The sequence below is a fragment of the Lissotriton vulgaris genome, chromosome 12, assembly GCF_964263255.1.
Source record: "Lissotriton vulgaris chromosome 12, aLisVul1.2, whole genome shotgun sequence".
NCBI lineage: Eukaryota > Metazoa > Chordata > Amphibia > Caudata > Salamandridae > Lissotriton > Lissotriton vulgaris.
Window position 1 is genome coordinate 182398751 of NC_141700.1, and position 144179 is coordinate 182542929.

Here is a 144179-nt window from a genome sequence, read left to right on the forward strand (position 1 = left end):
TCGGTTGCACATCATCTTGATTTATTTCACCTTTCTGTTTAAATACACATTAGTAGAGTTCGGTTCAGGAACATACATGACATGGATTTTGCAGATATTTTTGTAATGCAGGATATTTTCACGAACACATACTACATGAAATTCAATACCATAATCACAGCACTAGTTTTTATTAGTAGGCATTGATTTCCGCTATGAACGGCAGTCCTTTCTTTATGTTTGTTTCCTTTTCGTCTTAAACCCACGAGTTCCGCACCACGTGACATGTTGGGCGGACTCGCGTTTGATTACACAACCTCCATGGCGGCAATAGAGTAATGAGGTAAGGGAGAGGCTTTGTCTGTATGTTTTAGTTTATTCTCACATTTCTTAATTCTGTTAGTGAGGACTGTACCCCTGTTTTTCAGATACTTGGAACGGAGGCATCTTTAACCTTCGCGTTCCGTGCATTTATTTTTGGTAAGCCACACACACAGGAAACGGGTTCTCTTTACTACTCTTGCGATATTGAAGATATTTAACGGTCGGTAACAAATAAGGAAATTGGTGGTTGGGTTATAATTGCGCTGGGTAACAGTGATAAAAGTAAGGATGAGAAAATATATAAAAGCTCCAAGGACAAGGTTTAGACCACCAATCTAAACACAACAGGCATGAACCAGTCAATGCCCTGATACACAACACAACATTTATCCTGAGCTAGTACGAAAATTCACTTTGCTGAACGCCAGGAACCCGGTTTTAGAGAAGACGAGATATCGTCACAGGAGGAAAATACCCGATTAATACCGTATGGAGAGAGACTGATTTTAACCACTACCCACGGGCTAAAACAACGAAAATAGACTAAGAGGACAACTGAACCCCAATGACGTTGTGGCAGGGGTGTTGAACAAGAGATTAGAGGCCGAATTTACTCAATCTAAGCCTTGAAGAAGTCTGTGGATTAACGCCATATCAGACGAAACACGTGTCGGCTAGGAGGTTTTATGAACAATCAACGCATGAAATAAAAGAAAGAAGAGAAGAAAACAAACAGTGATTTGTGATTTGTCCATTGGCTGCAAAGTGAATTTTCGTACTAGCTCAGGATAAATGTTGTGTTATTTAACGGTCGGCATACTTTCAGGGTTTATGAATTTGAAGAACTTGGTTGCCAGAGCGTTTCACGGTGGTTAACAGACTCGTGCCCATTGTGGACGTTTGTCTGGTAAGAGAATTCCAACATGCTAGTTTCGCAACTAAGTCTTATTATCACTGGTCGCTTTAAGTTCTAATCTCCTGGCTTGCACTATTAAACACACGAGGGAAGTATGCTTTTAGGCTTTTTCACCTCTTGGTATTCAGAAGCATTCCACATGTTAGTTTCACCAAAACCCACAAGAGAACTGTTTTATTTTAAGCTTTTTGACCAATTATACACCACTTTGGGTTTGAATTAGCACTGGCACTTTTTCTGCATGCTAAGGCTCTTTCTCAGTAGCACTCCCCAGAAAATTGTTTTCTTTGTTAAACATGCAATCAGTTACAGAATGGTGTACAGATATACTTTTTGTCGCTGTCTTGTAGATCCATCACAGCCAACACCACTGGACGTTGTTACCTAAGATTGGACTTCTTCTTAAGTTTAACCACTGATGAAGGGTTCAGTTTGAACCCAAAATGCATTGGGATTTTGGGACATTGCATGTGAATCTTGTGAAGATATAACAGGATCATATAGTACAAATGTTGAAACTGTCAAATCATTTACATTTTTTTGATGTTTTGCATGAAATATAGAAACTTTTTACGTATCACAGAAAAACATTGAATGTATTGTTTGCTATCTCTCAAATGTTACCAACTAAGACATTAAATATCTAGTATATAAAACATATGTAATTTTGAGAACATTTTGATAAACATCTGACAGGCTTACAGCCCATAACAGTTGTGCCTCTAGTAGTTCAGGTTTTTCCCGAGCTCATATTTACTTACATTTTTAGATCACAGCAGGTTTATGGAATAACTATAATGCCCTATTTTAGGTATGTGCATCTGAAAGAATTTGTTGACCAGCTTAAGGTTGATAAAATCCCCCTCCTGGAAACTGTTAAGGGTGTGGATTGTAGGATAAGATGTATATATAGGATCCTACTAGATTTCATCCCAATTGATATAGAGAAAGTTGAAGCTAACTGGGCCAAGAAGCTAGGGAAAGAGGATGTAGACCTCTTTATGTCAATCACACTAGGAAGGAAGATCTTTCTCTCAGCCAACCTGAAGGCCCAGCATTATAAAACAGTGTTTAATTTATATTTTACACCAGCATAGCTATTTGGATAGGGAAAAAGGGGGTGTGATAAGTGCCCTAGGTTTGGACAAGGCTCTGCTCAAACGATACAAATGTTTTATGGTTGCGAAAAACTGCAACCTTTAAAGATAGGAATTGAGACTTTTTGGTGGGAGTGCTAGAGAAAATGGTATTCATCAGTCCACTCATGATGCTCTTGGGCTATAATAACAAGGATGAATTGAGTGTGACTCAGATACATTTTATTTTGATCTCGGTTGCAGTAGCTCATTCCCTGATAGCAACAAGCTGGAAAGACTCAGAGCCCCCTATGTATCAGGCATGGTTTGGCCATCTAATAAGTATATATAACCAAGAAAGTGCTTTGTATAATTGCAAGGGCAGATGCTCTAGGAGCTGGGGCCATAAGATCTGATCCCCTATGACCACATGGCTCACTGGAAGTGCAGGGAATAGGGACTGGTTTGCCTCAGATCTTTGAGGGGGTGAAGGGGGCGTCACCTTGTGACTGGTAAAATACTTCTCCATTAATTAGGTTTAACTATTTATATATGTATGGCGTGATGAATTATTCTCCTATTTTGTATTTGGCTTGGTATCAATGTCTCAAATGTAAGTTGAACTATTTAGTTGTCAGAAGTTTAATGCCCACGCCAAATTGCAAGCTGGTTGCTTCTAAATCCTCCCCTTTAGTCAAATCCTGTTGTATTATGGAATATGTATAAATGTAGCAGCTTAATTAATTTTCTCTTTTAGATAATTTGAGGAATTGACTACCCACTTCATACTCCATATTTTATGTCTATTTGGTGCCTATTTATCATTTGTATGTATGTTTTATTCTCTTAGCAATAAAACATAAATGTAAAAAAGAGAGAAATAAATGAAAACACAACAGGATGTAAAATGGAAAATACAACATTCAGTATGTCCCACAAATATTTACACTCCTGTAACTTTATAAGTCCTATAAAGTTATTTAACACTATAAATTATTCAAACAGTCCCAAATAACATTTTCACACACATAAATATGTTACTACAGAGTAAATGATAGCCACACGTAATCTTACTTGGAAAGATGGTTCCTCAACCAATGAAGAAGGAACAAAGATAACCCACAGTACCATGTGGATTATTCCTCTCCCAAATACAGGAGTAACATACAAGATGGAAACTTACATATCTTAGCCACTTAGGAAGGAGGTTGCAAGCTAAGATTGCAATGCGTCATAATCCTAACAATCCTGAAACACTGAGGAAGGACTCTTATAACTAAGGTACGACACAACATGACCCCACTATAATTTCCTGAACCCCTGAGGGAGGACAATACAGACCAGATACATCTCAACCATGCATCTCAACTATGACAATGCTTACCCCTGAGGAAGGACTCACAACTTAGGGTGCAACACAACATGACCACACTAACTTCTCCCCAACCCCTGATGGAGGTCGATACAAATCAGATGCATCACATCTGATGCATTTTAACTTTGATAATACTTAACCCCTTAGGTAAAACTTGGCAGGACCAGGGACTACTCACCCCCTCTACTGTACACACACACTTAATCATTAACCCTTTAAGAAGGACTCGGCAAGACCAGTCGACTTCACACACACCCTTCTGCCCACCTTTGGATACCTACTAATAAATGACAATATCAGTGAACTACTAAACCCCAGTACTGCACGCATACTTAATCCTTATCCCTTCAGGAAGGACTAAACAAATTACGGTGAACTCAACATGACCCTACAACAATTCCTCAACCCCTTGGAGAGAAGCATCACCAACCCTATACTGCATAACACATGCAGGCTAAAGGGTATACCCCCTTCTGTTTATTCTAAACAGGACCAGGGGTATGTACGCCTTCCACAAAATTTGAACAGCATGACAAGACAGTAAATTTAAGCATCCAGCATAGCATATTCAGTACAACATCAATACACCTGATAGCATATCAAAAGATCACAACATTAAAAATCCTCTCTCTTGGCAGCATAGTATCACAGACATCATGTGTAAACTTCCCACATACCATTGAAAATAAAACTATATCATAGCATATTCAGTATAGCATCAATACACTTGCCAGCATATATAAAAATCACTTTAGAAATTCTCTCTTTGAAAGGTAGCTCATTCTTCACCGCAGTGAGCGACTTCTCACCCGAAACCTAGTCAACTATGCCCTTATGTCCAACCTCCACAATTCAGAGGGATCAAAATATCTAAGCTCAGTGAGGTAGGCAACCGTAACTTCTGCTGTCAGTTTCACTGCAAACTCATCTGATTAGCCAAAGTTTTCCTCACCTCAGTTTGTACCTTACAATGTGGAATAATTCACTGGCGGTGGCTGCAGTGGTGTTTAAGTCTTTAATGCTCCTCATGTTTACATGGGTTCCAACGCATGTCATATTAAGCTTCCTGTCTCCCTTTAGTCACAGCAGTGCACATTCTAGTCTTTGAGCTGTTGCTTGCGTGAGTCACCTTCAACGCGTACATTACATGCACCTGGAATGATGAGAAGTCTTGGGGTCCTCGCTATTGCCGCACTGCTGCATACAGTCCTCGCTCACGGATTGTCAGGAGCGGAGCAATGCAGCCTCTCGGTCAATTCAAATATGGCATTGAATACATGCACTACAATGGTAAGGGGACACATGCTACACAACGGTATAGGAACAAGCTCTCTCCCACTCCTCTGAGGCACGCTAATGCCTTAGATGACAACGTGTCACATGGGCCCCATTAAAATAAATGATACCGTGGCTGATCAGTCACATGCTCACAGCGTCTTCCCCACTGTTACCACTGCAAAATTCAGGGTGACTCACTCCTCTCCCCTTGACGCACTCATCCACCACAGTTCATCACCTGAGCCGGTTTGTTCATGATTCTTAACTGGGACCAACATTTTGTTGCAAATTTTTTTCTGGATTTCCACTTTATCTAGTGCAACTATGTAACTGCATCTAGCCCTGAGGAAGTCTGTAAGGACAAAACACGTTGGTTGGGCTAAATTAAAATTGTGACAATGGATAAACTACAATAAAGTAGATTAAATATGATTTAGAAGTCTCCAGAACAAGTTGATTGAACATTAACAAATGAATGAAAGTGGATACAAAAATGTGCATGAAATATGGTTAATTGAATCAAAGTGATTCTAAAGATGTATGCTCCTTTTCATTGATGTTGTTTGGCATTGGATCATTTAGTGCCTGCTGGACTGTGGGATCACGAAAAGTTGAGCACAGGTAGAACACACTGCAATATAATTGTACACTAGTGCGACATCATATGGCCCACACTGTCATTTTTGTATATTCCTTGCTTCCTTAATGTGTTTATGGTAGGTGCTTAGAGCTGCTTTATAAGTATGTATGTCAGAGTTTTGGTGGTTCTCCATTTCCGTTCCAATTTTGTACAGGCAGCCTTTTCTACTTAAAGGAAGTCCAAAAAACCAAGGAGAAATAGCTTTCTTTGTTTTGGGTGGATAAGCTTTGCAGGAGCAACGATATCTAATGCCTGGGTAGAGACTCCCTCAAAATCTTCCCAAGCTAAATTAATATCTGAGTAGTCGGTGGAGTGTAGGGACGGAAATATGTTGTAAAAGATAGAATTGAAACCTTCCTCAATGGCCTCCTCATTTTGGGTGCTGCTGTCTTGATGCCCGAGGGCGCTCCCATATGGAGGCTGAAAATTAATGGAGAAATAGTATTTCCAGACCTGCGGAGTGGGGAAACCAAATTTAGTTTTTGCAAATTTGTAAATATAAGGTCCTTAGTGTGACCATCTATATATGTGAGTCCTAACACCTTTTGATACAGGCCTAAAGATTCCAGCTCTGAAAGCAGATGTGTGGTTTATGTATCTGAATCCAGCTCGGCATGGTAGTTGATGTCCCCAACCAATATGAAATTGTCTGATGCCGGGATGGGTCGTGCCAAACATGCAATCAATTTGTTAATGAAATCCTTTTTTGGACCTGGAGGGCGATAAACTAAAGCATCCTTCCAGATTACCTTTGAGAGTGTCTCTAGTTTTGAAGCACAGAGCTTCACCCAGTCAGTAAGAAGTGAGTCCAATAGAGTAATTTCCACCAAAGGCAATGGCAAATCCCCCGTCTATTTTGAACTCTATGTCTTGTCTAATTAGACTTCATTCAGAGGGGAATGCTTTTGGGATACAGTGAAGTGCCAAGGGATGAAGTAATTTTTTTGAGATAGTGCAGACATCCAGTTATCAGAAGCAAGAAGAGTCCAAAGTTCCAAGGCATGTTTAGGAACAGAGCGGGCATTACAGTAGTGGCCACATAACTGGGTTGGTCCAATGTTCTGTGGTGCTGGTTCCACGGCTACATTCAGAATAGAAATGTCTATTTTGCGCTCTGGCTGACTAGAGATATTGTTGCTAAGAGACTTGAGAATTGTCTGATGGGTGGGGAGAGAACACAGGAAGTTGTAGTGTCCACAAGTATGAGAAAAACTAAAGAACATCTACGGATGTCCCCAACTATAGTTAGAAATAGGGCAATATCTCCAAAATTATAAAAACATACACCCACAGAACAGCTAGATTGATAATTTATGTATTTTTCATTATTAGATATTTTATCATTTTTTTAGCAGAAAGTCACAAAAGCATATACAATGAATTCATCCAGAAAAATATGTCAGAAATATTACACAACACATAAAATTCACAAGCCCAACCCAAAAAGAACAATATCAGGGAAATCACATATAAAAGTACACACTATATCACCAACAACCATAAAAAACATACATTAAAGGCAAACAATTAATCAGAGAAAACATTAGATCGCAGAGAATTAATGAAAACTTCTGACATTGCACAAAACACCATATACAATAGAATCATACCAAACATTACCAAAGGTACAAAAAAGAAAAAGAAAAGTGCCAGCGCGCGTTTCGGAAACTACACAAAACACAGTAAAAATTCCTTCATCAGGTCACACATTTCTATATTTTAATCATAGTTTGTGACCCGGAATTGTTCATCAGAAGAATAGTAGTATAACACAGTGTGCACAGCTGGGCTGAAGACATTGTCTGTGGGGGCAAGTGTTAAGGAGAAAATACAAGGAATTAAAAGCAGAAATACTGCAGGTCAAAACTTTACAAGGCATTACAATTGTATCACAATCACAGCAACAGGCACTCCAAAAGGACACTTATATAAAAAAAGAGAGAAATATACATAACACTTAGAGAAAACCAAAAACCTAAGAAGCCTAGATGCAATGATTCAGTATTATATAGATACCAAGAGTAGAAGGCAATCTGAGATAACTTCCAAGTAGGCAGGAGTATCCTAGATAAAACCAAAAAAAAGGAGAGGAAAGGACATAATAAGAACTAATTTTAAACCCAGGTGTAAACCCTCTCACGATGGGGAGAGCAGGTAAAATCAGGCATGAATCTACTGGGTAGATACAGAAATTAACAGTGAGCCAGCTAACTCTGGACCCAGTACTAGGAATTATAAAGTGGATCGGGTAATAGAAAAAGTAGAAAAAAACTCTCACCTGAGATCCAAAGCATTGAATACCAAGAAGTGCTAAGAAAACAGAGTCTCAAAAGATGAAGACCGATCAGTAACAGGGGTGGACGATAGGGCACCTCGATCAGCTGAAATACAGCGGAACCTATACTTGTTGTTGTTGTAAAGCTTTATTTCGACATTTTTGTCTTGAAGCCATAAAACATTTATAAAAATACATTCGCTTACAGAAAAGGAAAAATCATAATCACTAGAAAGTACAATAACTACATCTATAGTACACCAAAGGCAGTATCATCAAGGGATATATACAATGTAAGTGGAAATACATTACTAATTCATTGTAAATATTTATTTACAAAATACAATTTAGTAGTCAATTACAGAACCAAATTTAAAAACGTATCTACATTATATAAATAATTAAAAAAGCCAGAAAATTAAAAACATATTTTTACTTATTTGTAAGTTTTTGTAAGTTTTTTTTTTTTTTTTTTTTTTAGAAAGTTCCTTATAGAAATCAGGACTGTGGGGTATCAATCCCTATGTTTTAACCCCAAGTTTCTTCCTAATCAAGCAGACACTAAAGAGGTACCTTCTGACTCCAAAAGCTACCATCTGAGAAGTTGTAGATTTAAGTATCCTCTCTGCCTCTTTGTAAGATCTTATACCCAAATTTATACAAAGTGGTTTGATCCATTTCATACGTGGGTATTTGTATACCGGACAGAAGAAGAGAATATGGGCCTCGTCTTCTTTATGTTTGAGGTCACACAATTTACAAATATACAACTCATTACCCGTACTTTGTCCCCATCTACAGGTATTTGCATTTATTTGTAAGACACCATATCTATATTTTAAATATACAGTTTTAGCCAATGGTGGCTCAATTTCGTCCATAAACTGCTCAAACATGGGTATATCCTTAAATTGCAAAAACTTCAAAGTTAAGGAACCGATACCACAATCGTGTAGATATTCATTATTGACATAAGACTAAAAAGCAGCTTTTGCATGTTCTTTACAATTAATTGTCAGTGCCAGTGGGTTATTCCAAAAGTGTGATAGCCCTATTTTGGTGAACCAAGTTGATATGTGTCTCAACCATTTGATTGAATTAAATGTATCCAGTTCCATAATTTCCAGTAATCCAAGTCTATAGTCAACGAGTTCCGGGGTAGACCATAATCTTACCCAATAAAGCAATGGCCTTAAGCAACATAATAGATCTGTACGTTTTACATTAATATTAAGATAAACAGGCGTTAAGGGCGTTCTTAAGGGTAATCTCAACAAGCGCCTAAAGAACGCGTTTTCATCAATATCAAAGGTCTTATTTGAGTGTGGTCCCCATATCTCTGCCCCGTATAGGGCTGCGGATTGAGCTTTAGCTTTAAATACTTCCATCGCCGGAGTTATGGCTTTGGAAACACTCCCTCCATGGATTTTTAAGATAGGTAGGGAACTATGTTTAAATGTCAGCCTGCTTTTTACCAATTGGTTCTTCCAGGATAATTTACTATCTAGCCTAATGCCCAGGTAGTCAAAGGACTCCACATACTCTAATTTTGTGTTTTTTAGGACTAGATTCTTCTTAAAAGTTTTTGGAGGATTAATGGCCATATACTTAGTTTTTGATGAATTAATTTCTAACCCCTTTGTTTCGCAATAACTATAGAATTGATTTACTAAATTTTGTAGTCCTTTAGGGGTTTGGGATATTAGGATGGTGTCATCGGCAAATAACAATGCTGTAATTGCCTCATTGCCCAATTTCGGGGAGTCGTGGTTACATTGTGCCAGGTAGGGTGGGATGTCATTTACAAATAAGGAAAAGAGGGTGGGGGCCAGCACGCACCCTTGTCGTACCCCCCTTTTTACTGGTATAGCCTTAGTCAGTTCGCCATTTCTTCCCCACCTTATTTTGGCAAAATTGTCTGTATGTAGCTGTATGTAGCTTTATGAGGATTGTTAACAATTCGCCCGGAACACCCATTTTCCTCAAAGTGTCCCAAAGAAGGGAGCGTGGGACAAGATCGAATGCCGCGCAGATGCACATGAACCTGTACACCTGGTCAACAGTACTTGTCTTGACTCTAAACCCCGCTTGATATTTGGAGAGGATTTTAGATTCCTCCATCCAATCTTTTTTGTAAAATGTCGATTAAACTAATCGGTCTGTAATTGGCTGGATTATAACGGTCCCCTTTTTTAAAAATAGTAACTATTTCCGCCCCCTTCCACGTCTCGGGGATTGGAGTCCCCGCCAGTATCGAATTACACAAAAAATGTATATATGGGCACCACACTTCAGTGTTGTGGGTAAATAGGTCCCCAGGCAATTTATCAGGGCCTGGTGCCTTACCCGCCTTAGTGGCGTTTATTGCACATAGGGTCTCCTCTTCACTGAATTGGGGTAAACTAGTACACAAGGACGGAAAAATTCCTTGTTCGTTAGGACCCAAACACACATCTTCCGAGTCATATAACTTAAGGAAATGGTCGCACCATATTGTCTCATCAAGATAAAAGTCCATATTGGAGCGACCTATTTTGTTATTTTTTGATATCAGACTCCAGAAGGTGCTTTGGTCATGCTTCCTAGCTGCATTTAGGAGATCTTCCCAGACCGAGTTGTCCCATTCTTTTTTTGCCCGGGAGAGAGATTTTTTGTACTCTTGTCTACACTCTCTTATCATCCTCTGATCCTTGGACTTAACAGCTTTGATTAAATTACCTTTCGCTAGGCGACACTGTTTATTATACCATGGGGTTTCTAATTCGAGTTGTCTACTTATATTGCTTTTATCATTACTACATGTTTTACTCAATAGGGGGATTAATGATTCTACCAGACGGTAGTGCATGTTGAGGACTTCCTGGGAGCCCAGACACAAATTATTATATAGGGAGATTGTGTCTGAAAAGGTATTATAAATACCAGCCAGTGTCTCTTTTTTCGCTAGAATGTGTGGCCACTTTACAGCTCTTCTAATATTGGAGACCTCAACCTCACTCGCCTCCCTTGTAGGCTCTATTTCGGCAAATGGTTCCAAAAATAAATTAGAATGTAACCCCAATTGTAATGGAAAGTGGTCGCTTTCGGGCCTATACTCAACTCGGAAGTCCAACAGCGAGTGCCACAAGTTAGTGGTAACCAGCATAAAATCAATGAGTGATTTAGAGATCCCTTTACTATATGTGTAATTTGCAGGTTTGTCGGAATCAAGTCGACCGTTACAGGCTCTTAAATCATTGGACACAACTAGTTCAAAGATCTGTATAGCTGCCACTGAACTTTTGACTGTTTTCACACTATCTAGTGTGGGAATACCATGGGCCCTGTCTTCGTTTTCTAGTAGGTTTTCAAGCCCCAGTACAGGTTCGAATTGACAGTTGAAATCCCCACCTATTATAACTTGAGGATTTCGTTCTAGTGTGTCCAAGTACGACCTCAGCTGTTCTACAACCATGGATTCCTTGTTATGCGGGTTGGGCCTGTTGTAAATATTTATAAGCGGAACCTATTCAAAAATAGGATCCAAAGGTATAACAGACAATTCTAACAGCAAATCCAGAGGACTGATGAAAAGTCATTTAAAAGAAATAAGGATCAGAGGTCAAGCGACCATGAATCCCAGAAAAAGCATACCTTGTAAAGTATTATTTAAGAAATACGAGCCATCGGTAACATTAAGACAGCGGCCACTTCCGATAAGAGTACACGATGATGGCATCCATAATTCTTAATTACAATGGAGCCTACAGATATGGGCAAGATAAGTAGATATTAATAGAAAAGATATACAAAATAATAAAACGGGACAGAGGGATGGACGAGAGGGGAGAGGGGGGAGCGTTGTGCCTGGGACAGGGAGTGAGTATTTCCAAAAGTGTTGAAAGCACGACTTTAAGGGAGCCTCCGAATAGAGCCCTTACCTTGTTGGAATGATAAAACCCACAAACTAGGGGGGAAAAGGAGTAGAGCCTCCGCATCGTTGTAGAAAAGACTGGTCAAAGAAAGCCTGTTGCAGCCCTCCTATAAATATTCAAAGCAATAAGGCTCAGTGATTCAAGACTGCAGACACCTGGGTTAAAAGATGCAGGACTAGACCGGCAGTTTTAAGCTAAGAAATTGGATGAATAGCTGTGGCCATATTGGAATCAAGACGTGTGTTAGAATGAACAGGCGTACGGTGTGTAAAGCAATAACCAGATCAAATAAGCTAAAGAGAAGGACGAAGAGCCGTGGCCATATTGCAATAACGACGTATTTCAGTATGAACGTGCGTCCGGAGCAAAGAACAATAAAACAATCAAAAACGGTTAAAAAAAGTTAATCCCCTTCACTGCTCATGACGAGCTCAGCTCGTCATGAGGCACAGTTCTCGTGTGCTCATGACGAGCTCAGCTTGTCATGACCACACCCGTTTCTATTGTGGTCCAGCACAGAGGAAGAATATCTCGAGCAGCCAAGGTGATAAAGAAAGCAAAAAATGGGCATAAAAAGCAGTACACAATACTCGGATAGAGTAAATACAAAATATGCAATGTATGTCTGATAATACAGCCATCAGATAGCACAAAGGTGAATACATCAAAGAGGAGAGTTCATCTTATCTTCTCCTACTATGGAATAAGAAGAGACGGAATGGATAGAGAATAAGCAATACAGTCAGTAACAAGAAATAAAAACTATTATATATACAAGCCCAAAGGGCTAAAAAATTGCAATGTGTCATAAGTAGCCGATCAAGGGGAGGCTAGCAGAAGAGCCAAGTGATATGTAAAAACCAAGAAACAAGCTTTAAAAAAGTCTTACACAAGTAAAAAAAATAATATGAGGGCCATTTTCTACCAGAGGTAGTCCTGGGGTGCACAGTATACTAGGGATATGCAAAAGGATGGACTTTTCCCTGATGTATGTATGTATGTATGTATGTATGTATAAACTATTTTGTAGCGCGCTCCGTTACTTGAGAGTATCCTGGCGCGAGGGGGAAAGGCGGGAAACAGAACCACAGAGAAAACAACTTATGTTGAACTCTTGAATAAGTGTGTTTTTAAGTTTTTCTTAAATAGCGCCACAGTTTGGGAGGAACGCAGATAAAGAGGTAGAGCGTTCCACGCCTTGGCCACAATCACAGAGATTGACTGGCCACCCAGTCTGGCACGTTTGAAACGGGGAAGGTACAGTTTCAGTTGCGTGGATGATCTAAGAGAACGAGTAGGCACATAACAAATAAATCTCTTTCTCAGATAGACAGGGCCTTGGTTGTGAATGGCTCTGAACGCCAGCACCAGAGATTTAAACAAGATGCGCTGCGCGACCGGGAGCCAATGAATGGTGCTCATCTCGGCACGTACGCTCTTCCATCTGGGGATGTTAAATATCAGACGGACGGCCGCGTACTGGATGATTTGCAGGCGCTTCACCAGGTAGGCCGGAATACCGCTGAACAAAGCATTTGCGTAGTCCAGCCTTGCCAGTATAAGAGCTCGGGCAACCGTCTCCTTAGCCTCTTTAGGGAGCAGAGGAAAAAACTTTTCAATGTGGCAAAGCAAGTGCCCGTCAGCTTTTTTATATGCTCCTCAAATCTGAGGTCCTCTGCAAACCAGATGCCCAGGTTTTTAGCCGGTCTTCCCATCTCTTTCGGGCTAGGGATGTTAGGGGGCCACAGAGTGTTCTTAAACAGAGGGGGGAAGGAACCGTAAAAAAGCACCTCCGACTTGTCCTCATTGCATTTCAGCTGGGCCTGAGTCAGCCAGCGAAATACAGAGGACAGACACCGATGAACTACTGATGAGTCCAATTTATCGTCAGGCCAGGTGAACAGCAGTTGGGTATCATCCGCATACCCAATTATCTTAGCCCCATACTGTTCCGCCAGATAAACCAGGGGGGTGATGTAGACATTGAACAGTAAGGGGCTAAGAGTGGAGCCCTGGGGAACCCCCGTGAGAAGAGGTTTAGGATTCGAAGCGTGGGGGGGCATCCAGACCTGCTGGGACCTGTCGGAGAGAAACGAGGACAGCCAGGACAGCACCGAACCCCCAATGCCAATAGAGGACAGCCTAGCGAGAAGGAGATCGTAGGGGACGGTATCGAACGCGGCAGAGAGGTCCAATAAAATTAGGACCGCTCTACCGCCTCCGTCCAAACAGTCCCGAATCGCCTCCGTCATCTCCACTAGCGCTGTCTCAGTGCTATAAGTAGCTCTGAAACCCGATTGGGCAGGGTGGAGGGCATTGGAAGATTCAACAAAATTCTCCAATTGTTGAAGCACCACCTTCTCACAAACTTTCGTAAGTGCTGGCAAAAGAGAAATTGGACGATAGTTCCCAGGAACCGTCGCGTCCAGTCCTGGCTTCTTCAAAAGCGGCAGAAGTTTGGCTTGTTTCCACCCAAGCGGCACCTCCCCTGAAGCCAAGGAGAGGTTCACTATCTGAGTGATCTCAGAACAAACCAAATCCGCAACCTCCGAGAGCACCCGAGCCGGGCACGGATCAGCGGGAGAACCCGATTTCAGAGATTGCAAGAGGGGCAAGATATCACCCTCAGTAACTTGGCCAAAGTTCAAAAGCTGTTGTCCTAAATAGGGACAAAGTATGGGACACATGTCAGTCACTACACAGTCAGCAGACATAGCCGCCATAAGGTCCTGCTGGATCCTCACTATTTTACTAATAAAAAAGGTGGACAGATCCTCGCACCATTGCGCAGAGGACGGAAGAGCAACTGCATCAGCTACAGGCGCAACAAAGCTCTTGACAATAGCAAAGATCTCTCTGCTATTGTTATCTGCTTTTGCAATGCGCCCTGCGTAGTAGTTCCCCTTGGCTCCCTTGATGGCTGCGTAATAACTTTTCTGTGCTAGACGTAGAGCAGCTTTAGCCTCTGGGCTATAGCTGCATCTCCACGCACGTTCTAGTTTTTTACAGCCAAGTTTCATCACCCTCAGTTCAGGAGAGAACCATGGTTGGGAGGGAGAGTGGCGTACCCTAGACACAGTTGTACGTTTGATGGAAGCAGAGGCCGCCTGCCGCACCCACTCGTTAAAATCGCCGAGCGCCTTGTCCAGAGGCATCGAAGTTTTCGGGCGAGCTCTGGACAGGGCCTGTCTAAACACGGGCAAGTTGATCTTTTGGGCGTGGCAGATGGTGGGCGTGGGACCAGGTTCCTCAGATAACCATTCAAACCTGACCAGGTCATGGTCAGACCAAGTTGTTTTTTCCACTGTCACAGATTGAATCGGGAAATTGGAGCAGACCAAATCAAGCAGATGACCTCCCTCATGAGTTGGGACAGTAACCCATTGATTGAGCTGCGCCAGGGTAAGAATGTCGCCGAGCCTGCGGGCATCCGGTGAGTCAGGAGTATCTACATGAATATTAAGGTCGCCGACCAAAAGGAACCTAGGGAAGCTTAAGGCCCGCGGCACTATATATTCTTCTAAGGAGTCAAGGAAATGATTGGCCTGGCCAGGGGGCCTATAGATCACGGAGCCACCTAAGGTGAAGTGCGGGGATAGTTTTAAAGCAAAGTGAAGAACCTCGCCATCAACACCCGCAATCGGAGGCTCAGCAGCAAAGGACCACCCCTCCCTGTAGATGACAGCCAGTCCGCCCCCTCTCCCCAAAGGTCTGTCTACCCTCGCAATCTTAAAGCCTCTGGGGACAGCAAGTTCCACACTCGGAGCGGAGGTGCTGGTCATCCACGTCTCCGTGACGAACAGCACATCCAGCAGGCCATCCACCAGAAGATCGAAAATATCCGCAGCATGCTTAACCATCGATCTGGCGTTGATCAGCCCCGCCCTAATGGTAGCAACACCGGCGTTCCTGACCGGGCGTGGGGGTAAGACAGGTTGGGGGAGGAAGCCACAGCTGGGGCACTCAGCCCAAGTTCCACCGAGATCTACACGTGGACATGGCACTCCTACACAGGGGGGGGTAAGCTTCACAAGATCGTGGCGAGAATACATACGTTTCTCTAGGCTTGCCATCCCTGCAGGAAGTCGGGCAGAATGGCTGGCCCTGGGCCCGACCGGGGCACGGATGGGCACAGACGGGCCCTCCTTTGGCGCTCCTTCGGCGCGGAGACGGCGCGCCCGCTGCGCGCGGCCGCTGCGCGCCCTATGAGGAACCATTATTTAACCCCCAAGCCCCTCCCCGAGCTGGACCGCTACCTCCCGACCAGCCAGGGACCGGACCTCACTCAAGATGGCGCCGCCCGACCTGGCCCTCCACAACAATCGGCACAGAGCAGCCGCGGTGGAACGGGGCGCAGGGGAACCGGGAAAACAGCACAAAGGTTAAAAACGGGTCCAAATTGTTAAAAATACATACATCAGAATTATCTAATCAATTAGATGTAAAAGTGAAAATTCAGTTTTAAAAGCGCTAAAAGATGAATGCAGGAGAGCGAGTAGGCAGAAGAGTAAACTCGCAGTCTGCCTTTCTTTCCCCAGCGGAATCTCACAGTGCTGCCACCACTATGATCAGCCACGAGGGTCAGAGAAGCTCAGAATCTATTTAACCCCCAAGCCCCTCCCCGAGCTGGACCGCTACCTCCCGACCAGCCAGGGACCGGACCTCACTCAAGATGGCGCCGCCCGACCTGGCCCTCCACAACAATCGGCACAGAGCAGCCGCGGTGGAACGGGGCGCAGGGGAACCGGGAAAACAGCACAAAGGTTAAAAACGGGTCCAAATTGTTAAAAATACATACATCAGAATTATCTAATCAATTAGATGTAAAAGTGAAAATTCGGTTTTAAAAGCGCTAAAAGATGAATGCAGGAGAGCGAGTAGGCAGAAGAGTAAACTCGCAGTCTGCCTTTCTTTCCCCAGCGGAATCTCACAGTGCTGCCACCACTATGATCAGCCACGAGGGTCAGAGAAGCTCAGAATCTATTTAACTATTTATTTGATACGTTTAAGATTTAAAATAGTATATGATATGAAAGGCAATGTCTTACATTTTCCTAAAAATGGAGCAGCATTTCTGGCGGCTGGCGGCTGGCGGGCATGGACGAGCGCAGACAGGCTTGCATTTCGCAAGCCTTCAGTGCACCAGCAGTGCACCCGCTGCACGCGTCAATGCCAGGTCACCTCATAAGTAGCCCTCTGGGAGCCAGGGAAATGAAGGAAGACTTAGGAAGACTGGATTGCCGACCACACTATAAAATAGCAGGCACAGTCACCTTTCAGAGGATCAAATGTGATTGCCTTGTTTCCTTCCACTGATGGGGAAGTGCTGTCACTCTTCTTCTGATAGAGAGAAAACAAGGAGGGGCCTGCTGCAGGCAATGGGGGAGTTCCATTGCACCCTCTCCTCCCCATGTTGGGGTGTCTGTCCCGATCCCTGTGCTTGAGTCTAGAGGGAGTGGGCACCCACCACCGGCACAAGCACCTTGGCAGAAGGAACCTGCGGAAGCACAAAGGAATGCTATGTGTGTGGGGAGTTTGGGGGTAGTCAGGGGATGGTCACTGGGCTGCCCCTCATCTTCAGCCTGCACAGGCTGCCCAGGTGAGACTGGGCACTTCCATGGAACAGTGAGACTGTGCTGAGAAGATCTAAAGGAAAAGAAAGTATTCACTGCTCATGAGAAGTGCCCCATAATATCCTGTGTGACGTGTCTATTTTTCACACTATTAACACTCATGGTGGCTTCAGGATGGTGGGGCCACCACCAGTTAAGTCCAAATGTGCGGAGGGAGCTACAGGAGTGATACAGTCTACCACAGAAAAGAATGTCAGCAGCCCCCACCTTAAGTTTGGCGGGACTGCAAAAAGATGACTATCTAAGGGTTTTCTCAAGAATTCAAACACTCTGGCTAGAGCAGGTGCTCATCAGTTGGGAATGCACCACCCTCTAGGGCTGAAAGCTATGGTTCTACCTACTGTGGCCTTTAGAGTATTTAAGAAAATGTACATATTGTGCAATGCCCTCTAGTGGCAAGTTTATGGTTACGTGTGATAGTGTGTGATCAAGATGTAATACCCTCTACAAGCTATTCTTATAATTGCGTTTTCAATGTGAACAGTGTATAAAATGCACACAAGACGCATATGAGGCTTTATTGAAAGAATAATGTTGACAGTGAATTGTGATCAACAGGTATATGCTTTATTATCATTAATGAGTGCATTTACACATCAGTATTTTTGATTAATGCATTTTCTCCTAAAATGATGAGATATTGAGAAGTGGTTTGTGATCAAAGTGTAATGCTCTCTATGGGCTATTTCTATAACTGCGTTTTTAATGTTAAAAGTAAATAAAAAGAAAGGCTTACCACACCTGTGAGGATCATTTTTAAATGTGTTATTGAAATAATAATATTGACAGTGATTACTGATCAAAAGGTATCTGCTTTATTATTATTAATAGGGGCATTTACAGATGATTCTTCCTTACTATTTAACTTTCTCCTAAAATGATGGGATGCTGACATGTAGTTTGTTGGTCTGGACCCCCTTAGGTGGCCAGAGGTATTATGCAACATCAGTCTTATGTATATTTGTAAATTACTGTGTAGTATTGAATGTTGTATGTATAATAAATGTACCTTTCATTTTCCTAAAGAAACAGCACAGACTGGACAAGAATTTATTGAGTATTACTATTGTGTTGTGTGCCAGCGAATGGTGGTTACTAGCCGACACTTTCCTTGAGTAGGCCTTTAACTGCTCTACTTTGCTACTCAGAGAGAGTCAAGTGCTACAATGGGCGTTTTGGTACCCAGTGGAGGACAAATGTGGACTCATTACTTGTGCAGGCCTCACAAACTATGGACCATTTTCTTACACTCAACATTTGTTAATGTTTATGTTTTGGAACATATTGTTGGCATAATGTTGAGTTTAGCAAAATAACGATGGCCTCTGGTATACATTTTGCTTCCTCAGAGTGATAGTGTCAGAACGTTCATGCTTTTGGTCTTTTTTTGGACAGGCAGAGTATCCTAGGAATTATAAAGTCCACACTATTCATTCTGATTTGCCTGGCATAATGGTGCGCTTTGCTGAATTTTGTGGACATCCTTAGTAATTAAGATGAACACCACTGGCATAATAGTATCCTTAATGCTACTCATCTTTGCTGCCATAACCATTCCACCAAAATAATATTTCCCATACTTACCCACGAAGAATGTTTGCATTATTGTGGCCACAGTGGCATAAAGGTGGAAATCTCTAGCAGTTACCGGGCACCCAAGACCCTTGATCACAAGGCATGGGGTTTTAAGGCAGAATATATCCATGTGTGGGTTACACATATGCAGTTACTTGATTAAAAGAAGATATGTTGCTGTCTGAGGATCATTGCATGCATTTACTAAAACAAACCCTGCTATCTTGGGACAAAAAAGTGATTTCATAATATTTGCAAGCTTTTTTGGGAAATTCAGTTTATTTATCCAAAACAAAAATATGGTATCAGATAGCTCTAGTGGCAAATTGTGTGTATTTCTGAAACTAACACATTTATCTTCAGAGAAAAAATTATAGCATTGGCAAACTATATTCCAGTCTGATATTTGAGTAATAGTGTATGCTGAGTTTGGGGGATATATATATATTTTGTTTTTTGTTTAAGAAATTTTTATTTAAGATTTTCCAAATACAAAACACAGGCCATAAGAAAACGTATTGTTAACCTGAATAAAATAAAGCAATCAGGCATAAAACACAAGATAAATTTGTAGTTAGAAGAGATAAAAAAGAAAGGATAGCAGGAATGAGAAAGGAGGAAGAAAAGGAAAGAGGAAGAAAGAGAAAAGAAAGGAAGAATCAAAAAGATATATGGAATAATATTACATAGAAAGAGTGAAAAAGACTTAACAAAAAGGAGGGTTAGAAGAAAGATAAGTAGTAAAAGGGAGCCAAAGGAGATCAGATTAGATTTTTTGAGAAACAGAAGAAGAGAAAAACAGTAGCAATCCTGTGTTCATCACAAATAAAATTCCTCCAAGTAAGTAACGATAACTTGGAATTATCTTTCCAGGATGATAAAATTACCTTAAAAGCTAAAGCAATAAAAAGATCAAACAGTCTAGAAACAGAGGGTACAATATCTATATCAGGTGATAAAGATCCTAAAAAAACATGCAGTAGTGATAAAGTTGCATTGAAGTTAAATATTGACTTGCAAATATTCCAAACTGAATCCCAAAAAGATAAAACAGTAGAAAATTCATACAGTAGATGTTTTAACGTGCCCGACCAACAAAGAGGAGAGAAGTTTGGTGAAAACTTACAAATGCTAACAGGAGTAATAATAGCTCTATGATAAATAAAATACAAAGATTGAGTTATACGCACAGCAGCAGAAACTTTAAACAACTTAGACCATAATTTCTCCCATGTTATAACAGAAAGAGAAACGGACAAATCATTTTCCCAAGCAATCTCAATATTGGATTTAGAATAATCAGTAACATTGGATAACAGTAATTTATATACAAGGGCGGCTTTAGGTCTGTGGGTTTAAAAATAAAGGATATAGAGGAGAAGAAGGGTTAAAGAAGGTGAGTCGATTGGGAGTGAGAAAGTAGCTAAATGAGATTGTATGGCAGTAACAATGATACTGTATTCATTAGACAAGGAATCAGGTAACTGATAACGTATTTGTAGTTCATGAAAGGGGATGATAGCAAAATTAGGGAGAAATTGATAAACAAAAGAGATATCCTTTTCCTTCCAATATTTGTAGTAAAAAGATTTGCCTTTGTATTTAAGAAATATATTATACCATACAATGGAGGATGAAAAACATTGCAGAGGAGTCAAATCCTTAGAAAATGTATTATAGAGTAAAGTTTGGGAGTATTTCAAAACAGGATTTTTGGACAAAAAGGAGCAATTTGACATAAAAATTATATGTTGAAAAGAAAAATCTTTTAATAGTGAACGCTCAAAAAGAATCCATCTGGGGACAGGAATATCCCAAAAATCATAAGCTAATGAAAAAGATTGTTTAATCAAAAAAGCTGAATGATAGGCTTTAAAGTTCGTAAAGTGAACACCACCTTCATTTTTAGGTCGAATAAGTTTGTGTAGAGCAATACGTGGATGTTTATTATTCCATAAGAATTTTATACAAATAGAGTTTATTCGAGAAAAATATACATTAGGGATTTTAATAGGAAGCATAGACACTGTGTACAACAAGTGGGGAGCAATCAACATTTTGATAGTATCCAATCTGCCCCACCATGAAAGATATAAGGGAGACCATATGAGGGGGAGGGATTGAAGTTTCTTCAGCAAGGCGTTAAATGTAAATTTGAGAGTATCAGTTAGGGTTGACGAAAACCAAATGCCTAGGTATTTAATTTTGGAGGGACACCAAGCAAAATCAGTATCACTGAACATAAATTGATAGCAAATGGAATTTAAAGGTAGAACTTCTGTTTTAGATGAATTGAGTATGTAACCAGAAATAGAGGAATAGAGACGGACTTCATTCATAAAATGTGGAAGGGAGTCAACAGGATTGGACATATAAATCAAAATATCATCTGCATAAGCAGATATTTTAGTTTCAACAGAGGAGAGCTTAAAGCCAGTAATCCGGGAGTTAGTCCGAATATGCTCTAAGAATGGTTCAAAGCATAAAATAAATAGTAAAGGAGAAAGAGGGCAACCCTGCCTCGTACGTCTAGACAAAGAAAAAAAACTTTAAAACTGGTTATTCACAAAAATACTGGCACGGGGGCAGGAATGCAAAAGTTTAATATGAGAAATAAAAGAGGGTCCAAAACCAAACCATTGGAGCGTTTGAAACATAAATTGCCAATTAATATGGTCAAATGCTTTTTCAGCATCTTAAGACAGGGCAGCAAGGGGATCTTTACATTTTTTGCCATGGAAAATAATGTTAGTAAACATTCGAGCATTATCAGAAGCTAGTCTACCTTCCACAAATCCAACTTGATCAGTTTTCTTCAAAAGAGGAATGATGCAATCAAAGCGGAAAGCAAGAATCTTGGCAAAAATCTTACAATCATATTTAATAATGATATAGGATGGTAATTTTTACAATAACAATGGTCTTTATCAGGTTTAGGATTTATAACAATTACGGTGTCCATGAAAGACCCAGAGGCTCTAGCTTCAGCAATGAAGGAATTAAAAAGTTGTAAGAGTTTGGGGGCAAAAATTGAATTAAAAGTGGAATAAAATTCTACAGGTAACCCGTCAGGACCAGGTGCCTTCGATTTTTCCAAAGTTTGGATGGCATTGATTACTTCGTGAAGGGTAATATCTTTCTCTAATTCGGAAAATTCATCAGGAAGAGATGGTGATGAAGGAAGTCCTGAAAAAAAAGTGTTTACATTTTGAGTGGAGGGAAATGTGTCATCAGAATAAAGAGATTGATAATATTCATGAAAGACCTCGGCAATATCTTGATCTGATGAGACTAGTTTGTTAGTAGATTCGTTAAGAATAGGGCCAATAGTTTTACATTCAGACTTAACTTTTAAGTAGTTTGCTGACATCTTTCCTGCTTTATTTTGACCTCCATGACATTTAAAATTAATCTTGAGCAAAATGTTACATGCTTCAATAGTTGCTAGGTTATTCAGTTCAGTTTTTGGCTGCAATTAAATCATGAAGGGCATCAGAAGCTTTGGAGGTAAAATATGTATGCTCTAATCCTTTAATTTTTTGTAGTTGATCCTTGTATTTATTTCTTGCAATCTTCTTCTTTTTTGATACATAGGAAATAGTAAAGGCACGAAGGGCAGTTTTAAAAGCATCCCAGTTATTAGGGATAGATGTATCTAAAGGGTTATTAAAAGTGAAGAATTCATGAATAAAAGTGGGGACATCTTTGACAAAAACTGTATCAGATAATAGCAAAGTATTAAGTTTCCAATGGCTAAACTTGGAGGAAGTAAGATAAAAATCAAAAACAGCATAAACAGGTGCATGTTCTGAAATAAAAATGGAACCAATTTCGGATTTTTGAATAGAGGTGAGTAGGGATTTACTAACCAAAATGTAATCAATCTTAGAACGGGTATGATGCATATTTGAGAAAAAAGTGTATTCAAGTAAATCAGGATTACAGGTTTTCCAAACATCATATAACGGACGACAGGCAATGGCCGATTGAAAATATTTATGAGATTTGTCAGGTTGAAATTTGCATTTGGACAGTCTGTCAGAATAAGGGTCTAACTATTGGTTAAAGTCACCAGCGACAATAATATTAGAGCAATCAGTGGAGGAGAGGAGAATTTTAACATCAGACCAAAATTTGGGAGCTGGACGAACAGGACCATAGATATTTAACAATACTAATGTTTTGTTTGGTACCACAATCTTAGCCATTACCCATCATTTTGAGTAGATAAAATTTGAACTGAGAGAGCTTTGTGAAACAATATAGCAACACCTCCTTTTTTGTTGGATGCAGGAAAAAAAAAACTTGAGTCACCCAATGTCTTTTCAACTTTAGCGATTCCACATCTGTACAATGAGTCTCTTGAAGAAAAGCAATTTGAGAATTAAGTTTAGATAAATGTGGCAGTACCCTTTGTCGTTTGACTGGATTCCCAATACCACAGACATTCCACGTGACAAAATTACACATAATGGAGGGTTGGGGGGATGGAAGACATATGGAGTAGGAACACTTCAAGGAGGAGACTACAAAAAAAACACACCATACAAAAAAGTTACAAGAAGACAAATCACCATAAAAACCCACAGTACCAAAATACATTAACCCTAACACACTGATCAATAACAATGAAGAATAAATATCCATAATGAGAGACCAAAAATATACGATCAAAGAGAAAGCAGAAGAAAAAAGAAAGAAGAGAAAGACAAACAAACAGATCAATGCGTATTTGTACCGCGTGCACTATTAAAATACAGCTAATGCTCGACGTGTAAAATACTCGTGCAACAATTGTCGTTTGGCTTGAAATCTATTGAATTATATCATCTACTGCGTACTACTCACATATGAGTTTGTTTCTAGGATAAGTGTGGAAGATTCAAGGAACTCTCCTGATCTCTAACACCTATTCCTATACAGATACGTTTGGACTAAAAAGCTAGATGGATTTGCGCAGTCCATTTTAAATGAATTTGTGATTCTTGCGGGACGAGAATCTCTTAAAGGGAGGTGTATACCCCTTGGACAGACGAGTTCTCTCTAAGCTGAAATAGAGAACTATTGGGGCGACATTGTATGTTTATCCTGATGAAGGTGGTTACATATATACATCCACGGAAACGCGTCGATGCCAAAGTAGAAACACATTTGCACATGAATCAGGGATAATTATGACCTAGTGGCCGAATTAATTTTCTGTTCTGTGTCTCCTTTTTACAAATAGGAATTTATGTGATTTATTGTGTAATATTTTCCTTCTCTTAAATGTCTGTTTCCCAATTTTTATTGAATTTTAGCTGTGTATGAATAAAAAGTGCAGAATTATATTTTTAACTGTTTTGTAAGTCTGTTGCATTGCTTTCATAGTTCTCTAGAATGTTGTTTATGTACATGTTTAAGTAGATGTTTGCGTTACGTTTCATGTGTATGTGAGGATTGTCATCTCAAGTGTAAGAAACCCAAAGGGAATCTTTCTTTGACTAAAGTCTCTTTCTTTATCTCCAGATGTAATACCAAGGTTTACTGCGCTCGTTTTTAGTTTGCGCAAGTAGTGGAAATTACGCTTAGGCTACACCTTATGAGGGAACCCATATTCCTATTATTTATTTTTCTACTACTCTAGAGCGGGGCCTCCACTTCCTGAGCAGTGGCCAGGAGAGGTGAGGTTTACTCCCAAGAATCTTTGGGTGAGTGACTTTTACTTACACCAAATATCCTATCTAATCTCTTGAAGGTTGACTTTTTGAGCAATTATTTTTGACAGAAAGTTTGTTCATTATGTGTCATGTATATATGTGCGTGTATTTTGGAATTTTTCAGGAAAGAATCCTTATGATTCAGGAGGTCCTCCGCGGACGGTAAGATATCCGGTATCACCTGGTTGGTGTTAATATTTGATCACCTTTTGATTTTTACACTTTATTGCAGTAGTGTATCTTAGGTCCTGATGAAAGCCTGGTAGGGGAGACAACCCTACAATGGCAGAAACATGTTAGACCATAGGACACTAGCCCTGTGCGACCCGTGTCATCCTCCCTTGTCATTCTGACATTGCATTTCTGGGTGCCTGATGACTGTGGTGTAGTTGCCAGCAGCAGCTACTCCCTGCCGGCTGGCTTACATTCACCCCACACACAGCCAGCACAGGCATCACAGGATGGGTGGACCTGCCATCACATTCTGCTGAACCCAGTATTGACTCTTCTCTCCCTGCACTGGCACAGGTGGGCAAGGATATGCACTCTGCCCTTGGATGATGACACCCCTCCGAGATCCAAATACACCGGCCCAGAGGCAGTACAATGCGGCCCACATACACACCATCATGTGCAAGCTGATCGTTGCATGTTGTGTGTTGCACAACATCTGTGTTCCCCCCAGGGCCCCATGGATCCCAGTCCCAGAGGTATCGGACGATGATGGTGGTGATGGGGCAGGTGGGGCACATCTCACTGCTGCAGCAGCAGGAATGGCCCATAGGAATACCATCATTGACACTTACTTCTCATGAGCACGTCACATTGTGACCGTCCATGGCAATCAAGCGACACTAGTAAATGTCCAAATGCACTGCGTATGTGAATAAAACATATTTGAAGGGTTCAGCTTCTACTTATACATTTTAATGTTACTTTTCTCTGTGATTTAAGATGTGATTTGCCAGGTCATGCTCATTTGCGGAATCAGTTGTGTCCTGTGTTCATATGTGGTGGGGGTACTGTTTGTACCAGGATTTGTCAATGTCAAGGTGCACTGCCTATGTGCGTATGCTGCACGGTGGGTGTGTCACTCGTGCAGCTCGGATTTGTCTGCCACTGGTTTCTTTCATGCGGTGTGCCCGTCGGTTCTGTTCTTCCATGGTGCTTGGTAGTTGTGGTGTACATGTAGTCCTCTGCAGTTGGCCAGGGTGCATCCGTGGTACTCCGCTGTTGTTGAATTTTGTTCTGTGGCATTTTCTGTATGCTGTTCTTGTGCTTTTTCCTGAATTGTGCATGTGTATTGCTGCCCTCGCACTGGTTGTCACTGTTTTCTTATTGCGCTTTTGCCCATCGCAGGTTTTTTCACATTGGGGTTTGTGTTTTTATCTCTGTCGAGGTGGTGGTGCCGCTAGCATTGGCCGCTGTGTCGGCAGACTATTGCATGCTACAGCTGTGTTGTGAATTCCACGTTGTCACTGAGTTGTTTTCCTGTGATGTGCAGCAATGTTGAAAGTTGCGTTACGCTACTCTTGCAGTAGTTATCACACATTCTTGTGAATATACTCCTATATGTGTCAAACAAACCTAAAATGAAAACAGAATGGAAATTCACAACAACTTTCAAGCACTTTCAAATGGCCTGAAAAATACAAATGACAAATCTCTAATTTGCTTTGGAACCCCACAGTGAGTATTGCATGCAGATATTCAGAGCAGATAAGATGTAGCACCAGGGCAAACTGAATCCAAGTGCCAATATTTACAACACAATAAAGTTACTGGCTAGAGGCTTTTCAATTTTGGGGCATATTTACAAGTGGCTAGCACTACCAGAACGTCACTTTTAGCAACATTCTGATGGTGAAATCTCCTTCTCCTTATTTTCAAAGCGGCGTTAAGCCACTTAACAAAGCTTAACGCCACCTTGTAAATAAAGCCCCTTTTCATGCTTCACTTAGCGTGAAAGGGGTGTGCAATGGGTGTTGCCGTGGGCGTTCTGCCGCAGCACCCATTGCTTTTTGTTGCTGCCCTATATTTACAAGGCTGGGGCAGTGCCAAAATAGGACTGAAATTATTAATTTCTCCCCATTTTTTCCTATGTTTTTGCTCTTTCCATGTGTGCTGCTTTCTGCAGCATACTTAGACAGAGCAAATCGTCTTTCAAGATTGTTTATGTGCAGGAAGGTGTCCCTTTCTGCACATAAGCAATCGCCCAGTAGCGCAGGCCCCATTGCATTATGGCACAAGGGTATTTGCGCTGGTGCTAGGCAGATTTATTAGCACCAGCGATAGGGGCATCATTGGGGTGCGACGTATTTTTGTAAATATTTTGCATCCAAAATCGTCGGAAGACCTAGGAAAATGGACAACAGAATATGCCTTGCTTCCCTGGTTCCAAACTTTACACAAGCCCTTTTAACTTACAAGCCAACAAGAAGTGGAAACAGCTTGTACATTTGCTTGCGAGACTTTAAAAAAGGGCTTGTCATAAATAGAGATATACCAAGGGCACAGCTCTTAAAGTGGGACATCCAGACAAAGTTATTAAAGCTAATAAAGATCTTATTATCAAATAATGGGATTCATATTAAACTGGGAGACAACAAAACTGTTACAAACAAAATCTAAATAAATTTGGCATTTTAGCCACTGTTCTTTTATTTGCATGTGCTGGGTATTGAAAACCATTATCCAACCTAAAAGCTTGTTACCCAAAGCTAAATGGATGCATGGCATATTCCATACAGTTAGCTCATGACATAGTCCTAGACCTTGCCAGTACTGGTCTTCAGTATACCTCAACCCGTTCGGTACATCAGATGGCTTGGAGCCATCTGCTCACATAGTGGATGTGTGCGTAGGACGGCTTCAAGCTATCCTCACACCCACACACAGGGGAAGCACTGACAATGATCCCGAGCACTGCCTCTCTAATGCCCTCACCAGGGATGGCAGCTGAAGTGCTTCCACTATCACCCCTGGCCATCTGATGACATCAATGGACACTGTGTACCGATGTCATTGGAAGCTGTGGGGGATGCGCTAAAAGCCATTTGCTTCCAGTGCATGTCAGAGAAGGAGGTAAACTCCTCCTCGGGGGGGGGTTTGGGAAGTTAACAATGTATCACGGGAAAGGAATGAGTATTTTGTTTCCCCTGATGTATCTTTGCAGGGAATTCCTGCTGCACAATAATGCATGGGGCTGTGATTTTTCAGCAGGAATGCCCACTAGGCCACCAGAGATTTTGGAGGAAGTTGTTTAATTGTTTTGGGGAGCTGCCCCTTGGGTCGGATGAGCTTCCCTTTAGGGGCATATATTTTGGCCATTTTTTCCCTCCTTTGGGAGCAGATCTGGCATATTTAAAAATTGCTCCCAAGGGCGACAGAAAGCCACTAGACACAAGGGATTTATTTATTTATATCTTGGGAGCAGCCCCTTTGGGAAGGGTCACAACTATGTATTTTGGCCATTTCTGCCCCCCTTGGGATCAGATCAGTCATATTTTAAGGCCCATCTGCAGAAAGCCACTAGACACCAGGGATTTTATTTATTTATATTTCAGGAGTGTCCGCTGGAGGCAGATCGATCATATTTTTAGGCCCGGACATAAAACCACTAGACACAAGGGAAAGTTTCTGTGTATGTGTGAAATGGAGTTAGGACAACGATTTGCTTGTACTGGCATTTTGCTGGCAGGGTGTGTGGACTTGCGCTTGGCTGGCAGTGTGTGTGGACTAGCTCTAGGCTTTCCCACAGGCAGAAATGTGAGGAATATTATCATTGGGGACCTTGGGGGAATGCTCGATGGTAGGAAATGTGTGACTGCCTGAAGATTCCAGAGCTTTTTGTCACAGAAATTCAAGAAAAACATTTTGTTTGCAAAGTTTGAGCTATGCAAGTGATTTTGGGTATGAAAACATGGAGAGAGCCACGCAGATCTCCGCACCCTGAACTCCCCCAGGAGTCTAGCTTTCAAAAATGTGTTATTTGGTAGGTTTCCCTAGGTCCAGCTGAGCTAGGGCCCAAAAATCCACAGCTACCCGCAATACAAAAAACAAATTGTTTTTCAGTGGAAAAATGGAATGTGCTTACTTTGCGTTTGGTGCCCGGTTGTGTCCCTGGTACTTGGCCAATCCACACAAGTGAGGTAATATTTTTATCGGGAGACCTAGGGTAATGGTAGGTGGTAGGATATTCAAGGCTGACAGCAGTCGTTAGGACTTTTCCTCATAAAGCTTCAAGGAAAATGTGCTTCTTTAGGCAAAGTTTGGTTTCGAACATGAAATTTAGTTTTTAAATCCTTTTAATCGCAGGTGGTCTTTACTCTTTGTGTCTCACTGTTATGCACACCAGTGCAAGGATAACTGGTGCATCTGTCACTACCTATATTAGAGAGTAAGACTAAACTAATCTATAAGACATGTATATTTAATGGAGAACGACAATTTCATGTTTAAACGTCTACTTTTTGTTTCATTTGTGTGCTAATATATTGTATGGTTTTAACCAAATAACAATAAAAATGTTTGAATTTGAATGTGACAATTTTCTTTAATTCATGTTAATAACATTTATAGTTATAATGTGTTCTCTTTCCATAATTGTTAATTCATATTAAATTGAGACTTTCATGTTTGATTGTGACATGATCATAACGCAATATATTGTGTCTCAATATGGTAATTGTGCTTTGTAACACAGTTCACCATTTATGGGTGACAAAACACTGTTTATCCATTGAAATGCAGCACCCAAACAGGAAGCAAAGCTGAAAAATTAAAGCAATATACCTTCAGAACCTGACCTTAGTTCTGTCAAACTTTAGGTTCCCTGGATGTGGCCGTATGTCACGGTTAGGTCTGCATGTTAGCCTATGGAAATGTTGGGCGCATGTAATAAGCTATAATTGTGCACACTCTTTGGGATAAATGGAGTAATCTCCTGTATAATCAAGACAACTTAAGTGCAACTTGAGGATACTGAAGGTGCTCTCAATGAATATGTGTACCCTATTGAACCTTTGTTGAGGCTGTGAATTTAGGTATCAGAAGGGGGTGAGATGTTAAGAAAGGGCATACCTGGCATTGCCTGTAACAAAGACGTGATATTCGTTTTTTATGTTATTTAAATGAAAATGCTGAAACGTTATACATGCCTGCATTAAATGTTTAACTCATGGATGTGCATTGTGATAGGGTGAAGCTCTAAGAGAGACTATATTTCTGGTACTCTTCCCTAGGTATACAAGCAGTGTCTGTGTGAGAAAGTTGAAAATTACCCAGCACGCACGTCACTGAAACCCCTAGCAACCATCTGAGAGGCAAGAGGTGACTGTTGAAATATGCAGCTGTTGCTTGTGCACCCAAGAAAGGTAAATGTATCTGTTGCTGAAATGGTGTGCCCCGTTGCAGGGTGGTTGAAGTGCCATGCATGTTTTATCAGTTGCACCTAATACCTGAAGAAATGGACAATGGAATACAATTCCCTTGTCACCGTTGCCCTTCTGGCAATGGCTGTGGCATGGTGATAAACTGAGGCACGAGGCTGCTGATGCGTCTTATTACCTGTCACAAACAGCAAGATCCAGTACTAAGAAATTAAGTGCAGCCAGTATTATTAGAAGTGCAGTCATGGCCTGGTGCCGACTATAAGTAAAATATGTTTCTGCTCCCAGTCTGAAACCATGTCAAGAACCACATCAGGTGAGAAGCGATATATTTCATGGACATGCCAAAGATATTGATTCCCTGCATACAAATCACCAAGCTCCTCCTCACATATTTGTTCTTCAAAATGAGGGGGAGACAATAAAGATATTCACTGACATTGTGAAACTTGTTTTAATGGTCTAAGGCAGGGGTCTCCAAACTGGTCCTGGCTCTTGCTTTCATATGTTGACAGGATATGTGTCATTGGCTGATATTGTAGTGAATTTCACCTGTGGATGGGTTTGATGGAGTCCTGACCATTCATTTTCTGCCCCCTTGCAGCAGCATGTCTGCTAAATGTGGTGGAAGTATTTTTTCAATATGTGTTCTCTGGTATGTATAGCCGAAGTCAATAGTATACATTTTAATATTAAAAGTATGTTGAAAACGATTGCATATAATTTCAAAATATTTTTCCTTTTATTTTCCTGTTTTCTCTACATGGGTCTAGTTTCATTCAGTGCAGTCATTCCTATCTGTAATTTTTTCTTTTAGCACCAGTGATTACCAATATGTTGTGTTCGAATTACTTCAAGCATTGGCAGGAGTAGATATGAGCCTGTTTGTGAGCAGAACTATTGAATAGATGTAGGTGTAACTTTTCTGACTAGAAATTATCATACCCCTATGTGACTGTGTTTTAGCACTTGCATGTGCCCCCCTGGATCCATCCTAACTCTTACTTAACTCCACCATTGTGTATTAGATGTTCCCTTTGTTCCTACCATTCCACCCTGCCCACATTTAAACATGAAAGGGAGACCTCAGCACATGGAATTCTCTGCACTTGTGATGGAGATGTCCATGCATAGGAAGTAGGGGAGGGATAGGAGGAAATCTCCAGCTGGAGGTCAGTGAATGGCATTTTTGTGTACTTGAAGTACTTCTACAGGAGTACTGCTTTATGTTTTTTTTTTTTTTAAAAATATAACAATTAAACTACGTTGTAAACATATTTCATATAAACATAAAATATTTTTGGATCCTATTCCAAATCAGATTCAGGCTCAAAAAGAAGTATCTGCATGAATTAGCGAGGAAACTTAGCGAAATGTGAATTGTGATAAGTGTTTGCAGAGGCGTTTCAAGACATGGGATAAGTAGGCTCTGGTCGCGGGTCCCAGCCTTTCAGGGGGCCTCCGATAGAACCAGCTCTGTTCTGAAGAGGCTCATGCCCGGTTGAACTTGGATAATCCATAAACATATTGTTTTAAATACAGTTTTCCTTTAACATATTTTTAATGTGGGTGATGTGTGAGAGTCTACTACAGTCATTTTGCAGAGAAATGTTGTGTTTATGTTTCAGATTCAGATTTAAATTCTTTATTCGAATTTTAGCAAATCCATAATAGCAAAACATATATACACAATCCCAATAAAATGATTATAGTTTCCAAATTACATTTAAAAACAAACACAAATTACATATTATTTAGCAGCCGCAATACAAAAATTATTTCATGGGTTTTCCATCGTTTTGCGTAATGACTCTCAAGAAAGTACTAGCACGAAATATCAATTCATTGTTATACAGGGAAAGCAACATCAGGTAGGACTGTTCCAAGGAAAGTAGTCTTTGTTTCTTAAAATATGGGACTAAAAACCATTTGATATATTTTAAATAAAATTTGCAGGAAAAGAAAAAATGTAGATCATTTTGTGTACTCACTCCATCGCATGGGCACAACTTGTCTATAGATTTTGTAAAAGAATAACCTAATGGAAAGCATATTAGGAATCTGACAGTACCTGCCCTTAGACGGAACAAAAGTGATCTTTCCCAATTTGTCATCGGTAACGTAAGGTACAGTGGAATTGGTTGCCTATGCAAATCTTTATTCACATAGGCCTGTACGGTTGATTTGGTTAGCTCCCCTTCCAGTCTCTCTTTATTATAAAGTGCATACAGTGCAAACTTTGTTTCATTTTTGTCTATAGACTCAATCTTGGAGGGGGTCGGTAAAAAGATGGCCTTTACCCACACTGCTCAGTTTATAAAAGACTCCAGAGAGCCAAGGGATTGTCATCCCTTTCTCACAGGTGGGACAATCTCTAATAATTTCGTGGGTTAGAGTGGCCAAATTATTTCTCCAGATAGCCAACCAAAACAGGACCGGTCTAGTTGCTATAAAATCTGATATATAGTGCAGATTTAATTCACAATGACAAATATACTCTGAGGTGGAGATGGGAACTCCAAGAATTTTCCTGCAAAAACGGTTCTCCTCGGTTTGAATGCTGGGTGTTTTACCCAGGCCCCATATCTCCGCCCCGTATGTTGCTACCGGGGCACACTGCAGTTTAAAACATTTTTAAATTGCTTTAGTTGCGCCTATTTTCTTAGGCCGTGGGAGACTAAGAATGGAATTAATGGCTTTTGAGAACTTTCTCGTGGCGTGGACCAAATGTCCACTCCACGAGCCGTTCGCAGCAAAAACCATTCCTAAGTAGGGAAATGTGTTTGTGGAATATGATTTATCCGGTCCTACCGAAATAGCACTAAGCTGTCTTTTCCCTGGCCCGCAGTACATAATAAAAGATTTTTTTAAATTCACTTTGAGATCTAAATTATCCATGTACTCTGTAAAAGTTTTGACCAAGGTGCGTAAAGCATTTGGTGTGAGGCCCATAAGCACTGCATCCTCTGCGTAAAGCAGTGTCGGTTACAATCCCCCTCTTATTTTAGGGACATCCGTAGTTACTAGTTTTAGGGAGTTACTTAACCCATTAATATAAATGATGAACAACAGGGGTGCTAAAATGCACCCCTGTCTAACTCATGTTTCCACCTTAATGGCCCTAGAGATTTCACCCGACATCCCGATCCTTACTTGAGCTTTTGTATCGGTGTGCAGATAGGCCAAAAAGTGTTCAAGGGGTTCATCTAGACCATAGTCCAGAAGAATAGACCACAATTTAGACCTGTTTACTAGGTCGAATGCGGGCGATAAGTCCATAAAGGCTAGATAGATTGGTGAGGACCTAGCAATATTGTACTTGCTGATTACTAAATTTAAATTCAAACATTGTTCTATCGTCCCCACCCTGCTTCTAAAGCCCATTTGACAAGGGTCTAGAACACCTGTTTCCTCTGCCCATTCATTAACCCTGTTATATAGGACTCGTCCCAGAATTTTCAAAGTATTATCTAACAATGAAATTGGTCTATATTTGACTGGGTCTGTTCTCTCACCCTTCTTATATATTGGCACTATTATGCTTGTAGACCACGTTTCTGGCATTGGCACTAAAAACATTTGTTAGTATAGGTGCCCAGAGTTCCGGTTTCCATTTAATGATGTCAATTGGAAAACCGTCTAGCCCAGGGGCCTTATTACCAAGGCTCTGCTTAATAGCCGCAATCACCTCACATAGGCTGATCTGCAATGAGCATAATTGCCCTGGTGTATAACTGTCATTAGCCTTTGGCGGTGTGGCATACACTTTGGAGAAATGGTCTTCGCACTGATTGCTTTGGATAGTACAGCTAATTGCGGATAGTTGATTTCCCATATTACGCATCTTTTTAACTGCTGGCCAAAAAGCAGTTCCGTTCTTTCCTGCTGCAGAATCAGTTAACAGCTCCCACTGCTCTATCAATATTGCTGCCTTACGTTCCCTTATTTGACATCTGGGTTTTGCGCTCAGTGCCTTACGTAAGCCCCTATTTGCAGCTGAGCAGTTACGGTCAAACCACCTGGGATCCCTATCTATACTTTGGTTTGGGACAGTTAGGAGTGACTTTATTACGGTACACAGAATAGTAAAATCTGTGATTACCCTTAAATGATTCCCATCTGAGAGTGTACATAAGTCGATTAGATGTTGATGCTTGTTTGTAACAAGCTCAACTATGCTTCCACTATCAACCCCTTCCATTTCAACCTCAAATTATTAGTGGCGGGGGTAATATCTCTGGCGCCTAGTGTGCAGGAGAAAACTGCTTTGGGTCCCAATCTAACATTTGCCACTAGTGCATTATGATCCCCAAAGGTGGTTTCTAAAACTTTAGCCATTGTGAGACAATAAACTAGCTCAGGTGACATAAAGATGTAATCAATAGTTGTAGCATAATCTCTACCTCTAAATGTCGAGCTCAATTAATTGTAGGGGTAGAGCTTACATCCATGACGTTAGTTAGAATATTCTCACGGATGAAGCAATCCAGTTCTATACCCCTTTGTGCTGCTCGATCAATTTGGATGTTTGCTTTGTTTGTTTCAGATTTTGGAATTTTTGCATTAAAATCCCCAGCTAGGATAATCCTATTACCCATATTTTTATCTTGTGATTCAATCACATCAGATAAGGTTTTTAAAAGTTCTATAAAAATTTTATTTGGGATTGAGTAGAAATCATTATTATAAAAGTTAATCACATAAAAAGGAACCTTTCTTTTATATTCAATAATCTGAATATTCGGGCTTGTGGTTGGTATTATCTTTATAGTACCACCTGCGGTTATCCTGATCCCGATTAGTAACCCACCCGCAGGTCAACCAAAAACAGGCTTTATTGCGGTTACACTGTTACAGTAGAAACCTTCTACGTGGAGATCAGTTGCAGCCCATGTCTCCTGGAACATTATTATGTCTTTATCGGTTAATAACTTTAACCAATCCAGGTCCGATAATCTGGCTTCCAACCCAGCAACATTCCAGCTAAGAATCCTAAGGTCAGCTTTAGTTGACTTATTTAAACAGGATTTTCCTATCATTTTTCCATTTATAGCCACCTCATTTAAGGGCCTGTATTTAACTGACGCACTATCTTCACCACCACCAAGGTTTTTAATTGCTACAGTCTCCATGCTGTTTGTCCCTGTAACTGGTAGGCACTGTGTGATGGGCACTATAACTACATCTACACCCCTAACCTCAGGAGAGAGCTTAAAGTTGCTGTCAGGCGTTTGATTAACTCTCCTGTTAAGCTTCCTAAACCCCTCCCAATCTCCATTAGAAGGCCTGCTAGGTGCTATCGGTCAATCGACCATCTCCAGGCAACTATACCTGTTGATAGTCGGAATTCCTCTCCAACCTTCCATAAATACTCCGTCTCTATTGGGGTCCCCCCCCCACTCTCCCCATTCTCCTCTCCAATCTCGATGACCTACTCTGCTCCAACTCCCATCATAACCTGGACCAAAACGACTCCTAGGGGGGTAGAAAAAAGAGAGTCGTTTTGTTTCAATTCCTTCATTACAACCTTGTGTTCTCCATGAACATATATAACCAGCCGTGCATGGATCCTCAAAATTAATTATAACACAGTCACCATGGGCCTTTTCCCTCTCTTGTCCCACCCAGGGCACTCTGCGCACCATTAAAATCCTGCTTGACCAATGAGGTGGTAACGGTCGATTATTATTAAGCCAGTGTTGGACTTTGTTTTTTAGTGACCAATTCAGTTCCTCTATGCAATCTGCCAATTCTGGAACCCCGGTCATAACCACCACAAAGGAACTCGATTCTGGGGGCAAATTAACAGCAAGTCTGCCCTCTTTTGCTCCCCTATTCCAGTCCCTTTTGGAGAGTGGGGTGGGAACCTTAGATGTGTTGTCTTCCTGTCTGGTGTGCACTATAGAATTTGTTGGTTTGTCTACCGTTTTCTTATCTGGAGCAGTGGGGCCTTTTGCTTTGCAGTTACATTTACCTTTTCCACTGGGGCGGGTGTTTTCCTAGCTAGAGAGGCTACTGGTTTGTTAACACTCGCTTTAGTTCCCCCGACCTTTGGTGCCCCATGGTTTGGAGGATTTTTGGAAAGAGCACTCAATGCGGGCAATTATTTTTCTACTTGCATAAGTCTGGTCTCTATCGGAGACAGATGCATATTGAAAAGCTCCTCAATTCTTACTAAAAGTTGACTATTGGCTTCGCAATTATTGCATACTCTGCCCAAAGTAACCAAGGCCTCAACGCTTTCTGATTCCAAAGCCTCATTTGTCACATCTGAGTGTGTTTTTTCATGCCCCTTCTTTGGGGGGTGGTCTGATCCTTCCCCATGCTTTTTAGTTAGCACACAGGTCTCCTTAACAGTTGGCGCTTTTGATTGTTTCATTTGTTTCCGTATAGCGCCCTCCCTCCTTCCCTTAGACTGCCTCATACTTATGCCATCTGGTGTAAGATTAATGACTAGTTCCGGGGTCCTTTCTAGTGCCAAACTTAATTGTGAGTCTGATAGAAGTTGTGACGCAGACAGATGAACCTCGTTCGGCATATCATGCACATCCACGCGAACTTCTACTATTGGGCCTGTCTCCTTAGTCTGTACTTGAATTTTAGCTAGTGCAAGAGATCCCAAGGATGATCGTTTGGCCAAAGCTAAATCTTGGGAAACTCTACGTTCCAGAAGGATAATACCTTGGTCAATGGCTTTATTGGCCCTTATAAGAAAGTAGTCTAATGGGCCTGTCAGTTGTGCTCCACCCACCGCCGTTTTGCTTCTGCTACCTCTAGTGGACATATCTAGGATATATTAGGTATACGTTCACAATCTTAGCTGTTATAAACTAGATGTAAGTAGTTTATTGGCACAACATACATACGAATTGTCTGTAGACAGATGTAAAGTATAAAGGAATAAAGAGGGGGGGCCCGGTCCGGTCTTAATCGGTCTTTAATGGGCTTAAACGGGCCCGCCCTTGGCCCGGGCTTCGCCCGGCGCCTCCCGGGCGCGTCCCACGACGCAAGGGTGGTCCTGTTTTTGTAGCGCCTCCGGCCGCGGAAGTCCGGTGCTGCGGCTGCTTCCTGCGGCAGAGCCCCCTGGGAGTTGTAGTCTCCCCTGCACAGCGGTCGCGCCGAGATGAATGAGGCAGCGGCAGCGAGGATAGACAGAAGCTGGGACACAGAAGGTGAGGCGGGAAGCGTTGGCAGAGGGATTCAGGTCAGGTTAATTTTCCACAAAGGCACCTGCTCCCTCGAGGCTGGTCCTGTTTTTGTAGCGCCTCCGAGAGCGGAAGTCCGGTGCTGCGGCTGCTTCCTGCGGCAGAGCCCCCTGGGAGTTGTAGTCTCCCCTGCACAGCGGCCGCATTGAGATGGATGAGGCAGCGGCAGCGAGGGAAGACAGAAGCTGGGACACAGAAGGTGAGGCGGGAAGCGTTGGCAGAGGGATTCAGGTCAGGTTAATTTTCCACAAAGGCACGTGTTTATGTTTCATGCAACATCCATGTAAAAGTTTCTTTTAGATTAAAACAGGACCTCACATATAAGAAATGGGAGGTGTCAAAGAGATTATTTATAGTAATATTAGTGAACTACTGCTGTGTTACAATATTGAAAAATAACACACGTCACCATCTCTGAATTTGAGATGTATGCACATTTAGAATGTTGGCCAATGTGCCTGTGGCTGTTAGTGACCTGGCCAAAGAGGGCATAAAAGAGGTGAAACTGGATCATAAATGTAAAGCTGGTCCGAAGAGGACCCCCAAAATGAATTTGGTCCAGGGCCCCCAAAATTCTTAAGTTGTCCCTGAGGTAAAAAGACAAAGGAAGAAATATATGCGCATACTTTTTCTTCACCGTCATGCCTCATCCTGAGCAGAACTCCTCACAACGATGAGGCAATACCTCACCTAGTATACATTTGTAATATCTGTATGTACCAAGTTTGGAAATTCTGAAATAAAAACCGTGAAACTCTTTAAGTCGCTAACATCAAAAATAAAACTCAGTAAAGAATATGTCTTGGATAAAAACCCTTTGGTATCAGAGTTTTTACTAACCAGGTTATGAAGTGCATTTAATGTGTAGCTATGAAAGTTACATTTCACTAGGAGGAAGCAAAGTATTTTGATTTCTGATGTCAAGACACCACATCACTGATGGACAACAAATAAACCATGTGTGGAACACACGCCATTGGGTAATATGGCTGTAGCTATCATGTCTCATTTGTTTTCAAGGCCTACTTTAAATTAAGCCGACGTCACCTCCCCAACCTGCAGTTCCGGAAGTGGCTGCCTGCAGTTCAGCGCCTGCAACACGCGGACTTGGCTTGCAGGGATTAAACACCTGTCGAACACATAAGCGCTGCCTCACAGCTAAGAAGGTAAATTCTGTATAATTTGTCTTTGTAACCCTGAGAAGTTGACACTATACAAAAAAAAACCCTAATGCTCTCGGTGACTGAACACATATAAATTGCGCTTGCCTTTGTGTAAACCACTAATTATTGAGTCTGAACGAAATTTCTCTATTATTTTCCCTGCAGGAAAGTCACAGGGAGGTATGCGAAGCTAAAATTTGTCAGAGACAAAGAGCAACCGGCTTCTACTGCATCATCGGTGACTGGTAGCTTTGAGAGAAGGATACTGGGTTTGCACAGTTTTGAAAAAAAAAATCGCACCAGCGTCTGACAAAATGGATAACCGACATGATAAGGTGGGAGCGTTCCAGCACCACACGCGAGTACAGTACTACGGTTAATGTTCTATCCTGTCATATTAGCATTCAATTCAGTATCCCAACGCGATTCGTCAATTGTAAATACCGAACACAGACTACAATAAATCACGACGATTTATGGCATAATCCAAAGAAATAAATGCAGGATCTGAGGTTATTTGTAAGTACAATACTGCAGAAATTAAAAGACAATTATTTTAATTTGCAAATCATTGCGGCACGTATGGCCTAGAGTGTGGCGTGTATATGTGTTACGTTAAATCTGGTACCTTATGCTCTGTGGACAGAGCGCTTAGCGAGGCACTTAGCGGCTTCAGAGCGCTTTAATAACAAAACATTATAAACGTGGAAACTTCATGACAGGAGAAAAAGCGTGTATAAATAAATGGGTAGGATGTTTTTAAAATTTTTTGGGGAAGTAGCTAAAAAATGGAGAGGCATCCAGTATAATCAGTCAACATTTAGGAAAACTCCCAGTAAAAAGTAGATAGGGGAAACACCATGAGAATTTTGGCAACATAATACAACATCATATCACAAGAAATTTCATATTTCCGTAGCTGTTTTTTGCTTTATTACTAAAAAAAAGCCTTTGTAAGGTTATAGCTAAAACAATTGCAAGGGTGGTTATCAAAGGAGGAAACAAGGGAGTGAGGCAGGCTTTCTCTGCAAAACTCATTAAAATCAACTCTTTCCCTACTATAAAATCAGATTATACATTTGGCCGCACATTAAACATTTGTCTCTTGTTTGGCCTTCGGAAAAGGATTTTGGTTTCTCCTACAAGGACGGCCAGCAATGCTCCCATCCCTGTTCTGTGCAGCAGCGTTTGAGTGGAAGAGCAATTGAGGGGCATTTCAAGGTCAAATCAACTACCTGCATAACCTATGCTGATCATAGATTCCTGGCACCAGGAGACAAAAATAGCAGCGCTTTGTCCATGAAAGTAAATCAAGGCCATCCAGGCACGGCTATTCCACCCAAATCCCCCATGCCTAATTGTCTCACGATCTGAAAAGGTATGCACGGAGAGGGCTATCCTTGCAAAGCAGGGTGGTAAGGGGTGTGTTGACTCTTGGGCATCCCATCATCCTTCATCCCTTGAGCCCATTGCACAGGGCAATATGGCTACTGTCCAAGAGAAGGCTGGACTTGAAGGCGCTAACCACAACACTACAGTTTGAAAGTTACAGCCGGAAGTTAGCCAACATGTCTTAATATTAGCGATACTCCGTTTTCTGAAGTCTTCGCAAACTGAAAGCACATTGGTTAAGAGCAAATAGGTGCCTTGTCGATATAGAGTGTGAAGACTTTATAACAGCTCGGCGAGTCAGTTGGCTAGGGCACGGCCCTAAGGACTTTCCAGGTGATTGTATGGTTGTAAATTTTAGGACCCACAGTATTGTTGGGTGCTTGTTAAATGTTGAATCAGGGGAGGCCTTCCCTAAAACTAGTATAATTACACCACCTTTGGGGTATTTTTATAAGCTTGCTAACGTGAGGAAATGCTCTGTATCACCTATCACTCGTAATCAGCCATGCACAGGGTTGTTGGGCTGTAATAGATTCGCTCCCTTGCAGGTTTGCAATGATGTTGATTGACAAGGGGATTCACTGAAGCTCATTGGTACTGATGGATTTAAATAGCCTTGGGCCCTTAACTGCCTGCCATTCACTGAATTTAGTAGCTTTTAGGCAACCAGGTTTTTCTCCTATTGACATAGCCTCATCAGTAGATATGGACAGCATTCCCAGTGAAGTTTCTCCTAGTTTATCTAATGTCCCTGCCCAAAAAAGCCCTATGTCAATTGACCAGAGACCCTTAAGGATAAAGAGCTGGGATATCACTGGGCTTCAGAATTAACTGGACATACAAGAGTGGCAACAGTTCATTAGCTCTTGTGACATCCTGTTAATGCAGGAAACATGGTCGTGGACCCCATAGATTTTAAGGGTTTTCCCCAGCCATTCCCTCCTGTGTCGGTAGAGCATTGGAAGGTTTAACTATGTGGATACATCTATTACTTGAAGGCAACATAGTGGTCCTTAATGTGCCAGGGAATATATTCCCGGCAGTGTTATTTAAGGGGCTGCACCCCTGCACACAATACATTTCTATATTAACGATTTTCTTAATGTGCCAAATCAGAGATTCTCAAGGCTCTTTGAATACATCGCTTCCCTTGTAGAACATGCATATTGTTTTTTATTTTTTGTGTACTTTTATTGTTGATTGAAGTCGAATAAAGATGAAATGATGATGATGATGATGATGATGATGATGATGATGATGATGATGATGATGAAATGGAAGAGCATACTTACAAACTATGGTAGAAGAGAACAATTCTTGGCTGCATTGAGGTTTCTTTCCTTGATCACTCATTCTGAGACTTTGGGAAGGGTACCCTCGAAAAGGACCAGTATACATCCCAGGATTCCTGTTTTCAGATGCCAGCAGACGGAAACGAAGAGGAATCAGATGGGGAGAAGGGGACCTCCCATTCGGATTTCCTGGATCAGCTGAAATATTGCCACGGGCTTTTTCCTAGGGAAGATGTTTTGCCTGTGGTCTGGCTCCAAATCCCCTCTGAGTGATGCTCTTGCTGTGGTTCTTGTTCACCACTTTCAAGTGCTGCATCCCAGACATGGTGGTATTCTGTCTTCTTCCATGCCCTGCTCTGCCCTCCTGCTGCTCTCGGACACTAATGTGATAAACAGTGCATTGGAGAGAGAAGCAATCAGTAGTGAACAAAACATTTTTAGCTCAAGTGCTGTGACAAAATCCATGTGGCCTGTCAGAGATATAACTCAAGCCCCTGCAGCACAGGGGGAGGCAACCTTCTAGAGGAGCTCCCAGCACTTCAAGGGGGGCACATTCAGCCCATGGCCAATTAATAACTGTGAGATATGGGAATCCCGGGGGGCGCGCATCACATTCTGCAGTGGGGCCCGATAATTTTTCATTACGCCACCGGGGTGCAATGGGGTGGGAAGAATGCAAAATCCCATGTGTTTCCAAAGAAAGCAACAGCAACTCAAAAAGGGTGACTAGACTCTGCATGAGATTGACAAGTGAAACAAAATGCTAACAACGGACTGCGCCTTTTTTTTAATTAGTGCAATGCAGCACTGTTGATTTTCATGCAGTGCTGGAAACTTTGAATGTTGCTTGATCTTTGCCAGTACTCAATGCCAGTGAGGACCTGTGATGTTCGTCAATGCAGTAATATCATTGGTGCATGGTGGTGCCTCTGATTAAGGATGCTCTTATAAAAATGGAAAGTAACTTGTGGTAACAACATTAAAGACACATTTTTTGCATTTTTTGCATTTTTTGCATTTTTTAACCTTTGACCTAAACCACATTTGTGGTTGTGGAACCTATTCATGATAGTCTTTGTGCAAAAGTAGTAATACCCCAAATGAGATGTAACCTAAATGCTGCAGAATTCTGCCGTTACCGGAGAGTTACACAAGGGATTAACCCCAGATGCATCAAAGTTATGTTTTGCGAGTCCTTAATAGCGAATTTTAAGGAATCGCTATTAAAGTCTTGCAAAACGGGATGCATGTAGGAATCGCAATGAGACCGGTGAAAAGACTAAACATCTTGTTTGAGAGGAAAATATCTCTCAGTCAGACATTTTCTACTCGAATCAGTCTCCTGCCAGCAAACTTTGGTGTGTTATGTGAAAGGGCAAACTTTTTGCACATTACGCATAATACAATGTTAAAGAATTACAATAGATTACATTTGATTTCATAAAACAGAATATACACTGCATATCTGAACGAGGCCCTAAGTTTAGTCCTAATGTTGGACTGCACTTGGTCTCTTGATAAGAATGATAAGATATCACCCATTTAGTAGATGTTGGTTTTCCATTTTTGCAATTGCCTAGTGAGCCATACCTCAGTTAGTCAGTATATTTATACAGATAGACTTGCATTGGCTATGGCAAATTTTCTGTATTTCTTTGAATATTATTTTAAGCGATCTCAAATCTATTTAGGTGGCAGATGGCATTCTACCATTTGGAAAGGGCACCCCTCCAAATATTTCCAAGGAAATGTAAAACCTTAGAGGGCTGTCACAACAATTATACACAGTACATCATCATTTGCCCTAGGAAAAGCCAAAAGACATATTGTTGGCGCCAAGATTTTAGATTAAAAGAGTGCAGTGTCTATTGCTGTTATGGTAATTAATGATTGAAGACCAGACTTTGACAGAAATGTTTAATAAAATAGCAGTCAAAACACATATGTTTCCAATCATCATTGTTCCTCTTGCCATGACAGCAGTTGCTAAAAGCCAGCCACATCTCAGTTCTACCATATTCCATTTAAGTTGATTTGAAATGAACTAGAGAAGCTGGGTTAAATTGATCATTTACATCTTGTAATCCCTATTGGCTGCCATACAGGTGACAGTGTGCATCCAGCTCATTCCACTTTCAATGACCAATCACAGTAAGATTTAAGTTAGATTAATAGCTCATCCCTAATGACCGTTCAGAAGGTATACAGTAACATAACCTGTTATTTGGGATATGTGCTAAACAATTTAAATAACTTAAGGTTTGCAGTTTAAAGTATTTATCCTGTAGAGGGAAGATTTCTCTTTTTTCAGAAAATACTTTTTGGCCTGATACTCAAGGAGTTTAACTAGGTCTACTGTTACCCACATAATCAATTTAATGCGCTAGATCCACAGTAGAATACCACATTAAGTCAGAGTGAATAATTCCCTCCTCAGTGATTGTTAAGGGACATATGTCCTCAAATCCCAATCGGGTATTTAAAAACTTTAAAACTTGGTGATGTTCAATACAGGCTTGAATCTTTTGCCCAGCTACATCTTTTGGTTTTGACATTTTGTTCTAAACAAAGTATTTATTTTTCTTACCTAAAAAATGATTCCTTTGAGATACTCCTGACCACTTCTGAAGTAAAAACAATACTAGATAATATGTTAGCTTTAGGGTTCATATCTTCAATAAGGGACTTTGATATTAATACAGCAACCTAAAAGGCAGGCAAATGGAAGGTCTAGGTTGGAAGACTTGGTTTGTCCCCTGTAAATAAATCGAGCTCTATATCAACTCTATTGTAACTTTATTTAGTAGTTAATGAACAGGTGCCAGGAATTCAATGGCATTTTTTCCAGAGATCTCAATCTATACTACTATTATAAAGCAAGAACTTTGAACCTTTGAGGCGGGGAACCACAGCGCCAATCAACACACACGATACATCATTGTAATCGTCAGGGTGTGCAGATGGACATGATGATGTCATGAGTGATGTCACTGGCCATGTCATGAGTGATGTAATATGTGACGTCATCAGCAGTGCATTGCACGCGCAAGTTATAGTGAGTCCAAATAACTATAACGTGGGAATTTCAATGGTTTTATGCGAGTAACATTTCCACCTAACTATAACTGGTGTGAAACCTATGGTTTTTTCATTGAATTTAATAGGTTTTTTAAATGCTAATTCCTAACTATAACTGGTGTGAAACCTATGTTTTTTTCAGTGAATATATATATATATAAAATTTCTATGGCAAAAATGAAACCCCTCATTTTGTTCCTTTTCAAATTAAATGCATTAAGTGTTACCACTTTATTCCAATCAAGATGACTTCAGGTGTGCCATATTTTTGTCATAAGTAAGACTGTTAGCGTTCTAGTTGTTCTTTAGAACACTCTGGAACATTCTGTCATTGGGCTATAGTTGGGCTACATCTGGCTGATATTTGGGCTACATTTGGGCTCTTTTGTCTCTGGTGGCCATCTTGGGAGACTGCATATCAGAATTTTTTTAATGAAATATAAGAGGATTTGAGAAGTCACTCAAAATGTGCCCTAATTTTTCTTTCTTCAGCACTAATCATAATTTCCATGGCAAAATGAACCCCCTCATTTTGTTCCTTTGCAAATTAAATGCATTAAGTGTTACCACTTTATTCCAATCAAGATGACTTCAGGTGTGCCATATTTTTGTCATAAGTAAGACTGTTAGCGTTCTAGTTGTTCTTTAGAACACTCTGGAACATTCTGTCATTGGGCTATAGTTGGGCTACATCTGGCTGATATTTGGGCTACATTTGGGCTCTTTTGTCTCTGGTGGCCATCTTGGGAGACTGCATATCAGAATTTTTTTAATGAAATATAAGAGGATTTGAGAAGTCACTCAAAATGTGCCCTAATTTTTCTTTCTTCAGCACTAATCATAATTTCCATGGCAAAATGAACCCCCTCATTTTGTTCCTTTGCAAATTAAATGTTTTAAGTGTTAACACTTTATTCCAATCAAGATGACTTCAGGTGTGCCATAGTTTTGTCATAAGTAAGACTGGTAGCGCTCTAGTTGTTCTTTAGAACACTATGGGACATTCTGTCATTGGGCTATAGTTGGGCTACATCTAGCTGATATTTGGGCTAAATTTGTTTTTTTTTGTCTCTGGTGGCCATCTTTGGGCTACATTGGGCTACATTGGGCTACATTTGGGCTCTAACATATATATAGCCCAATGTAGCCCAATAAATATTTTTTCAAAGTAAATTTTCGTAAAAACCACTGGAGCATATATCTTGAGACATAGCAAACGCACATCGGGGTACCAGTCCCTACAATTTTGCCAAGTTTGGTGGAAATCCATTCAGCCGTTCGGGCTAAAAGGGAGGTTGACCGCCCTATGGAAATTAACATATAGCCAGGTTCTGAGCTGGGATGGTGCAGTGAGCTAAAAAACGGTGTTGGATTAAGCCCTGATCTCTTGACTGGGTGAGAGTATTCTGCTTAATGCAGAAACTCTGTCCATCACCACCCCCTGTTGTTTAATTATGCAGTGAAAAGGGTGGCAGAGAGGCCACAAAGGGGGCCCTAACAGGGCTCCTTGTCACTCCTGACACAGGCGGTGCATGCTGTTTTGCACTCCCAGGTTCTGCACAGTGTGGTATGTATGGTACACCATGCTGGAAGGTGCAGTTGTCACTCTGAGGGTGGCAGTCTGCATGCCAGGCTCTTTAATGAGCTTGAAAGACCGCCACCTTGACCACCTGCCAGACCAGGATTTAACTCCTAATCTGGCAGGCGGCAGCACCACATCTTTGGCAGTCCTAGAGCGGATGGTGCAGTTGCACCATCCTCTGTAGTGCTGTCAAAGTCGTAATAAGGCCCTATGTGTTTTGCAAACTTGGTGCTTCTATTTCACTTATTAAAATAAATGATATAGTGCATTGACTTCACCAGTGCCTGAACTTGGAGCTCGGAATAGTTTTGGGTGCCTGAACATAAAAGAATTCTGAGCATTTCTTTTATTCTGTACCGTCATTTTTGAAGCCATGTGTGCAAGTGAGAACAAACATTTTGCAGTTCTTATTATTTTGACTTAGTAGTCACGAGAGCTAGGAATTTGAGGCAAAAAAGCGGTATATATTTATTGTTAGATAATCAGAGCTGGATTTACATTTGATTCAATGAGAATATTAATTTAATAGCATTTATATAAAGGCACCACGCACATCATGCAGCATCAGCTTCACTTTGCTACCTTAACCAAGTCCCTCTCTATGTAGCTCCTATTGATGCACCAATACATAACTAATAGGCTATTATTACTGCTAAACCAACCTAACTTAGCTAGCTCGGCCAGTTCCTTCATAGACTGCTCAACCCATGTAAGGCCTTCCTACGGCACAATAATGCGAGGCAGGGACTTGTGCTGCCGTTTCTAACTACAAGTACACCAAGTCATGCATGGCCACACAAGGTGGCTTTGTATGGTCTGGTAAATTTGACTTAAGGATTGTGCTGCACTTGCATCTCCTTGCAAGGGCAACACAATTCTTTGATAAATATTGATAAATATGGACCATAGTCACTACAAAAATGTAGCAGAGCAGAATACTGAAGGTAAAAATATCATTTTTTTCCATATATAATATCCATTTCTAAGAATATGGTTGAATTTAATATAGTTTACTTTAATATAGTTGTAATCCATATAGTTTTTACATTCATTTAGCATATATTATTTAGTAAAATAATTTTAGGTGTTAGAATTATCAAAATAACTATTTTTTTAAATACAGTTTGCATTTTAAGTATGTAATTAGATTTTTTGAATGGAATTAGTTATTTATTTAGAAGCAGGTGGTTGTGTTTGTAATAGAATAGGGCAGGAGGCTAATTACAATTTATTTCATTTATTTTTATTTTTAATAATGTATTATGTAAATGAAATATGAACTTCATTATCAATTTTGTAAATAGTTTAATTGTTGTGATGTAGTTTTATTTACTTAAATGTAATTTGCTAATTTTAATGTATATTTTAGTTTAATGTTATATGTGTAATTTTCGTAGTAGGTTGTTTAGTTGACGGGGAAAAGGGTAGGAAGTTACAGAAATTGCAATAATTTAGTACATTCATTTGTATGTTATTTAAAGATTTAAATGATGTTTAATTATGAGCATTTTAATTAATTGTTTATTATGTAAATTAATTATTTTAATTGAATTACTTATTTTATTGATAAATGCAAAGAATAATATCTGTAGAAAGCATGTTCTATGTATTATTGTTTTTAATGTTATTGTTTTATTTGAGTAATATTTTTATTGTGATACTGTTTTATTTATAATTCAATTATCTTTTTTAGTAATTGTTGTTTTTGTGTAACATAGTAGGGAGGGAAGTGATGAAAAGACACCTTAGTTTCATATACTGAATAAATACACATGGCCACACACAGATAGATATGGACCAACTGTTTAATGGATACCCGTAAATTAGTGAGCACAATCCTGTGCACATATAGCTCATACAATATATTCAAAATTTGCTTTATTCAGTTTTCGTTATTGAATTTACAAAACTGTAAAAGAACAATAACACAGTAAACATTACACTTATTCTAATACAACCAATTTTGAATCATTTGTTAAAAAGAAAATCAAAATGGATTTTATCATTTTCATACTTCATGATAGCCATAAAAAATGTCATTTCTCAATGGGACTCGCAATTATTAAAAATGCCCAGTTAAAATCAATTTTTAACATTCAAAGTTGTTTCCTGTACTTGATTACACTTTTTAATAAAAGGGCAACGTTTCTTGTATAGCATTCACTATCTAAATACTGCAGTGCAAAATAAGCTGGGCGACATTGCCTCAAGCCCCAGATTCTTTAAATAGGTAGGATCCACCTGTTTCTTGGATCTGAATAATTTTTGCAAAATAAAACAACATGAATTGTCACAATGAAATGATATCCATTGCATGGGCAATTTACTTGATTTTTTGACCAGTCATTTATCGTAGGAAAGGATACTGCTCGATAAAAAACATCTAGTCTGAAGCATGTGAGAACAAATCTATCGTACCCAGTTATATAACAAGTTAAGTATGGTTGCTTTGCAGTAGTAGATAGAATCACCTGGTTTGTTTGTACTGTTGGTTGGAGGACCTCAACGGTGTATCTAATTTCTTCCAAGTGAGACATGCATCGTTTTTTAAAAACTTTCCTGGGGATTGTATATATCAGTGAGGGATTAAGAAAAAATTCAGGCTGTCCCAAATCCGTCATAAAATCTTTGATATATTTCAGCCACCTAATAACTAGGGCTTGCTTTAAATTGAGGACCTTTTGATTGAAAGTCGTTTTTTGCTGAGATCCAAATTCGATGTTACAATAAAACTGGTTGCACCCTTAATATATCTGTAATATATTGTAACCCCGGCTCAGTGTGGCAAATGTAGGTTGATGTTGAACGGGGTACAGCCAATAAATAATGAAGAAATGCGTTTTCCACTCTCTGTATTTCAGACACGTTGCAATATCCCCAGATCCCAGCCCTGTATATTACTGCACTGATGCACTTGGCTTGCTAAATCTTAATCAATTCCATAGGGGGCCTCTTTCCCAACTTCTGTGAAAAATTTACAAGAGCATTTGTAGTTTTCATAAACAAAAGTTTTCTGGTCTTTATGGCCTGTTGCCACGTGCCCTTATTGTCTATAAGAATGCCTAAGCATGAATATGTCTTTGTGTTTTCGACTTTCTTATTCTCAATAAAAATTGTCCTTTTATCAGCCCTCCCACAGTTCATTATATACATTTTGGTGATGTAAATTTTTAGGCTAAGGCTTTTCATATACTCATTGTATTTATTAAGGGCTTGTAACTCCAGTGGTGTTTGGGCCATCATCACTGCATCGTCTGCATAGAGTAGGGCGGGTATAGATAGTTTATGTACCAGCGGTATATCCTGGCACCCCTCAAGCATAACTCCTTCCAGACTGTTGGTATACAAGGTAGACAAGAAGGGTGCCAGGACACAACCCTGTCTAACCCCCCTCTCCACTGGGAATGGTTCTGTGTATTCTCCATCCGGTCCGTACCGTACCCTTGCTCTTGCATTCAAATACAGTTCTCTTATGATTTGGATTAAGGGAAGGTCGACCCCCATTGCTTTGAGGATCTTCCACAATTTATTGTGGCATACACAGTTGAATGCTGTGGAGAGGTCCACAAATGCTTGGTACAATTTTCTTTTTTTCACTTTACTATATATTCCCATTAGTATTGTTAAATTGAGGCCCTGTTCTATTGTTCCTAGGCCTTCTCTTACGCCAAATTGTAGGTCCGATATTACTTCATTATCTTCGGCCCACTGCTGTAGATGGTTTAATATAATATGGCCTGCCACTTTTCCAACTGAATCCAGCAGTTAATTCAGATGATAACATGTTGGATTCTGTCTGTCACCTTTTTTAAAGATTGGTACCATTAGTGACTCAGACCAAGTTCCTAAGAGTCCAACTTTACATGAGGCTGCAAGGACTTGTTTTATTAAAGGGCCCCATAGTTCTAAGTTTTGTTTAAATATGTCTACAGGTACCCCGTCTAGGCCCGGGCCTTTCCACCTTTCACGGTGGATGGCACCTCTTCTAAGGTAAACTCTTAATTAGTTGGGAAATCTTGTGTTAGAGGTACAGTAGTAGGTACAGGACAGACAATTAATTTGCTATCCTCCTTTATCTTGCTGTACATTTTGGAGAAGTGATCTACCCACTGTCCTTCATCGATTGCAATTTCTTGTTGGGGTCTCTTCGGATCTCAAAAAAGGAGAGTTGACCACACGCCAAAGGGCGATGCTATACCTTTCTGTACTTGCCTTGTGTATATCGGCCCAGATATTACTTTTTACATCACTTTTTTGTGTTTTCATTGCTTGGTTATATACCTTCCTACACTGCCTTATTTCCACTCCATTCGTTTCCTTTTTATGTAGTGCATGCTTTAAACTGGTGCATTTGTTATCACACCACCCTTTGTCATCTTTTTTCCCTTTTTTAGTTCTTGTTTCAGTGTGTTCCTGATTATTTCTGTATTATGTACATAGGACCCCAGTATTTCTTCGTACAGTGTACTCTCTTCGAGACATCGCAGAATTTGTTCTAGACTATTCTCTACCACTGCTTTGGTAATTACAAGTGGTTGTACCTGTGCCCACTTTAGAGAGTAGCCGTTAAGTTTATTTATTACCAAATCCTGTATCGGTTGAATTCCTCTTGAATGGGCTCCCTGTATTGTTTGTAGAATTCAATATATCCACACTTAGGGGAAAATGATCGCTTACAGCGTTCTTCAGCATTTTAAAACTTAGAAGCCTGGAAGCAAACCTGTTTGGAATTGTTATAAAATCAATAATCGTACTCAGCCCTCTCCCATGAAAAGTCTGAGTAAATGGAATCAGTGGCAAACTCAATGCATTTGCAAAACCCATATCCATAAAAAATAAAATCTTGTTTAAAACATCAACATGTGCACTATGTGAGAAATGAGGAAGGTTACAATCTTTTTCATCTATTAAACCACTTACTACTATTAAAGTCACCCCCCAAATAAGTATTACATTATCCCTACTATAATTCTGAATGTTCTGCATAGCACTTCTAAGCTGCTTTAAAATAGCTATTATGTGTTTCTTCTGGGTCTTATAAAAGTTAATCAAAACAACAAAGTATTGCTTATCTGTATTCATAATCACTATTTGGTAGTTAGGTTTTGAAACAGTAAACAATATTTTGTTTACCCTTAACAAGTTAGATACATATATACACAGGCCTCCCTTTGGCCTCCCACTTGTTGATGGTACAGCTGCTGTGTTAAAAGTCTTATATCCTTCTAAGTGCATTTCTTTCAGGGACCATCCCCCAGATTCATCATTGTCCCGTTTTGCGAGTCTTTAAAAGCGATTATTAAGGAATCGCTATTAAGGACTTGCGAAACGGGATTCATGTAGAAATCACAATTTTATTTGCGATTTCTACAGCTTCCTTATTTGCGATAAGCAAATTGCTAATCGCAAATAAGGAATGACTCCCCATTCATTCCTATGGGCCCAAAGGCCCATATGAATGAATGGGGAGTCATTCCTTATTTGCGATTAGCAATTTGCTAATCGTAAATAAGGATGCGATTTCAAGGGTGCCAGGTGTGTCCAAAGGACACCCTGGAGCACCCCTGAAATGTAAATGTAGACTGATGTTGCGCACACACATGTCCAAATGACATGTGTGTGTGTGTAACATCCAACTTAGAAAAATGCACTAAAGTGCATTTTTCAAAGTTTTCACTATTTACCACGAAAATAGCGAATTCGCAATTCAGAAATGGATCATGAATTGCATTTAAGGAATCTCTAATTGAGATTCCTTAAATGCGATCGCAATTTGATGTATCGCAATTATTTGCGATTTTTCAAATGAATCTTAAATGGCATTTTTGCGGGTGCAAACGGCCGAATTTTGCGATTCGCACCGTTTGCGCTCGCAAAAATGCTTGATGAATCTACCTGCATGTTTCTTGTAAACAAAGGATATCAAATTTTTCTTACAAACTTGAGCCAGAGTTGATTTTCTATTTTGGGTCGTAGACCAGCTACGTTCCACTAAAGTATTGTAATACTGCTTTTGTTACCTCTTGGCTATGTTTGGTGATCTATATGTGAAGTTATGGATGAATTAGGGAGTAACAACCTATTTTTTCTGCACTTAACATGGGCTCCACCACTTCAGTTTTATTTATATGATTTAGTCTGTGTGCTTCGCTCTGATTATGCAGGCTTCCTCCTTCAGGTAGGGCAGCACTATCAATGGTAACATTAATCCTTTGTAGTTCTTGAATATTCTGGGGGAAAAGGGTAGCAGAGGTATATTCTTCAGGTAGGGCAGCACTGTTGTTGGTCACATTTATCCTATCTAGTTCTTTAGTACTCTGGGGGAGAAGGGTGGCAGAGGTATCAATAGGACAAATGTTCAGTCTCACCAGAATATTAAATGCATGCTCATTTATTGCTTCATTCACTCGGTCTATGCCTCCCCTCTCCATCACATTTAGGGGTTTGTAAAAATAGCCTACGGGCAGAATGTTTTGTCAGCCGTGGTTAACAGCCCATTTCCTCCCTTCCATAAGATCTTTTTGACTAGGTCGGGGGTAGATCTTTTTGACTAGGTCAGAGGTTTTGAACGTTAATACCACACAGTCACCAGGCAGGGTCTTTCGGTCCTTTCCTACCAATTTTACCCTCCTAGCCATTTTAAACTCCATAAAGAGTTGTTTAGTTAAGGCGACCTTTGTACTTAACCAATGGAGACCTTTATTTCTTAGGGTTTCCCAGGATTCAGTTTCTTCAGATCTTATCTTTGGTGTGTTAGCAAGTATTATCGTGTATGGTGTACACGCTGGTGGTAGATCTAGGTATGGTGGCTCAATTGGTGTACCTTTTGTGAACGAATTTTTCTTTTGTTGGTGAAAGGGAGTCAGGTTGGAGGTATAATTTTCGTAACTTCCCTATTAAATTCCCTATTACCCTCTTTTTGTATAACGGTCCACTGGTGGTCAGTTTGGTTTACTTGATTAACTGAGGAGGTAGACGTGGCCAAAGGATGGTCCCTTTGGCGGCTATTGCTCATATTAGATATTGCCCGTTCTTCGACTAGGTGGCGCTGACCTTGTTCATTTTGTGTCTTACGGCCCCCTCCTGAGACAGCCTTACCATCTGCCCTTTCTCCCTGTTTATTGAGTGGATGTTTATTTGAATCTACTCTATCGAAGAGGCCTGTAATCGTTGGTCGCTCCTCACGCTGCTCCCTGTGGTATCGTAGTGCTTTACTGCCAGATTGCTCTTTGAAAGCTCGCATTGCTCCTGCAATTATTAGTGCCTGTTTGCTGTTCATTTTTGTATCGTAGCGCTATATTGCGAAAGCGCGCATTCACTAGCATTCAATTGTGCTTTGCTGCCTTTGCCTGAATAATTCTTTTGTGCCTGATTGTGCCGGTGCCACTGCCCGCTACATAGCGCTTATTAAGGTTGTGCCCCAATCCAGTTTTGCTTTTGGCTTGCTGCCATTTTGTTGTTTGTTGTTGTGCCTCCCTGCCCGGCTCTCCACACCGCTCCCGCCTCCCAGCTGCTCCTCCCTCGCCCCTCCCCCCTCCACTATCCACTTATGACATATGCTTTTGCGCGCAGCGGTCGCGCCCCATGCGCGCCGAAGGTGCGCCAAAGGTAAGCCCGTCTACGCCCATCGGCGCCTGGACCGCGCCCAGCGCCAGACCCCCTGGCCCTCGCAAAACCCACTCCACCCGCATAACGTACGACACCACAACCCTCTCAGCACTTAATCCCGGCAGACTCCAAAACTGCAACCTAGCCGCCCCAGGACAAACCCATGGACCCTTCACCTGCCACTCCTGCAAGTTCGACTGCATCAGGATCCACACTAAGCATGGGCGAATTTTGCGAATCTCGCGTTCGTGAATTTTGCGGATTTGCGAACTCGCAATCCGCAAAATCCGGGAATTCTCGCGAATTTGCGGATTTTTTTTTTTGTGTTCGCGCGGGTTTCTGCCAGTTCGCGAGGGTTTTGTACAATTTCGCAAACGCGAACTTACCTGTTGGGTCGCAAGTTTTGCGAACTTGTTGTTTCTACGTGTCCAGCCTGTTTGGGACACTCTTCTTCATCACTGCCACTCTCTGTCACCACTGCCACTCTCTGACTACTCATGCCACCCTCTGGCCCACCCATGCCACCCTCTGTTTCATCACAGCACCCTCTGGTTGTCCAGTCAGTGTACATTATTGTGGCAAAGCAAAGCACACCTTCCCTGCCTCAAGTGACCTGAATTAATTTGGGGCTGATTAATGTGTCACAGAATATTTTTTTAGCTGGCACCTGCTTCCTTAGTGCTTCCTGATTAGTGATCTTTTGCACTTGCTAAGTGCTTTCATTGTTGCAAAATTAGTTACAACACCTGCCCTGCCCCAACTGACAATAATGAATTAGGGGCTGATTAATGGATTTGAACTTCCAGCCTGGCTCCTGCTTGTCTCCCTTAGCTGTAATTCAGGACCTTTGTGGCATATGTGTAACTATTCTGAGGTTCAGAGCAGGGTCACATAATAGTTGCAACTGGCAACTGAACTCTGGAGGGGCCCCTCAGGAAGCACTACAGGAAATGGCTACAAATGATGAGCCTGAACTTTTGAACCTGGTAAGTAGTTTCAGTTTTGCTAAGATCGTATTTCTGCAATTTAGCGCTTATTCGCGGGGCGCGAAGTTGTACTGGGAAGCCGCGAACTCACGCGAACAGTGCGAGCAAGCCATAAAATCCGCTGCTCGCGGATTTGCGGATTTTGCGGGAGATTCGCGAATCTCGCGGATTGCGAATTTACTGAAAATCCGCGAGCGAAACGGATTTTCCGCCCATGCTTAATCCACACCAAACCCACAGACTCCACACAGAACTCCGACACTATCCACCTGAAATGCATCCTACTCAACACCCGCTCGGTCCACAGACACGCCATTGAACTTTGGAACCTACTTGACACCACATCGCCGGACGTCGCCTTTCTTACCGAAACATGGAGGAACGCCTCATCAACGCCTGACATCGCCATAGCCATCCCGGAAGGCTACAAGATCATCCGAAAGGACCGCATCAACCAAACTGGAGGAGGCATCGCCATCGTCCACAAGAACACTATCCGCATCACGACCAGTTCCGATGACAACCTCACATCCGCCGAACACCTTCACTTCCAGATCCACACCGACCCCAAGACCACACTCAGAGGCTCCCTCATCTACAGGCCACCAGGACCCCGCACACAATTCAGCGAAGACATCACTGACTTCATCAGCCCACACGCCCTCCCATCCGAGGACTACATTCTACTGGGAGACTTCAACTTCCACCTGGAAAAGAAAAACTACAGCAACACCACCACCCTTCTGGACAACCTGGCCAACCTCGGACTCGAACAACTGGTTGATAATCCCAACCACTATGCCGGGCACACACTCGACCCAATCTTCACCTCCAGCAAGCACATCTCCTTCAACCACACCACAGCTCTCCATTGGACGGACCACAGCTGCGTTCACTTCAACTACAAAAAGACCACGACCCACTACCTCCCACAACCAATTCCCCGAAGAAACTGGAACAAAATTACCACCGACCAGCTCTTCACATCGCTTCACCAAAACCCTCCTGCCAAATCATCTGACCCAAACCAAGCAGCCACCAACCTCACACAATGGATCACCCACAGCACCGATGAACTAGTACCCTTGAAAAACCATCAAATCAAGCAAGGTAGCAAAAAAGCCCCATGGTTCAACGATGACCTTAAGAAATCCAAGAAGTCCTGTCGCACCCTCGAGAAAGCCTGGAGAAAAAAACCAACCACTGATAACCTGGCCACCTTCAAGAACGCCACCCGCAAACACCACCAACTGATCCGATCCACCAAGAAATCAGCATTCAAGGATCAACTTGAAAACAACGCCCATAACAGCAAGGAACTATTCAACATCGTCAAAGAATTTAACAACCCCACCGCCGGCACCAACGACATCACTCCCTCTCAAGACCTCTGAGACTCCCTAGCCTCATTCTTCCACAACAAAATCGCCGACATACATAACAGCTTTGAAAACCAGTCCGGAGACCAGTCCAATCCACCCACCTCCGAACCAAAACCCCCCTCTAACAACCTTTGCGCCTGGAACCCAATCACCACCGAAGACACCATCCACCTGATGAACTCCATCCACTCAGGATCGCCAACCGACCCATTTCCCCACCACATCTTCAAGAAAGCAGACTCCATTATCACACCCCATCTCCGAGACGTCATCAACTGCTCCCTCAACTCTGTGACCTTCCCGGAAAGCTGGAAACATGCCGAACTCAGCGCCCTTCTGAAGAAACCCACAGCAGACCCCACTGAACTTAAGAACTACCGCCCCATCTCGCTCCTCCCATTCCCTGCCAAAGTCATTGAGAAAGCCGTCAACAGTCAGCTTGCCGCCGTCCTCGAATCCAACAAATCCCTCGACCCCTCACAGTCCGGCTTTCGAGCCAAACACAGCTCCGAAACCGCCCCATCGCAGCAACAGACGACATTTGAACACTACTGGACACAGAGAAACTGTTGCCCTCATCCTACTTGACCTCTCCGCAGCCTTCGACACAGTCTGTCATAGCACCCTCATACAACGCCTCAGCAACGTCGGAATACAAGGAAAAGCATTGGACTGGATCAACTCGTTCCTCGCCGGAAGAACCCAGAGAGTCTGCCTCCCCCCTTTTAGATCAGAGGCCACCGAAGTCATCTGCGGCGTACCACAAGGATCATCACTCAGTCCCACCCTCTTCAACGTATACATGAGTCCCCTCGCATCCATCACTCACCAACACAACCTCAACATCATCTCCTACGCAGACGACACCCAGCTGATCCTCTCCCTCACCAAAGACCCAAACACCGCCAAAACCAACCTACACAAAGGGATGAAAGAAGTAGCCGAGTGGATGAAGAACAGCCGTTTAAAACTGAACTCGGACAAAACAGAAGTCCTCATCTTAGGATCATCCCCCTCTGCCTGGGACGACTCATGGTGGCCACCGGCCCTGGGAACCGCACCCATACCTACGGACCACGCACGTAACCTGGGCTTCATCCTGGACTCCTCCCTCTCGATGACCAGACAAGTCAACGCCGTCTCATCATCATGCTTCAACATCCTACGGATGCTCAAAAAAATCTTCCGTTGGATCCCCATCGAAACAAGAAAGACGGTCACCCACGCACTGGTCACAAGCCGACTGGATTACGGAAACACCCTGTACGCCGGAACTACAGCCAAACTACAGAAAAAACTCCAACGCATCCAAAATGCCTCAGCCAGACTCATACTAGACATCCCCCGCCAAGCTCACATTTCCGACCACCTGAAAGACCTCCACTGGCTCCCCATCAACAAGAGAATAACGTTCCGTCTCCTCACCCACGCACACAAAGCCCTCTACGATCTAGGACCCGAATGCCTCAGCACGCGCCTGTCCTTTCATACCCCCACCCGCCAACTACGATCGTCCAATCAAGCCCTCGCCGCAATTCCGCGCTTCCATAGATCCTCCATGGGGGGAAGATCCTTCTCCTACTTAGCGGCCAAAACCTGGAACTCACTCCCCACCCACCTCCGCCTTACACAGAACCACCTCTCCTTCAGAAAGCAACTAAAAACTTGGATATTCGATAAGTAAAGTACCCCCCCTCCCTCAAGCGCCTTGAGACCCTCTGGGTGAGTAGTGCGCTATACAAATTACTGAACTTGAACTTGTAGGTGAGTCTCTTAGGAACAGGTCTAATTTGCATACAAGGGTATATAGATTTCTAACATCAGCTTCCTTAGGTTTTACTTTGCTTTCTTTCTCTACTAAGAGTCTTTTCCGGGAGGGCTTTTAGAGCCATTATTTTCCCCCTGCCGCTTTTTTTGCGGGTTTAACATTTTTGGGCATATTTACTTTGCTAGAATTAGTCACTGTGGTTGATGTGTTAAGTCTCTCAGATCCTATTACCTCAATACTGTTATCTATATGTGATGGCATCTTTGTCTGCTTTTGTGGGGGCTGACTAAATGAATCCTGATCACTAAATGCTATTTGATCAATCATGTTGTGGACACAACTGTTCTCAGGAACACTACGACTTGTCACCCCTGTATTTATCTGTACAGTTGTGACTTCAATCAGGGTTTTCTTCCCTTCATTAATATGTTGTGTGGTTACTTCTAGTGACTCTTCTACTGAGGATATTTGCTTCTCAATTGCTCCCATTGCCCCAGTCAAATATGTCAGTAACGTTTGCTGTGCATTCCCAGCTAACTTTTTCGGGGATGGGAGCTGACCAGTTAATGTTTTTCTTTTCCCCATATTGACCATACCTCACTATCAAACAATGTAGTACAGCTCTCTAGGAGGTCACCTAACACTGTTGTTTACCGGGTTTGAGGGTGACAAAATATCAAAATATCACAATGTCATTATAAAAACGTACAGAGTGAAGTCTCCCCTTCAAGCTCTTCCGTTACTGTTTGTTATTTTGAACATGACAGTAACTCTCACTCCAGCCTCTTTGTGGTTGTTATACTCGCATATCCGGTACATCCGCCCATAAGAGGCCAAGAGAGTGGGCCCAGCCCAGCCTCCTTCGGCCTCTGACGGGCTCAGACAGGCCCGTCTTGGCCTGGTCTTTTTCCCGGTCGACGTCCCCGTGCAGCAGGTCCTCCCGTGTCCCTTGTAGCGCTCCCGTGCTCATGACTCCTCCCGCTGGGACCGTCAGGTAGGGACCAGATTCAAAGTGCCAGTGCAAGTCTAAGAAGGAATGGCTCCCGCTACGCTGGTTCTCCTGTGTCACTTGTAGCGCTCCTGCACTCGTGACTCCTCCCGCTGGGACCGGCAGGCAGGGACCAGGTTCAAAGTGCCGGTGCAAGTCTCAGAAGGAAAGGCTCATACATATTCATATATGTTACAAATATCCACACCAACAATTATTATTTTAAAATCATACGTAAAATCATACTTAAAATTCAGGTGCTCTATGTGGACAGAATAGTGTTAGTGCATTCTGTGATACTTGGCGAGCAAAGTGTGCAGGTGCACATATACCAGAAAAACACAAATTACGACTTAAAACTGCACAAATTTGTGTTATGAGCAGACCTGTATTCGGGGTTTCACCGATGGCAATCATTCATTAAAGTCACCAATCAACAAGTCAACATTTTGACCCCAAAATTTCAATTTGAAACTAAGTCTTCATCAGGACATACAAAAGTAGACACCTAAAACAATTAAAATCATAAAGGCCAACTATAGGAAGAGACACATATTTTTACAACTGCTAATGAATCACAGTCTTTAGAAATTACACATAATATGCGTCGAGGTAACCTTACCTCTTCTTTAGAGGTATATAGAGAATGGAGTCATTCTAAATGAAACATAATATGCACATCATTTGAAACAAGGCTAGACACAGGGCTATCATCAAAAGAATAGTCCTAAACATGTAATAAACATTGCAAAACTGACACATCAGTGAACATGAGAAAATGCAGGTCAGATTGAGCCCAAAGACACGGGGGAAATCTTGCAAGCCCATGCAATGTTAGCTTGCTAGGGTGAAAAAAGCTAACACAAGATGATGGGTTGAGTGCTAAAACATTTCATACACTCACCCCCAGTCACCGATCTGGGTTGAATCCACCATTGTTCTTTAGTTCACTTCACCATCCCCGTTTGTACCCAGCCATATGTAAATCCGTCTTGACCCTGTGCCACATGGGAACAGTCCAGCCCGAACTGCAAGGCCATGTCCCCCCGAGACTGGAAACAAGCATCCTGGGACCGGTTTCGGCTAGGGTGAAGCCACAGTGCATGGTAAACATACAAAATTAACAGAGTCATTTGGGAAGTGAAATCTTGCTCACTGCAAAAAATGCCAAAGGAACTTGTAGAATAAATAATGTGAGGCCATCCTAAAATGGTCCAAGACATGCAACAAATTGGTTTGTGTAACTTAGAATCATAGCACATGGGTAGATGACACCGCAATGCTCTATGCGTCAAGTAAAAGAGTGAAAGTTTGCCTCGTAGTAAAATACAGAGAGCTTACGTGCCTCAAAAAAGGTAATGAGAACACTTCTGGATTTTCTGTGAAATCAAAGCAATTAAGGTAAGGGTTACCTAACAGAAAACGAATCAGAATATGCAAAAGAAGAAAACCACGTTCAAGAGCGGAGGATCGGTACTTACTTCTGTGGTAGTCCAATCGTTGTGTGTGAATGTGCATCTGTAGTTAAATAGTCTGTGACTCATATAGCATGCACATGGAGATAGTAGACTTCAGCGGCTTGCGAATGAGACCAGGTGGAAGCGGTACATGGAATGTACTTAGTTACAAGAAATACCCAAAAATCAATTCCAGTTGGTCAAGCAAAGGAATACGCAAGAATGATAGAAAGTAATTTAAATTCAAGGAATGTGTGTAAATAATCTTACCATGGCAATGGAAAAATTAGAAAGAGAGAAAAAAGAATCATAAGGGCCCACAGGATAAACAGTCAGGGAGAATGAAGGTATTATGAAGCTATCACAAAGATATTAAGTAAAAATATCAGAGTACTAGAAAACTGAAGTGAAAAGAGGCATGGGGAAAAAGAGCATTGAACCATGAACATGAGCATGAACAGCCTTGAGGATTGGAGACAAACCACTATTTTCTGACCTCCGAATCATTTTGTGAATGCAGAATGTAATTTTCATGTGTACATTGTATAGGGTATCACCCAGTTTCATGTTCTGTCTTTCCCAATCCCTATTTTAACTGTAATTTTCTAGTACCGTAATATTTTCACTGATGTGTTCACAATAATTTTGTGATAGCTTCATAATACCTTCATTCTCCCTGACGGTTTATCCTTCTGGGGCCTTGTGAGTCTCTTTTCTCTTTCACTCATTTTTACATTTCCATGGTAGTATTAACTACACCCCTACCTTGAATTTAAATTGATTTCTATCATTTGCATATTCCATTGCGTCAATCACTGAAATTGTTTGTATTTTAATGTTTCCATGTATTGCTTCCACGAGGTCTCGTTAATGAGCTTTTTAAGTCTGCTATCTCCATATGGACGCAATGTGAGACACAGGCTATTTCACTAGACATGCTTGACCGCTCATTCAGGCACATCAATTGGGCTAACACTGAAGTAAGTACTGCTCCTCGGCTCTTTAAGATGTTTCTCCTCTTTTTAATTTTTCCTTTGGTTTTCTGTAGGATGACCCTTCCATGAATTGCTTTGATGCCGCAGAATATTCAGAGAGGCTTTCATGAACATTTTTGACTGCAGGTAAGTGTTGCTATATTTTCCTAAAAGGCAGACTTTCACTCTTTTATTTGATGCAATGAGCACTGTGGTGTCTTCACTTTCCCCAACACACTACCCATGCTTGGAGTCTAAGGTATACTGACCCATTTTTTGCATGTCTAGGACCATTATAGAATAGCCTCACATTTATTTCACAAGCTCTTTCTGCATTTTTCACCGCAAGCTAGATTTCACTTTCTGTTCTTTTGTATGTTTACAGTGCACTGTGGCTTCATCCTAGCATGTTGACATCACAGAGTTTACACGCATTTTGTCATGTTCGCTGATGTGCCATTTTCACAATGTTTATTGTATATTTTGGACTATTCTATTGATGATAGCCTTGTGCATATCCTTGTTTCAGATTGGTGCGCGTACTCTGTTTCATTCAGAATGACTCCCTTATCTATATATCTCTAAAGAAGAGGTAAGGTTACCTTGACACGTGTTGGTATGTGTAATTTCTAAAGATTGTGATTCATTAGTAGTTATGCACGTATGTGTCTCTCCTTATTGTTTGTCTTTATGGTTACATTTTTTGTAGCTGTCTGCCTTTCTATGTCCAGATGGAGACTTCATTCCAAATAGAAATTTTGTGGTCGCAACGTCAATGTGTTAATTGCTAACTTCAATGATTGATTGCCCGATGTGGCTTCCTGAATACGGGGCTCCCCATAGCATGAATCTTTGCTGTTTTAAGTCAACATGTGTGTTTTTCTTGTATAGCTATCACTGCACACCTTTGCTCACCCAAATATCACACCATCCACTAACACTGCACCGTCCACAAATAGTACTTGCATTTCATTTATTATTCTGAAAAAATAATTGTTTGTGTGGAAATACATAACGTGTGAATGTGTATACCTTAGGTCTGCACAGGATTGTGCACACAAGGTTGTAGGTATCCATTAAACAGTTGGTCAGTCTCTATCTGTCTGTGACCATGTGTATTTCTTCAGGCTAGAAAGCTAAGTAATTCTTTCATAGCTTCCCCTGAGTGAACCTATTTGTTTATAGATTGCAGTGGAAACAGTAAATCTAATGTCTCCAAAGTCAAACACTTCCCTGCTTTTATGCATCAAATATAACGCATGCAAAGAGTATCACATCTACTGTTGTTTAAAATGGGCGTATCATAATTATTTTTGCTACTGTTGTTATTTTGATCATTTTACTGTTGTAATATTTGGAATATGTATATATTATTTTTTAATCGATTTTTTAATTTAATTTTTACATATATTTGCTTAAATATATATATTTTTTACTGTTAATGTTATTTATGTAATGTATTTTATTTTTTAAATATTCACTTGTTTTAAAGTATTAATTAAAACTATTTGTAGATGTTAATTTTCATATTTAAATTAGGTTATATGTATTTGTTGGTTATATTTGTTTGTTAATTTTATGTTTTCTGTAAACCGAGACCTGTTCACAGACCTGTGACCAAGGCTAAACACGGAAACATGTAGGGGCTTGCAGCGAATTGCACAATAAATGCATCATTATTTCTACTCACAAGAGTGTGCTGCATTTGTTTTGTGAAGGAAGATTGAATGATTGGTATTTGAATGTATTGGGCTGTCCCACCAGGCCACGCATTGTCATTACAAATGGTCATGAAGACCTGGAGAAACATGAAGGAGTGAATTTTTAGTAGACTAGTTATATATTACCTACTGATGATTCCCAGTAGGTAGTTGTATTTAGGATCTAGTTTCCAAAGGAAAAGAGTCTTTTGACTTGCCAATATCTTTGGCGTCATTCGATGAATCTTCACAAAATGTTCCAAAAAAAGATGCCACTTTCAGTCTTTTCGTACTTGGAAATTTTCTGGTTGATTTGTCAAGTGGGGGCTGAGAAAAAGGGTGGTCAAAAAATGTGTGTTTCCCTTTCTAATTCCCATAGGAATTTTAGACATGACTACAGCTCAAACTGCTGAATGCCATCACACCAAATTTGGCGGGAAGCTAGATGTTGGCCCAAAAAGCATGCTTTTTGGTATTGGGGCAAATCAATTCAGTAGTTTTAGAGTTATTGAAAGAAAACCAAATTTTTATATCTCGGGACACAAATCCTTTGTTAATCCACTGCGGTGCTTCGCAAATCCACGCGCCAATGGCAGTGCTTTGACTGGCTGACCGCAACCTTGTAAAAAGTTGTGTCTGCCAGTTTATTCGCTGTGACACGTTCCCCAGGGATGTAAATACAGTTTGGAAATTGTAGAAGGGATCAGGGTAGAGGTACCCTAATGCCTTGGGTGCATTGTAGGGGTCTCTGACCAACCCCTTCTAAGTATAAATATGTCCCAATCCTTTTTTTCCATGTGCAGTGAGTCCCGGAGCAGTCACGAGGCTCAACGCAGCCCCCGTTTATCATTGTGATGGATTTTCAAACCTTGCCTAAAAAATAGAAAATACACCCATTCCCAGAACAACTCAGACACTCATTTGCCCACTGAGTCACTTACGCACCCACTGAGAGACTGATTCAGATATTAATGTACCCACTCAGAGACCCAGACAGTCAAGCACCTTCTCAGAGACCCACTCGGGTGCTCACACATGCATTTGCTCACTTACTCAGACTTTAGGATCTACTAAAACTGTATAAGAAATCTATTCTTCTGGCTAAATCTTCCTATTACTCCCGGAAATCCTTAGCTCAGCCTCAAAAACCAACGAAATTTTTTCCATTGTAGCCGAACTTTCTCTTCCTGATCGTGTCACTGTCCAGCCCCAACCCTCACAGGCCCTTTGCGACTCCCTCAATCTATTTTTTATTGACAAAATCACAACTATTAAAAACAATATTCCTCCCCCACCTCACTCAATGTCTGTGTTCTACCCCCCACGAATCCTTGTTGCCTGCACAAATTTCCCCCTATCTCTCAGTCTGAATTCATTTCTCTATTACATGTAGTAAGTTCTGGCTCTCCCAATGACTGCTGCCCCCCTCAACTTCTGAAGGATGCCTTCTTGGCCTGTCCAGGTCCCCCATTAGACCTTCTTAACTATTCTCTTGCTACAGGTTCTGTCCCCGATGCTTTCAGAAAAGCGGTTGTAATCCCTATTCTCAAAAAACCAGGCTCGGACCCAACTGTTCTGGCCAATTACCGACCAATCTCCCTCCTCCCCTATCTGGGGAAGGTGTTGGAGACTCATGTCAACCGTTGTCTGAGCGCCTTCATTGAAAAATCTCACTTCCTGGATGACCAGCAGGCCGGTTTTAGACCGGCCCACTCTACGGAAGCGGTCATTGTGGCCGTGATGGATGCGCTGAGACAGGGGGCTGACAAGAACCTAGCCCAGGCCTTGGTACTATTAGATCTGTCGGCCGCTTTCGACACGGTCGATCATGCTATCTTGATCGACCGTGTCGGAAATGCGGGCATCCAGGGCCTGGCCTTAACTTGGATTGGGTCCTTCCTTGACCAACGTTTTCAATCGGTTCAGCTTTCTACCTACTCTGCCCCCCACTCCTCACTTTCCTGTGGTGTTCCCCAGGGTTCTGCTCTATCGCCCCTTCTGTTTAACCTTTATATGCAACCCCTCTTAGCCTCCCTTCGTCACACCCCTGTCACCATTTTCAATTACGCGGACGACCTACAGCTTATCTTTCCTATTGATTCTTCTTCTTCTTCTTGCTCTAACTTTCAATCCACCATGCTTACCATCTCTGAGTGGATGAACTTCAGTCAGTTGAAGCTTAACCCCAGCAAGACTGAGCTGGTCCTACTAGAAGGGTCTTCAAATCCTTGGAGCTCTAACTTTTGGCCCCAAGCTCTCGGCCCCCCTTCTTGCCCAGTCAAGTCCGTGAAGAGCCTTGGTGTCATCATTTCAAGTGACCTATCGATGAGACCTCAAATCAATTCTGTTACCTCGGCCTGCTTTTATCATCTACGCAGAATTGGCAAAATCCGCAGGTTCCTATCCACAGAGGCTCTCATACTTGTTATTATGGCCCTTGTCACCTCTCGCATTGACTATGCGAACTGCTTGTATGTAGGGATTCCTGCATATCACCTCCATCGGCTCCAGCTGGTACAAAACCAGGCGGCCAGATTGGTTTTCCAACAGCCAAAATACCAACATGTTACGCCTCTGCTGAAAAGCCTGCATTGGCTCCCGGTCGCTTCCCGCTGTTTGTTCAAAATGGGCTGTACTGTCTTCAAATCACTTTTTGCTCTTGCCCCTGCCTTTACCTCTCTTAGCCTCAAACACTACATCCCCTCGAGGCATCTTAGGTCTTCTGCACATAACCTCCTAATCACCCCCAGGTTCAAACGCAAAAAACACGGCGGCTCTTGTTTTTCTTTTCTGGCTCCTTCTATTTGGAATTCCCTTCCTCTCTCAATCCGGCTTTCCTCTGACTACACCAATTTCCGTAAATCTCTCAAAACCTATCTTTTTCAGCTAGCTTATGATTAATTTCTCCGCTCACTCCCGACTGTTTTGTTTTTCCACTTTGTCTCTGAGCGCCATGAAACCAATTGGTGTCCGTGCGCGGTAACAAATTTCTTTAACATAACATAACAACATAACTCAGGGACCCACTCACAAACCCACTCAGACACTATTGCACCCACTCACTGACCCACTGAGACACTGACACACCCACTCATAGACCCACTCACTCATTTGCCCACTCACAGACCCACTCAGACTGGCATGCACCCACTCACAGACCCACTCAGACACTCAGATACTCACTGACAGCCCCACTCAGGTACTCACATACCCACTGACTGATGCACTCAGACTGTCACGCACCGACTCACATACCCACTAAGACATTCATACATTCACTGACAGGCCCACTGAGACACTCACACACTCTCTGACAAATACTCTGAGACAGTCACACAACCACTCACAGGTCCACTAAACCCTAATGCACCCACTCCTAGAACCCCTCAGACACTTATGCACCCACTCAGAAACACATGCACCCACTGAGACATCTACTCAGACACTCATGCACCTATTCACAGATATACTCAGACACTCACACACCACCCTCATGCTTGTTGTAGGAAAAAGTGGGGTGGCACTGGGGTCAGAGGGGACACCGACTTTGCCTTGCTAAATGGAACTGGGAGGGTTTCCCTAGTGATGGGAAAGATTGAGATACAAGTTGATATGTGAGGTATATGTGTATATCTGAGCATACAGTTCCAGCTCAAAGTGCTGTAAAAAATATGGTACGCTCGCCTGTGTCAGAAACTCAGTAAGGCAGGCGACTTACTGGGTTTTATTAAATGATGTTGGAGGAGTCGCCTCTACAGTCTTTTACAACACTAAAAAATAATCTTTGGTGTTGCCCTTGCCACTTTTAGGAACATCACAAGGATCAAACAAATCCCTTGCAGGGCATTTTGGGGTGCTTCTTGTTGCAGCAGTGTATAATAAATGTGCGGCTCCTGCTGCTTATGTATTAATCTTTTTTTGTGCCATCATTTATTTTTGAGTATCCCGGTTCCACTGGGACACCAATAATTTAAAATAACTTTGAGGCTAAAAAGGGAGGCCTGAGAAGTACACAGCAGTGTCCAGGGGATGGCGTCCCTACCCCTATAGAATGGCTTGAGGAGGGGGGCTGTGAGCACCCTTCCAAAAAAAAAAAAAGTTGTCTCTGGGGGATGGGCTGCCTGGGGCATAAACAAGGTTCAGGGAGGAGGCCACATAGCCTCCTTCACCAAATAAATGAAAACAGCCCTGAGGGTATGGGGGGTCACTGAGGCCTAGAAAAGCTCAGGGAGGAAGGCCATGTGCCCCATTCAAAAAACAAAGTAAGTCTCAGCCCAGGGAATGAGATCTAAAAAGGGCTCAGGGAGGGGGTGCTGCACGCCTCCCTCCCCACTAAAAATTATATTGCAGATTTCCAGGACCCTTGCTCACTCTCGGGGCTTATTTTGAAAAGGACAGGAGCTGCCATTTTTTAGCTGGACCACGGATCCACAGATCCTCCAGAGATCTGAGGTACTCCAAAAATTATACAGTTTTTGGCCACGCGACATCCCTCTTTGACCACCCCCATTAGGCCAAGTGGGGCATGGTATACCTATCCTGCCCACCTGTATGTTGTTTCACATTTTTCTCAGGACAGAGATCCTGAGTCCTGAAATGGCTGCCATCACATCCTAGTTGATGTGATGACATCCAATCAGATCTTATCATGAGGTCTGTCAGCTCCACCAATTTTCCACAGCATACTATATAAATAAATGTGAACCTTAATTTCTTGAAAGCTACAATATGGATTTACACCAAATTAGAAACAACCAGCTTTCTGGACCAAGATCTAACTTTCTGCCAAATATAGTATAGTTCGGTTCAGCCAAGGGAGCTAAACATGGTGTCCCCTAAGTGCTGTGCAGAACTTTAAAACTGCTGTGCTTGGTCCTTTCCAGATGTAAATGAGATGGTCTGCAATCCAGAGTCATTACGTACTGTCATCCTAAAACACACAATATTTAGCTTTGTCTTCCATTTGGGTTTCATTCTCATTGTTCTTCCTGTTTTATTACTTTGGGATTGAGCACATTTGGCAGATCAGAATGGCTTAACCTGGAAATACGTAGGACTGTTAGCGCTCTAGTTGTTCTTTAGAACACTTTAGGAGGCTGCAGTAGAGCACAAAGGAATCAACTGACAGTCTCTGTCCTTATTGGATGTACATGTTTTACTGAGAATGTCAGACTTCATTTTCACATGACTGAGAAAGATAATGTGAATTTACAGAAAATATGCTTTCAGTTTAGCTTATAGATCCCCTTCCAAACCACTGTGGGAAAATCATGAGATATTAGTTTTCTTTCAAACAATATTCATGATATCACAGCAGAAGGCTTTTTCACATGGTAAAATCACCTTAGAACCCACCACAATTCCTAAAACGAGTATGGTACTGTTAAAAGGGGTTCAAAGACAACCAGTAACCAAAGACCCCTTTATGTTGCCCGGCGGTGTCGCCTCTATGACCCACCAATATTAATCAATGAAGAAGCAGGCGCTGGAGACTGGAAGGCAGGAAACGAGGATTTTATTCTCTCCGGAGGAGAACACATCAATTCAGACAGCAAGTATCGTCACGAGGTGCTCTAACCACATCTCTGAGGCCTGGCCTCTTATACTAGGGTTTATGACCTTTATTACACGTAACACATTCTCGCAACACTTTGATATTTGAAAGAACATCCTCGGAATCTCCCCTTCAGGCCCGTTCCCACATACATTTACAGTTGAATTCCCCACCCCGGTCACAACAGGTGATGATTGTCGCGCAGCAGGGCATTCCGCCGATTCACGGAATGCGTGGAGTTGATCGGATCTCATAGGGTGGGGGCTTTGATCGGCTCGAGGGTCTTTTGATGGGGAGGGGAAGCTTCCTACTGTACGGGGTAATAAACAGTATCCGCAGGGCCAGGTGGCGGCCTGGGAACAAGGAAGACAAACGGGGACACAGGAAAAGGGGTTTGTATCAAAGGATTTGGGACCATGAAAGGAATGAAGGGAGGTGTCGCGCTGGGAACAGGATGGGATTCTGTGGCAGAGCTGCGCTGAAGAGGGGTTTATGGCCCAAGGCATGTGAGAGCGAGGGGGTTGTCAGCGTGCGGGGGATACCTGCGAGGATAGGAGAGCGAGAGACGCGCTGGCTATCAGGGAAGGGGCAGGGAGGCCATGGTGCTTAAAATGGCTGCCGCTTACGCTCAAGGCATCTGGGAGCGGGAGTGATCAGTGCGTGGGGGTGTTGGTGAGGGTGAAGGTCCGTGTTGGGGGTCAGGGGCGCGCAGAGAGTGGTTCTGATCAGAGCAGCTAAAATGGTGGGGACACATGACAAAAGTGTGGCATCAGAAAAAGGCAAGATGGCGCAGATGATGTTCACCAAAACGTAACAATTTTCCACAGTCCTCCCTTTAACATTTCCAAGACATCTTGCTGGCCTATTTCCTATCTATATCTACTGTGGTGGTCATAAGTAAGGGGATGGAGACCTAGGCAAAGGAACTGTACATAAATATCACATTATAAATATCACAGTTGAAAATCTTGTCATCTAGTAGGCGGGTTCTTCGCTAAACTTGTTGCAGAAAAAGTCATAGTAATGCAATATCAGACTGGAATTACATAGCGGGGGTGTTGGGTACAGATCATAGATGCTTATAGTCATTTGGAATAGGAACTGGTAAGTAAGTCCTTTTTGTACTCGGTGGGAGTATAGTCAGATTCAATGGTGGTTGGGAGAGAAATGAGACATAGCAAAAAAAATAATCAAGGTCTCCAGTGTCTTATGGTCGTGAACCATTATTAGCTAATTCTCAACAGTCTCTGCCGTCTTCCGTTGACACCGTTAAGCACCTGTATTACAATTCGTTCTTTCAACAGGAATGTTCATGTGGGTTGAGTCGTTGGAGGTCTGCGGGCGAGAGTACGTCTTTGCTTCGTTTCACCAGACCTCATGGAGAAATGCGTTACGGTTTTGGGGCAGGTGCATTTTCTTCCATAACCCGGAGCACAGTTATTAGAAGACAGAAAAGGATTGTGATGAAAAAGTGCAATGGTCTTCGAGTTGTGGAGTCTGTTTGTTTCTTGAGTCTCTGTGGTGGGTACTTCCTGTTGTTTCCGTCATCTTCGAGGCGTTCAGCAGCGGGTAGAACCACATACTTCGTTCATCTTCTCTTTGGGGTGACCCTTGGTGGAGTTTAGGTCACCGTTCTGAGATTAACATAGTTCGTGGTCTACTTAGTCGGAGCTTCCTCCCTTTAGACGCAGGAAATACCTCATTCTGGATAGCTCAATAGGATTTGGAGGATTTTGAAAGTTCAGGTGGAAAAGGGGGGGGGGTGTGTGTGAGTAGTCCTTATGGTAGGTCGGAGGAGGAGGGGATGGAGCAGGGCCAAGTCGGGAACAGACCAGGGGGACGGAAAGTTTTAGACAGACGGGTCCATAACCAGTTTCGGAGAGCGGGGACTTCTCGGCATACGTCGATCATAGAGCAGGGGCCTCAGGTCAGGCCCTTCCTTTCGTTTTGTCGGAAATAATGCCTCGTCCTGCGACTCCTTACTGTTACAGTCTCGCCTTGGTCACCGTCGCTGATGGTCCACGATCTTCGGACAGGCCGCGTGCTCCCACATCCGGTCTCTTTCTCCTCCGACAGTGGTACCCTTGAATGAGTTTGAAAAGACAGTCTTTAGAGATTTTGCAGAGGAAAGTAATCACATAAATCTATTTCTCTCCCAACCCCAAGCAACTGGGGTATACATCCGCTGCATCGAGGTTTGCAAACAATTGATGATAGGTTCGCTGGATTCCCAAAATTTTTCCTTTGTGGCTATTTCTTTGGTGTTTTGTTGATCATTACATTCATTTGTCGTGGTACGAGGTCTGATACCCATTTATTGCATTCGTTTATTACAGTCATGTCAGTTCTTCTGGCAGAGACCTATTTCCCTAGTACAAGCCTTTGCAAGACTAGATCGGTCTTCAGGGCTTTGCATTTTATGAAAAAGTGCAACGTGCTATTCACCATAATCTGATAGGTATCTTTCTGAGGGATGAACACAGGCTAAACGATTTTTCATTATACCATTGCACCTTATCTTTCTGCTAAACATTTTATTTTCAACAGGTTTTATCGCAACAAGTTCTTGTATTTTCCGATCTGATTTTAACTTTGCACACATCATTCTAATTTCTACATAGTCTCTTACAACATGGTTATTTCATCAAAAAAACTTCGGGGTTTGCGATGACTATTTAACTTATCTGTGGGGTGAGAGGAGCCTTATGGGAGACTATTAGTAACGTAGCGTATCGGGGCAAGGGACATTCTTCGGACTCTCCTTCCGGGCAGCTGATACGAAACTGGGGGCATTCTGGGAAGACGGGGATGTCTTGATCATTTTTACTGCTTGGGGTACGGAGACAACTTGGGACGGGGAAGGTTGCATTACCATAGACATTTTTTATCATAGAAGCCACTGACAAGTAGTTCCCTTATTGCGGGTCAGATTAGGGAACTTTTAGTCGTCTTACGTGTCCCTTTCTTTTTGGCCAATCTAATTTTCATCCATTTTTAGCAGAAAAGGAGAGGTAGTAACGTGGTATCGATATAATTTCAATTAGGACAAATTTGTGCAAATACTTGTGGTATTTGGGGCCAATTAGGTGGTGCACCAGGTTCGCCAATTAGGTGCCAGTCGCTAGGAAGAGTAAAAGTGTGGAGGAGTGAGAGACAGAGAGAGAGAGAGAGAGAGAGAGAGAGAGAGAGAGAGAGAGAGAGAGAGCAACAATAGGCTAAATAGTACACGTGTGACATGGAGAATGACCGTGTATTATTTAGGCTATTCAGTGCATTACCCAACGTTAGACATAAGGACATGCATTGAGTTGGGTATCTTTAGGAGCCATCTCGCAGTGTAGGTCTGCTTCAGGTATCGGACATGGCGTGGTACCAGATCTCTACTATCTCCTGGTCGTGATTCCAAGGTAACCTGCAGAGGGTGAGAAAGGTAGGAGGAAAAAGGAAGGGGGGGGCAACATTCAAGCATATCAAACGTATGGGCACGAAAAGACCTTTACTTACCACTTACTCGTCTTATCTCCTCGGGATATAATCTCTGGGGTCTTGGTTTCTAGAGCCAAGAAGGAGGGGGAGGGGGCAGTGTGGTGAGGGTGGCGAGCGATAGGTTGTACAGGGGGAAGACGGTCTGGGCGTGGCATTATAGATAGGGTGTAGGAGAACGCTAAAATGAAATCAGAGGTGTCTAGTATAGCATCATAGGAATGAATTAAAAGATGAATCGAAGTAACATAAGGTTAGGTTTATTCCACAAGTAAGAGCGCATCCATACAGATCTTCTGTCAGCATACACAGTGAGCAACTGTCCTCACAGCGATTGCATCATGGAACATAGAACACAGGTAATGAAATGCATACGAGTCAGTAAAAGAGGAAATGCGTAATAGGCACAACGCTAGATACTGCGCCTAGTGCGAGGTGTCTGGGTTGTGGATGAGTCCGGCTATTGGGTTTCTCAAATCACTTCTCAACGCCTGTAAGGTGCTGAAGGCACGTTAGTTCTTCGGTCAACCCCGTTCCTGAGTACCTTCGAGTATCGTACCTTTGTAACATTCTACCATCTACACTGCTTCGCTTTACCCATTCTCAGAAGTCGAGGTCCTTCTTCATGTGTTAGTTCCCGAGCTCAGTCGCACATTTGGAGGCAGCGTATCATACCTTAGATTCAATCATCCATCCGGGGCCGACCAACCCTTTTTTTTCTCTCACATCACCTAAAAAAAAAGCAGAACGGTTGCGCACAGAAAAGCCCTCCCACCAACTCCCACATTTTACAAAAGTATGCGATAACTGTTCATAGTTTTGCAAACCTTTATTTGCATAATCGTTCAGTAAGTAAAAGGTGCGAGTGCAATCGTATTTTGACCGAACATGGCGGTGACTGAAGCACATACAGTAGGGGGGCTATTTTTGCAACATTTAAAAACATTAAAAAAGGTCTACTTAGTTATTTGCGAGAAACTAAAAATGTCTATTAATAGTTGAGGAAAAAGGAGGCATTTATTTCATGATTGGAAACACAGTCATACTAATCGCAATCGTATTTCCTATACGTTTACCGTGGGTGTGCGTCATAAGCGACGTTAGGTATTGGTCATAATAAATATCATTATAAATCATACATTGAAATCAACATTTTAACGGGATCCTTTCAAATGTTTGCCAAGTGAACCCTCCTCCCTTTTTCGTCAAGTGTACAAAGGTTCACATACATATCTCAGAACATCAAGTCTTGTTAGCTAAAGAACACCATGCGGTGTTCGTAAGTTCCTATTGATACCGGCGCCATTTTGGGCGATGTCGGGTTGGTTGCACCAGAATCCCTTTCGGCAGTTCAAAAACCTGTGCTAACAGAGGGGCTGGTAATGTGGACCGTCAATCAAGAGGGGAGGGAGGTAGAATCTTCCCTACCAGGTCACGTTGAGGTTCAGCCGGAACTCACTCGAATTCGTTAGCCCACAATGTTCCTGGGTGGTTCAGACTGAAGCTGGTGCAGACACGAGAGCACCACCATCTTGCGGATATGTCGTGGTCGTTCCAGTTGTTCCCTACCGGAAGCCTGTAGGGGCCGAGGGCTTCTGGGACTCTGGTAGAATCTTCAAAGCTGTGGGGATGCTGTCGGAGGTGGGGGCTCGTGCCCAGGTGGGCAAGTGCACGAGTTGCAATTGCGGACAAAGTTACTCCAGCGGCCTAGACCCGCCTTCCAGAGGGCCCAGACGCCATTTTGAGACCCTGCAGCCGCCGCCCTTCGTCGTGTCTTTCAGGAGTGGAAGAAAACTTCTTGTGGCGACAAAGACAGAGCATCATGCTGTTGGAGCAGGACATTTGATTCGGGGCGCCAGGGTGCAGCTGTGGAGCCTTCATCTGGGGAGGTGAGGGAGGCTCGTCCGTGCCGCCTCCCTCTCCCGGCGCAGCCCACGCCGTCCCTTTGAATCAGGGGTGCACATGATGACCACCCTACACCCCTGACTCCGACTCTTGGGGGACCATTGTATGTCCGGTGCTGCACAAGTATGCCCGTCGGACATTGTATGTTCTGTGCTGCGAAAATAGGCCCGTTGAACATTGTACGTCCTGGGCTACGCAAATAGATCTGTGGCCTGGCTGGAGGATTTCGGCGCCGGGCCGGGGCTGGGAAACCTCCTACCTGTGGAGGTGGGAGAGGTTCGTCCGCGTCGCCTCTCCCTCCCAGCCCACCCTGCATCAGTTCGAAGGAGGAATTCGTGATGGCCGGACCAGGAGATACGAGGGAGGGGGTCATTTGCATCCGCCCCCTCCCTACTCGTGGCCCGGGGGACGCCATCCCTGGAAGGGTAGTATGGGAAGACCATTTCATTGCCTGCTTTGAGGAGCCTCCTGTACCTTCTCGCCGGCGATCTCTTTTGGTCTATGGCTGTTGGCAGGCCCCGCCCCACACGTGCTATGTGTTTCGGGTGGGCGGGACCGTCGAACTGTTACATTTCGAGGACTTCCGGAGTGAGCGTAATATGTTTTGTATTTCTCCTATTAGTACAGTTTGCTTTAGAGAGTGTTTTACTAGTTATTCTATTTACCGTTGGTTGTGTGTCATCTTTACCGTAATTAAATCCTAAATTATATAACAGATGCTTGGCTTCCTTGAGTCCTTTCTCTAACGGGGGTTGTTTACACTGGCCTGTAATTGTTTTTTTTTTGTTTTTCAGAGTGGGGGAGCAACAGAGAGCAATCAGTCCCAGAACTCTAACATGTCGTTAAAATTGGTCTGACGAAATCTGTGCCATCGAGCATAATCAAACGTGGTGGTTCTATCCGTCCTGTCCGTGCTAGTCTGATTGGTTTTTATCTCGCGCCTTTTCCCTTTCTGTCGGCCAGTTCTTTCTGTCGACCCTCCGCTCTTACCTATGCTCTGTAGAGTCGGGCATTGGGCTTTCCAGTGCCCGAGGCATCTACAGAAAGCACATTGGTTTTGTTTTAAATCTGTTCGTCCTGTGCATAGTGTCGGGGGATTACTTTCGGGTCGTTGTGTCCCGGGGTTGTTCTGTCGGCACATCCCTTTACACCGTTCCCTTTTCATGTCTACTCCTCGGAACTGTGCCATCACTGGCCCTTCCCTTTGCCTACTAGACGTTTGGAGGGTTGTCCGTCGTGTCTCTTCACCCTTTCTGACTTCATCGCTTTCCTTTCGTCGTGTGGCTTCTTTGCGCCACATACCGAGACTATCGAGCATAATAGGTGTTGTTTCATTCCTATGAAGAGCTATTTCTACCGTTTCTATTTTGTCAAGATCGAAGGATCCTATCAGTGGCCACTGACTTTCTCGATCCTTTTTCGTATATTTATGCCACAGCTGGCTATAGGCTATAGCGATTAATCCATGCTTCATGAACATGTCCTTATTAGGGGTGCCTTCCAGCGGAGCCGGATGGTTCATCTCTAATAAGCGGTCCGGGCTAAACAGGCTACTAACCAGTGGGGAGAAGACAGGCATGACGGATCGCAATGGGGATAATAGTCAGCACTACCTATCTTATCACTGCGTGCAAAGACTAGACAGAATATTTCTATTCTACGTTGTTTGCAGGCAGTGAATACCTCATGAACCAATCTTGAGCAATCAATGTTAGGTCAAAAATAAAAAATCAATATGGTCAATGGGGAGAATAAGTAGGCTCGCAAAGGTCCGCGTCACCTACCCTTTCACTATCTGCAAAGAGGGGACCTATTCTTCCCTGTTTGCAGACAGAGAATCTCCAGAAAACAATCTATAACAGTTAATCAATGGGGGAGGGGCAATTGTTCAGTGGGGGAGAAAGATAGGTCCGACGGATGCGTACCTATCCTTCACTGTTTATAAAGGGAGAGCCTGTTGTTTCTCCGTTTGCAGACAGTGAATCTCCAAATAAATTAACAAAAAGTAATACTAGTATTTTCTCATCAATTATCAATCACTTTCGCAATTCGTCGTGTTTACACGACCTTACCCGGACCGCATGGACAGTTTCTTGTCTTCCGAATCCAGCGCCCGATCGTCCTCTTCTCTTCGTACTCCTTGCGGCACTCCTGATGGTTCCCAGTCAGGACCGCAGATCACTCGAGAGAGGTCTGTCCGGAACCAGTGAAGTTCGGATGATCGGCTGTCAGACGAGGGTCTATCGGACAGGGTACCTTCCGATCGTTGCAGTCGTTCACTCTGTCGTCAGGACCTCTCCCACTGGATCCACGAGTCGCTGATGGGCCCCACGCTTGGGACGCCAATTGTTAAAAGGGGTTCAAAGACAACCAGTAACCAAAGACCCCTTTATGTTGCCCGGCGGTGTCGCCTCTATGACCCACCAATATTAATCAATGAAGAAGCAGGCGCTGGAGACTGGAAGGCAGGAAACGAGGATTTTATTCTCTCCGGAGGAGAACACATCAATTCAGACAGCAAGTATCGTCACGAGGTGCTCTAACCACATCTCTGAGGCCTGGCCTCTTATACTAGGGTTTATGACCTTTATTACACGTAACACATTCTCGCAACACTTTGATATTTGAAAGAACATCCTCGGAATCTCCCCTTCAGGCCCGTTCCCACATACATTTACAGTTGAATTCCCCACCCCGGTCACAACAGGTGATGATTGTCGCGCAGCAGGGCATTCCGCCGATTCACGGAATGCGTGGAGTTGATCGGATCTCATAGGGTGGGGGCTTTGATCGGCTCGAGGGTCTTTTGATGGGGAGGGGAAGCTTCCTACTGTACGGGGTAATAAACAGTATCCGCAGGGCCAGGTGGCGGCCTGGGAACAAGGAAGACAAACGGGGACACAGGAAAAGGGGTTTGTATCAAAGGATTTGGGACCATGAAAGGAATGAAGGGAGGTGTCGCGCTGGGAACAGGATGGGATTCTGTGGCAGAGCTGCGCTGAAGAGGGGTTTATGGCCCAAGGCATGTGAGAGCGAGGGGGTTGTCAGCGTGCGGGGGATACCTGCGAGGATAGGAGAGCGAGAGACGCGCTGGCTATCAGGGAAGGGGCAGGGAGGCCATGGTGCTTAAAATGGCTGCCGCTTACGCTCAAGGCATCTGGGAGCGGGAGTGATCAGTGCGTGGGGGTGTTGGTGAGGGTGAAGGTCCGTGTTGGGGGTCAGGGGCGCGCAGAGAGTGGTTCTGATCAGAGCAGCTAAAATGGTGGGGACACATGACAAAAGTGTGGCATCAGAAAAAGGCAAGATGGCGCAGATGATGTTCACCAAAATGTAACAATTTTCCACAGTACCATCAACAAATGATTTATAATGTAACTAAAGTCCTAAAACCCTCTATTAACTACAATGCTTTTTAATGAGGTGCTATCATGTATATTGGTCCCAAGATGGCTGCCAACACTTCTTGGATGAAGTGCTGACAGCCAATCAGATCAGATGTGTGGTTAGGCTCCGCCCAGATATATATCTTTTTTTGAACCTAAATTACTCAAAATCCACTGGAGCACCTATATTGAGACCTAGCAAAGGCACATCGGGCTAACAGTCCCTACAATTTTGCCAAGTTTCGTGCAAATCCATTCAGCCGTTCGAGCTAAAAGTGAGGCCAACCGCCCTATGGAAATTAACATGGGAAAAACGCGTTTTGGGACCCCCCTTTTTTCTCGGCCCCCCTTGATGAAACCCCCCCAAATTGTCAGGGGCTGCTCAGAAACAAAATGTTCCATTTTCCTGAAAATTTCAGCCAATTCCGTCCACAAACGCCAAAGTTATTAGACATAGAATTTTCAAAAATCCCATAGAGAAAAAATCCTAACTATATATACCTACTGGCGACCGCCAGTAGGTAATATATATATATATATATATATATATATATATATATATATATATATATATATATATATATATATATATATATATATATATATATATATATATATATATATATATATATATATATATATATTCACTGAAAAAAACATAGGTTTCACACGAGTTATAGTTAGGTGGAAATTTTACTCGCATAAAACCATTGAAATTCCCACGTTATAGTTAGTTGGACTCACTATAACTTGCGCGTGCAATGCACTGGTGATGACGTCACATATTACATCACTCATGACATGGTCAGTGACATCACTCATGACATCACTGATGACATCTAAAATGACATCACTGATGACATCATCCAGTGAATGTGTATCTTTCTGAAAAATAAATATTTTTTATATATGTATATCTAAAGGTTGATGGAAGAATAAATGGGTAAATAAATGTCTAAATGGATGTTATCTTGTGTAAAATTGATTGGTTAACTGACTTATTAAATGTATCTTAGTGAATACATATATTAGTGAGTAATGTTTAAATATTTAAATATCTGTATCTGTGTCTCACTTTGTGTATAAGTGGCTGCATGGGTTGGTGAGTAGCTACATGAGTGTGTATATGGGTTATTAGTTGTTTTTTTGAGTATCGGTATCAGTGTCTGTATGGTTCGGTGGGGGATATTACTTAGAGCACAGATGCATGAATGAGTGACTCACTATTTGTATGTATTTTGAAGACAGCATGTGTGCAAGACTGTATGGGTGGATGATTGTGTGTATGGGTGGGTTAGTGAGTATGTGTTTTTATAATTGATTGTTTAAGAGAGTAAATATGTTTCCGTTTCTGTAGAAGTATGTGTAGTGGTGTGTATATAGCAGTATGTGTAGTGGTGTGTATATAGCAGTATAATCAAGTAAATGGTTTTTTGATAGTTTATTTGCATGTGTGAATTTGTGTGTGAGTAACTATATGGATGAGTATTAGTGTGTAACAGGATGTATAGGTGTATGAGTACATATGTACATGCATGAGTGACTATATAGAACTGTTGGTGAATGAGTGGATGTGTATGTAGATGTTGGAATTACCTAATAAGTTGTTCTAATTGGTATTGGTTTCTCCTTTTTGAAGAAAATGTTAGTTTCTATTTTTGAATGTGTGTGTCAAAGGTTATTTTATGCTGATAGGAGGTCTGCCACTTTGTCACAAGGATGTTGTCATCAGTGATGTCATTTGAGATGTCATCAGTGATGTCATAAGTGATGTCACTGGCCATTTCATGAATATATATATATTCACTGAAAAAACCATAGGTTTCACACCAGTTATAGTTAGCTGGAAATGTTACTGACATAAAGCCAATGAAATTCCCACGTTATAGTTAGTTGGACTCACTATAACTTGTGCGTGTAATGTACTGCTGATGACATCACATATTACATCACTCATGACATGGTCAGTGACATCACTCATGACATCACTGATGACACCATCCAGTGAATGTGTGTCATTCTGAAAAATAAATATGTTTTATATATGTATATGTAAAGGTCGATGGAAGAATAAATGTTTAAATAAGTGTCTTAATGGATGTTTTTGAAAAAAAATTGATTGGTTAACTGGCTTATTAAGTGTATCATAGTGAATACATATATTAGCCAGTATTGTTTAAATATTTAAATGTTTGTATCAGTGTTTAACTTTGTGTATAAGTGGATGCATATGTTGGTGAGTATTTACATGTGTGTTTATATGGGTTATTAGATGTTTTTTTTAGTATCAGTATAAATATCTGTATGATTTGGTGGGGGTGTTACTTAACACACAGATGCATCAATGACTGACTCACTGTTTGTATGTGTTTTGAAGACAGCATATGTGCCGGACTGTATGGATGAATGAGTGTGTATATGTATGTGTTAGTAAGTGAATGACTGCCTCACTAGTGTCTTTATCAGTAACTACATATGTTTTAATCTAGTATATGTGAGTATTGGTGTATATAAGTGAGTATATGTGAGAGTGAGAGATTGAAAGAGTTCTTGTTTTAATAAGTATGTGTTTCTATAAGTGATTGTTTAAGAGAGTAAGTATGTGTAAGTTTCCTTAGAAGTAAGGTGGTACTGTGTGTATAGCTGTATATGCAAAAAAATGGATTTTCAATAGTTTATTTGCATGTGTGAGTATGTGTGTGAGCGAGTTTTGGAAGACTGTCGGTGTGTTAATGGATGTAAAGCTGTCTCACTACATATGATGAGTGAGTATATGTATGAATGACTATATAGAACTGTTGGTGAATGAGTGGATGTGTATATAGATGGTGGAATTACTGAATTGGTTGTTGTAACTGGTATAGGTATCTCCACTTTTTTGTAAATGTTAGTTTCTATTTTTGAATATGTGTTTCAAGGGTTTTTTTTACAGTGAAAGGAGGTCAGTCACTCTGTCACAAGGATGGTGTAATTAGTGATGTCATGAGTGATGTCACTGACCATGTCATGAGTGATGTAATATGTGATGTCATCAGCAATGCATTACACGCGCAAGTTATAGTGAATCCAACTAACTATAACGTGGGAATTTCATTGGTTTTATGTCAGTAAAATTTCCAGCTAACTATAACTGGTGTGAAACCTATGGTTTTTTCAGTGAATTTAATAGGTATTTTAAATGCTAATTCATAACTATAACTGGTGTGAAACCTATAAGTAAGACTGTTAACGCTCTAGTTGTTCTTTAGAACACTCTGGTACATTCTATCATTGGGCTATAGTTGGGCTACATATGGCTGATATTTGGGCTACATTTGTTTTTTTTTGTCTCTGGTGGCCATCTTTGTGCTACATTGGGCTACATTGGGCTACATTGGGCTACATTGGGCTACATTTGGGCTACATTTGGGCTCTAACATATATATAGCCCAATGTAGCATAATATATATTTTTTTCAAAGTTAATTTTCGTAAAAAACACTTGAGTATAGCAAAGGCACATCGGGCTACCAGTCCCTACAATTTTTCCCATTTTTTTTTTAATGTATTTTTATTTTTTTTGTCTTGGAGCGCTCCCGTGCGCGCCCCGGTGAGTGCCCCGGAGAGCGTACTCGTTTGAAGCGCCCGGTGCGCGAACCGGGAAGCGTCCCGTTAGCGCCAATGTCACGAACGAAAACATGATCGTGACGTATCGCGTAGCCGCGTCCGCGTGATACGCACGGCGTAAACGCACCCGGAAGCATTCGACGCGCTTACGTGACGCGCCCCTGGGGCGCGTAGCGTAAGCGCGTCGGGTCATGTGACCTGAAAATAACACTTTTGATTGGTTCACAACAGTTTTGTTTTCCAAATGATGAAAGACCCCACCTTTTTTCCTCATTTTCACTTTGTTGTTTGAGTGAAGAAGACCTGCATTCTGTGAGAAATGGCTTCACTGGTAGCAGCTGCAGGTGCATCTGCACCACCACCACCTCCACCACCACCACAAAGACCACCACAAGACCACATTGGTGGTCATGAAGAAGAGGAGGACGAAGAGGAGCAGGAGGAGAGGCAATTTCTGCCCGAGGACAATCCCCCATACAAACCCAAGGAACATTTTAATTGGGAGTTTATCAAAATGCCAATGGGTGCCAAAAAAGTAAATGCAGCAAAGGTGACTTGCCTCATCTGTGACCAAGAACTGTCAAGAGGCAACCCAAACAAGAAATATTCGTTTGGGAACCACATGATGATAAGGCATATGCAGAGGAAGCACCCAAACAATTATTCAAGAGCAGAAGTCAGGCATCTGACCAAGAACCCTCCCCATCCTTCAACTTCAAGCACCTCCAACCAACCCACTCCATCGGGTGCAGAGGTTAGGGAGATGGTCCCTAATGTCCAAACCAAGTTTTCAAAATTTAAATTTGTTTGCATATATTGCAACCAAACAATATCATATGGTGAGCAGAGCATCACTTTACTTAATCGAGCTGCAGACAACCATCACTGCAGCAAGCAACCTTAATTTTTTTCTATTTTTTTGCTCCAGTTGAGCTGTTTGCAATTCCCTGTCTTTTGTTTCACCCCAGAAAAACTACAAAAAAAATATAAAATTGTTCTGAAAATCCCAAAAAAAAAAAAAAATCCCAAAAAAAAAAAAATATATAAAACAACAAAAAGAAAAAAAAAACAGTTCTTTTCAGAACTACCTCCAATTTATATGAAAATGCTACATTTTTTTAAACTGTCATCCTTTTTTCCCCCATGGAACGCTCCCAGGTCCGCTCCCCGGTGCGCGTACCGGGCGCTCCCCCCGCGAAAATCGAAAAAAAAAAAATGTATGCCCCGCGGGGCCCTTTTATGACCCCCACATCAAACCTAGGGGGTCAGGGGGGGTCTACCCCTGCCCCCTTATGGTCATTTCCCCCTTTGTTTTTGCCACCTCTTGTGTCTCGATCCTACCGAGACACAAGATGGCGGCCGCTCCGGACTGTTTGGAATGTTTACAGACACCCGAGAACCAATCAGCTTTCTGTGCGCAAGTTGCGTGGCACGCCCGGAGCGCTCCCCGGAGCGCGTACCGGGACGCTGCCATAGATATATATTTTTTTTTGAACCTAAATGACTCAAAATCCACTGGAGCACATATCTTGAGACATAGCAAAGGCATGGAGAAGTGTGGCTCACTGGTTAGAGCAGGCAGACCCTGAAGCAGAGGTCAGACCCGGGACCAGGGTTCAATTCCCGACGCGGCAGGGTCTTGAGCTCAAATGTCCACGGACTCGATAATTCTCGTTTCGGTGCCTGACCTAATCATGGGTTCACACTCTGCAACTCTGGGTATTAAGCTTGCTTAATCTCCACAACGGCCCCCCGCGGCGGGATGCCTGGCTTTCACCTTGGGGATGCCCTGTAGGGGCTATCTCACAGGGAAAAGCCAGAACGGGTTCCCAAGGCAAGTGCTTAGAGACCCCTGGGTGATAAGCGCTATATAAATCCAATATACAATACAATACAATACATTGGGCTACCAGTCCCTACAATTTTGCCAAATTTGGTGTAAATCCATTCAGCCGTTCGGGCTAAAAGTGAGGTCGACCGCCCTATGGAAATTAACATGGGGAAAACGCGTTTTGGGACCCCCCTTTTATCTCGGCCCCCGCTTGACGCATCCCCCCAAACTTTCAGGGAAGGACCGGAGCTTGACGAGGCCATTTTGAGGAAATTTTCAGGCAGATTCGTCAACCGGCGCCAAAGTTATTCCAAATAGAATTTTGAGATTTAACATTGAAAAAAATCCTAACTATAACTACCTACTGGCGATGGCCAGTAGGTAATATATATATATATATATATATATATATATATATATATATATATATTCACTGAAAAAAACATAGGTTTCATGGGCGTTATAGTTAGTTGGACATTTCACTCATACAAAACCATGGAAATTCCCCCATTATAGTTAGTTCAGCTAACTATAACTCGCCGCCCGCAATGCACTGCTGATGACGTCACATATTACATCACTCATGAAATAGTCAGTGAGATCACTCATGACATCACTGATGGCATCTCAAATGACATCACTGATGACTACTGATGACATCATCCAGTGAATGTGTTTTTCTGAAAATTAAATATGTTTTATATATGTATATGTCAAGATCGATGGAAGAATAAAGGGGTATATAAGTGTCTAAATGGATAATTATTTTTGAAAAATTGATTGTATAACTGACTGATTACGTGTATCTTAGTGAAAAGATTTGTTAGTGAGAAATGTGTAAATATGTAAATATCTGTATCAGTCTCTCATTTTGTGCATAAGTGGCTGCATAGGTTTGTGAGTAGCTACATAAGTGTCTATATAGTTTATTAGTTGTTTTTTTGAGTATCAGTATGAGTGTCTGTATGGTTCGGTGGGTGGTATTACGAAGTGGATAGATGCATGAATGAGTGACTCACTGTTTGTATGTGTTGAAGACAGCATGTGTGCAGGACTGTAAGGGGGGATGAGTGTGTATGGGTGTGTTAGTGAGTGAGACTGTCTCAATAGTGTCTTTATGAGTAACTACATATGTTTTAAACTAGTATATGTGATTATTGGTGTATATAAGTGAGTATATGTGAGAGTGAGAGATTGGAAGAGTTCCTGTATAAATTAGTATGTGTTTCTATAAGTCATTGCTTAACACCATCGCTGCTGCTGGTATTCCCCTCCTGTGCTGTGTCCCGAGTTATTCGATTGTTCATGACGAGCTCAGCTCGTCATGAGCACAGCTCAACCGTGCCTCATGACGAGCTGAGCTCGTCATGAGCATCAAAGGGGTTAAGAGAGTAAGTATGTGTAAGTTTCAGTAGCAGTAAGTGTGGTGGTTTTTGTATAACTGTATATGCAATTTAATGGATGTTTGATACTTTGTTTGCATGTTTGACTATGTGTTTGAGTAACTCTATGGATGAGTGTCACTGTGTAACAGGATGTATAGGTGTATGCGTACATATGATGACTGAGTACATGTATGAGTGACTGGATAGGACTGTTGGTGAATGAGTGGATGTGTGTGTAGATCTTGGAATTACAGAATAGGTGTGTTGAAAGTGGTATTGGTATGTCCATTGTTATATTAGGGTGAGAGAAGGTCTGCCACTCTATCACAAGGATGATGTCATCAGTGATGTCATCAGTGATGTCATTTGAGATGTCATCAGTGATGTCATGAGTGATGTCACTGACCATGTCATGAGTGATGTAATATGTGACGTCATCAGCAGTGCATTGCTGGCACGCGGGTGATAGTTAGCTGAACTAACTTTAATTAGGAATTTCAATGGTTTTGCACGGGTGAAATGTCGAACTAACTATAACACCTCTGAAACCTATGGTGTTTTCAGTGAATTTCTAAGATTTTTTAAATGCTAATTCCTAACTATAACGTCTGTAAAACCTATTTTTTTGTGAATTTCAAAGGTATTTAAAATGCTAATTTCTAATTATAATGTTCATTAAGCATTTCTTTTTTTCTGTCTTTTTTTATTATCATCCCATTCTCAACCTGGTAGAAACTACAAATATCACCACTCTTCCATTGATACCTTCCGCTAACAAAATCGCCACAAACCAAAGCCACAACAAACGCCTATGATGTACAAACTAGGCGTTCCCTTGCAAAAAAACTAGGAAAACAGCCTTCTCCATATTTTCAACAACCAGCCAAATCAGCAATGCTACCTAAAAACAGGCGATAGCCCCTCTTACCATTAACAAATTAACATCAACCTTTAACTGGTGTAAGAAGGTAGACGATCTACTGCGTGAATTAGACCCAACTCACACCCACATCTAAAGACCAACACGTGATAGAGGTACTAATCATGCAGCTCCAACACCCAACAAAGCCCCAACACTAAGCGCCACCACCACCAGAACCTCCCTCCGGACCACTCCCCCCTACTAGCACCAAGGCAGTGCAAAACAGAACAACGGACCTTCCCAAAATACCATATCCTCTCAACCGCACAATAGCTGAATGTTCGGAGATGTGGCAACCAACTATTTGTGAGGGAGGCAACTCGCCCATCAACAATAATTCACACAATCCTAAGTGTACCGGTGATGTGCTGCAGAGAACTCACTATACAAACCCCAAACCTCTCCATGTGGAGATATAGTATTGATACATGTAGTGTACTGCACAGTGGACGCAACCATATTACCTCAGACACTGGGGAAGATCTCGGTCATGTAGCTGTGTTGTCCCCCACCATTGAAGCCGAGTGGACTGGTCCAACATATGCAACTCCAGCATGAGAGTATAAATACATAGGCCACGCCCTGGGTGTGGTTCACTTGTACGAAGACAAAAGAGTCTGCCAGAGCGGCGGCCCTCACCCTAGCATGTGGCTGCCGCCATGACCTTGGACCTCCTCGACACAGGCCCTCTGCGAACCCAGCGCCACAACACCGCAGACTTATGTCTGTACCGACTACTGCCTTCGATCTACACTGCGGACAGCAGGGTTCACAACTTGAATTCAGCCTTGATTTATTAATTACACAGACAACTGTACTCTATGTCCTCAAATTTTGTGAAGAAGTGACAAAAAGCATTCCTCGATGTCTTTGCTAACTACTGCCTTTGATCTGCACTGCGGACAGCAGGGTTCACAACTTGAATTCATTTTGGATCTACACTACGGACAGCATTGAATTCAGTCTTGATTTATTTAATGCAGAGAGAATTGTACTCTATGTCCTCAGATTTTGACAAGAAGAAGTAACAAAATAAGCATTGCTCAATGTCTGTGCTAACTACTGCCCTCAATCTACACTGGGGACAGCAGGGCTCACAATTCAGGTGGAGTGGCGAATGCAGAAGACGCAGTCCAGTAGGCAAGACACATTGCACCAGTGCAGCCCGCCCGGACCACGAACCATCGCAGGGTGTGCACACAGTGAGTCCTTCAGTCCTTCAGGTGCCACTAACTCACTGCATCATAAGTCATTGCCACGTGGCCTTATTAAGGCAGAATTCATTAGACAAAAGACATTGCTCCCAGTGCGGCCCACCCGGACCATGCATCATAGCAGGGTGCGCACACGCTGAGCGCCACAGGTACCACTAACTCAATGCACCATAAGTCATTGGCTCGTGGCCTTATTAAGGCAGAATTCAGTAGGCAAAAGACATTGCTACCAGTGCGGCCTGCCCGGACCATGCATCATCGCAGGCTCCACACAAGCTGGTTGCTTCAGGTGCCAATAAGTCAGTGCACCACTGATCATCGCTGGCTGCACACACACTGAATTGCCAATAACTGTGCAGCTCTACTCAACGCTACGTGGCTGTGGGCCCTTAATGACCGCTGCCTCCTGCCTACACTGTGGTCATCAGGGCTCACAATTAAAACTGATTCTTCATTCCTCAATTGCAGAGTGCAGTAGGCAACTAAGTATAACATCCCTCAAACCTACAAAATATCGTTTTAGTATCCTTGCTTCAAGAACTTGTTTCATATCAGTTATACCTTTACAACAATGACCAAATTTGTCGTGCATGTCCAAACAAATACTGAATGGCAGTCTAAACTGCAGACAGCTAAGCTCACAATTTGAACTATAACGTCCCTGAAACCCTCCTGTTTCGACAATGTATTTCATACATATTTCATGTTTTCTTTCATACACCTACACTGCGGTCAGCCGAGCTCACAGTTTGAATTCCGTCTTGTTTTATTAATTGCAGAGAGAATTGTACTCTATGTCCTCAGATTTTGTTAACAGGATGTGACAAAAAGCATTCCTCGATGTCAGTGCTGACTGCTGCCTTCAATCTACACTGCAGATAGCAGGGCTCACAATTTAGATCGAGTCGCAATTGCAGATGACACCGTCCAGTAGGCAAAAGACATTTCTCCCAGTGCGACCCGCCCGGACCACGCAGCATCGCAGGCTGCATACACGCTTAATGCTTCTGATGCCTGTACATCAGTGCACCATAACTCATAGACCCTTTATGATAGAATCTTTTTTGCATGATTGGAGATCTGCTGCCCCTACCTCAGTGCACCACAAGTCATGGACCCTTTACGATAGAATCTTTTGTGTATTATTTCATATGTAGTGCTCCTTCCTTACTGCAGCACAAGTCATAGATCCTTTATGATGAAATCTCTGTGTATGATCCAATGATTACTGTTGTACTTGTTAACGGCACCAACTATTCCTGGAGGGCTGGCTTACACTCACCCCACATGCACCCAGCACAGACATCACTGGACATGTGATCCTGGTAATAAAAAGGAGTTGAGCACACGTGGCCGTACCCTGTTCAACTATCTTTCTCTGTCCGTGTGTTCTTTATGTTTGCTGCCCCTGGGCCCTACCACATTACATTGTGCCGTAGATAGCCTATGCAGCCATGTTACCTCTGGCATTAGGAAAAACTTTGGTTATGTAACTTTCTCTCGCTCATTCTACAAGTACGAATGTAGAAACTGGATCATTAGAGTACTGCAAGCAAAGTGTATAGTAAATGTATAAGTGCGTGGGGATTGCTGGAGTTTTTTTTTTGCTGCATACTTATATAGCGCAAACTCGACCCAAATGTATTTCAGCGCGTTACATGAGCACCGTATTTACATTACACATTCAAGCACGCGGAGATTACGTGATTTGCCCACAATCACAGGATGTGGACACAACCCAGAGGCTCAAACCCTGGTTTCCAGCACCAAGTTCAGCAGTCTAACCGACGGACCACATAAGTATATATGTTGGCGCAGCCTAACTCCAACCAAGAGGTTCGCTCTAATTAGCTGCCCTCCTTGTGCCAAAAACTGCAACCTGAACTTTCCATGGCCTTGTATTGCTACAGCTACAACACTCCAGTGAATGTGCAATAAACATTCATATCCACAGAATTGCGTCATGTCCACCATCTTTCATGTGTGGAACTATGGATGAATATAAGGTCAGTGATTCTCTATGCCTTCCATGTTGGCCATTTTGTGGGACTCAACTCATAGAATGACACATTCGCGCTGCCAACCCGGGTGACGGCAGCACTACAACATGGACACCCGCATCAGTTGATTCCTCATATAACTCATGATGGAGCCAAGCCCTTAGCTCCGGAGTCATTCTTCACAGCCTCACGCAGTACTAGAATACGCTATGCCAGCCCACTCCACTTACGCTTACAGGAAAGCACAACAACGCTGCATGGCCCAGATTTTCATTGTAGTGATCTGCTGGTCACAGGTCTAGTTGTCAGTACACCACAGCCACTCTCTCACTGCTGCTGCATACTCACACCACACCCATCCAGCTAAGGCATCACAGGACACATGACCCTCCCAGTAAAAAAGACAGGGCACACGTGCTTGACGCCATTTTAGAGTTGCTCGCAGCAGCTGCACTACAGCCGGCAGAGGCACCCAGTCACGGAACGGTGAATTTCGGTCCACTGAGGTAGGGGCATTGTAAGTGCTGAGCGGATATGCAGCCTACAGTGTTGGCCCGTCCTTCATGTACTGTGTGCCCTGCTCGACCGCAGTGTAGGCCTCAGACATGCAACAGGGGGTCCTACCGCCACGTGCATAGCCTCACTGGTCACTCAGTTAGTAGCCCCGGAAGGACTGAGCAGGTGAGTAACCTGTGTTGATTGTTGCACGAGTATGTCCTGTGCCATGGCAATATCAAGACTCAGCGCCAAATGTGAGGACTTCTTGGTTGCAGAGCGGGGCTTCATGATGTGGAGGGTGCCCTGTCAGCGAAAAAAGTGAGCTGTGTGTCCTGGTGCGCAGCAGTGGGCAGATACCTCTGGGTGGCGGGAGTGGATGGGGTGCAGCAGCCTGGATACAGAAAGGCGACGCAACGATTTAGACGTACACAGTCAAATATACCCTGTCTTATTACATTTAGATTTTTTTTTCCAATAGCAGGACAGTTTTTAGAATCAGCCAAATGCCCGTCGCTCCAACATCTGTAGCAAAGTAGTTGAGTATTTATTTTTTCATTCTTTATACCCTTAAATTTACCATCTTATTTTGACAACCTTCTCTGTTTTTTAAGGGCTCGCACCTGCGTTGCAGTGTGCAACACTGATTGCGCAGCGAGAGCCCATTTGTAAGGGTTTTCAAAGTTGACCACACGGTCGTGCGTGTGATCAGCTTTCGCCGTCAGGCATTGGTTTTCGCGTGTTTTTTTTAAAAAAAAAGTCACGCGATTGGACATAGGCGGGCGCATGTCCCGCCTTTGTAACGCCCATTCCAGACGGAGGCTAGCACGGGCAGCAGCGGGCATTCGCCTTGCTACCGCTGCCTCGCTCCTTCCCCCGCTCCTCTGTCGAGCGTGCGCACCACTAGTTCCCCCACTGCTCAGGATTGACCTGACCATCACCCGTATCTGCTCGTAGAGATTGAAGTAAGGATCGCGACCCCACTGCCCTGAGGCAGAGACAAATAAAGCGTTCCGCAGCCCCAGCAACAGCAGCCAGTGGGAGGCGGTACTACGGTTATGCGTACCTTTTCAAGTATATTATCATCGGGGATACAAGTGAGTGACGCCCAGCCCTCGGATGATGCGTGAGGTGGCCTTATGGACAGTGCAAGCATTTCTGTAATGTTAGAGTTGATGACGTGGGTCAGAGCGGCCCCCGCACCGCCTTCCACACCTAATCCTTCCTGATATCCCAGAGTGCTTGTTTCTCTGCGTGCACAGAAATCATTTATAGATTATAACTTTGACTAATTTGGGGAATAGGGTTTGAGTGCATTGGTTCATACTGGGACACAGGTAGAGCATGCATGCAATGTTTCAGAGCGAGGAGCCCAGGATACTCGCACCAGGGTGTCTAAGTAGCAGTGCTGCCTATCGCTGGTCACATGAATGTTTAAGTGCCTAATATCACAGGTAGTGCATCTGAGTGATAAGGCAGCAATCGTCTTGGGAGAGCGTGGGGGAGCGATGGGGACGGAAAGCATTCTAGTCCTGACTTGGCAGGGCATTTATGAATGAACATGAGAATACTACTTTTAACAAGCATTTCACTCAGATTGGAGGCCAGTAACGAAGCCCATTAAAATAGGTCTCACATCATTGAAGTTTGAGATATTGGTGTTGTATTATTTAGCAATGCCAATAGCTCACACTTTAATAATGTGAGACCTATTGCATTGCAAATGCTTGTTTTTAAGGAGGTAAGGTGTGTTGCGAGCATCGAAGCATGCAGAAACGAGCGTAACATTCCTCTCACAGCTCGTGGCTGCCTCGTGTTGCTTTGGCAATGTTATGCTTTAAATGTGGAAAGGTTGGGAAGTAGAAATTAACGGGGGTTCAGTCATTCTTGCTTTATACTTGCTGCATACAAGACGTGTTCTGAGGATCAATCTACATCAAGAAAATTACAGTGTCTGTCTTTTCATTCCTGCATACTGGACTTTCCTACAATAACTAATTCTCTACTATCTTTCAGATGTGGAGCATCAGGGTGCACTATGTCCCTGCACGTGGTGGGAGACACACCGGTGACAGAAAGGTGAGCTGCAAAGATTCTCATCAGTGTCACTCGCTCACTCTTTTTCCCTCTCTCTTCCTCACTCCTTTGATGAACGCATGACGCACAATCTTATCTTGCTTTTTAACTAACAGTGTGTGTTTCTTGAATTGGCATCCCCGTCCTCCACCCCCAACACCACCAGAGCTCAACGCCTGTAGAACCTGCGATGATGCGTGGCCATCTTGACAATGCCTGAGAAGGTTGCTTCGGCATGTGGTGGACCCTCTTTCACACATGCCGGTGGCACAAGGTGAGCAGAGAAGCTTCTTTCCGCAGCAGCAAGAAGTCACCTCTGGGCGGTGGGAGTGGACAGTGTGCAGCAGCCTGAGTGCACAGGAGCTGGCAAACACCTCTAGGCAGTGGGAGTGGATGGGATCCAGCAGTCTGGGTGAGCAGGAATGGACAGTCACCCCTCGGCAGTGGGAGTGGATGGGGTGCAACAGTCTGGGTGCGCAGGAATGAACAGTCACCTCCAGGCAGTGGGAGTGGATGTGGTGCAGCAGTCTGGGTGTACAGGAATGGGAAGTCACTGCTGGGCAGTGGGAGTGAATGGGTTACAGCACCCTGGGAGCAAAAGAGCGCACAGACACCTCCTTGCAGTGGGAGTTGATGGGGTGCAGCATAGAATTATGCGTGTGCAGTTGTATGTACTCTGCAATTATTAATTCTATACTATCTTTCAGATCACTAAACTTGAGGGTGCACAATGACCCGGCACGTGGTTGGACACACACCGGTGGCAGAAAGGTGAGCTGCAAAGATTTTCTCCAGTGTCAACACTTCCTCTCCATCTTCCTTTCTCTCTCTCATACTTTCTCTCTCTCTCTGTCTCTTCCTCTTTCTCATTCTTAACTTTTGGGGGTCATATTATCAAGAACGGCGATAACACTGGCTCTAAGTTGTAAAACCGAATCTCCGTTGTCTTCAAAAAGAATTCATAAGGTGTACACTCTCCTACAATCAACACTCCACTTGAATTGTGAGCTCTGCTGCCTGTAGTGTTTGCTCACACAACAATGACAGCAGGTAAGCATAGCGGCCTAGGTGCACAGTGCCGCCAATTGAGCGTGGTGCGACAAGAGGGGTGGGGTAAATCAGCCTCGCCGCGCAGGTGCGAACAAACGATATTGCCGTGAGTAATGATGTCATCTCTGACCTTATTCAATCTCATCTCTGTCTCATTTTAACGACGTGCTGGACCATGCTGTAGGCCTGAGCCAGCAGGCAGCTCTGCCTTACAGATACCTTTTCAGCGCGGAGCTGCAAGAGGGGTGGGATGCATCAGCCAGACTGCGCACATGCGATTAAGCGATATTGCCATGTGTTGTGATGTGATCTTTGACCTCATTCAGTCACATCTCTGTCTCATTTAAAGACCAGCTGTACCATAAGGTAGGCCTGAGCCTACAGGCAGCGCTGCCCTACAGACACCTATTGAGGGTGGTTCTGCGGGAGGGGTGGGGTGCATCACCCTGAGTGCGCACATGCAAAAAAGCGATGTTGCTTTCCATAATGATGTGATCTCTGACCTCATTCGTTCACATTGGTCTAATTTTAAGGACCTGCTGAACCGTACTGTAGACCTGAGCCACCAGGCAGAGCTGCCCTACAAATACGTGGCGTTGGCTTTTAGGACACTGTAGTGAGCTCCTTACTGAGTGTAGATGCACACAGACTCCCGCCACTGCATTACACATGAACATTATGCTTCTAGCATGCACTCTATTCCTTTGTATGTAAACATTGCCACAACATATTATTATTTAACCTTGTGTATTCTTGTGCACTCCAACTCCCCTTTGAACCACAATTACCACTAACAGTTGTATTTCAGTATTCGTATTTCAAAAACAAAGAATGCACTCAACTCATATTTTCTTATCAAGGTTGAAATAAACCTTCATGTACCTCCAGATGTTTCCACCATTAAATTATTTCTCCCTTTACAGAAATTGCATTGATTGGCTCAAAACGGGCAATGATGCCATGAGCATTTTAACACCTTCCATGGCAATATCAAGACACCGTTCCATTATGGAAACCTGGTCTACCATACAAACGTACCCCGGACTTGGAGATTACACCAATACATCATGGGACAAAGCAGTGGTGGCATGTGAGCAGTGAAGACTCAGTGTGCAACACCTACAATTGAGCAGAATGTGGCGGAAGGGGCTGGGGTGCAGCACCTTGGGTGCACAGGTGCATGCAAGCAATTTTCCCGTAGCTAATAATGTAGGACTATATTATCAAAGAATGGCGATAATTTTAGCACCACTTTAGCGACAAGAAACTGCCACTAAAGTGATGATAAGGGGTTGATAATATGCCCTTATGAATTCCCATAGAATCCCAGGTTCATACCAAAACGTGAGCTTCCTTCATAATATGGCCCATAATCTCTTGCTTCATGTATTTAATTTTAAGGACTTCTTAAACCACACTCTTACTCACAGACCCCAGCGTCCTAGACAAACAGGTGACAGAGGGTAAACACTAAGGGCTGAGTGCAATAGGCCGACACTTGTCTCCTCCTCCCTCTCTTCTTTTGACTCTCCCTCCCCTTCTTCCTTCCACCCACTCCCCCTCCCCCTCCCTTCCATTTTCACTATGGTCCTTTTATTCGAACTAGCTTACTTTACCTCTTCCACATATCACACATTCTTATGTTTAATTTTTGTCTTGCAGGTTCCTTCGCTGTTTCCACCGAAGTTCAACCCACATTTTTTTTATTTTACTGTTCTATTAAAGTTACATTTCTATGTATTTCTGTTTTAATAAAGGTTACTTTTTTAAAAATACATAACTGAGTGTATAGGTATTTTTCTGACAACACTTGTGTATTATTTATTATGATAATCATCTGTTTATAGGAGATGTTGAGGACATCATTATTTAATATTACAGTGCACCTACAAAACATAATCTAACTATCTGTTAAGCCTGGGTAATTGCACAAATATAACATTTCTATGAGTGTATCAGTTTATAACAAATTGTTGTAGGGAGGTTGTTCCAACAATGGCCCTAATTATCCAAAGGTGATGTACATCCTTTTACTTTAAAACAAGTGACAGAAATGTAAACAACATATTTTCATTTTATTTCTATTTTATTCGCATTTATTATATTTTTTCTTTTTTCTTTTATTCAATATGAAACATGTCATCACAAACGCATTTTTTATAAATATTTTTTCTCAGAAGACATGATTTTTAACAAGTATATACAAATGTCACAAAAGAATTATAAATACACATGGCCCAAAAATTGTAAAAAAACACCACCTGATATCATATACACAAACTCATAATCCACACACCCTCACATCCAAACTTCATTCATACCACACTAATAAAGGAAAAAGGGAAGAATTGATTCTGGATTGGCACGATCTCAACGCCAATATTGGGGTCTCAAAGGGAATGCAGAGACCCCTGCACCAGGTCGACGCGCGTTTCGGCGGCTCTAGGCCACCTTCCTCAGGACCTTCTTCTTACAAATTCCTTCAAGATATCAGGGGACGTTCAAAAGTACGTATTTCTTAATTCCTATTTCTTAAATCCTATTGTCATCAAGGATAGACGATTTGGAGAGACGGGGTATATATAAGGCACCAATTATGGGTACCACATAGTTGATACCGGAAGATGGAATAATATTTTCTAATGGTATACGTGCGATCTTCTATATATCTGGCTGGCTTCTAGGCAGCTAACAGCTACCGTGCTGGTTGATATGAAGCGGGGTGAAGAAAATGGTTGTTTCTGTAGAAGGAGTTATTTACCTCGTGCGGGTTCTTCTGGGCAGCTACCAGCTGCCGCACTAGTTGATACAATGTGAGGTGAAGAGATGGTTGTTTCTGTAGAGAGAGTTATATACGTCATGCAGGTTATTTGTCAATATCAAATGATACCCGGGGGAGTGAAGTTGAATAATGAGACAGCTCGATAACTCCGTCCGGCCATCAACGTGTCGTGGCTCCGTGTCATTCACTCCCCTCCGTCTCCAGTTCTCGTGGTCCAAACCAGTTTATAACACCAGAAGTACTGCCCAAGTGATTACAGAACACATAAGACACTGCCTAGGACCACTGAGGCTTCAGGGACTGCCGAGGCCCACCCTGCATATTTAAATAAAGACCCGGACTTTGGTGATATGACACCCATCATCATGAGTTTGTATGTAGGTAACCAGGGAGTTCCATTCAAATGTCTTAACATGTCTGTAGTGTCTTTAATATGCAAACTTGATTTTAAAACAAAAGGTAACAGAAAGTAGTCGATATAATTAGCCATTGGCTCAAAAAGAGATCCATTTGCAGAGACTTATATAAATATATAAGAAAAATCAAATTGGCAAAAATATTCCAAGACAAATAAAATGAGATTAAAAACAAAAGACAGCTGACAAAAAAAGCGACACCAAGCTCCTCCCTATGGGCGAAAGATTCAGAGAGTTACTTAACCCTAGTAAATCTGGATGCAATACCTGAACCAGAACATATGCTTCTTGAGGAAGTATGTACACAACTCGGAGCCGGAATGAGTCAAAAGAAAGCAAAATCTCACTTTTAATCGCAGATTCCACCAGGCATTAAAATAGACACCTTCAATGAAGCGGTCATACAAGATCTTTATAAAGATGCCTTAATACCTCTGAGCCAAGATGACAAGATTGAAATAAAAATGGCGGATAAAGGCGCTAACATTGTTATCTGGGACAAGAAAGACTACATAAATGTGGCCCATGAACAATTAAGTGACACAGCCTACTGTGACAATCTAACATCAAATCCAACCGCAGAAAATGAAATTGGAATTGGATATAAAACTAAAAGGTTGGCTAGACCAAGAGCTGATTGAGCATGATGAATGGAAGTATCTAACTGTGGAACATCCTGTGACTGCAACCATGTACTTTTTACCTAAAGTTCATAAAAACTGCACTAGACCACCAGGATGCCCAATAGTCTCTGCAAATAGATCTCTTTTTGAGCCAATGGCTAAATATATCGACTACTTTCTGTGACCTTTTGTTTCAAAATTAAGTTTGTATATTAAAGACACAACAGACATGTTAAGACATTTGAATGGAACTCCCTGGTTACCTACATACAAACTCATAACGATGGATGTCATATCGTTATACACGAACATTGATCATGAAATTGGCATTACAGCTTGCAACTTCTTTCTGAACTAATGAAATATACACTATACTCAACGTAATAAAATGCTGGAAGAAATGATCAGGATGTGTTTAAATCAAAATGTTTTTTACTTTGGCGAAGACATTTTTGCTCAAACCAAAGGTACGGTAATGGGATTTTCTTTCAGTCAAAGCTTTGCCTGTCTCACCATGGGATGGTGGGAGCAGAAATGGCCATGACAAGCAGAAAATGATGAGTTCTTGAATAAAACAATACTATGGGTGCTTTTTATCGACGACCTCCTGATCATCTGGGACGGTTCGGAAATGGAATTTAAGGCATATTTTGACATTTTAAACAAAATGCCAGAAAATGTCAAATTCACATATGAAATAAGTGAAAAACGAGTCACCTTTCTTGATACAGAAATCTATATAGAGGCAAATCAAATACAGACAACACTACACAGGAAAAAGACAGCAACAAATGCAATGTTGCATACTAGCGGCTTTCACCAGCAATGTCTCTTCCAAAATATCCCATATGGTGAATTTTTAAGGGTGCAGAGAATTTGCTCAGAAGAAAATCAATGGTTGCAACAAAGTGGTTCTACTTCAAAAAGATTTGAAAGGAGAGGATATTCCAAAAAACACATTAAGAATGGATGGGAACGAACAAACCAAAAATACTGGAATGATTTATTGCTACCAATTCAAGAAAATCCCATAAAAAAAACATGAAATTTAACCAATAAGATTCATATTTACCTACTTCAAAGAATAAACTCAGATCAGACAAATATTGAAGAGGAATTGAAAAATCTTAAAATTGGACACAACTATTGGGTCACTTGTGGGCAATGCCCCGCAGGTAAAATATCGACGAGCACGAAACCTGGGAGATCGATGGACTCACAGTTACTTTCGTAAAGAGGGGAAAAAAACCTGGCTGCAAAGGGTTCAAGAAATGTTACAATTGCAAGGTCTGCCAAATTGCCAAAAACACTGAAAATGTAATGATGGCCAATGGAAAAATGTGGAATATACGGGAATTGATCACCTGCAAGAGCCAATTCGTTGTTTAATTATTGAATTCCCCTGCCAACTAAAATATGTTGGCAGCACCATATGTGATTTAAAGAAGCGCATCCTAGAACACGTCAGGGCAACGGTTCACGAAGATAGGAGTAACTCTGTGGCCAAGCACATGGAGACCCACCGTGAGAGTAACTGGAAAACTTTAAGTTTCTACGGTATCGACATGGTAAAAAACAAGTACGGGGTGGAGACAGAGAAAGGATACAAAGACAAAAAGAATCCCGATACATCCTAAGCTTATGGTCCTTAACCGTAAAATTGTACGGTACGGAAATGTACATCCATCTGCAAATTGATTTGTATTCAAGACTAACCAGTAGTGAGAAATTATGATTTTTTTCTATTCTTTTGACAAAGAAGGTGCCACAAAACGGGCAATGTTCAGCCTCTTTTTAATCTACGAGAAATAGGACTTATAGATTGTCACTGATTTCTATTATTGAATTTCACCTGTATAATTTAAAATGTTTTTTACACTTAAGGGGGTCACAACAGGCCAATGTTCGTTATAAAACGTTTAGCAGAGAGCCCGAAATCAACAATTGGGAGTAATAAATAAGGGAAAGATCAGCGCTACCCAGACTAAAAGCTATGAATATAAGGAGGTGGCATATGCCACTAGAGGCATTCAAATATTTGTATAAACAATGGGCAATATTCAGAAATTCGGAAATGTGGATTGTGATACAAGCCACCAGAGGCATTTAAGTGCATTGAGATGTTTGTTAGTAAAACATATGATATAAACATACAACATTGGGCACCTCGGGATAAAATAGCGCATGAATTGTTTTAAATGTCTAGAGTTAAGGCAGTGGTCTCTCAAGAGTACTCCAATAATATAACCCAATGTTATTTACAATGTGGCCTTTATTTAATTTGGTTTTTGTTCACTTTTTCAAAAAAACGCAGTGTGATTTAAATACCATGTCACTACAAATACCATAATGCCCTTTGCAAGCTAATCACAGGAAATGATGTCATTCAACCTAGACTTACTAAATGCAGCAAAACAGACAAGGGGCGTTACTGTGATCAAGATCTCAGGGGAGATCAAAACGCGTTGGTGTGTTTTTCTTTTTGGAGAATCATGAAATAAACAAATCTCAATGTTTGTACCATCACCGGAGTGCAATCTAATTGCTTCCCGAGAGGGAGAAGTTTTTTGAAATTATTATCGGTTTTGCTCCACCGAGAGGCCACGCACAGCTGCAAGCAGTGCCACGTTCGCAAAGAGAGCAGCAGGATAAAATTGTTTTATATATATATATATATTTTATATATATATATATTTTTGAAAACAAAGCACCCCCGGTATGAAAGTGCACTCAGAACCAGCTCATTTCACAGGCAGAACAGCATTTATTCAAACGCAGAGTTAATTTCTTCGCCTTTATATATATATATATATTACCTACTGGCGGTCGCCAGTAGGTAGTTATAGTTAGGATTATTTTCAATAGGGAAATCGCATCATTCTATTGGGAATAACTTTGGCGCCGGTTGAGAAATCTGCCTGAAAATTTCCTCAAATTTGCCTCGCTGCGCTCCGGTCCTTGCCTGAAAGTTTGGGGGGATTCGTCAAGCGGGGGCCGAGAAAAAAGGGGGGTCCCAAAACGTGTTTTCCCCATGTTAATTTCCATAGGGCGGTCGACCTCACTTTTAGCCCGAACGGCTGAATGGATTTCCACGAAACTTGGCAAAATTGTAGGGACTGGTAGCCCGATGTGCCTTTGCTATGTCTTAAGAAATGTGCTCCATGGGATTTTTAGTAATTTAGGTTCAAAAACATATATATATCTATAAGCGCGCCCCGGTACGCGCACCGGGGCGCGAACCAGCGCGCTACGCGAGTTCGCACGCGGAAAGCTGATTGGCTCTCGGCTGTCTGTAAACATTCCAAACAGTCCGGAGCGGCCTCCATCTTGTGTCTCGGTAGGATCGAGACACAAGAGAAGGCAAAAACAAAGAGGGAAATGACCAAAAGGGGGCAGGATAGACCCCCCCTGACCCCTAGGTTTGATGTGGGGGCCATAAAAGGGCCCAGCGGGGCAAAAACAAAAAAAAAATCAATTTGCGCAGGGGAGCGCCCGGTACGCGCACCGGGGAGCGGACCGGGGTGTGTACCATGGGGAAAAAGAATGACAGAGTTTTAAAAAAATGTAGCCTTTTTTTATAAATTGGAGGTAGTTCTAAAAAGAAATGTTTTTTTACTTCTTTTTTTGTTGTTTTTTGTTTTTGTTTTTTGGAACATTTTATACTTTTTTTGGCTTTTCTGAACAGTTTTATATTTTTTTGTATTTTTTATGGGGACAAACAAAAAACAAGGAATTGTAAACAGCTCAACTGGAGCAAAAAAAAACAGGAAAAAATTAAGGCTTCTTTCGGCACCAGTGGTTGTCTCCAGCACGGTTTATAAGTTTGATGCTCTGCTCCCCATAAGAAATGGTAGTCCCACAAAATACACAAGTAATCTTGTATTCTCTAAACTGCGTTGGATGCATGGCACCATCTCTCTAGTTTCAGGACCCGATGGAGTGGGTTGTTTAGAGGTGCTCGGAGAAGATTGGGGAGGGTTTCTGGTCAGTTCTCAGACCTCTGCTGCAGAATAGTTATTGGGGTGCTTTCGTTGCATGTGGCGTAGCATTGTGTGATTCCCAAATGAATATTTTTTTGCAGGGTTCCCCCTGGAAAGTTTAGCACCACAGATAAGACAGGTCACCTTTGCAGCATTAACTTTTTTGAAACCCCTTGGGATTTTAAAAAACTCCCTGAACCAATGAAAAGTGCTATTTTCAGGTCACATGACCTGACGCGCTTACGCTACGTGCCCCGGTGCGCACCTGGGGGCGCGCCCCGGGTCGCGCCCGGCGGCGCTTACGTAGCGCGTTTGTATGCGTGTGGATGCTTTCGGGTGCGCTTACGCCGTGCGTATCACGCGGACGCGGCTTCGCGATACGTCACGATGATGTTTTCGTTCGCGGCAACAGCGCTAACGGGACGCTCACCGGTACGCGCCCTGGGGCACGCCGCAAGACTGCTCTTACCGGTGCGCACACCAGGACGCGCACCGGAAGCGCTCCAGGGCAAGATAAATAAATAAATGAAGAATATACATATAAAAAATAGTATTACATAAATATACAATACAGGATTCATTACAAAAAATATTATATTTCATTGCTATAGAAATTTGCTATTAAAAAACCTATGAAATTCACTGAAAAAACCATAGATTTCACATCAGTTATAGTTAGGAATTAGCATTTAAAAAACCTATGAAATTCACTGAAAAAACCATAGGTTTCACACCAGTTATAGTTAGGAATTAGCATTTAAAAAACCTTTGAAATTCACTGAAAAAACCACAGGTTTCACACCAGTTATAGTTAGGAATTAGCATTTAAAAAACCTATTAAATTCACTGAAAAAACCATAGGTTTCACACCAGTTATAGTTAGCTGGAAATTTTACTGACATAAAACCATTGAAATTCCCACGTTATAGTTAGTTGGACTCACTATAACTTGCGCGCCTGCAATGCACTGCTGATGACGTCACATATTACGATACAGAAAAGGGGGTGGTGAGGAACAGAGTGTCTGAATTAAGCAGACCACTCTTACCCAGTCAAGAGATCAGGGCGTAATCCATCACCGTTTTTTAGCTCACTGCACCATCCCAGCTCAGAACTCAGATGTGAGTCCCTTGCTCACTGCACCATCAGGATTCAAGCAAGCCAGGCCGAAGACGGCTGAAATGCCAGAAACCGGTCCCCGGAAGCTTGTTTCCTTTCCAGTATAAGAATTGGCTTGGTAGTTTGGTCTGCCCTGTTCCCATGATGCACTGGGCCAGGGACAGACTAATTTGCATGTAGCCAGGTTCTGAGCTGGGATGGTGCAGTGAGCTAAAAAACGGTGATGGATCAAGCCCTGATCTTTGGACTGGGTAGGAGTGTTCTGCTTAATTCAGATGCTCTGTCCATCACCACCCCCTTTTCTGAATCGTTTTGTCCACCATAAGCGTGGAAGGGTATACTCAGATGTGAGTCCCTTGCTCACTGCACCATCAGGATTCAAGCAAGCCGGGCCGAAGACGGCTGAAATGCCAGAAACCGGTCCCCGGAAGCTTGTTTCCTTTCCAGTATAAGAATTGGCTTGGTAGTTTGGTCTGCCCTGTTCCCATGATGCACTGGGCCAGGAACAGACTAATTTGCATGTAGCCAGGTTCTGAGCTGGGAGGGTGCAGTGAGCTAAAAAACGGTGATGGATCAAGCCCTGATCTTTGGACTGGGTAGGAGTGTTCTGCTTAATTCAGATGCTCTGTCCATCACCACCCCCTTTTCTGAATCATTTTGTCCACCATAAGCGTGGAAGGGTATACTCAGATGTGAGTCCCTTGCTCACTGCACCATCAGGATTCAAGCAAGCCGGGCCGAAGACGGCTGAAATGCCTGGAACCGGTCCCCGGAAGCTTGTTTCCTTTCCAGTATAAGAATTGGCTTGGTAGTTTGGTCTGCCCTGTTCCCATGATGCACTGGGCCAGGGACAGACTAATTTGCATGTAGCCATGTTCTGAGCTGGGATGGTGCAGTGAGCTAAAAAACGGGGATGGATCAAGCCCTGATCTTTGGACTGGGTAGGAATGTTCTGCCTAATTCAGATGCTCTGTCCATCACCACCCCCTTTTCTGAATCGTTTTGTCCACCATAAGCGTGGAAGGGTATACTCAGATGTGAGTCCCTTGCTCATTGCACCATCAGGATTCAAGCAAGCCGGGCCGAAGACGGCTGAAATGCCAGAAACCGGCCCCCGGAAGCTTGTTTCCTTTCCAGTATAAGAATTGGCTTGGTAGTTTGGTCTGCCCTGTTCCCATGATGCACTGGGCCAGGGACAGACTAATTTGCATGTAGCCAGGTTCTGAGCTGGGATGGTACAGTGAGCTAAAAAACGGTGATGGATCAAGCCCTGATCTTTGGACTGGGTAGGAGTGTTCTGCTTAATTCAGATGCTCTGTCCATCACCACCCCCTTTTCTGAATCGTTTTGTCCACCATAAGCGTGGAAGGGTATACTCAGATGTGAGTCCCTTTCTCACTGCACCATCAGGATTTAAGCAAGCCGGGCCGAAGACGGCTGAAATGCCAGAAAACGGCCCCCGGAGGCTTGTTTCCTTTCCAGTATAAGAATTGGCTTGGTAGTTTGGTCTGCCCTGTTCCCATGATGCACTGGGCCAGGGACAGACTAATTTGCATGTAGCCAGGTTCTGAGCTGGGATGGTGCAGTGAGCTAAAAAACGGTGATGGATCAAGCCCTGATCTTTGGACTGGGTAGGAGTGTTCTGCTTAATTCAGATGCTCTGTCCATCACCACCCCCTTTTCTGAATCATTTTGTCCACCATAAGCGTGGAAGGGTATACTCAGATGTGAGTCCCTTGCTCACTGCACCATCAGGATTCAAGCAAGCCGGGCCGAAGACGGCTGAAATGCCAGAAACCGGCCCCCGGAGGCTTGTTTCCTTTCCAGTATAAGAATTGGCTTGGTAGTTTGGTCTGACCTGTTCCCATGATGCACTGGGCCAGGGACAGACTAATTTGCATGTAGCCAGGTTCTGAGCTGGGATGGTGCAGTGAGCTAAAAAACGGTGATGGATCAAACCCTGATCTTTGGACTGGGTAGGAGTGTTCTGCTTAATTCAGATGCTCTGTCCATCACCACCCCCTTTTCTGAATCATTTTGTCCACCATAAGCGTGGAAGGGTATACTCAGATGTGGGTCCCTTGCTCACTGCACCATCAGGATTCAGCAAGCCGGGCCGAAGACAGCTGAAATGCCAGAAACCGGTCCCCGGAAGCTTGTTTTCTTTCCAGTATAAGAATTGGCTTGGTAGTTTGGTCTGCCCTGTTCCCATGATGCACTGGGCCAGGGACAGACTAATTTGCATGTAGCCAGGTTCTGAGCTGGGATGGTGCAGTGAGCTAAAAAACGGTGATGGATCAAGCCCTGATCTTTGGACTGGATAGGAGTGTTCTGCTTAATTCAGATGCTCTGTCCATCACCACCCCCTTTTCTGAATCGTCACATATTACAGCACTCATGACATGGTCAGTGACATCACTCATGACATCACTGATGACACCATCCTTGTGACAGAGTGACAGACCTCCTTTCAGTGTAATGTAACCCTTGAAACACATATTCAAAAATAGAAAATAACATTTTCAAAAAAATGGAGATACCCATACCAGTCACAACAACCAATCCAGTAATACCACCATCTATGTACACATCCACTCATTCACCAACAGTTCTATATAGTCACTCATACATATATTCACTCATCATATGTAGTGAAACACCTATACGTCATGTTACACACCGACAGTCATCCAAAAGTTACTCACACACATACTCACACATGCAAATAAACTTTTGAACATCCATTTATTTGCATATACAGCTATACACACACTACCACCTTATTTCAAAGAAAACTTACACATACTTACTCTCTTAAACAATCACTTATAGAAACACATACTTATTTAAACAGGAACTTTTACAATCTCTTACTCTCACATATACTCACTTATATACATCAATATTCACATATACTAGATTAAAACATAAGTAGTTACTGATAAAGACACTAGTGAGACAGTCATTCACTTAATAACACACACATATACACACTCATCCATCCATACAGTCCTGCACATATGTTGTGTTCAAAACACATACAAACAGAGAGTCAGTCATTGATGCATCTATGTGCTAAGTCATACCCCCACCAAACCATACAGACACTCATAATGATACTAAAAACAACATCTAATAACCCATATACACACACATGTAGCTACTCACCAAAACCCATGCAGCCACTTATACACAAAGTGAAACACTAATACATATATTTAAATATTTAAACATTTCTCACTAATATATGTATTCACTTGATACACTTAATAAGCCAGTTAACCAATCAATTTTTTTTAACAAAACATCCATTTAGACACTTATTTAAACCATTATTCTTCCATTGACTTTTACATATCTATACTACTATAATAAAGGTGAAAGTTTCAGGCTTTGAGGCGGGTAAACTCTGGAACCACTGCGCGAATCTACAGACCCGATACACCGTAGAAATCGTCAGGGTGTGTTGATGGTTATAGGATTATAAAGTTTAAAAATAAACCTTATTTAAAAAATTAATATTTAAAAAAAAAGTAGTCCCCCCCCAAAGTAGCACCGGCCGTGAGGAGCGGCGTCAGAGGAGCTCCGGCCATGGCGCTGGGGAGGAGCGGTCACGTGAAGAGCAGCACGGAGAGGCAGACATGGTGCGGGGGAGGAGCGGCGGCGGACAAGCGGTGAGGAGCAGAGCGGCGAGGAGCTATGAAATCAGGAGCGGCGGAAAAGGTAAGCAGGCGGGTGTCGGGCCAGGCGGGGAACGTCCAAGGGGAAGGCGGGGGACGGGGCGGGGATTGACTCAGGCCACGCGAGGGTCGGGCCAGGCGGGGGAAGGGGCGGGCGGGGGCACGGGCTGCAGGCGGGGAATGGACAAAAGGCAATGTCGGGGCAGGCGGGGGTCAGGGAAGGCGGGGGACGGGGATTGACTCCGGCCACGCGAGGGTCGGGCCAGGCGGGGACACGGGCTGCTGGGCAATGTCGGGGCAGGCGGGGGTAGGGAGAAGCCTGAAAGCTCCCGGACAAGGTCAGGACGGGCTGCTAGTACATATATAAAACATATTTATTTTTCAGAAAGACACACATTCACTGGATGGTGTCATCAGTGATGTCATGAGTGATGTCACTGACCATGTCATGAGTGATGTTATATGTGACGTCATCAGCAGTGCATTGCAGGCGCACAAGTTATAGTGAGTCCAACTAACTATAACTATAACGTGGGAATTTCAATGGTTTTATGTCAGTAAAATTTCCAGCTAACTATAACTGGTGTGAAACCTATGTTTTTTTCAGTGAATTTAACCACATGGCTGCTAGGCGTTTTCCCGTCCTGCGCTGAATCACCAAAATGACCATTATTCATGATGAGCTGGCCTTGTCATCCGCGCATGGCAGGTTAGCGCCATGATGAGCCCAGCTCGTCATTAGCTTCGAAGGGGTTAATAGGTTTTTTAAATGCTAATTCCTAACTATAACTGGTGTGAAACCTGTGGTTTTCTCAGTGAGTTTAAAAGGTTTTTTAAATGCTAATTCCTAACTATAACTGGTGTAAAACCTATGGTTTTTTCATTGAATATATATATACATATATATATATATATTCCCCACTCCTTACTACAGATTTACGACCTACCCTGGGAAGATGATTACCTCTTGGTGACCATTGATGTCACCACGCTCTATACGAGCATTAAGCACGAGGACGGCATACGGGCAATTAAACACTTTCTGAAAAATCGGCCTATCAACCTCTGGGCACACACCCAGATGCTACTTGCCATGACATCAGTGTGCTTAAAAAACAACTTCTTCCTCTTTGACTCAGTGCTGTACCAACAAATCTGTGGAACCGCGATGGGCACCTGCTTCGCCCCCAGCTATGCTAATTTGCATATGGGCTGGTGGGAGGAGCAGGTGGTCAAAGCGGACTTCACGGAAGAATGGGAGAACAATGTCCTCCAATGGAGTCGCTACATAGACGACCTTTTTGTTGTCTGGAAGGGAACGGAAGAATCAGTACGAGGTTTCATTAAGAAACTTCAGTACAACAATTTGAACTTAAAGTTCACATATAACATCAGTGATACATCACTCACCTTCCTTGACCTTGAAGTTTTTATCAAAGACTCCAGACTCCATACTAAACTATACAGAAAGCCTACGGCCGGAAACACACTGCTCCATGCAGCAAGTTTCCATCCAAAAAATCTGATAAGAAGTATCCCCTACGGGGAAAGCCTGAGAGCTATTCGTAACTGTAGCGACAAAACTGATTTAGAAACAGAACTAACCACCCTGAGTTCTAGATTCAAGGAGAGGGGTTATACAGATGAAAACATCAAAAGCTCAATTCACAAAGCTAAACTTAAGAGCAGAGAGGAGATCCTTTTTAGCAATAAGAAAGATCAAGGTAAAATGAGAGTTCCAAGGTAAGGATGATTACCACTTACAACCGCAAACATAGAGAGGTCCGGAACATCCTAAATAGGCACTGGCACTTAATTTGCAATGATCCAATACTGCAACCGCTAGTACCAAAAAGACAGCAATAACATTTAGGAAAGCTAGATCATTTAAGCAAATGCTGGTTTCCAATATGTTACCGCAAAAAACTAAAGGAACTACAACCTGGCTCAAAAGCAAACCGGGTTTTGTACGATGCACGAAGTGCAAGGCATGTAAACAAGGCAAAAATACACATAAGTTTACTTCAAATCTGTCTAAGAGGGAGAAAAAGATAAGAGGAAGTTTTAACTGTAAATCAGACTATGCTATTTACGTGCTTCAGTGGCCATGTGGCCTGAGGTACGTGGGGAGCACCATTAATCCTGTCCACCTGAGAATTTTACAGCACATGAGGGCTATAAGAAGCGCAGATAAAGCATACCCGGTGGCACGCCATTTTGAGCTTGAGCATAACAAAGATGATACCGGACTATCTTACTTTGTTATAGACAATGTGCCACACAATGCCCGTGGTGGGGACAGACTGAAAAAACTTAGACGTCTGGAATCGCGATATATTGTTGAATTAAATACTAAGGCACCGATGGGTCTAAATGTGGAAGAGGACTTGATCACACACTTATGAATAGTACGGTTTTATGATATGAAATGAACCTTGAAATGTTGGAATTAAGAACAGCAAACCTTTTTTAAGCACTACTTTAAGGTTTTAATGTATGGTCTTTTAATGTAATTAATTGACAACACTGGGATGAATGGGATTTTTCACATTGTTCAGCGACAGACACAAGACAGTATAAGCCCACTAGAGGCTTAATAACAATTAAGAATGACATGGGATTCCTTCTGAGTTGTGCACAGAACTATACGCCCACTGGGGCAGTACAAAAGAGAAAAGTGATGAGCAAGTTGATAATATGGCATTTCTGGAAAATCGGGCTATGGTATAGGGACAACATGGTTTCCTCCAGCCTAATTTTACAATTGTTGCAATTACTATGCCAATAACTTGCACGCATGTATTTATTGTTCGCACTGTGTAAAAAGTATTTAAATCATGCAATCCACAGCTTTTCACGCTTAATTTAAGAGCGCTAAATACTCGATGACAATGTGCAACTCAGCCAGAACTACGAGTCTGTTATTCATGTCTATCGCTTTGTAGTTTACTAGCACGTGATCGGGGTGTTTTGCACATGGGTTATAATGGCCGCCACAAAACATAAACCTTCGGTGATCAAGCCTGCAGGTCAGGCGAAACGCGTCCGAGGGGCTGACTCAATAAAAGAATTTTGGCCAGCACATGGTGTCATAAAAGCGTGTTGTTCTACTGCATGCTGGAGAATTTAATATATATATATATATATATATATATATATATATATATATATATATATATATATATATATATATATATATATATATATATATATATATATATATATATATATATATATATATATATATATATATATTACCTACTGGCGGTTGCCAGTAGGTAGTTATAGTTAGGACCTAGTTACCATAGGAAAATCGCTACATTCTACTCCCAATAACTTTGGCTCTGATTGACGAATCTGCGCAAAATTTTCAAAACTCGTGGGGCGCTCCAGTTTGCTCCTATCTTGAAAGTTTTGGGTGATTCAGCAAGCGGGAGATGAGAAAACAGGTGGTCCCAAAGCGTGTTTTCCCCATGCAATTTTCTATAGGAAACTTTAGCCACGGCTACAGCCCGAACTGCTGAACGAAATTACACCAAATTTGGCAAAATGGTAGGCCTTGGTTCAGGAAGAACTCTTTCAGTTAAATTGTGTGAATTCGTTCAGTAGTTGCTGAGAAAATCAAATGTACAAAAATAGTGATATCTATGGCCGCGGAGGATCCGCGCACCCTACAGATTAGGATCTGCACATCCTGCCGAACACGAGCTGTATTCTAATTAGCTGTCAACAGTCCAAAGCAGGAACTGTTGGTAGCCATCTTGTCCCTCGGTAGAAGTGAGGTGCAGGAAAACAGTAAAATCAAGGTACAAAACAAGAATAGGGGCAGGGTTGAAACACCCTGGCCACCTAGGCCTGCTTAAGGGGTCCCACAAGGACCTCCAGTGTAAAAAAAGCATTTAAAAAAAATGGGTGATGTGCTCAGGGTGCGCAGATCCATGCGCGAAAATGAAAAAAATGAAGCGCGAGCTCCTGCGCTTCGTTTAAATAAATCCCCCGGGTGGGCCAGGTCCTGGGGCCAGAAAAACAATAGTGTGAGGGGCCCTAATCCCCTCATACTGCTCCGGGGACCGCCACCCCCCGGGGCATTGGCTTTGAAGATGGGGGCATACAAGCCCCTCTCAAGCCCCAGGAACCGCCAGCCCCGGGCTTTTATTTATATATTTTCCACGGGGGCACAAGGCCCCCACCTGCCCCGGGGACCTCCACCCCACGGGACTTTTATTTAAAAAAATATTTGCTGTGTGGGGGGCTGGAGCCCCCCACACACCCCGGGAGACTCCAAATCCCGGGCTCTAGGTTTTAAAACATGGGGGGGTCCGTGATGGACTCCCAAGCCCTGGGGACCAACACCCCCCGGGGCTTTGCAATTGTTGGGAGGGGGGCCGTATTCAGGAAAGTAGTGGTACAGTCAAATGTGTAGAATGTATGCAGTCACCTAACCCCTTCCAGACAACCTAGTCTCTCCTGCTAGAGTCCAAGGAATAGTCTTGTTTGTGTAGAATCACACTGTGAATCTGTGTCCACTTGTACAACCATTCTGACAGAACGATGTGGTTACTTAATCTCTTTGCTGACACATAAGTGCTTATAAAATTATCCTGTTGTCCACTATTAGTAGTATCAGAACCCAGTCACTGCTTATGCATTTGCAGAATGATTCAGGCATTCAAATAAGCAGTGGTACAGTCAAATGTGTAGAATGTATGCAGTCACCTAACCTCTTCTAGACTAATGAGTCTCTCCTGCTAAATTCCAGGGAATAGTCTTGTTTGTGTAGAATCACACTGCGAGTCTGTGTCCACTTGTACAACCATTCTGACAGAAGGATGTGGTTACTTAATCTCTTTGCTGACACATAAGTGCTTATAAACTTATCCTGTTGTCCACTATTAGTAGTATCAGAACCCAGTCACTGCTTATGCATTTGGAGAATTATTCAGGCATTCAAATAAGCAGTGGTACAGTCAAATGTGTAGAATGTATGTGGTCACCTAACCACTTCCAGACTACTGAGTATCTCCTGCTAAAGTCCAGGGAATAGTCTTACTTGTCTAGAATCATACTGTGAGTCTGTGTCTACTTGTACAACCATTCTGACAGAAGGATGTGGGTATTTAATTTCTTTGCTGACACATACGTGCTTATAAACCTATCCTGTTGTCCAGTATTAGTAGTATCAGAACCCAGTCACGGCTTAGGCATTTGCAGAATGATTCAGGCATTCAGATAAGCAGTGGTACAGTCAAATGTGTAGAATTTATGTGATCACCTAAACCCCTTCCAGACTACTGAGTCTCTTCTGCTAAAGTCCAGAAAATAGTCTTGCTTGTCTAAAATCACACTGTGAGTCGGTGTCAACTTATACAACCATTCTGACAGAAGCATGTGATTATTTAATCTCTTTGCTGACACATTACTTCTTAAAAACGTTTCCTGTTGTCCACTATTAGTAATATCAGAACTCAGTCACTGCTTATTCATTTGCAGAATGATTCAGGCATTCAGATAACCAGTGGTGCAGTCAAATGTGTAGAATAGATTGCGGTCACCTAACCCCTTCCAAACAACTTCGTCTCTCCAGCTAAAGTCCAGGGAATAGTCTTGCTTGTCTAGAATCACACTGTGAGTCTGTGTCCCCTTGTACAACCATTCTGACAGAAGGATGTGGTTGTTTAATCTTTTTGCTGACACTTAAGTGCTTAAAAACGTATCCTGTTGTCCACTATTAGTAAAATCAGAACTCAGTCACTGCTTATGCATTTGCAGAATGATTCAGGGATTCAGATAAGCAGTGGTACAGTCAAATGTGTAGAATGTATGCGGTCACCTAACCCCTTTCAGACTACTGAGTCTCTGTTGCTAAATTCCAGAGAATAGTCTTGTTTATCTAGAATCACACTGTGAGTCTGTGTACACTTGTACAACCATTCTGACAGAAGGATGTGGTTACTTAATCTCTTTGCTGACACATAAGTGCTTATAAACTTATCCTGTTGTCCACTATTAGTAGTATCAGAACCCAGTCACTGCTTATGCATTTGCAGAATGATTCAGGCATTCAAATAAGCAGTGGTACAGTCAAATGTGTAGAATGTATGTGGTCACCTAACCACTTCCAGACTACTGAGTCTCTCCTGCTAAAGTCCAGGGAATAGTCTTGCTTGTCTAGAATCACAAAGTGAGTCTGTGTCCACTTGTACAACCATTCTGACAGAAGGATGTGGGTATTTAATTTCTTTGCAGACACATAAGTGCTTATAAACGTATCCTGTTGTCCAGTATTAGTAGTATCAGAACCCAGTCACTGCTTAGGCATTTGCAGAATGATTCAGGCATTCAGATAAGCAGTGGTACAGTCAAATGTGTAGAATTTATGTGGTCACCTAACCCCTTCCAGACTACTGAATCTCTCCTGCTAAAGTCCAGAAAATAGTCTTGCTTGTCTAAAATCACACTGTGAGTCGGTGTCAACTTATACAACCATTCTGACAGAAGCATGTGATTATTTAATCTCTTTGCTGACACATTACTTCTTAAAAACGTATCCTGCTGTCCACTATTAGTAATATCAGAACTCAGTCACTGCTTATTCATTTGCAGAATGATTCAGGCATTCAGATAACCAGTGGTGCAGTCAAATGTGTAGAATAGATTGCGGGCACCTAACCCCTTCCAAACAACTTCGTCTCTCCAGCTAAAGTCCAGGGAATAGTCTTGCTTGTCTAGAATCACACTGTGAGTCTGTGTCCCCTTGTACAACCATTCTGACAGAAGGATGTGGTTGTTTAATCACTTTGCTGACACTTAAGTGCTTAAAAACGTATCCTGTTGTCCACTATTAGTAAACTCATAACTCAGTCACTGCTTATGCATTTGCAGAATGATTCAGTGATTCAGATAAGCAGTGGTACAGTCAAATGTGTAGAATGTATGCGGTCACCTAACCCCTTTCAGACTACTGAGTCTCTGTTGCTAAAGTCCAGGGAATAGTCTTGTTTGTCTAGAATCACACTGTGAGTCTGTGTCCACTTGTACAACCATTCTGACAGAAGGATGTGGTTACTTAATCTCTTTGCTGACAGATAACTGCTTAACAATTTATCCTGTTGTCCACTATTAGTAGTATCAGAACCCAGTCACTGCTTATGCATTTGCAGAATGATTCAGGCATTCAAAAAAGCAGTGGTGCAGTCAAATGTGTTGAATGTATGCGGTCACCTAACCCCTTCCAGACTACTGAGTCTCCCCTGCTAAAGTCCAAGGAATAGTCTTGCTTGTCTAGAATCACACTGTAAGTCTGTGTCCACTTGTACAACCATTCTGACAGAAGCATGTGATTATTTAATCTCTTTGCTGACACATAACTGCTTAAAAACGTACCCTGTTGTCCACTATTAGTAATATCAGAACTCAGTCACTGCTTATGCATTTTCAGAATGATTCAGGCATTCAGATAAGCAGTGGTACACTCAACTGTGAAGAATGTATGCGGTCACCTAACCCCTTACAGACTACTGAGTCTCTGTTGCTAAAGTTCAGGGAATAGTCTTGTTTGTCTAGAATCACACTGTGAGTCTGTGTCCACTTGTACAACCATTCTGACAGAAGGATGTGGTTATTTAATCTCTTTGCTGACGTGTAACTGCTTAAAAACGTATCCTGTTGTCCACTATCAGTTGTATCAGAACCCATTCACTGCTTATGCATTTGCAGAATGATTCAGGCATTCAGATAAGCAGTGGTACAGTCAAATGTGTAGAATGTATGCGGTCACCTAACCCCTTCCAGACTACTGAGTCTCTCTTGCTAAAGTCCATGGAATAGTCTTGCTTGTCTAGAATCACACTGTGAGTCTGTGTCCACTTGTACAACCATTCTAACAGAAGGATGTGGTTATTTATTCTCTTTGCTGACAAATAACTTCCTAAAAACGTATCCTGTTGTCCCCTATTACTAGTATCAGAACCTAGTCACTGCTTATGCATTTGCAGAATGATTTAAGCATTCAGATAAGCAGTGGTACAGTCAAATGTGTAGAATGTATGCAATCACCTATCCCCTAATCACACTGTGCGTCTGTGTCCAGTCTTAGAATCATCCTGACAGAAGCATGTGCCTATTTAATCTCTCTGCAGACATATAGGTTCTTATAAACATATCCTGATGATGACTATTAGCAGTATCAGAACCCAGTCACTGTTTATGCACTTGGACAATGAGTCAGGCATTCAGACAAGCAGTGGTACAATCAAATGTGCACAATGTATGTGGTCTTCTACCTTTTTGCAGACTAGTGAGTCAGTCTTATAAAAGTGCAGGGAATATTCATGGTTCTGTTGAATCACACTGTGAGCCTGTGTTCACTCCTGAGATCATCTTGACAAAAGTTTGCCATAATGAAATCACTCTGCTAAAACATAAGTACTTATAAAGTTACTTTGATGTGAACTACTAGTACTTTAGGTACTCATTCATAGTCTATGCATTTGTATTGCTCTTATTCATTTTAATAATTTATAAGCACCTATATGTCTGCAGAGAGATTAAATAGGCACATGCTTCTGTACATCAGAGAGACGATCATTTCGAATCTCAGCTGATTCATTTGATGGCATGTCAGCGTGATACTAATGAGTAGTGGTATCATCGTCATGGAGAATTTAAATTTATGCTAAGGAACTTAGGAACTCCAACGTGGTTTGTTACCCTAAGCTGTTCTGAATACGCTTGGGATGATTTACTAGAATAGAAGCAAATTTGAATATAAAAAATATGGAATACAAGACATCTAGAGAATAGCGCTCTTTGGATCCTGTTAATGTATGCAAATAGTTCAATCATAGGTTTGAAGCTATGATGTCTTTTATCTGTAATAAAAAGAATCCTCCTCTTGGAGAAGTTGTGGATTTCTTTTGGAGAAAGTAGTATCAACCTAGAGGTGCCCCTCATATACATATGCTCTTATGGATCAAAAATGTATCCAAATTTGGAACTCATTCGGATGACACTGTTTTGTCTTTTATTGAAGAATATGTCACATATGCCATGTCACATATGCCATACCAAAAAGAACAGAAGAAAACACCTTAAGGCAACAAATCTTACAATTCCAAAGTCATTGATGTGGCAAATACTGGTGACGAAAGTACAAGTCTAAGGAAAAGTTTAATACCAACTGTTGTTTTTGATTTACACGTCTAGTAATATCCAAAGGAAGAGTAAACAGTTTCTTGTCAGCTGTGAGACATACCATTACTAGAAAATCTCCTAAAAATACATACAATTTGAGAAGAAGTGAAGAATCAAAGTATATCGATGAATATAATTCTATTATTCCCTGAATGTGGAATGCTAATATGGATATCCAGTATGTTGTTGATAAATCCATTGCTGTTGCCCGGCATGTGATATCTTACATAAAAAAATCAGAAAAGACGGAGTTGAAAGAAATGTGTGAGGAAATGTCTCATGAAAAGAGTCTTAGTAAGAAATTGTACAGTTTTAGTTTGAAGATGTTATCTCATCAAGAAATTAGAGCATATGAATGCTCAGATCGGTTATCATCTGCAAGTTTATACTCAAAATCTAGAAGAATCATTTGGGTGAGTCTAGGTCTTGCTGCAACGCGAAATTGAGTACTTAAATCTGTACAAGCAATTGAATATTTAGCAGAAAAAGAACCGGAAAGTACAGATATTGTCAAAACAAACATGTTGGACACATATCCAAATAGAAGTCATCATCTTGAGAACATATGTCTTTATGAAGCGCTGCAATATTACACTTTTAAACTGAATACAACAGAAAACATAAATGATGGAAAATATGCAGCGATTGGTTCTGAAGGATTTTTGGTGAAACAAAGGAAAGGAAATTTGATTAATCACAGAAAACTGAGTTGTGATACTCAAGATAAAAGGGAATTTTACTATTTAGCACTTTTGCAACTCTTCAAATCGTGGCGTACAGAATTGGAATTACTTGGAGATTTTCAGAGCCATTAAGATTCCTTCCATGCTTGTAAAGATACCATAGAATGTACAGTTTTTGCAAATTATCTGACAATGTTGAATGATGAAATTGATCAAGAAGCTACTATTGCAACTGAGATTACTAGAGACAGTTCTCAAGACAGTCAAAGTTCTGCTCCATTGAGTCAAGATCCACTAGGTAAAGCGGCAATCGCGATGAATGAAGTGGAAACAGCAATGCATCGAGCTCAAGAAGATATTATGGACTTAGGAAACTTGGAAGAACAACTAAATGTTGAACAAAAAGAAATATATCAGCAAGTGAGACAACAGATTGACTATGGATTTCTTCATGAAAAGAAAGAATGCACATGCACATCATTTCAACCTATCTGAATGTATGTCAGTGGTCAAGCTGGAACAGGAAAACGTTTCTTAATTAAAGTAGTGACCAGTTATCTACAGAAAACAACTATCTCACATTTGTCTTGTGTTGTAACTGCTCCAACTGGGTTGGCAGCACACAACATCAAAGAAATTACATTACATTGTTTACTAATGCTGCCAGTAGAGCATGAAAACAAATTGGAATATCACAAGCTATCTGGAGAAGCTAGTTATGAAGTTTCAAGAGTGTTAAAGAAAATGAAACTTCTAATTATTGATGAGGTGACATGGTCTCAAATGTAATGCTTGCCTTTGTGCACTTAGGAATGCAGAAAATTCTAAAGACATAATACAATGTCTTATTTGGAGGAAAGCCTGTGATAGTTTTTAGAGATCTACTGCAACTCACTCCCATAAAAGGACAACCTGTATTTAAAACACTTATGCATGAAGACACCAGAAAGTCTTTGGGAAGTGTTGAGAATGTTAACATTTGGTCATATTTTGAATACAAAGAACTCATTAAAAATATGCGACAGGCAAATTATGTTGATTATGGAACTATTCTTCAAGATATAAGAATTGGAGTATTGACAGAACATGACAAACAAGCTTTGCAAAGTCGATTACTTACAAACTTGTTTCCAAATGAAAATATAGTTCCTGAAAAAATATATTAAAAAATTGCTGAAAATAAATCTATAATTAGCTTAATGCTAACACTGCGCGAGTGTTCTATATTCAAAGAAGACATTTTGAAGCTAGAAAATGAACAAATAATCAAAATGGAAGCCATTGATAAAATAGAGCATGAAGGAATCACTATTATTTTGATGGAAAAATGGAAAACAAAATTGGATTCTTTAGAAAAAGCTATATCTAAAATTGCTGGTTTAGAAAATAATTTATATCTATGTGTAAACTGTAGGGTAATTTCACTGCATAATTTAGATGCGGAAAAAGGTTTAGTAAATGGAGCAATGGGTAAAGTTGTTGATTTTGTTAATTATCAAAATAGGGATGGAATTGAATTTTTGAAAATCAAATTTAATTAGATTGAAGAAGTAAAATAAAATTGGTTGTTGTTCTTTTCGTTTTTTGCTCGTTAAAGATTTATATGTTCATAGAAAACCGTTTCCTCTTTCTCTGGCATATGCAGTGACTATTCATAAATCTCAAGGTTTAAGTGTAGATAATGCTTTGGTAAATATTGGAAATACCATTTTTCAAGAGGGTATGGCATATGTTGCTTTGTCCCGAGTTAAAACTTTTTGTTGATTGTTATGTTATGTTATGTTATCTGAATCTTTTATAGCGCACGGCTACTCCGAGGAGTGTCCCGGCGCGTTATTGTAAACCTGTAGCAGAAAACACAACACGGCAAATAAAAAGGACCAGAGATCAAAAGAAGAGAGCATATCTAAAGAGCAAAAAGCCACGTTTTAAGGCCCTTCCTGAAAGCCAACAGATTGGAGGCACTACGCAGTGCCATGGGCAGAGTGTTCCAAAGCTGTGGCGCCAGCAGCCTGAAAGACCGGCCCCCAATGCGTGCCCTTTTGACTCGAGGGACCACGGCAGGAACAGAGACTCGGATCTCAGGGATCGGGCAGGATGATAGAAGGCTAGCCTCTTTTGGAGATATTTTGGAGATTGTAGTTGAATGATTTTGATGAGGGAAAGATTAGTGCAAATGTAAACTGTGTAAAAGAGTATAATCGGTTAAGAAGAATGTATGCTCCCAATTTAGGTGAATATCCTGTATATGAAAAGCGTGTAGTAGGTCAAAAAAGAAAATATGAGAACATCTGTAGTGAAGCTATAGAGAAGAAAAAATCAAGAAAATGTTGAGAGTGCAAGGAAAAAGAAAAAGGACACTATTGAAGAGATTGTCGGGTATCACTTAGAGAATAGTTCAGGTCTCAACTGCTATGCTAATGTAGTGGTCAATGTTGTTTTTTTTCTACAAGATTTTCAACAGCAAATTATGCAGAATCGTGATTTTTTTTAAATTCCTTGTTGCATTGTATTTAGGAAAAATTGAGAACTGATAAAAGAAAATACAAAGTGTTTCTAATATTCGTAATCTTTAGATATGTGTTCTGGCTCTACACAATTTACGCAGAAATATTCAACAAGATGTTCAGGAATTTCTAATGTATACGCTTGCAGTATTGGAAAATGAAGGAATAGAAAATGAAAATCTTTTTGGCCTTCGTTATAAATGGAAACATGAATGTGAAAATTGTATGTTTACATCTAGCACGAACATAGACACTGAAAGATTTATATATCTGACATTACCAGACTGTAAAACAGAGTCTTTTATCAAACTAGTTAAAGCAACAAATCAAAACATGGAGTGTAGCCAATGCAAATAAGAAATGTTATCAACATTATTTATACAAAGATTTGGACAATATATAACTTTAATGATACAACGTTGTACAGCTGATGGAAGAAAATTGAAAACTTTAATTAAACATTTTGTAGCAAGTCAACTATCAATATCAGGAAGAACTTTTGTAGCAGTAGCAATTATTTTCCACGATGGTCCTTCTACAACATCTGGACATTACACTGTCTATTTAAAATGCAATAAAGGATGGACATATTGTAACGATGCACATTTGGTTTTTAAACATCGTTTTCCTCACAAATTACCAAATTCCTACCTAATATTGTTAAAGCCAAAGTTTTAAGAACATAATTCCGCTTATTAGAAATATATTAAAATGTAATAATACGATTACTGTTGGACAATTTCAGTATAAAGGATATAAGGAATACCATTTGGCCTAGAGGAAAGGTATTAATTTGAATTAAAGACTTTTTCTTGGACATTCTCACAGCATATATTTACAGTATCTGGAAATTATAAACAATTGTTCATTGAATTATTATTTCAGTTCTTTCATATTGAAGTAAGAACATTCTCTTAGAAAGAAGCATTTTATATATGTGTGATTTGTATTATATGGTATGTTATTGAGGATGTTGTTTTTATGGAATGTTGAAAAATAGTTGACTATAATGAAAATATTTTTGACACAGATTTGGTTTTTTTAAACAATCTTATTGATTGTTTTTTTTTTGCCCGCTGGTATGTGATGAGTAACATTGAAATCACTGTTTGTAGTGAAATTCAATATATTCTGAGAACAGCAAAATAGACAACTGGAATATTTCATATAATGTTAAAATTATGTTGTGTTGTTAAAAGTATAATATCGTATATTATAACTGTATTTTTTCTTCTCTTTCACAGTTTATAATTGTAAAGTACGACATTTTCAGAAATTTAAATTGTAAGAAACAAGTAAAATATTGTTAAGCATTTTTTGATATGTACTACTGTCAAGGTGAGATTAAGTAATGCAAACAATATCAATGCACTACCACATTCAGCTGTGCACTATGTATAAGAATCTCTAACCAACTACTAAGTAAAATAGTACCTATGCAATCTTGGAATCCTCCTTTGTATCCCATGCATTTCTTCAATTACACATTCAGCACTATCTATGTATCCTATCAGTCTGCCAAAACCTAAGCACTTATACATTCAGTATGTATTCTCTTTACAACAGTGAAAGTATTCTATTAACTAGTCAAGTACCTAAGGAATGACCTAATCTGAAAAAGTAGTATAGCTACAATATTCTGTGCACTTTGTATGCAGACCTGTAATCAGCAACATAGAATTGATATAGTCTTTTAAATATTCAGTTAGTACCTAACAGTCTAGAAATCCTTCTCTTTTTTTCACTGTGACTAACATGGCCTAGAGCCAGTGGTATGCTAAAAGACACTTAAGATACAGTGAAAACACCTACATACACTAGGGAACACTATGCATTAGGGTAACCCTGTGAATACCAGGACCTCCTCTGTAACCCCTAGTACATAATAGGGTAGGGGGATTAAAACTACCTTTTAAAACATGCCATGGGGTGCGTTGCACACTGGTGAAGGGAGAGGGGGGCCTGAGGTGACATGTGTACAAACTCGCCCTGTGGGCGTTTTAAGTTGGGGGATAAAGTACCCTTAAATCCTGAGGGTCCCTGGAGGCTAACTAACCCAACAGGTGTGTCCAGTAAGTGCCACAGAGTTCCATTGCAGAGAGGTGTAAAATGGGGCATGGCCTCAGACCAACTCTCTACAATGCAGCTCTGTGCTGCTTACTAGAGGTACATGGTGGGCTAGTTGGACCCAGGGACTTTCAGTATCAAAAGGAACTTAATTCTCCAACTTAAAATGCGCCGCAGGGCGTGTTTGCACATGTCCCATCAGGCCCCATCCCCTCCCTTCACTACTGTGTAAACATGCCCTATGGCCTTTTTATGTTGGGACATTAAGTTCCCTTGAATCCTGCGGGTCCCTAGAGTCCAACTAGCCCACTAGGTATGTCCAGTAAGCACCAAAGAGCTGCGATGTAGAGAGATGTAAAATGGGGCACGGCCCAGACCACCTCTCTGCAACGCAGCGCAGTGGTGCTTACTCGAATCATGTATTCTCTTTACAACAGTGAAATTATTCTATTAACTAGTCAACTACCAAAGGAATGCTCTAATAAGAAAAACTAGTACAGCTACAATATTCTGTGCAGTATGTATGCAGACTTCTAATCCGCTACATAGAATTGATACACTCTTTTAAAGACTCAGTTAGTCACTATGCAGTCTAGGAAACCTTCTATCTGTCACTTGCACTTGTCCATTCACCCATCCAGCACTATGTATGTATGCTATCACTTTCCCAATACCTAAGCATTTATAAATGTATCTTCCACTCCCTTTGCAGTACTGACATTATTCTAGTTTTTAGTCATATACTTAGTACAGGTGCATTTCTTTATATACTATGCATGCATACCTGCCACAAGCTACATACTATTAATACACTCTTCTAAATACCCAGTTAATACCTATGTAATGTTGGAATCCCTCTGTTATAGGTTCCCATGTGCTTTAAAGAGCAATTTTTGTGCGGAGTAGCGAATTGTCATGTTATTCAATGGGAGTTTTTGGTGCGCATGGAGAAGGTGAATTTGGGGTGTTCCAGTTGCGCTAGAGGGACGGGGCTTGGGTGAGCTGTAGGGAGAGTGGATCGGCAGGTGTGCCGAATTTTTGGGATTTGTTGGCCGAAGGGAAGGGTGTGCTTGGGCAAAGTCGATTTGGTGAAAACGGTGCGTTATTTACATGAAAGTTGAAAAAACACTAATAAAAGCAAAGCTAAAAAGCCACCTCATTACAAACAGAATGGCTTTAACTTAAACGAGGGCGAGATCTATTGCATTTTCAATGCTTGTTTACTTTGGTTCCATCAAGAAGGCATTCAGATGTGTCACACATTTGCCATAAATTCTGAATGTTAGCACTCTAGTTGCACATTAGATCACTGTAGTAAAGCTACTGCTCACCAGGGACGTCTGCTGCTGGTATTCAAAGTGCATGTTTCAGTCTGCATGTCAGAATTTTTTTAATGAAATAGAAGAGGATTTGAGAAGTCACTCAAAATGATCCCTAATTTTTCTTTCTGAAGCACTAATCATACTTTCTATGGCAAAATTAACCCCCTCATGTTGTTCCTTTTTAAATTGAGTGTTTTCAGACTTACCACTTCATTCCAATCAAGATGGCTTCTGGTGTGCCATACTTTTGTCATAAGTAAGACTGTTAGCGCTCTAGTTGTTCTTTAGAACACTCTGGGACATTCTGTCATTGGGCTATACTTGGGGTACATCTGGGTGATATTTGGGCTACATTTAGGCTCTTTTGTCTCTGGTGGCCATCTTGCGAGACTATGTCAGAATTTTTTAATGAAATAGAAGAGGGTTTGAGAAGTCACTCAAAATGTGCCCTAATTTTTCTTTCTGCAGCACTAATCATAATTCATATGGCAAAATATACCCCCTCATTTTGTTCCTTTTTAAATTAAATGTCTTAAGAGTTACCACTTTATTCCCATCACGATGGCTCCAGGTGTGCTATACCTTTGTAATAAGTAGGACTGTTAGCGCTCTAGTTGTTCTTTAGAACACTCTGGGACATTCTGTCATTGGGCTATACTTGGGCTACATCTGGGTGATATTTGGGCTACATTTGGGCTCTTTTGTCTCTGGTGGCCATTTTGGGAGACTGCATGTCAGAATGTTTTAATGAAATAGAAAAGGATTTGAGAAGTCACTCAAAATGTGCCCTAATTTTTCATTCTGCAGCACTAATCATACTTTCTATGGCAAAATATACCCCCTCATGTTGTTTCTTTTTAAATTAAATGTTTTAAGAGTTACCACTTTATTCCAATCAAGATGGCTTCAGGTGTGCCATACCTTTGTAATAAGTAGGACTGTTAGCGCTCTAGTTGTTCTTTAGAACACTCTGGGACATTCTGTCATTGGGCTATACTTGGGCTACATCTGGGTGATATTTTGGCTACATTTGGGCTCTTTTGTCTCTGGTGGCCATTTTGGGAGACTGCATGTCAGAATGTTTTAATGAAATAGAAAAGGATTTGAGAAGTCACTCAAAATGTGCCCTAATTTTTCATTCTGCAGCACTAATCATACTTTCTATGGCAAAATATACCCCCTCATGTTGTTTCTTTTTAAATTAAATGTTTTAAGAGTTACCACTTTATTCCAATCAAGATGGCTTCAGGTGTGCCATACCTTTGTAATAAGTAGGACTGTTAGCGCTCTAGTTGTTCTTTAGAACACTCTAGGAGGCTGCAGTAGAACACAAAGGAATCAACTGACAGTCTCTGTCCTTGTTGGATGTACATGTTTTACTGAGAATGTCAGACTTCATTTTCACATGACTGAGAAAGATAATGTGAATTTACAGAAAATATGCTTTCAGTTTAGCTTATAGATCCCCTTCCAAACCACTGTGGGAAAATCATGAGATATTAGTTTTCTTTCAAACAATATTCATGATATCACAGCAGAAGGTTTTTTCACATGGTAAAATCACCTTAGAACCCACCACAATTCCTAAAACGAGTATGGTACCATCAACAAATGATTTATAATGTAACTAAAGTCCTAAAACCCTCTATTAACTACAATGCTTTTTAATGAGGTGCTATCATGTATATTGGTCCCAAGATGGCTGCCAACACTTCTTGGATGAAGTGCTGACAGCCAATCAGATCAGATGTGTGGTTAGGCTCCGCCCAGATATATATATTTTTTTGAACCTAAATTACTCAAAGTCCACTGGAGCACATATATTGAGACCTAGCAAAGGCACATCAGGCTAACAGTCCCTACAATTTTGCCAAGTTTCGTGCAAATCCATTCAGCCGTTCGAGCTAAAAGTGAGGCCAACCGCCCTATGGAAATTAACATGGGAAAAATGCGTTTTGGGACCCCCCTTTTTTCTCGGCCCCCCCTTGATGAAACCCCCCCAAATTGTCAGGGGCTGCTCAGAAACAAAATGTTCCATTTTCCTGAAAATTTCAGCAAATTCCGTTCACAAACGCCAAAGTTATTAGACATAGAATTTTCAAAAATCCCATAGAGAAAAAATCCTAACTATATATACCTACTGGCGACCGCCAGTAGGTAATATATATATATATATATATATATATATATATCTATATATGGTCTATAACCTATGGTTTTTTCAGTGAATTTTCAAGGTTTTGTAAATGCTAATTCCTAACTATATATGGTCTGTAACCTATGGTTTTTTCAGTGAATTTCAATGGTTTTTTAATAGCAAATATCAAAAGCTGTAAAATGTATTCTTCTTTTAAAGGAAAAATATATTTTATATGTATTTAATATAATTTTTTTATGTATATACATTTTTTGAGGGAACGAATTTATCAACTATCATGCTGAAGAAGAGTGTGGGGGAAAAAAACCAAAGAGGAGGACTAAGAGGAAAGAACAATCAGTTCAAAAATACAATTGCTTTTAAGCATGAAGTGCTTTTCCACACATTTACATTTAAATAACCCATATTAGAACATACAAAATATCTACAGAGGAGACGGTGTACATTGAATTTTAGACTCTTCATTGGTACCTACATGTTGGTACTTACATCACCCACACAACACAACAGCTCTATTCAGAGCTACCCTACCTCAAAGCACTCTAAAATATTATTTTACTATTTCCCTTGGTTTTCCCCTTGTTAAGCTTTCCGGAATGCTACCCGGTGTGCGGACCGGGCGCTAACCGTGCGAAAATCTGGAAAAAAAAGGTTTTTTTTTTACATATATGGGCCTCCTCAGCCACCCTCAGAAAACCTAGGGGGTCAGGATATGTCTCCCGTGCCCCCTTATACCCATTCCCAACATTGTTTATCCTCCATCTTGTGACTAAATTCGTCCGAAACACAAGATGGCGGACTCCTGTTATGCTACCAGTGAGCTACCCGGTTCGCGTACCAGGTAGCGCTTCCACCGCGAAAAATCGAAAAAAAATGTATTTTATTTTTTTGCCCCGCGGGGCCCTTTAATAGCCCCCACATCAATCCTAGGTGGTCAGGAGGGGTCTACCTTGCCCCTTTCATTCATTTCCCCCCTTCGTTTATTTACACCTCTTGTCTCTCGATCCTACCGAGAGACAAGATGGCGGCCGCTCCGGACTGTTTAGAATGTTGAGAGTCACCGGAGAGCCAATCCGCTTCTCCTCGCGAAGTTCCGTTACGCGTCTGGTACGCGAACCGGGGCGCTAACCGGGATGCTGTCACAGATATATATTTTTTTTTAACGTTAATTTCCCAAAATCCACTGGAGCACATATCTTGAGACCTAGCAAAGGCACATCGGGCAAACAGTCTCTACAATTTTGCCAAGTTTCATAGAAATCCATTCAGCCGTTCGAGCTAAAAGTGAGTCCAACCGCCCTATGGAAAACTCAATGTTAAAAACACGTTTTGGGACCCCCCTTTTTTTTCGGCCCCCGCTTGACGAAACCCCCCCAAACTTTCAGGGGACGCTCAGAAACAAAATGTGCCATTTTCTTGAAAATTTCAGCCAATTCTGTCCATCAACGCCAAAGTTATTCAACATAGAATTTTCAGAAATCCCTATTCAAAAAAATCCTAACTATATATACCTACTGGCCACCGCCAGTAGGTAATATATATATATATATATATACACTGAAAAAAACATAGGTTTCAGGGGCGTTATAGTTACCTGGACATTCCTCTCATACAAAACCATTATAATTACCCCGTTATAGTTGATTCAGCTAACTATAACTTGCGCGCCCGCAGTGCACTGCTGATGATGTCACATAATAAATTACTCATGACATGGTCAGTGACATCACTCATATCCAGCTAACTAGTACGCCCCTGAAACCTATCGTTTTTAAGTGAATTTCTAAGGTTTTTTAAATGCTAATTCCTAACCATAACATGCCAGAAACCTGTGGTTTTTTCAGTGAAATTCAAAGGTTTTTTAAAAGATAACTCCTTAGTGTAACCTGCTTGAAACCTATGGTTTTTTCAGTGAATTTGTAAGATTTTTTAAATGATAATTCCTATTTATAATGTTCAATAAGCATATCTGATTTTTTTCTATCTTTTTTAATTATCATCCTATTCTCAATGTAGTAAAAACTGCAAATATTACCACTCTTCAATTTATTCCTTTAAATTTAATACACAAACTAGGCGTTCTCATAGAAAACTACAAAAGAAAACACCACTTCCCAAACTTTCAAAAACAAACTAAATCTACAATGCTACCCAGAAAAAAGGCGATAGTTCCATTTACCACTAACAAATTAATATCAACATTTAAGTAGTGTAAGGACATCGACTATGTACTGCGTAAATTACATCCAACTCACACCCATATCTAAAGACAAATATGCAATAGAGGTACTAATTATACACTTCCAACACCCAACAAAATAGCAACACTTAGCGCTACCACCAAAAGAACCACCCCTCCTGACCGCTCCCTCTCTACTACCTCAGGCGCAGCACAAAACAGGACAACGGACCTTCTCAAAAGAATATATCCCCTCAACAGCCCACTAGCTCAATGTTCAGAGATGTATCAATCAACTATGTGTAAGGGAAGATCTCACACATCAACAATAATGTACACACTGCTCATACTACCTATGATATGCTATACACAACACACTATAGAAACCAAAAACTTTTTTGTGTGTAGATATGTTATTGATACCTGGAGTGTACTGGAGATAATATGGACGCAACCATATTATCTCAGACACTGGGGAATATTTTGGTCATGTTGCTGTATTGCCCCCCCTTCCTTGAAGCAGAAGTGGAGCTGGCTGCTCCAACGTACGCAATGTCAGCGTGGGACTATAAATAATTAGCCTACGCCTTGGGCGTGGTTCACTTCTGCAAATAGAAGAGACTCCGCCACAACGAAGGTCCGCACCCTGCCAGTGACTGCTGCCATGACCATGTGCCTCCTCGATACAGGCCAATTCCAAACTCAACCCCACAGCACCGCAGACTTATGTCTGTATCGACTACTACCTTAGATCTACATTGCGGACAGCAGGGTTCACAACTTGAGTTCAGCTTTGCATCTGCACTACGGACAGCTTTGAATCCAGCCTTGCTTTATTTAAGGTAGAGACAATTGTACTCTATGTCTTCCGATTTTGTAACAGGATGTGACAAAAAGCATTTGTCTATAACTGTGCTGACTACAGCCTTCGATATACACTGCGGACAGCAGGGTTCACAACTTGAATTCAGCTTTGCATCTGCACTACGGACAGCATTGAATCTAGCCTTGCTTTATCTAAGGTAGAGACAATTGTACTCTATGTCTTCCATTTGTGTAAAAGTATGTGACAAAAAGCATTTGTCTGTAACTGTGCTGACCACAGCTTTCGATCGACACTGTGGGCAGCAGGGTTCACAACTTCAATTCAGCTTTCCATCTACTCTACGGACAGCATTCAAGTTATCCTTGATTTATGTAAGGTAAAGACTATTTTGTTAAAGGATGCCACAAAAAACATTCCTCAATCTTTGTACTGAGTACTGTCTTTAAATGTACACCGCGATCAACAGAGTTCACTACTTGATACCAGTAGTGCATCAGCACTACAGACAACATTTAATTCAGTCTCGATTTATTTAAGGCAGAGACAATTGTACTGTGTCCTCAGATTCTGTTAACTGTGACAAAATAGCATTCATCGATGTTTGTGTCGACTACTGCCTTTGATCTACACTGCGGACAGCAGGGTTCACAACTTCAATTCAGCTTTCCATCTACAGTACGGACAGCATTTAAGTTATCCTTGATTTATGTAAGGAAAGACTATTTTGTTAAAGGATGCCCCAAAAAACATTCCTCATTGACTGTACTGAGTTCTGTTTTTAAATGTACACTGCAATCAAAAGAGTTTACCACTTGATACCAGTGGCGCATAAGCACTACAGACAACATAAACTTCAGTCTCGATTTATTTAAGGCAGAAAAATAGTACTGTGTCCTCAGATTTTGTTAAAGTATGTGACAAAAAAAGCATTCCCCGATGTCTATGTCAACTACTGCCTTCAATGTACTCTGCGGACAGCAGGGTTCACAACTTGAAGTCACCTTTGCATGTATACTACGGACAGTAAGGAATTCAACCTTCATTATTTTAATGCAGAGACAATTGTACTGTATGTGTTCTGATTTTGTTAAAATAAGTGACAAAAATAATTCGTCCATATCTCTGCTGACTATTGCCTTCGATTTACAGTGCGGACAGCAGGGTTCACATCTTGAATTCAGCTTTGAATCTATGCTACGAAATGTACCCTGCCCGGACCACGCATCATCGCAGGCTCCACAGAACCTTGTTCTTTTAGATACCATTAACTCAGGGCAAACCAAACTAAGTATTACATCTATCAAACCCTACACAATATCCCTTTAATATGCTTCCTTGAAAAACTCATTTTACATCACTTATAGATTTATTTGAATAGTACAATTTACGCTGCATATATGTTCTATCTTCTACTTCAATCATGAATGCAGATGATGCAGTCCACCCTAAAATCTACACTGAGGACAACAGGGTTCACAACTTCAATTCAACTTTGTATCTACACTACATTCAGTTGAGAATTTAGCCTTGATTTATTTAAGGCACACACAAAAAATACTCCTGCGGCACTGCTAGTATGCACAAGCACCTTTAATCCCAACATCCTGTGAACTATGTTTATAAAGAAAGTACAACACAGCTCCAACATGTACGTACACCACCAGTAATACCAAGTACCTCTGAGGTATCACCTTTAACATCGCAACTAGACATACGTCCCTATTTTGAGAAAGTTAAAAAACACTGTGTGAAATGCAATCATTTAATTTCTTATGGAGAGTAATCAGTAGACATAATTTGCAGAGCAATTGATAACCATTGATGATAGGTTTTTTTTAACCTCAAAATTCATGCAGACCAGTATGCAACACTCAATATTTTGAGTACAGACCGCTCGAACCATGCATTATCGCAGGGTGAGCACAACCTGAGCACCAGACGTACCACTAACTCAGTACACCATAAATAATTGCCATGTGGCCTTATTAAGGCAAAATTCAGTTGCCAAAAGACATTCTTATCAGTTTGTTCTGCTTGAACCACGCATCATCACAGGATCTTCCTCAGTGTACCACAACTCATGAACACTTTACGATAGAATCTTCTGTCTATTATTTCACATATAGTGTTCCTACCTTAGCACAGCAGAAGTCATAAACCGTTTACGATTGAATATCTGTGTATGATATCATGATTACTATTCTACTTGTTACCAACAGCAACGTAATAAAATGGAGTCGAGCGCATGTGCCCGTACCCACTTCAACTATCTATCTGTGTCTGTGTATTTATTATGTTTCTACAATGCTGCTCCTGTGCCTCACCACATTATATTGTGCTATAAATAGTGTATGCAACCATCTTACCTCTGACAGTAAGTGTGGAACTATTCCTCCTTTTTTTGGTGTATTTATACAGCACAAAATCAACCCAAAACTATATCAGCAATTTACATGAGCACCGTATTTACAGTACATTTTCAGACATGCGTAGATAACGTCATTACTCTACAATATCAGAATGTGGACTCAATTCCAAGCCTCGAACTCTGATTTCCAGCACCAAGTTTGACAGTGTACCTGAATGACCACATAAGTATCTATATTAGCTGCCCTTCATGTGCCAAAAACTGCAACTTAAACCTTTCACAGCCCTGTATTACTAAAGCTACAACACTCCACTGAATGTACAACAAGCATTCATAATCACCGAAATGCGTCATGTCCACCATCTTTTATGTGTGCAACTATGAATGAATATAGAGTCAGTGATACCCCGTACACATTTATACCAAATGGAAGTTCCATGGTGATTCATAGTGACGTGGATGTCGCAGTACAGAAAGGGAAGAAATACAACAGCGCTAATACAACAATTAGGCAGTAAGGTAAACGAAATGGGATAGTAATATAATGGAAGGTACAACACAGTGATACCCCGTACCTTTCATATTGGCCATGTTGTGGAAATTTACAGACATAATGATACATTTGCGTTTAAGACCCGGGAGATGTCAGCACTACAAAACGGACACCCGATTCACTTGATTTTTCATATAACTCACAATGGGACAACGCCCTTAGCTCCGGAATCATGGTTTAGCTTCTCACGTAGCACTGGCATACATCACACCAGCCCACTCCGCTTACACTTCGAGGAAAAAACAAAAACGCAACATTGCCCAGATTTCCATTGTACTGATCTCTTAGTTTCAGGTCTAGTTGTCAAAACGGCACACACACACACACTCCCTCATGGCTGGTATACACCCACACCACACCCATCTAGCACATGCATCACTACACACGTGACCCTACCAATAAAAAAGACGGAGCGCACATGCTCTACACCATTTTAGAGTTGCTCCCATCGCAAGCGCTGTGATGGTCCGTCCTGGTGGTTCAGACGCCTCATGTAGGCCCGAACCACTGAATACAAGGGCCCACCACTACGTGCCTGGCCTCTTTGGTCACTGAGTTAGTGGTACCGAAAGGACTGAGCGGGTAATGAACCTGCGATGATGATGGGAGCACAAGTATGTCGTTAGCCATACCGATATCAAGACTCAGCACCATATATCAGATTACTTGGTGACAGAGCGGGACTGCATGATGTAGAAGGTGTCCTGTCCACGAAAAAGGGAGCAGCGAGGCCTCGGTGCACATCAGAGAGAGTTGATGGGGTGCAGCAGACTAGATACAAAAAAGGGATGCAGCAATTTAGGCGTATGTAGTCCTATATACCGTATCTTATTACATTTACAAAAATGTTTTCCAATAGCAGGAACGTTTTTATAATCGGTCAAATGTCTGGTATATAAACTGTACAAATTGTTGTTTTTAAATTCGAGAAGGAAGGTGTGTGAAAGGGCGATGTAATTCTACTCCACATTAAGATAGTAACAAATACCAATCATAAAATCTTATTTTTACTATCTTTTAGATGTAGAGCTTCAGGGTGCATTATGTCCCGACACGTGGTGAAAAACACACCGGTGACAGAAAGGTGAGCTACGAATATTCTTTGCAGTCACTCTATCACTTCCTCTCTCCTTTGATAAACAAATGACACACAGTGTTAACTTCCTTTTCATCTTCCAGGTTGTGTTTCACAAATTGGCATTATCCGCCCAAACACCTCCAAAGCTCTACGTTTGTGCATTCTGCGATGATGCGTGGCCATCGTAACAACATCTGAGAAGGCTGCTTCGACACGTGGTGCACCCTCTTTAAATCACGCCAATGGCACAAGGTGAGCTAAGAAGCTTGTTTCCAAAACAACGACAAGTCATCTGTGGATGGAGAGAGTGGATAGCGTGCAGCAGCTTCACTGCATAGGAATGTACAATTACCTCCGAGCTGTGAGAATAGATAGGTTACAACAGTCTGAGGGACAGATTTACAAGCCCCTTGCGCCGCTTCTGTTTCACTGTTAACATGGGGAAAGTGGCGCAAGGAGCTTATAAAACTGCCTCTGAGTTTGCAAGAAAAAGCACTCACCTCCGGACTCTGCGAGTCAATGGGATGCAACGGTCTAAGTACGCAATATTGAGAACTCACCGCTATGCAGTAGGAGTGCATGGGATATAGTACAGTGGAAGAAAAACAGAGAACAGACACCTCCTTACAGTGGAAGTTGATGAAATACATTATCCTGAGTGTACAAAAAAATAAACAAAAAATATACTTGTGCAGTTGAATGTACTATGCTATTACTAACTCTATATACTATCTTTCAGATCACTAAACTGGAGGGTGCACTATGAACCAGCACGTGCTTGGACACCCAACGAAGGCAATAGGTGAGCTACAAAGATTTTCTCCAGCATTAACTGCTCCATCTATACCTTTCACTCTCTCACGTTTTAATGTTGTTTTTTCTCTCTTTCTCTCTCTCACTCTCTCTCACATCGTTTCTCTTTCTCTTTTAAAGTTATGGATGCTGCTGTCCACTCTGCCATGTACAACCAAAGCTGAGTTCAAGTTGAGAACTCTGTTGGACACAGTGTTTACACAAGGTAAGCAGTGCGGCCTAAATATACAATACTATATTGTTATGTTAAAGTTATGATTCTAGTTATTTATAATATTGATATCTTAGTTACTTTTCTAGTAATTTATTGTTGCTTTAATAAAAGTTAATTTAAAAAAAGGACATACGTCTTCTTTTTCTGACAACATTTACTATTATTTATTATTTAGTGTGATAATTATAAAGTTATAAAACATTTAAAAATAGAAATGATATTTATAACTAGAAGTATAATACTGAGGCTAACTCTTTACCAGCTCTTTACCAGAGTCTATAGCTATGACTAACGGTTCCTATGGAAAACATTTAAAACTCCAGCACAGTAACTGTTTCAGTTAGCAACATTGTGTGGTGAACTTTTAACCTCTGTGCTCACTTAAGTGTTCCATGAACTGTTTATATGGTAACAGGCAGAAAGCAGTTTGGGGGTAGGGTTGAAAGGTACTGGCTATACAGAAACCGTTAAATTCACCTAGGATCCTCTACATGACAGAAAGGAAAGCATAGAAAAACAGAACACTGTGTACCAGATTTACAACCCCCTTGCGCCACTTCCGCGTCCAAGGCCCCCCTGCAAAATTAGAAGTGTGTCTGCCTCAACAACACCCCTCAAGCCCCGGGACCCACCACCGCCGGGGATTTGTGTAATGTGGGAGGCAGGGTGCGTGGCCCTCCACCTGGAGCCCTTGAGGGCCCTGGGGACTGCCTCGCCCCAGAGCCGGCTCCTGCAGTGTCACGGGGTGCCTACCCCGGGAACACTGCTGTTCGCTATGAGAGAGCGGGAGTCTAGCAGCTCCAGCCCCTCCCATAGCAAACTTTGTTTGGATTTTGAAAGACAGAGCAGTGAAATCTGTTCCCACTTTCAAAATCCAAACCAGATTGCTTTTCCACATGCAAGTTAGCATCTCCCCATGTGGAAAAACAATGCGGGCTCCCAAAGGATGCGGGGAGCCGGCGGGACCTTGGGAGGATTGAGGCTCCCCCCACGGTCCCCAACATTTTTTTATAAGACCCGGGGGATAGGGTCCCCGGGGATATTAGAAAAATTACTGATAGGGGCTATTTTTTGGACGGCAATATTAGAAGTCGCGCACCCAGCGCAGCGCTCAGTGCGGCCCCCAGGTGTGCACACGCTGAATGCACGACTCATAATCTGTAGGGTGCGCGACTCTAGCGCATTTGGTGCACAACTTCTACGCGTTTGGGAGCCGGCATTGCTTTTCCACGTGGGGAGCTACTAACATGCAGCTCCCCATGTGAAAAAGCAATCTGATTGAGATTTTAAAAGATAGAATAGATTTCCTTGCTATAGGAGGGCGGGATGGATACCCCGGGGACACTGCAGGAACCGGCCCTCCCACAATACATAAAGCCCCGGGAAATGGTGTCCCCATGGGCTTTGGAGACCTTGCAGCCCCCCACCCATTTCTTTTGTAGCCCTGGGGGGTGACAGGACCCTCCAGTGCTCCAGGAAGGGGGCAACGCAGTCCCCCTCCTACAATACATAAAGCCCCAGGGGTGGTGGTCCCCACGGCTTTAGGGACCTTTGACCCCTCCCCCCACCATTTTTTTTTTAGCCCTGGGGGGTGATGATCCCCGGGGCTGTAATAATTTTGCCCCCGATATTTAGCCCCCCAGGGGCTAATTATAAAAAAGCTCAGTTTTATTTTATTTTATTTTTTTACAGCAGGGTCCGCATACCCTACATGTACCTGCCGGGTCTTTTTAAAAAAATGTTTTTTTTTAATTGTGGGCCCTGGGGGTCCTTCTGGGACCTCCTAAGCAGGTCTAGAGGGTAAAAGTGTTTCTACCCTGCCCCCTATCTATGTTTTGCACACATATTCCTCTGACTTCTTCAGCCTCGCTTCTATCGAGGCACAAAATGGCTGCCAATAGTTCCTGGTTTTGAATGTTGACAATCACTTGACAGCCAATTAGCATTCAGCGCGTGATCGGAAGGGTGCACTTATGGTGCCCTCATGGTGCACTCAGGGTGCGTGGATCCCCCACGCCCATAGATATATAAATGCATGTAACTGTAATTTTCTCAGGAACTAATGAACAGATTGACACCATTGAAGCAAAAGTCACAAGTCTGAACTGAGGACTACATCTTTGCCAAATTTGGCGTCATTCCGTTCAGCAGTTCGGGCTGTAGATGTGGTTAAATTTCCTATAGGAAATTGCATGGGGAAAACGTGACCCCTTTTTTTTCGGTCACAGCTTGACGAATCATCCCAAAACTTACTTTCAGGTTAGGAGCAGACCAGAGCTGTCCAAAAGTTTGAAAACCTTCGCAAAGATTCATCAATCGGCGACAAAGTTATTGAGAATAGAATGTTGCGGATTTCCTATGGATAATAGGTCCTAACTAGCTATAACTACCAACTGGCGACCGCCAGTAGGTAATATGTATATGTATATATATATATATATATATATATATATATATATATATATATATATATATATATATATATATATATATATATATATATATATATATATATATTACCTACTGGCGGTCGCCAGTAGGTATATATAGTTAGGATTTTTTCTCTATGGGACTTTTGAAAATTCTATGTCTAATAACTTTGGCGTTTGTGGACGGAATTGGCGGAAATTTTCTGGAAAATGGAACATTTTGTTTCTGAGCAGCCCCTGACAATTTGGGGGGGTTTCATCAAGGGGGGGCCGAGAAAAAAGGGGGGTCCCAAAACGCGTTTTTCCCATGTTAATTTCCATAGGGCGGTTGGCCTCACTTTTAGCTGGAACGGCTGAATGGATTTGCACGAAACTTGGCAAAATTGTAGGGACTGTTAGCCCGATGTGCCTTTGCTAGGTCTCAATATATGTGCTCCAGTGGATTTTGAGTAATTTAGGTTCAAAAAAAGATATATATCTGGGCGGAGCCTAACCACACATCTGATCTGATTGGCTGTCAGCACTTCATCCAAGAAGTGTTGGCAGCCATCTTGGGACCAATATACATGATAGCACCTCATTAAAAAGCATTGTAGTTAATAGAGGGTTTTAGGACTTTTGTTACATTATAAAACATTTGTTGATGGTACCATACTCGTTTTAGGAATTGTGGTGGGTTCTAAGGTGATTTTACCATGTGAAAAAACCTTCTGCTGTGATATCATGAATATTGTTTGAAAGAAAACTAATATCTCATGATTTTCCCACAGTGGTTTGGAAGGGGATCTATAAGCTAAACTGAAAGCATATTTTCTGTAAATTCACATTATCTTTCTCAGTCATGTGAAAATGAAGTCTGACATTCTCAGTAAAACATGTACATCCAACAAGGACAGAGACTGTCAGTTGATTCCTTTGTGTTCTACTGCAGCCTCCTAGAGTGTTCTAAAGAACAACTAGAGCGCTAACAGTCCTACTTATTGCAAAGGTATGGCACACCTGAAGCCATCTTGATTGGAATAAAGTGGTAACTCTTAAAACATTTAATTTAAAAAGAAACAACATGAGGGGGTATATTTTTCCATAGAAAGTATGATTAGTGCTGCAGAATGAAAAATTAGGGCACATTTTGAGTGACTTCTCAAATCCTTTTCTATTTCATTAAAACATTCTGACATGCAGTCTCCCAAAATGGCCACCAGAGACAAAAGAGCCCAAATGTAGCCCAAATATCACCCAGATGTAGCCCAAGTATAGCCCAATGACAGAATGTCCCAGAGTGTTCTAAAGAACAACTAGAGCGCTAACAGTCCTACTTATTACAAAGGTATGGCACACCTGAAGCCATCTTGATTGGAATAAAGTGGTAACTCTTAAAACATTTAATTTAAAAAGAAACAACATGAGGGGGTATATTTTGCCATAGAAAGTATGATTAGTGCTGCAGAATGAAAAATTAGGGCACATTTTGAGTGACTTCTCAAATCCTTTTCTATTTCATTAAAACATTCTGACATGCAGTCTCCCAAAATGGCCACCAGAGACAAAAGAGCCCAAATGTAGCCCAAATATCACCCAGATGTAGCCCAAGTATAGCCCAATGACAGAATGTCCCAGAGTGTTCTAAAGAACAACTAGAGCGCTAACAGTCCTACTTATTACAAAGGTATAGCACACCTGGAGCCATCGTGATGGGAATAAAGTGGTAACTCTTAAAACATTTAATTTAAAAAGGAACAAAATGAGGGGGTATATTATGCAATAGAAGGTATTATTAGTGCTGCAGAAAGAAAAATTAGGGCACATTTTGAGTGACTTTTCAAATCCTCTTCTATTTCATTAAAAAATTCTGACATGCAGTCTCCCAAAATGGCCACCAGAGACAAAAGAGCCCAAATGTAGCCCAAATATCACCCAGATGTAGCCCAAGTATAGCCCAATGACAGAATGTCCCAGAGTGTTCTAAAGAACAACTAGAGCGCTAACAGTCCTACTTATTACAAAGGTATGGCACACCTGAAGCCATCTTGATTGGAATAAAGTGGTAACTCTTAAAACATTTAATTTAAAAAGGAACAAAATGAGGGGGTATATTTTGCCATATGAATTATGATTAGTGCTCCAGAAAGAAAAATTAGGGCACATTTTGAGTGACTTCTCAAACCCTCTTCAATTTCATTAAAACATTCTGACATACAGTCTCCCAAGATGGCCACCAGAGACAAAAGAGCCTAAATGTAGCCCAAATATCACCCAGATGTACCCCAAGTATAGCCCAATGACAGAATGTCCCAGAGTGTTCTAAAGAACAACTAGAGCGCTAACAGTCTTACTTATGACAAAAGTATGGCACACCAGAAGCCATCTTGATTGGAATGAAGTGGTAAGTCTGAAAACACTCAATTTAAAAAGGAACAACATGAGGGGGTTAATTTTGCCATAGAAAGTATGATTAGTGCTTCAGAAAGAAAAATTAGGGATCATTTTGAGTGACTTCTCAAATCCTCTTCTATTTCATTAAAAAAATTCTGACATGCAGACTGAAACATGCACTTTGAATACCAGCAGCAGACGTCCCTGGTGAGCAGTAGCTTTACTACAGTGATCTAATGTGCAACTAGAGTGCTAACATTCAGAATTTATGGCAAATGTGTGACACATCTGAATGCCTTCTTGATGGAACCAAAGTAAACAAGCATTGAAAATGCAATAGATCTCGCCCTCGTTTAAGTTAAAGCCATTCTGTTTGTAATGAGGTGGCTTTTTAGCTTTGCTTTTATTAGTGTTTTTTCAACTTTCATGTAAATAACATGCATCTGTATGCATATAAGTATATGTATGCATGCATTTATGTTTGTATTTATATAGATATACAGATGATATATGTTTATATATGTATGTATATATATATATTCACTGAAAAAACCATAGGTTATAGACCATATATAGTTAGGAATTAGCATTTACAAACCCTTGAAAATTCACTGAAAAAACCATAGGTTATAGACCATATATAGTTAGGAATTCGCATTTACAAAACCTTATTTTACTCACACAAAACCATTGAAATTCCATATATAGTTAGTTGCACTAACTATATATCGCGCACCCGCAATCCACTGCTGATGATGTCACATATTACATCATTCATGACATGGTCAGTGACATCACTGATGTCATCACTGATGACATCTCAAATGACATCACTGATGACATCACTGATGACAACATCCAGTGACTGTATGTTTCTGTAAAGTTAAAATATGTCTTACATATTGAAGAATGAGTGGATGTATAAGTGTCTGGATGAAGGATTTAGTAGGTGCATGACTGACTGTATGAGTGAGTGATTAAATGTGTCTCACTGAGTGCATGGGTTAGTGACTAAACTGTCTTAATTTGTGCATCATTATGTCTGTTGTTCTGTAAACTGTTGCATGTGTTGATAAGTAGCTATATGAGTAACTACATGGGTTACTGATTGGTTGCCCAAGTATTTGTATGGGAGACTGAGTGTGTGTGTGGGTGGCTGGGAGGTGTATGACTCTGTGCATAGATGTGTGAGCAGTTGATTCACTAGATGTATGGTTTCAAAAGTGCATGTGGAAACAGCTGTATAGGCGGTTGACTGTGTGCATGAGTGTATTGGTGAGTGAATGGATATCTCAGTGCTACATGTCAAAGTAAGTACATATGTAAAACACAGTACATGTGAGAGTTGACATATATAAATAACTGTGCATAAGAGCCAGTGAATGTGTGAGTGGCTGTATGGATCATTGTGAACTTGTATCAGGGATTGTATAAGAGAGTAAATATGTGTTAGTATATGTTTGAATAGGTAAAGTTTGTATAACTGTATAGTTGAGGAAATGGAGGTGTGATTGATTCTTTGCATGACTGACTAGGTGTGTGAGTAACTCCATGGATGAGTGACAGTCTGTGAGTGTCTGTTTACACTGATTGTATCTAAGGTTATATTAGAGTCTGAAGAGGTTCATCGTATTATCACATGAATGATATCATCAGTGATGTGATCAGTAATGTCAAATGAGATGTCATCAGTGATGTCATCAGTGATGTCATTTGAGATGTCATCAGTGATGTCATTTGAGATGTCATCAGTGATGTCATCAGTGATGTCACTGACCATGTCATGAATGATGTAATATGTGACATCATCAGCAGTGGATTGCGGGTGCGCGATATATAGTTAGTGCAACTAACTATATATGGAATTTCAATGGTTTTGTGTGAGTAAAATAAGGTTTTGTAAATGCGAATTCCTAACTATATATGGTCTATAACCTATGGTTTTTTCAGTGAATTTTCAAGGGTTTGTAAATGCTAATTCCTAACTATATATGGTCTATAACCTATGGTTTTTTCAGTGAATATATATATATATATATATATATATATATATATATATATATATATATATATATATATATATATATATATATATATATATATATATATATATATATATATATATATATCCAACAAGAACGTCGTCTAAATAGTTTCAAAAGACACTCGTTTGGGCCTCAACTTGTTGTCTTTTGAAACTATTTAGATGACGCTCTTGTTGGATTTTCTGGGGTAAGGCGAAACCCTGTTGAGGCCCGCCATCCGAAAGAGGCGCGGGCTCATTTTCGCCAATTGTTTGGTATATATATATATATATATATATATATATATATATATGTATATATATATATTACCTACTGGCGGTCGCCAGTAGGTATATATAGTTAGGATTTTTTTCCTATGGGATTTCTGAAAATTCTATGTCAAATAACTTTGGTGTTTGTGGACGGAATTGGCTGAAAGTTTCAGGAAAATGGCACATTTTGTTTCTGACCAGCCCATGAAAATTTGGGGAGGTTCGTCAAGGGGGGGCTGAGAAAAAAGGGGGGTCCCAAAACGCGTTTTTCCCATTCATTTTTCCATAGGGCGATTGGACTCACTTTTAGCTCGAACGGCTGAATGGATTTACACGAAACTTGGCAAAATTGTAGGGACTGGTAGCCCGATGTGCCTTTGCTAGGTCTCAAGATATGTGCTCCAGTGGATTTTGAGAAATTAACGTTCAAAAAAATATATATATCTGTGACAGCGTCCCGGTTAGCGCCCCGGTTCGCGTACCTGACGCGTAACGGAACTTCGCGAGGAGAAGCGGATTGGCTCCCCGGTGACTGTGAACATTCTAAACAGTGCGGAGCGGCCGCCATCTTGTTTCTCGGTAGGATCGAGACACAAGAGGTGGCACAAACAAAGGGGGAAATGAGCATAAGGGGGCAGAGTACATCCTCCCTGACCCCCTAGGTTTGATGAGGGGGCTTTAAAAGGGCCCCGCGGGGCAAAAAAAAAAAATTATTATCGTTTTTTTTGCGGGGGGAGGGCCCCGTACGCGCACCGGGAAGCGGTCCGGGGAGCGTAATATAAGGAAAAAAGAAGGAAAGAATGTTCAAATATTGTATGTTTATTGATTGTTCTTTTTGTTGTATTTTTTTTAATTTTTTTTATTTAAGTACCAACATGTAGGTACCAATGCAGAGTCTAAAAATAAATATACACCGTTTACTTTGTAGATATCTTGCATGTTGTTTCAGAAGTTATTGTGGTATATGGAATTCATAGCATAGTCTGTCAGGAAAGCAGAAACAACATGGAGGCAGGAGATGATAAAGAGATGTTAAATACACATTGGAGATAATATAGTGGGAGAAAGGAAGTAACTATGAGCAAACTTACTATGTAACACAAAAAAGTTGCACAGTATATTTTAAGTCTCACTTTATATTTTATCTTTTTGGGTACTATTTCATAATTTTCATATTAAAAAGAATAATGTCTCAAACAATTTTAACTTTTAAAATTTAAATTTATTGTTCTGATTTTTCATAATCTGAGAGAATTTTTAACATTAAATCATCAGGAATGTCCTCCTTTTCATTCCAAGCATCACATTCTTCAGCACATTTTAATAATTCTTGGTCTACTTATTCATCCATAAAGTCTAGTACTTCTTTTTCTTGGTTTGGAATGCTTTCAATCTTAATTTCAAATGAAATTGTATTTTCTTTTTTCTGTGCTTCCATTTTCTTGCTGTAAATTGCATAAAAAATAAATATATCAGTGGAGATAGGGCACTGTTGGGTTTAAGTTCAGACAGGTACTTGTGAGTTTTTAACAGTGAAGTAATCTTTGGGCAGTGCATGGTTTCAGGCAGGCAGTAGAACTATTAAAAAGTGCCTGTGATGAAGCCTAAGTAAATTCATTATTATACCACAGAAGCCTAACTCAATCAATAATTTAAATAATTAAGTCTTTCTCAATGACTAACTCTTATAGAGGGACAGTATGTAACTATCTGAAAACGTTTTCCTAAATTAATTTAAAGTGCATAACATAGTTCTCCTTTCAAATTTTTTAAATTATATCTTACCTTTGAAAAAGAAGTTAAAGTTGACAGTGAAAATGCTCTTGAAATGTACTTCAGGAAAGAGTAGTCAAAATGGCTGTGTTTCTCTCTCTTTCTTTATATATATTCAGGTACATAACCAATCAAATGTCTTGAAATAATAGTAGAAAATGAAAGAAATATTTTAATTGGTTGTCAATTCTAACACTTCATATGTGTTTTTGTCATGTAATTTACCTCAGGATATTTAGTCAGGCCTACAGCATAATTTTCTCAATGGAATTCCATCACATTTGGGTAAATGGTAGGGACTGCTATGTACTAGGGCCTATTCTATATTTGATGAAAGTGTCTCCAGTGGTTTTTCTGTAAATTACTTTCCCACCTTTTTTTAGCGAGCGCTCACCGGTTCGCGCCCCGGTACACGTACCGGCAGCGTTACGGGAGTCCTCCATTTTGTGTATCGGTAGAATTGAGACACAAGATAGAGGGGAAACAATGTTCGGAATGGGTAGAAGGGGGCACGGTAGACACTTTCTGACCCTCTAGGTTTTCTGAGGGGGGCTTAGGACGCTCATATAGGCAAAACAAATTTGCGGGGGGAGCGTACTTTGGTGCAAAATAGTGAAAAAAGTTACAAAAAGAAAATCGTTTTGAATGATCAGAGGTAGGGTACCTCTGAAAAGAGCTATTGGGTTCTGTGGCTAATTTAGGCACCTACAAGTAGGTTCCAATGCACAGTTTTAAATTTAGGAGGAATATTCTATTCCCCTCATCGGAGAAGTGCACACCATCTCCTCTGTAGATGTTTTGCATGTTGTAACGCAAATTATTGTTGTATATTAAACCCATTCTAAAGTCTCTCATGTAAGCAGAAACAGATTTATTCACATGTTTCCGTGCTTTCTCAAATTGTGGAAAAAATTGGTTGGACCACTTCCATTTCTGTCTTCGGCATATATTGGAATATACCAAGGCAGTTGGGGGAAAAAGTGTCATCAATTGATGAAAGGTGTCCTTTAAAAGAATTTCCAGACCAACCCCAGTCTTAGTCTTAAAATCATTTCCACCACAGTGCACTATTAAGAGGTCAGGGTTTGGCAGATGCATAAAAAAATTATATTAAAAACATATAAAATATATTTTTCATTTAAAAGAATAATACATTTGACAGATTTTGATATTTGCTATTAAAAAACCATTGAAATTCACTGAAAAAACCATAGGTTATAGACCATATATAGTTAGGAATTAGCATTTACAAAACCTTGAAAATTCACTGAAAAAACCATAGGTTATAGACCATATATAGTTAGGGATTAGCATTTACAAAACCTTATTTTACTCACACAAAACCATTGAAATTCGCATATATAGTTAGTTGCACTAACTATATATCGCGCACCCGCAATCCACTGCTGATGATGTCACATATTACATCATTCATGACATGGTCAGTGACATCACTGATGACATCACTGATGACAACTCAAATGACATCACTGACAACATCACTGATGACATCATTCATGTGATAATACGATGAACCTCTTCAGACTCTAATATAATCTTAGATACACTCAGTGTAAACAGACACTCACAGATTGTCACTCATCCATGGAGTTACTCATACACCTAGTCAGTTATGCAAAGAATCAATCACACCGCCATTTCCTCAACTATACAGTTATACACACGTTACTTATTCAAACATATTCTAACTCATATTTACTTTCTTTTACAATCACTGATACAAGTTTTCATTGGTCCATGCAGCCACTCACACATTCACTGGCTCTTATACACAGTAATTTATATATGTCAACTCTCACATGTACTGTGTTTTACATATGTACTTACTTTGACATGTAGCACTGAGATATCCATTCACTCACCAATACACTCATGCACACAGTCAACCACCCATACAGCTGTTTCCACATGCAGTTTTGAACCCATACATCTAGTGAATCAACTGTTCACACATCTATGCACAGAGTCACACACCTACCATCATCCACACACACACTCACTCTCCCATACAAATACTTGGGCAACCAATCAATAACCCATATAGTTAATCAAATAGGTACTGATCAACACATGCAGCAGTTTACAGAACAACAGACATAATGATGCACAAATTAAGACAGTTTAGTCACTAACCCATGCTCTCAGTGAGACACATTTAATCACTCTCTCATACAGTCAGTCATGCACCTACTAAATCCTTCATCCAGACACTTATACATCCACTCATTCTTCAATATGTAAGACATATTTTAACTTTACAGAAAAATACAGTCACTGGATGATGTCATCAGTGATGTTGTCAGTGATGTTATTTGAGTTGTCATCAGTGATGTCATCAGTGATGTCACTGACCATGTCATGAATGATGTAATATGTGACATCATCAGCAGTGGATTGCGGGTGCGCGATATATAGTTAGTGCAACTAACTATATATGCGAATTTCAATGGTTTTGTGTGAGTAAAATAAGGTTTTGTAAATGCTAATCCCTAACTATATATGGTCTATAACCTATGTTTTTTTCAGTGAATATATATATATATATATATATATACGGAGTCTTGTTTATTTTCCATATCATTTCTAGGACCATATTTATACGCCAGTAGAGCCTTAAGTTAGTCAATGCTCAGGTAAATAGAGCATGGCTGACAGTCCCAGAAGTTAGCTCTTTGGCAATAAAGCTCATAACGATGTCCAGGCAGGCTTATACATTTTTATGGTAAAATCATGTTTATCAACCCCAGCATCTGAACACAATTTTCATTCTTGTTTATAAATTACTTATTGTTCAAATTCAGAATATTGTTCTTTCTCTTCCAGAGTGCCAGACATTTTTTAATCGTCTGTTTGGAACATTGATTTAAAGTGCTTGAATAATCAGAGAGCAAGAAATAATGAAAAATATAGAAAGAATGGTTACATCAGCAGGTGCAAGAAGATTACAAAAGTAACAATAGCTTATCAGAAACTGTTATGGAGTTTCATATAGAGTCAAAATATTGCATCGCAATTACTGCAAAAATTATTGTGACTTTCACAGATATTCAAAATAATGCAGAACAGTCACATTTAGGACTTAGATTCATAAGCAATGAGTGGACAGATCAAAGCAACACATACCACATTAGTTGTTCCAATAATTTATATTTTTACTCATAATTTCTTTATGAAATTTTGACAGAATGCACACATACCAGTCATGTGATACATGAAGCAAAGCACGAAAAGGACCGTAAAACCGTCTGCAACAGCCGTCTTATCCCATGTCCACAGTACTGTCTGGGAAGGTAGATAGGCACTTCTACAGGCCACTGATTGATCTATATGTAATCAGTGTTTTTTACTCTACCGGACCACCCATTCAAATATAAAGAATGGATGGGCTGCTTTAGAGTACTACAGATGACTGGGGCATGCCAGGCTGCCATGATATCTGGGAAGCAAGTTCAGTGTATTGGAAATGCAGGGCTGCTTCCCTTTCCAGATAAAGTAACAAAGACGCCTTTGCATCAGGCAGATTACCTCAGCAGAATGGAAGTTGGGAGATCCTGGAAGAGGTAAAGGTGAAATTTCATCTGCCAACATCATGGGCGTGAGGCCAGTTCTAAGAGTAAAGGAATTGAATAGCTCAAGGAGGTGGTCCTTCAAATAGGGGGAAAAATCTTATAGAAGGCCATCTGGGCCTGGGGTCTTCCCCATCGAGACCTCCCTGAGTGCTTTTTTTAAGTTTCGTAGCTGAGAAGGGTTCTTCCATGTCCTGAGTGAGCTATGGGTCTAAGGTCATCCAAGGACAGTCCTGTAGATAAGAGTGTATATCAGCTAGGTCCTCTCCCCGCCAGTGTAGAGCACCCGGTAGTAGGCCCTAAAGACCACTTGTTTATCCAATTATCTAACTGCATAACCCGGAGCTTCAGTGTGTAGTTTGGAAATGTGGGAACAAACGTACTGTTAACGAAGTCGATGGGCCAATAACATGCCAACTTTATCTCCTCCATCATAGTACATTTGTTTAAGTGCCAAAAGGCAGCATTCTTATGTAATAATGTGGTGGGTGTGCAACTGCCCTCGTAGCATCGCAAGCTGTTGTTTATTGTGAAGCAAGGTGATTGTGCTTATCAACTCACTCCACAGTTCGAATTTCTTCATTGAGATTTATTTCAAATAAGAGAGTTTCACATGACCTGGCTATTGCAATGAAGGAGATGACGCCCCTTACTGTCTCCTTAAAGCCGTTCCAAAGCATGTGAGAAGAGGTAGCAGGTAAGGTATTTTTTATGTTTCATAGGTATCCCAATATAGGCTCAAATACTCACCTAACCCTTCACCTACATTTACCTTACCATTACACTACATAACACGTTTTGGTATTGACCTTTTACCTAGTTAAGCACTCTATTAATGTCGTGAGGTTTCCCCCCAAAACTAGCACATTAATTATGCATGAGGATTCTCAGAATCACAGCAGGATTACCATCTTCGGCATAATAACTATGTATATAAGTGTTATTCCTTTCACCATCCTCAGCCGACATGACACAGGTTCCCCCGAGGGTACCTTTTGGGTGTATCCACACCAGGGCAGGCAAAGGTAAAAGACTTCCATGCTGATTTGCTGACACACTGACGTGAGATTCTGAAGCACCTGCAAGCAGGCACTCCAGCTCGCAGTGGTCTGACATCCCTTGTGGGGTGTCCATCTCGATACCAAGACTGAGTCTCACAGTCCCTCATTTTAAGGTAATAGTGTTGGCCTAAGCCTAGGGGGATTCTTGGCTTTACACCTACATAAATGCTAGGTGCACATAGGTTGTGTTGTAGGAGTACACAATATTACTGTCATGTATGTATATGCCTGCATATACTCATTGTTTTAGCACTATGGTAGAAATCTACCTTTCATTTACTTCATTTTGTGCTCAATATTGTTTACATCTGTTTCTGTCCTATGGTTGTAACAGCACACCCATTTTACACTAGTGTTACGCTGGTTCAGTAAATGCTTATTGAAAACTTCCCAACCGTTTGTTCTGTGTATCTCTCTGAGACAAAGTAAGCATGAGTGGCTGAGCGAAATACACTGTACTGTTTCCACAATCCCTGATTCAACAGGGTTGTCATGTTCCATAGTTGCCCGGAACTATTCTCTCCTTGATAAAAGGAGTTTACAGTGGC